At 46.2% G+C, this 111,338-nt stretch overlaps 10 protein-coding genes and 1 long non-coding RNA gene across 19 annotated transcripts; 3 read left to right on the top strand and 8 right to left on the bottom strand.

Moving 5' to 3' along the window:
- Window positions 1-6,703: 6,703 nt before the first annotated feature.
- On the bottom strand, window positions 6,704-9,918 carry Rpp25l (ribonuclease P/MRP subunit p25 like). 2 transcript variants are annotated; one of them, XM_046457419.2, is made up of 2 exons: window positions 8,899-9,918; window positions 6,704-8,078 (listed from the first exon to the last, which is right to left on the bottom strand). In XM_046457419.2, the coding sequence occupies exon 2, from the start codon at window positions 8,040-8,042 to the stop codon at window positions 7,551-7,553; it is 492 nt and encodes a 163-aa protein (XP_046313375.1). In that variant the 5' UTR covers window positions 8,043-8,078; window positions 8,899-9,918; the 3' UTR covers window positions 6,704-7,550. The 2 variants fall into 2 exon arrangements, with proteins under 2 accessions (XP_046313375.1, XP_046313376.1); XM_046457420.2 differs by lacking the exon at window positions 8,899-9,918 and adding an exon at window positions 8,471-8,864.
- A 527-nt stretch (window positions 9,919-10,445) lies between these two features.
- Window positions 10,446-18,389, bottom strand: Dctn3 (dynactin subunit 3). 2 transcript variants are annotated; one of them, XM_046457417.2, is made up of 7 exons: window positions 18,236-18,388; window positions 16,522-16,606; window positions 15,730-15,816; window positions 12,811-12,894; window positions 11,614-11,672; window positions 10,956-11,015; window positions 10,446-10,768 (listed from the first exon to the last, which is right to left on the bottom strand). In XM_046457417.2, exons 1-7 carry the CDS (start codon window positions 18,329-18,331, stop codon window positions 10,679-10,681), a joined length of 561 nt encoding a protein of 186 aa, XP_046313373.1. In that variant the 5' UTR covers window positions 18,332-18,388; the 3' UTR covers window positions 10,446-10,678. The 2 variants fall into 2 exon arrangements, with proteins under 2 accessions (XP_046313373.1, XP_046313374.1); XM_046457418.2 differs by lacking the exon at window positions 12,811-12,894 and having other exon boundaries at window positions 18,236-18,389.
- A 561-nt stretch (window positions 18,390-18,950) lies between these two features.
- Window positions 18,951-27,023, bottom strand: Arid3c (AT-rich interaction domain 3C). Of its 2 annotated transcripts, XM_058578105.1 has the most exons (7): window positions 25,546-27,023; window positions 23,752-23,824; window positions 21,681-21,864; window positions 21,258-21,553; window positions 20,203-20,385; window positions 19,891-19,980; window positions 18,951-19,433 (listed from the first exon to the last, which is right to left on the bottom strand). In XM_058578105.1, exons 1-7 carry the CDS (start codon window positions 25,930-25,932, stop codon window positions 19,333-19,335), a joined length of 1,314 nt encoding a protein of 437 aa, XP_058434088.1. In that variant the 5' UTR covers window positions 25,933-27,023; the 3' UTR covers window positions 18,951-19,332. The 2 variants fall into 2 exon arrangements, with proteins under 2 accessions (XP_058434088.1, XP_046313328.1); XM_046457372.2 differs by lacking the exon at window positions 19,891-19,980.
- A 4,944-nt stretch (window positions 27,024-31,967) lies between these two features.
- On the bottom strand, window positions 31,968-34,778 carry Sigmar1 (sigma non-opioid intracellular receptor 1). 2 transcript variants are annotated; one of them, XM_046457193.1, is made up of 4 exons: window positions 34,495-34,778; window positions 34,149-34,349; window positions 33,923-34,015; window positions 31,968-32,942 (listed from the first exon to the last, which is right to left on the bottom strand). In XM_046457193.1, exons 1-4 carry the CDS (start codon window positions 34,643-34,645, stop codon window positions 32,578-32,580), a joined length of 810 nt encoding a protein of 269 aa, XP_046313149.1. In that variant the 5' UTR covers window positions 34,646-34,778; the 3' UTR covers window positions 31,968-32,577. The 2 variants fall into 2 exon arrangements, with proteins under 2 accessions (XP_046313149.1, XP_046313148.1); XM_046457192.2 differs by having other exon boundaries at window positions 31,968-33,072; window positions 34,495-34,768.
- Window positions 34,779-40,498: 5,720 nt separating this feature from the next.
- Galt (galactose-1-phosphate uridylyltransferase) lies at window positions 40,499-43,778 on the top strand. 4 transcript variants are annotated; one of them, XM_046457189.2, is made up of 11 exons: window positions 40,500-40,750; window positions 40,948-41,117; window positions 41,345-41,420; window positions 41,506-41,554; window positions 41,678-41,807; window positions 41,949-42,005; window positions 42,156-42,278; window positions 42,556-42,688; window positions 42,791-42,874; window positions 43,171-43,325; window positions 43,601-43,778. In XM_046457189.2, exons 1-11 carry the CDS (start codon window positions 40,528-40,530, stop codon window positions 43,679-43,681), a joined length of 1,281 nt encoding a protein of 426 aa, XP_046313145.1. In that variant the 5' UTR covers window positions 40,500-40,527; the 3' UTR covers window positions 43,682-43,778. The 4 variants fall into 4 exon arrangements, with proteins under 4 accessions (XP_058434031.1, XP_046313145.1, XP_046313146.1 ...); XM_046457190.2 differs by having other exon boundaries at window positions 40,501-40,665; XM_058578048.1 differs by lacking the exon at window positions 42,791-42,874 and having other exon boundaries at window positions 40,499-40,750.
- A 2,397-nt stretch (window positions 43,779-46,175) lies between these two features.
- Il11ra (interleukin 11 receptor subunit alpha) lies at window positions 46,176-56,356 on the top strand. 2 transcript variants are annotated; one of them, XM_046457185.2, is made up of 13 exons: window positions 46,176-46,302; window positions 49,231-49,330; window positions 49,548-49,608; window positions 50,528-50,697; window positions 50,823-50,937; window positions 51,090-51,122; window positions 51,209-51,375; window positions 52,020-52,183; window positions 54,076-54,217; window positions 54,587-54,706; window positions 54,823-54,919; window positions 55,169-55,251; window positions 55,923-56,356. In XM_046457185.2, the coding sequence occupies exons 2-13, from the start codon at window positions 49,231-49,233 to the stop codon at window positions 55,937-55,939; spliced, it is 1,269 nt and encodes a 422-aa protein (XP_046313141.1). In that variant the 5' UTR covers window positions 46,176-46,302; the 3' UTR covers window positions 55,940-56,356. The 2 variants fall into 2 exon arrangements, with proteins under 2 accessions (XP_046313141.1, XP_046313142.1); XM_046457186.1 differs by lacking the exon at window positions 46,176-46,302 and adding an exon at window positions 48,178-48,199.
- A 2-nt stretch (window positions 56,357-56,358) lies between these two features.
- Window positions 56,359-57,862, bottom strand: Ccl27 (C-C motif chemokine ligand 27). Its single transcript, XM_046457177.2, has 3 exons — window positions 56,978-57,862; window positions 56,708-56,840; window positions 56,359-56,538 (listed from the first exon to the last, which is right to left on the bottom strand). The coding sequence occupies exons 1-3, from the start codon at window positions 57,045-57,047 to the stop codon at window positions 56,430-56,432; spliced, it is 312 nt and encodes a 103-aa protein (XP_046313133.2). The 5' UTR covers window positions 57,048-57,862; the 3' UTR covers window positions 56,359-56,429.
- A 2,152-nt stretch (window positions 57,863-60,014) lies between these two features.
- LOC124101302 (uncharacterized) lies at window positions 60,015-61,000 on the bottom strand. Its single transcript, XM_046457187.1, has 4 exons — window positions 60,948-61,000; window positions 60,586-60,653; window positions 60,303-60,362; window positions 60,015-60,177 (listed from the first exon to the last, which is right to left on the bottom strand). The coding sequence occupies exons 2-4, from the start codon at window positions 60,630-60,632 to the stop codon at window positions 60,021-60,023; spliced, it is 264 nt and encodes an 87-aa protein (XP_046313143.1). The 5' UTR covers window positions 60,633-60,653; window positions 60,948-61,000; the 3' UTR covers window positions 60,015-60,020.
- On the top strand, window positions 60,554-63,343 carry LOC124101303 (uncharacterized). The gene is made up of 2 exons (XR_006854579.2): window positions 60,554-60,740; window positions 61,569-63,343. It is a non-coding gene; the product is annotated as an uncharacterized LOC124101303 (long non-coding RNA).
- Window positions 63,344-77,713: 14,370 nt separating this feature from the next.
- On the bottom strand, window positions 77,714-79,787 carry Ccl19 (C-C motif chemokine ligand 19). Its single transcript, XM_046457367.2, has 4 exons — window positions 79,478-79,787; window positions 78,382-78,514; window positions 78,073-78,166; window positions 77,714-77,980 (listed from the first exon to the last, which is right to left on the bottom strand). Exons 1-4 carry the CDS (start codon window positions 79,536-79,538, stop codon window positions 77,960-77,962), a joined length of 309 nt encoding a protein of 102 aa, XP_046313323.1. The 5' UTR covers window positions 79,539-79,787; the 3' UTR covers window positions 77,714-77,959.
- Window positions 79,788-98,761: 18,974 nt separating this feature from the next.
- On the bottom strand, window positions 98,762-99,909 carry Ccl21 (C-C motif chemokine ligand 21). The gene is made up of 4 exons (XM_046457365.2): window positions 99,751-99,909; window positions 99,529-99,649; window positions 99,253-99,435; window positions 98,762-99,174 (listed from the first exon to the last, which is right to left on the bottom strand). Exons 1-4 carry the CDS (start codon window positions 99,815-99,817, stop codon window positions 99,132-99,134), a joined length of 414 nt encoding a protein of 137 aa, XP_046313321.1. The 5' UTR covers window positions 99,818-99,909; the 3' UTR covers window positions 98,762-99,131.
- Window positions 99,910-111,338: the final 11,429 nt, after the last annotated feature.

Raw genomic sequence — 111,338 nt, 5'->3', positions numbered from 1 at the left:
AGAAAGATCACAAGAAATAGAGATGGAGAGAGAACAAGGAAGAGAGAGACAAATAATGAGATGAAGAATGAGATAAAAATATTGGGAGTGGGGAAAGCGGCAATAGAGGAGAGTTTCCTGGTCTCAGTCTCTCCAGCCTGATCTCCCCAGGGTGTGGCCCTCCCCCTTGCTATTCTCTGGTTTCCATAGCAACAAAGAGGGCAGCAAATCTGCATACACATTTACATCCTTTCTGTCTGCATAATCCAACAGGTTACTGTGCATATTCATGAGACTGGGAATGAAGGTGACTCTTCAATCCCTGCTCAAAACCTGGCTATAGTGCCCCCTGTTAGCCGCACATGGTCATGGCTCCAGAATTGGCCTTACAGGTCCTGACCTGAAATTTCAAGACCCTGCTAACAACATTCCTATTCCTCTTGCTCCCAAACACTCCCTTGTATTCTGCTTCCAGGCCTTTTCTTCAGGTTATGCTCCTCTGCCTTCTGGGGTTGCTCCTCCCTCAGCATCCTTCCTGCTAACCAACAGTAAACACACACACACACACACATACACACACACACAAACTCTGGTAAGTAGGGAGTGGTGAGAGATGGCAGGGAGTGAGTAATGCTCACCCTGGCTCTATAGCAGAGGAAACCACTGGGCAACACTCCTATCTGAGGACACATGAAAGGGTCACATTGAGAGGGACTGACTTGTAGGATAGGCTGACAGATCTACCCAGAGAGAAGAACCTAGAATGCAGTGGCCTACATATGGGAGCTGACAGAGCCTCTCGCTATAGCCAGAATAATCAGAAGAGCTAGAATAGAGTCTAAAGAAGCCCCAGGAACAGAGAGTCTATGGCAGTTTATATGGTAGGGAAGAGAGTTTTAAGGCCAACAGCCTTTCAGACTGCCAGGTATTGAATGCCCTTGTGGCCCAGGAGAAGCTTCTCCAGGGGCTGTCTGGTCATAATTTTGGCTTCACCATCTTCCTGCAGGTCCCTCCGGCAGCCTCCTCATTGCTGTTTCTGCCCTATGCTTCTGCCCTATCCAGTTCACTCCGCACACTGTAGCAACCAGAGCTCTCACTCTAAAACACAATCTGATATTTACCTTACTCTCTCTTCAGAGCCTTCAGTGACTCTCCATCACCCCCATGACAAAGTCCAAGCACCCTGGTCAGACTGTAGGTTTCTAGTCCAGTCCCCACTCACCTCTCAGCCTCATTCTCATATGCCCTGTCTTGAACTTCATGCTTCAGAGATCATCTCTATACTTTTCCCCTCTCTCTATGCCTTAGTTTGTGCCTTCCCTTCACCTGAAAAAATGTCCTATCCACATCTCTCCTAACTAACTGTTCTTCAAGATTCTACACAGACATCACCTCCTCTTCTGCTTTGGCCTCAAAGACTGGACTAGGGACTCTGACTTCTGCCGTAATGAACTTTCCTAATCTCTGTACCTCTTACACCTCAGTTACACTCCTATTAAAAGGTGAAATAGTGAAATGATCTATATATGTGGCTGTACCCGACATGGGGTTGTAAGTTCTGAGTCCAAGGACTATCTTTGTCACACCATGGATAATTGTTAGCTATTTGTTGGATAACTAAGAGGTCATTGAGCCCATTGAGGGCTCAATTTCAAGCCTAGATTGTATCTTTTCTGTGTCTTGAGGCCTCTAGGAACCTATGCACAGACCCTGCAAAGGGAAGGGACTATCCCTTTGCAAATGCTACCATCTTGTGGCCATATTTAACAGTGCCACCAGAACATCTACCCAAAGCAAGGAGAAATGGGGAAGCCAAATGCCCAGCAAAAAGGTCCAATTTCTGAGATATAGGATGGGGTCCAGTCAGGTAGTAGGGAGTGGGAAGGTAGGCCCTGAAGGAGTTTTCAGAGGCTAGCCATGGTGTCCTCTGAATACTCTTGATGAGTTTCAAACATACAGAATGACAAGGGCAAACACTCAGAGGAGGAAAATCTTAATGGTGCTTGGGAAGGATGAGGCATTCATGTGATCAGAACCCAGGATCCAAGGAGACCAAGCCAAAGAGGGACTGAGTCATGGGTGGCAGCCAAACAATGAGATCCTTTAAGACCATTCAGTGAACACAGTTGAATCTTGTCCTCTAATCTAGGAATTGGAAGCTAAGGGAGCAGAGGATTGACAGGATCAGATTTGGGTATGGCTACACATGTGGAAGCTTAGTATTTATTCATTCACTCGTTAAATATTTATAGAATACCTACTATGTGCCAGTGATGTTCAAGATTCCTAGGTTTCATCAATGAGTAAAACAAAGACTCCTGACCTTTTGAACTTATATTCTCATTAGGGGAAGACAATAAACAAATATAGTATTTTTAAGAAGCAAATCATTGGGGCTGGGATTGTGGATCAGAGGTAGAGCGCTCTCATACCATGTGTGAGGCACTGGGTTCGATCCTCAGCACCACATAAAAATAAAATAAAGATATTGTGTTCACCTATAACTAAAAAATAAATATTTTTTTTAAAAAGAAGCAAATTATTGCCTCTCTCTCGGTCTATAGAGAGATGGCCATTATTTGTCAGTTCTGACAAATAAACTCTTGTGTGTATCTCTGAAAAAAAAAGAAGCAAATTATATTTAGAAGGTCAAGAATACATTTTAAAAAACAGGATAAGAGAAAACAAAAGTTCTGGCCTGTAATTTTAACTGGAGTGGACACATAGGCTTCATTTAGGCAACATTTGAGTAAAGACTTAAAGGAGGGAGATAACTATACAGGTCTCTGAGTAAGAGCATTCTAAACAAAGGAACAGCTAGTGGCTTGGTTTGGAGGGGTGATCAAGGAAAGTAGATCAGGGAGACCAGTCAGGAGACTGTTGGAAGATACTGAGGGGCACAAACCAACATAGGCTGTGAAGATAGAGACCTTAGGGGCAAAATTGGCAGGACTTGGTACCTGCCTGAATATGGGAAGCATGTAATACTATATTATGTATGCCATTTCAAGGATAACAAATATGAAGCTATATATGCTGCCTCTAGGGCAAGTATGAGAATGGTCAACACATTCCATTCTGGATGACTCCATTGATTACCTGGATGCTCCTCCCCTGACCCTGCTTCCTAATTAACTTGATCTTTAGTGACTTTTCCTCCAGACTACCCGCTGGATACCCTCATGTCCACAGATGAATACTATCAGCCTTCTTTTTTTTTTTAACCAGGGATTGAACTCAGGGGCACTTAACCACTGAGCCCCATCCCCAGCCCTATTTTGTATTTTATTTAGAAACAAGATCTGACTTGCTTAGTACCTTGCTTTTGTTGAACTCTCAATTTTCTTGCCTCAGCCTCCTGAGCTGCTAGGATTACAGATGTGCGCCAGCGTGCCCTGCCCTATCAGCTTTTAATACTCTCAAACCTGCTGACTTCTCCATCTTATCATTTCACTGTTATGGGTGGAATTGCGCCCCCCCAAAAAATAAAAAGACATAACATCCTAACTCACAGTATGTCAGAATGTTATCTTATTTGGAAATAGGGTCTTTACAGATGCAATCAAGTTATGATGAAGGGTAGACCCTCATCTAATATAACTGGGGTTACAAGGAAGGGAATTTGGATAAAAACAGACACAAAAGGAGTAGGGTATGGAGATGCACAGGGAAAATGCCTTATGAGACAGAGAATTGAAATGGTGCATCTATATGTGAAGAATGTCAAAGATTGTTGCCAAACCATCAAAAATTAGGAGGCAAGAGAGGACTCCCAATAGGTTTCAGGAGAATGGCCCTGCTAACACCTTTATTTTGGACTTCTGGTCTCTGGAACAGTAAAACAATAAATCCTGTTGTTCTAAGCTACCCTTATTTTGTTACAACAGCCTTAAGAAACAAATACAGCTACAATATTCCTCCTCTTCTATGGTACTCCATCTCATCTCTCCTCAGATATCTTCATGAGGACCTCCAGGCCACTGACCCCTGTGCCCTTCCTATTACTTCCCTCCCAACCCAGTTCGGATGCCCTGGTCCCTTACTACACCCACTTTTGTGCTAGTCTCCCCATTATTTTGTCATTTCTGGATGAACCCAACAGTGCTTTCTCTGAGTCTTCACCTATATTACAAGTGCTGCTGGAGCTTAGAAACCCCTACTGATGACACTAGAATTTCATGGTCACCAGCCTACACTGGGATTTTAGCCCTTTCTGGATATCTTTACCCCCACCTCCACCCTTGTCACCTCTCCCAATTACTGCTGTCTCATACTTCCTTCCCACTAGCTTCTCTGCCCTACCCTCAGCTGTAGAGTGAACTACTACTTCATGCAGAGCTTTCCGAACTCCCTCGTGCCCTATCTTCACTCTACGCCTTTCTGCATACTTGCCCATCCTCATCTCCTTCCCTCCGTTACGGGACTCATCTCTCCTCTAATTATTTGAAAGTTGCCTCCACTTTCTTACCTTTGTGCCAAGCCAAAATCTTTTCTAAGAAATTATAGAAGCAGAAGCTATACTGCAGTGGATTTAGAGAAAGCAGGAAATAAAGAATTATACCCAATTCTGTGCTCTCCTAAGCTTGGTCAAGCTTTCTCACCCCAAAGGTCTCACTTCTTTTTCTGGCCCTCTGTGTGATATTCTGCCTGAAGGTCCCAGCTGGGCCCTTTAGAGACCAAGGGGAAGGAAAAATGCCTCATCATCCATCCCTCCCTGTCTGTATCCTATTTCCTGATTCTCTGAACTGCGGGTTTTGGATTTTAACTCCAGCTGTGTTCCTCCAAAATTCCTCTCTTACCATTTTGGGGGCCCTCAATGAAGAGCAGACCAATTGGAGTCCTATCTGGGGCTCCAGAGCTTGCAATGCTCCCTTACTGAATCACTCCTTCAGCACAGGTCACCATACTTATACATGTGATCCCTCTACCCCACCACAGCAAAATGGATCAGGTTGGGATGCTGAGTCAAAGGCCTATAAATCTGCAAGACAATCTGGCCCCAAAATTCTTAAGACACCAGACACTGAAAACTGCTGATGGAGGAAGACATAAAAATGAAGATACTCAGAGAAAAAGCAATATAGAAGCTAAGAGAGGGTAAAAATCCTGAGTTACAGATCCTTTGGCTTTGCCATTTTCAAGTGTCTGGAATTGTCTTCTCAATTTCCAAAGTCCTGGTTCCATTGGCAGGACATGTATGTGATGACTCTTTAATGAGAATGACCTACAAAATCTAGTGTATATGTGGGTAAGAAGGGAAATTTTTAAAGTACATTGAAAATTAAGCTGTGGGGGGGCTGGGGTTGTGGCTCAGTGGTATAGTGCTTGACTAGCATGTGTGAGGCACTGGGTTCGAACCTCAGTACCACATATAAATAAATGAATAAAAACCCATCAACAACTAAAAAAAAAAAAAAAGAAAGAAAAGAAAATTAAGCTGTGGATGGCATTTGAACTGTCTTAATTTTAAAGTATGCTGATATACCTTAACTGTAGTTGCAGATCCTTGTCATTTTGCAGTCTGAAAATAATTGACGTTTTCTAAAACCGTCATGTAATCCACCATCAATGTTAATGCAGAATTATCGTATACTAACACAGCAGCACACATGTGTAATCCCAGCTACTCTGGAGGCTGAGGCAGGAGAATGTCAAACAAGTTCAAGGCTAACCTAACCTGGGCAACTTAGCAAGATCCTATCTCAAAAAAAGAAAAAAGGGCTGGGGATGCAGCTTATTTCTAAGAGTGCTTCTGAGTCCAATTTCTATTACAGCTATACATACATATTGTCATATATTTAAGCTGCATTTTACTTATCTTTATTTTAGAAGCTAAAATGAAAACTAAAAAAAAAAAAAAAAAATCCTAGGCTGGATATGGTGGTGCAAGCCTGTAATCTTGGTGACTTGGGAGGCCAAGGCAGAATCAAGGAAGTTTGAGGCTAGTCTCGGCAACTTGCTAAGCAACTCAGTAAGACCCTGTCTCAAAACCAAAAATAAAAGGGACTGGGGATGTGGCTCATTGGTTAAGAGCCCTTGGGTTTCATCCCTGGTACCAAAAAAAAGAAAAAGAAAACTCTTAATTAAGTGAAAGGAGAATAGACAGTGGCTATCAGCAAGACACTGAATCACTACAGCAGCCATAATCACCTTCGTGGGTATGTGAAATGCTTCATGACCCCATGCATTTGAAGGGACTGGTAGGGCAGCCAGAGGTTTCATCTCTCCTAATATTACCCACGAATTACCTGCCCCTCAAATAGGGTCCTCACATCACTCAGGACTCATCTATCTTGGAAAGCAAAGGATGCAGTATTTAAAGTTCTCACCACAGCCTACTGGCCTTAAGTTCTTGTCAACTCTCCTAACACCTTAATCCCACCTGCCTAGTACCAGGAAAATATTTCTACACCTCAAATATTTCTACATCCTACTATAATGTGAGCTCAGAAGAATCCCCAAATTTCTGCTTTCCTTATGCACACTCAGGCTGCTGGACACATTGGAGAAGATCTCAAGATCCATGGGAAACCCAACTGATTCAATTCTTGAGTCTACCACTACCCACAATCCTGCCCTAGTGTCCATAGCCTCCTGGCTACTAATACAATCTTTACTTCTCTCATCCCTGATCTCTCAGACCTGGAATGGAGCCCAGGCCATGGTGAGGTAGAAAAGGAATGGCAAAGGGTAAAAAGGCAAGGAAGAGACTTAGAGAAAGATGTGGGACCGAGGCATTTTTTTTTAAGACAGGAAAGAACATATTTACAAACTGAGTCAATTATAATAGCAGTTAACATTTATATAGCACTAGCTGCCCAAGTGTCATCTAAGTATCAAATATTTATATCTCTTTATTTAATCCTCAAAACAACCCCATGAGGTAAACACTATCATTCCCCATTTTGTGGATGAGAACACTAAAGCACAGAAGAGTAACTTGTCCAAGATCACAAGGCAGTAAATTTCAAATGGTAGAACCAGGATTCAAATCCAGACAGGCTGGTGCCTGGGTCCATGATCCCACTGTAACATATGCTGCAGAAGGGGAGAAACCTCTGAGCTTGCAGAATTCCTGAATGAGCCCAAAGCAGGTGGCAAACAGCCAACCATGGGCCTACACAGATTCAGGTCACTGCTTGAAGATTCTTATTCACTAGATCCAACACTATCCTGAGCCTATTCTTTCTCTGTATCCAGCCTATTAGCTCTCAGGGGGCAAAAGATAGGGACTCCTATTCCTTTACTCCCACTTCCACACAGCAGGCTAAGGTTCATCTGACAAATGGGCAGAACTTTTATTTCCTAACTCTAGACCTCCATTAGAAGGCAGGTCAAATGTACTGTAGGCTGAAGGCAAAGCCCTTTTCAAACAATCCAGAAATCAGCAGAGACCCCCATACATGGTGTTCTTCATAGCAGTCCCTTCCAATAGGCCAGAGGGAAGGGGCAGTAGGACTTCTGTGGACCCAAGCTGTGTTGGGAATGTTGAGCAGTCACAAGGGGGTCTCAGAAAAGGCACAGCCATCTCAGATGTTCAGACCTAGAGAACAGCCTGGTTCAGCAGGTCTTCAGGGCCGGTTGTCTCGAGGCCTTCTTCGGGGTCGGGGGCCACAACTGGAGCTGGGAATGGAGCCCAGGCCAGGGGGTGCTCCTGGGGGCTGGTAGCCACACTCACTAGGGTCCAGAGGGTCCCGGCTGAGCAGTACCCACACTGCAGGCACATTGCGACGTACTGTGAGGGGGTCTAAACCTGTATCAGGTGAAGTTGGGACCCAGCTGTCTTCAGTCTGCAGGAAACGCAGTTTGGTGAGCTGGTGCAGACCTGGAACTCGACGCTTGACAATCTCGGCGCAGCTGACAGCTTTCCCTGCAGCACGGCCAGAACCTGAGAACACCACATGCCGTGCACTGCCCCCCTCCAATCGACCCAGTGCAAGTCCCAGCAGGTTTCGAATTTTGCTGCCATCTCGGACCCGCATCTCCAGGGTGTCAGGAGGTAGCTGGGGCATTGGGGAAGGTGCTGGAAGCTCTACAGAGCCAGCTTTCCGGTAGTGCTCCATCCTGCTTGCTGTGTTGTCTGTGACTCTCACTGCCCACTGCAGAGAAGTATCAGATGAGTGGTAGGCAATGTGCTCCCCAGCCATTCTCCATCACTCTCTCCACCCCTCTTCAGGATAATGCCCTTTTTCTCATCCCAGACTTCCCAGGAACAGTGTCACATCCTCTCACTCCCAAGCTTTTAAGACCAGGAACCATGTCTACTTCATCTTGGGAAGAGGCTTACCCCTTACACGCCCTCCCCCTCCTCTAGACAGCATCACAATACACCCCTCTCCCTCAGCAAATCTGGAGTCCCCGGAGACAGGACCAAATTTCCAAGCATTGGGTTCTTTGGGCCAGGACTAGAGCCCATTATCCAAGCCATGAGGACTAGTAGGGAGCCCCAACCCCATTCTGGGTTTCTTAAGGCAGGGCCCAGAACTCTTACCGTGGCTCTCTAAAAACAAGACCGAGAGCTCCTATCAGGGTTCTTCAAGTACAGGGAGAGGCAGTCCCTTCATTTTGTTCTCCTTGAGAACAGGGCCAAGCCCCTTTGCCCCAGGTTTCCCGGGACACAGCAAAAGCTCTTACCCAATGCTTCCCAAAACAGAGTCAACATTTTCTCTGGGATCCCTAGGATAGGGCTAAGCAGCCTTTGCCCCCAAATTATCAGGGTCGATCTACATCAACCCAGTGTAGTCAGAAACTCTGGGGCAGAGGCTCGAGAGGAGGGCTGCGCGGGCCACTCCGGGCCAGCTTTGGCCGTCTCCGTTGCCACGGGCCGCTTCCAGGTCCCGCGGGCCACTGCAGCTAGGGAGCAGGCGTCCTCTCGGGCTACCTCCAAGCGTCGCCACCCTGCTGGTACCTGGACCTCACCTCAGCAGACTCAGGGGGATCCCGCCTGATCCTCGCAGCGCCGCCAAGATGGCGTGCGGGCCGGGTGCGCGCTGAGACCGCGGGCCGCGCACGCCGAACGCGGGCGGAGCCTGGGGGAAACCGGGGAGGAGCTTGGACCCGCTGAGGGAGCGGAGCTAGGACTTGATGACAGGGAACAGAGGCGCACGGTCTCCGCAGTTAAATCCCGGGCAGGGGCACTCCAATGGGGCCATGAGGTCCCTGAACAGGAGGGGAGGAGCCATCTGAGGAGTCCTGCGTTTGAAGACAAGGGATTCAGGAGACAAGATGGGAGGGAGGGCATTACCTGTTGGACCCCGAGGAAGCCGAGGTGACGCAGGCGAACGAGTTTCAGTTGGCCACTTATGCAGTTGCGCGGGAGACAACCTCAGTTACCGAGTGCTGAGCTTCGACTCATCCTGTGAGCACTGGCGAATTATGGGTTTTGTCAGGGGTTAGTCGAACCACAGATTGTGTAGAGCTCACTTGCGGCAGCCGAGGGTAGTGTGTGAGGTGGGAATGCAGTCGGCGTGACCCTAGGAAGGGGCTGTACCGCATACAGCCCATACCAGCCTCATAGGGCTCCTGGCCATGGGGACCCAGAGGCGTGTCCACAGAGCCTAGTCAATGCCCGGCGCCTAGTAGGCGTTCAAATATTTATTCGATGATTTTTTGAACTAATGAACCACAGAAATTGCAGTGGGGATGGAGAAAAGTTTAAGTTGGGAGATACTGGTGGGTAGTTATGGTGAAGAGTTGGTGACTGTTTGAATGGAGAAGTAGTCTAGAATGATGCCAGGTTTCAGAACAGTTTGAACACTCTGAGTATCAGGAGCAGGGAGACCACATTGGTAGGGGGTGGTCAACAGACAGTTGGTAAGCAATCTGGAGCCAAATCACTCCCTGAGACCACAAGGAGGCAGCACTTAGCGGAGTGTGGTGCCCATTTCAGTTTCTCCTAGCTCTTTCACAACATGCTCCCTTACCCCACCTTCCCAACTGCCCCTCCCCAACCTAAAACTTCCTGCATACAAATCTCCTGGGCTCTCCCAAGCGGTTAATGGCACCGCACAAACTCCCAAGAGAGAAATTTCAAGGTTTCTCTCTGCATTTGCACATATTGCTCCCTTGGCTTGGAAAGTCCCTGCATTGACACCCACCAGGGCTGCCTGTTTCATAGCTTATTCTTTGTGCAGAAAAGGACCCTATGCCCACCTGGTAGCATTGCCCATTTGCTTGACTATCTCCCTAATAGCCTGTGCTCTACCTGTATCCTCTCTACCTGATGGCATATAACTTTTAAAGGGTACTTGGTAAATAAAGGATAAATGGATGCACAAAGGAATGTCCCATTCACATCGATCAAATGAGAGCCTTCATCTTCAGAGCTCTACACCTCCCAGAAAGCCAGATTAAGATAGAACAGTTTCCAATTTTCAACCACCAGGGAGGTTGACAGCTCTACCTTCCACCACCCCCACCCTCACCACCAAGCCCATCCTAGACCAGAAGCTGGCACACTCCTCCAGTAATCTCTACAATTTATTTATTATCACTGGAATAAATACATTGATGGGGGGGGTGTGTGCAAACCATAACTGCCAGATAACCTAATCTCTGTCCTTAGAACCCCACCTGGGTGCAGACAGGTGGTCCTTAAATTTCTCAAATACAAAGCTGCCTCTGCCTTGTTATAAAGACAGTTTGGCACAGGGCCCTGAAGCCTGGCTGCCCTGGCTAGCCCTGTGATGGGGAGCAGCTGTCATTCTTCTGCTGGCTTCACTTGCTTGGCAGCTTCTAGTTGGCAAAGCAGCTCATCCCACTGCACGAACTGCTTAGAAAGAAGCATTGTCTGGTCACAGGTCAAGGAGATAACAGGAGTCTTATTGAGGGAGTGATTTTGCATCTGCCAAAAGACGTTGGGATGGGGAAGCAGGGAACAGACAGGCTAATTGGGATGGGAGGAGAGAGCTAGAGGTGGGACACAAGAATAGAGCTTGGGGAGAGTACCCCGGGGTCTAGCTGAGCAGAAAGGATACAATCTTGTTGTATTCCTCCAGGAGAGCCTTGGACTCCTCAGTGATCTCCACACATTTGTCCTATAGGGCCAAAGTGGCAGAGAAAGGATATGGGCAAAGTCCCATCTCTCACTAAACTTACTCCCCACAAAGCCTAATGAAGGTGAATGCTTACACCCAGAACCAAAGGAGCAAAAGGCTAAAGGGGCACTTTCAGGCCCCAGGATGGGTGCCTTAACAGAAGTCCAGAGATTTATGTAAGGGGAAGTGGGCCACACACTTAGGAAAACATTCTGTCTAGTATATGTCTTCTCCTTCTGAACCCTCTTTGAACTTGAAACTAAGAACTGGGGATAGAAAGAAGAGAGAGAGGAGAAGAGGAGAGAGAAAAAGAGAGGGAGAGCATCCTCCACCTATAATCAAGGACATACCATTCTCAGGAATTCTTGGGTACCTCCCAATTTCAACCTTGTTTCAAAATAGTCCTACACTGGGAGGCAGGAGGCCTGGATGTAGCCCTAGGCAAGTCCCTCCCCCACTCTAAGGCATATGGGAAATAAAGGATAAACCTCCAAAGTATCAAGAGGAGGGCCTGAGGCCTGCTTCCCCAGATGAGAGGAGTGTGGATGACAGGCCTTACCATCTCTACTTTCCCTTTCAGTCCTCTCTCCTCTCATACCTGCTGCTGGATGTGGATCTGGGCCAAGTGCTGTAGGCGGGCAGCATGCTCAGGAACGGCTGTAAAACACATTGCACACTATCCAATGATGCTTGTGCCCTCCCCCGGGACTGCTCAATAGTCTATTAGGTCTTCGGCAGGATTAGAGTATTGAGTGGAGAAGCTAAACAAACGCCAGGCTTCATCGACCACTGTAGCTGGAGGTGGGGGGGGGGGCGCTCCCTGCCTGACCCAGTCTTATTACAGGACCCATAGGGAAGGGGAAAAACAGGTGCCAAGGAGAACACAAAATTTTGGGGTCCCCAATGTTGCCCCCTACCACTTAAATGCTGTGAATATGACCTGGTAAAGATATCCTTTTTGTTTGTTTTTGGTGTTGGGGATTGAACCCAAGAGTGCTTTACTACTAATACATTCACAGTCCTTTTTATTTTGATTTAAGACAGGGTCTCACTAAGTTGCTAATAGTCTCGCTAAAGTTGTTGAGGCTCACCTCAAACCTGCAATCCTCGTGCTTCAGCCTCCTAAGTGCCACCATGCCTGGCAAAGAGAGCTTTGTCTATCATAGGACCTGTCCCTTTGCTCTCAGCCCAGAAGCCCAGGTCTGTTTTTTGGGAACAGGGATCCAGCAGGTGAGCTAAGGAGGAATGCCAATTCCCTAAACTGGCCAACTGGAATCTAACACCCAGAGCCTTGACCACTATGTTGGGACAGCAGCTTAAGGCTGTCAAGATACTTAGTAGGTAGCTGATCAGGAGCGGGAGGGGGAGCTGGAAAAAATACCTCCTGAGACAGACAAGATGGATATCTGGATTCAATTAAAGCCACTGTCTGCTTGTCAAATGCCAGGACCAGGGACTCTCTCAGCAGTGCAGCAGGAAGAATTCATATAACTAGCAGGGGCTCTGACAGTTAAATCAGGGCTCTACAGCAAACTGAAGAGAGATACCAAGGAGTGGGGTAATAAGCAAAGTTGGAGGCTGCTAAAGTATCTGCCCAAACTGCCTCAGGTCATGAAACGAGGCTGTCTACTCTGAGAATTTTAATCCTAGTAGAGGTGGCAAGTACCCCTAGGGTGGGGTACTTGGATAAGGAGTGGACCCAGACTGAGCCCAAGGAGTCTAAGGCATAGGCAAGTCTTGCTCATCCACCCACCTCCCCAAGCAAAACAGTGGAACTGAAATCCCGAAGAAGTACCTTTGATGGGAGCACTGTCCAACATGGGTACCAGGTTGTCCACCTGCTCCAGGAGTGCAACTTGGGAGAGTATAAACTGCTCCTCTAAAGTATAAAGAGAAGACAGTGGAATTGAAGCAACCCCAGCACTGCTACTTCAATGCAAGAGGCCAAGCATCTGACAGGAGTCAGAGTTGCTGCCCAATCCTACCCAATGCTCCCCTTCTCTAGGTGCATATTGCCCCCACCTTTCCTGGATGTCTTGTCTGACCTATCTTGAGCCCAAGGAGACTTTTGACCTCTCCAAATCCCTCCTTTCTTTAAGTTTTAACTCCAAAGCCTTTTTTTTTTTTTTTTTTTTTTGAGGTACTAGGAATTAAATGGGGGAATAAGCCATGGGCTACACTATAACTGAGCTATATCCTAGCCCTTTTCTATTATTTTATTATTTTATTTATTTTATTTTTGGGTACCGGGGATTGAAGTCAGGGGCACTTAATCATTGAGCCACATCCCCAGCCCTATTTTGTATTTTATTTAGAGACAAGGTATCACTGAGTTGCTTAGCACCTCGCTTTTGCTGAGGCTGGCTTTGAACTCATGATCCTCCTGCCTTGGCCTCCCAAGCCACTGGGATTATAGGCATGAACCATCATGCCTGGTAGCCCTTTTCTATTTTTTGAGACAGGTCTTACCAAGTTGTCAAGGCTGGCCTTGAACTTGAAATTCTCCTGCCTCAGCCTCCTAAATCACTGGGATTACAGGTTCCCAGGCCTCTTCTTCTAGCCTCCTAACAACTCAGTGCCTCCTAGGTCATAGAAGACAAAGTACTTCAGACTTGGGTCACCATGCCAAAGGTCCCCAGGAAAGTATAGAAGAACAGACACGTGACAGACTATACCAGGCAAGATCTGCTCAGTTTCTCAGAGACAGAGATAATACAAATGGCAAGAGAGCAGGGACAGCAATGGAAGAGGCTAGTGAGAAAATAGGACCTGAGCTGGGCTCTGTATACACAGAGGGGTTCAATGGACTGAAATCCACGGAGTAGGAAGGCATTCAAGAGTGAGGACTGTAGCTGGGCAGTGGTGTACAACTGTAATCCCAGTGCTCTGGAGGCTGAGGCAAAAGTATTGCAAGTTTGAGGTCAGCCTGGGCAATTTAGTAAGATCCTGTCTCAAAATAAAGATATAGGACAGGTGTGGTGGCTCATGCCTGTATCCCAGTGGCTCTAGAGAGGCTAAGGCAGGGGATCATGAGTTCAAGGTCAGCTTCAGCAATTTAGTGAGGACCAAAGCAACTCAAGGACACCCAGTCTCTAACTAAAATATTAACAACACCCTGTCTCTAAATAAAAGGGCTGGGACAATGTGGCTCAGTGGTTAAGCATCCCTGGGTTCAATCCCTGGTACCCCCCCAAAAAAACATAAAAGGGCTTGGGGGCTTGGGGGGTATACTCAGTGGCAAACTGCCCTGGGTTAAATCTCTAATATCACCAAAAAAAAAAAAAAAGAAAGAAAGAAAGGAAAGTGAGCACTGTTACATGCAAATGACTAGAGGCAGGAGTGCTTGACATTAAGGGAAAAAGAATTCAATTAGGGCTGGGGTTGTGGCTCAGTGGTAGAGCACTCGCTTAACACATGCAAGGTACTGGGTTCAATCCTCAGCACCACATAAAAAATAAATAAATAAAGGTATTGTGTCCAACTACAATTAAAAAGAAAAAAAAAAAAAGAATTCAGTTAGCTGAACTGAAAAAGGCAGAGCACAAAAAACAGAGCTGGATGACAGGACAGGCCCTATAGACTAGAAGACCTTGAATGGCAGGCTAAAAGATTAGGATTTTATGCTAGCAAGGAGAGGAGACACTGAATTTGAAGCAGGCAACTGACTTGCTGGAAATGTGTTATGAAGATGAGACTGGACTAAAGCAAGAAGATGATTTGGGAGATTGTGTAACTTCTCGCATGTGACTAGATTTACACCCCCTGAGGCAGTGTCATAGGAAGAGAGGGAGAGAGGCTAGGGTAAGAGTCAGTGCAAAGGAAGATCTCCTGAACCATGGAAATTGCTCAGGAGCCCTTTGGGAATTCTAACAGCCCTTTCATCACAGGTGTCCTTCCTTACCTAGACCTCAGTGTTACATTACCCACCTAGGTTACAAACTCAGGTCCCTAGAATAGGGATTGCCTCCTCTTGCTCTTATTGTGCCCTGGTTCACCATTGTTTGTCTCTCATCCAGGATAATGCCTGGATCCACAGCAGATAATCATTGAATGTCTTCTCTCTCTCTCTCTCTCTCTCTCAGTGGTGGGCAGTGGGATGGGGTAGGGGGAACAGAGTTTCACTATGTTGCCTAGGCTGACCTTGAATTCACAATCCTCCAGCCTTAGCCTCTTGAGTAGCTAGGACTACAGGTGCTTGCTACCATGCCCAGCTGAATATGTTCTAGATGAATGAACAAACACAGGTGCTCAGAAAATCCTAGCTGTGTAGTGGATGACTGATATTTCTGCCTAGAATTCTGAAATACTGGAGATTTTTCACATGAAAGAAAAATGTTGAAACTCATACCAGTATTCTCCCTTTTCCTGAATAACAATGGTCCTGCCCCCATTTTTTCCTTAGGAGATCCTCTATCCAGTGAGCAGAATGAGGATTCGGAAGGAAAATTCTAGGGATAGGCCATTGATAGAACACTGAGTAACTCCCGCTGTGGCTGGCACCATGGCCTGCAGCTGGCCCAGAGGTACACTGCATTCAGTGCCTACTACTGGATCCACAGATCACCTCAGGCTTTAGTTCAGAACCAGGCCCAAATCCCAGAGAGCAGTCTCTGAACTGTACCATGTCAAGATGGGTGAGGGAGACTCTCTCTATGCCCCATATCCCCCACAACCCACATCCTCAGATGCATGTACACACATAGTCCAGCATTACCTGCTAAGATGAATTGCAACTTAGTGGCATCAGGTATGGCAATGCGGTCAATGTACTCAGGATCCAGGTATTTGATCAGGTCTTCAACTAGAAAAGTAGGAAGATGAAAAATAGACATGGTGGGGAAATAGAACTCTGTCTTATAAAGTAATTTTGGGTGTGGTCATCCTTGGAGAGAGCTTTGAAAGATGAGCTGACACCTATAGTGTTGCATCAGGAGCATCTACCAAGTCCCCTATTCCTCTTCCCTGTTTCTCCACTCTTCCTACCTGCTGGCTGACCTCAGAGTCTAGAGCTGGAAACACAACTGCTGCCACCATTCACGGGTCCCTAGCACTGCCACTGATCCTTAGCAAGGGTGGAAGGTTCCTTTCTTCCTTAATGCCTAGACAAGCCAGGGTTTGTTTTGATTTCTAGTTACTGAGCAGGTTACTAGCTGTAACAGAACATAAAAGGCTTGGTTGAACCAAGGCTGGGATTCTCAGTGCCTCATTTCTTTCCTTCTCTTATCCTCATCTAAAGAAAATTCATATACTCTTTCCCTCCTTTACCAAGGGAAGCTTTCAGTAAGAGGTCTCATCACAAAACTTAAGACCCTGGCATGGGCTTGAGATTTATTCATAAGGAAGAAAAGCACACCGCAATTCACCAATTTGGCAGGGAAACATCTTCACATTTTTTCTGTCTTCAAAGAATTACTCTAGTGACCTGCTGGCTGAAGGACCAGGGTCAGGTTCCAGGAAGCACAGGGATGGAAAGTAGAGCAAGTAGGGACCCTGTGGAAGCACTTACTCTTTTTGTACAGAATCTTCACCCTCTCCCTTTTACTGGCAATGTTCCCCAAAGCCACCTGCACCTTGACCAGACCATCAGCCACCTGTAAGGGGAATGGAAGTTAATTGAAAAATATACCACCTGGCTCAAGGCTTGGAAGAAGTAAAGAACCCTCATTCTCCCAGACTCCAAAACCTCTGAGTCCCAGTAATCTAGTTTGGTCCCCTTCTTTTGAAGATGAAGCCCAGCTTCAGGGAATCCTTAATGGGAAAGGAAAAGAATCATAAATTTCTTGGGGAGTTTCAAGTCTGTTTCAGTAGACAATTAACTACTTTAGAGTTTATACAGAACCAGCATATATTACATATTCCCTGGTTCCTAAATCCTTGGGCATGAGAGATGCAAAATCTTCTCCAGGCTGTCATTATCTCATGCCTGGATGACTGTACGAGCTGCTGGAGTGACCGGCCTATCTCTAGCCCCATCCTCTCCACATCAACTCTAGTGTGGAGAATGGAAGATCATAGAAGACATCTAGGATCCCAAAGATGCTTCAATCCCTGTATTAGGGCATATATAAAAGAATCAGGTTGGGGAGAGGTAGAGTACAGTTAAGAGCATATGGACTGAGTTTGAGATGTCTGTTGATTATTCAAATGGAAAAGTGTGGAAGACAAATGGATGTTAAATCAGGTTCTCAGAACAGAAATTTTAACCAGAGATACACATTTGAGACATAATGGCAAGTAAGGAGTAAATGAAACTATAGGAGTGAATTGGCCCACCTAGGATTTAAGGGTAGAAGGTGAGAAGTTTCACTATTCACTGGTTAAATAGAGGAGGCAACTATGGAAGTGAATGAGCTCACCCAGGTTTTAGGGTTTGAGTACAGAATGCTAATATTCTAGGGTCAAATATGTGGGTAGGCAAATAAGACTGAAAACAACAGCCAAAGAGATAGAAGAAATATCAGGCAGGCTAGAGTCATAGACGCCAAAGACAGAGAGTTAATTTTTTAAGTTTGGGGAGTTAATTTTCAAATGGGAAAACAATCTGCTGGTGATGACCAATTCCACAAGCCGTACAAACAGCACTATTTATGATGCACTTAGTTCCAGAATATCCTGGCAGTGAACCAGAAGTTATTCAGTAATTGGGTTTCCAATTGTAGAAAAAAGGATTAGAGGGCAACTGGCTCTCACACTTGTCAAAATTTAATCACTGGTGTGGAGTGCCGACCAGCATCTGAACACCCAGTACCCAAACCCTGACACTTCTATTCTTGCCCTTCTCAGACCGCCACCTCTCACCCCTTATCCACCTCTGCTGGGCCTCCTTTGGCGTCCCATGGACCTCTACCTGCACAATTCATTTAGCATCTAACTACGGAGGGCTCCGGGATGGCACTTCTATTGTGGACTTCAACTCCTATTGAAACTCTCATTAGCTTCTCGAAGGTGTCAGGTCTCCCCAACTAGCCTGCAAGGACAGTGGCGGAGTCTTAGTTACACTTGTCACTGAGCCCATCTCAAAAAGACGTACTTATCCTCAGAGCCCACCATGGGAATGAACCCTGAGGGTACGAGAGGCTTCAGAATGTCCCGGACCTTTGTTATTTCAAAGGCTGGACTGTGGACCACAGGACTGGAGTCGTTGCATCCATCCAGAGTGCCGGACCAGTGGACTGCTCTTGCCCTGCCGCAGAAACGGACCACCGGACCGGAGCTCTCACCTTACGCGTGCCGCGCGCCCCGCTCGGCCCGTACACCCAGCGCTCCAGCTCCTCTACTCGGGCCTGTAGCCGCTGCACGTCCGTCAGAGCCTCCATCGCCACTACCGCCCCACCTCAGCAGCGGAAGACTCAGAGGGTGGGACGTCCGCCCAAGGAGGAAGGCTGGCCAATCCGAGTGCACGGATGGCCCTGTGTGCAGGAAGTGACGCCTTGATCCAGACATTCAATGCCAGAAGTGACCAGACCGGCAGGTAAAAGATGTCAAAAGCTGTCTAGTTACCTTGGTGACGCTATCTCACCGGTCCCTTCCCTGGCTTCCAGCGCCTGGTTATCAAGACTTTTCCTTTCTTCTTCTAATTTCATACCAAAGACTTTTCCCCCACCCCTTTCCCTAAGGTTGTACATATAAATATACCCACTGTTCCGCGATAGGTCCATTCCCATAGACAACTCAGTAGGAGGGCTCATGGACTTTTAAAAGTCCATGAAACTTTTAATATTCAAGAGACTAAGTGACTTGCCCAAGGCCGGACAGCACTATTGTAAAAGAATCGGGATTTGAACTCGAGCAGTCTGATTCAATGCTCTTCTGTTCTCACGGAGTTTTGCTATTCTGCCTTCTCCTCAGAGCCCCCCTCCCCCATCTAATGCTGCCTGTGTAGCACATCCTTCCTCCCCCCCACCCCCATTCAGACCAAACAAGAAGAGGAAGTACTGGAGTGGGAGGGAGCACAACTTTATTAGGAAATGTAACCTGAGGGACATCTTCAACAACACCCAATCCAACCCTTCACCTGGCTCCTGAAAGGCTATGTGCCAAAGATGATATTGACACAAAGGGCATATGACAAGATTATGGGGGTTGCTTCTGGAAGAATCCTTTGGTAGATGCTGCTGGAATTGACTAAGGAGGTGGTGCCCTCCTTTTACAATGAGGTAGATGGAACGTCAAAAGAAAACCTTTTGGCATGGAGGTGGGGTGTGGTCATCTCCCAGGGCTGGGTCCCAGAGTGAGCATCCTGAAAGAATCAAGGCAGAAGGGTGCCTCCTCCCCCCTCAGCAATGGAGCTGGGACTCTTAGTTCTGAATAGGAGCTCTCAGGGCAAGGTGCTGGAAGGGTGCCCAGTAGAAGGTGGGGGTGCAGGGTTGGTTGGGCCCTGGGAAGCTGGCACAGGCTGGCGGCGAGCAAAGAGAACACCTGGCAAAGGGGTGAGGAAATGGCAAAAAGCAAACACAAGCAGGAGAGGGTGGGACACAGAAACAGAAAGGAACAAAAGTAAGTGTCTTGATTGCTAGAGCACCACACACATACCCTTGTCACAAACCAATGAGGACAAGTCCCTCTGGTCAGTGAGAAACTCCTATGCCAATGCAGATACCCTCAAACAGGTAAAAAAGAAATATTGACACTAATACATAGGCCCATGACAAGGCAGATATCCCATGATCACCACGCCACAGAGGCCATGCCTTGGACCCCATGCCATAAACACACCCTTGAAACCATGCCAGTGTAGCAATCCCCTGAACCCCATGTTACCATGCAAGTTCAGCTATCCCTGAACCTCATGCTAGTAGAGAAAAATTTAAAACCCCCATGCTAGTCTAAATACCCCTGACTCCATGCCAGTGTAGACAACCTACAGTACCCATACCAGTGTAGACCACCCCGTTGATCTCTAGCGCCATGTTGATACTGCTGATGCCACTGCCTGCCAGATTGAGGGGCCCATCCAGCCGCTCTTCTGTCCAGGAGGGGGAGTAGTCACATTTCAGGGAATCAGATTTCAGACTTAGAAGTCCCCCATTTCTATAGATGGCCCACATTTCACTTTAGCCCCCATACCTGTAATCACACTTGTCTATAGAGGGAATTGGCTGCCCACCTTCAATACCTATCAGGTCATGGGTCTATCTTCCCTCAGTGCATAGGACTGAAGACCCCTCATCAATAAGCCCTTCCTCACCCCTCAAGGGAACTTTGCTGCGGGGCAGGAAACTGGGGGGTGCACTGGGTCGAGGTGGGTCCATAGGGCTCATTAGCACAGCCCTCTTCTCTGGAGGCTCCTCTGTTGCCAACTTCTCCCGTGCTGGTCCCAAGGCAAGGCCCACAGGTAGTTGCAGATGAGGGGTTGGAATTCCACTCTCCTCTGGAAGAACAAGTCATTACCTCCTCAGGACCAAGCAATGTGGTTCTTCCCCAAGTCTGGGACCAAGAGAGGTCATCCAAGCTCAAAGCGCCAACTTCAATCTCTCTTCCCATCCAGAACTTCAGGCTAGAGGCTGGGGTATGGTGTCAAGCCCAAAGGGCCAATATATAGTTTTGGGTTGGTTTAAGAGAATTTGGGAGACTTTCTTGTTCTTGGTTGTCAAATAATCCAAGACATAAGGAGGCAGACCACATGCAAACAGGAGTCCTGGGTGCATAGGGGTGGAATGAAGCTGCTATGGATAAAGCTGCTATGGACCTTTTCCTGAGCTTGGTACCTGGTACACCGGGTTAAGCTTGGAGTCAAGGCTTTATTGACTCCAAACCTCAGGACTTCTATACCTTAGCAATACTCAAACCTCAGAGCCCAGTCAAGTCTTGTTGCTCCCAAATTGCAATGCCTCCCAGACCTCAGGATCCCTACTATTTCTTTTTTTCTTTCTTAAAATATTTTTAGTTGTTGATGGACACAATACCTTTATTTTATTTATTTATTTTATGTGGTGCTGAGGATGGAACCCAGTGCCTCACACATGCAAGGCAAGTGCTCTACCACTGAACCACAACCCCAGCCCCCACTATTGATTTATTTATTTACCTATTCTATTTGGACTGAGGCGTGCTTTTCCACTAAGCTACATCCCCAGCCATTTTTATTTTTTATGTTGACCATTTATGTTGCTAAATGGTCTTGCTGCCTTTGAACTTGCAACCCGTGTCCCGCAAAATCCTTTCATTAATGTTTCCTACATCTCAGAGCACGCATAGACCTCAAAACCACCCCGCCCCCAAAGCCTCCTGGGTTCCTCTCACCTTTCTTAATAGGGCTGGGACTCAGCTGGGCGCAAGCAAGCGCTGGTAGGCCAGAGGCGGAACCCTGGGCGGGTCCGGAACCAGGGCCGGAGAGAGGCGCGGGCGGGGCTGGGCCAGGGCCAGAGGCGGGGCCGGGAGCGCCCCTAGCGGGTGGCCCTGCTAAGGTGAAGAGCGGAGCTGCGGTGTAAGCTTGGCGACGGCCCTCGCGCCGATTGCTGTCTATGGCGGCCTGGAGTTCCCCCGGGGAGCTGAGCGCCCGCGTCTCGCACTCGTACGGGTACAGGTACTTCATGTACCTAGAGGCGGATCGGGGCAGGGAAGGGAGGCTGGGCCCAGCCGGTCAAGTCCCACACCGCGCCGCCCTCCACATCCTCTCCCCCTACCCTGCGTGCCCTTCCCTTTCGCCAGCACCCCAGGCCTCACTGGGTGCGGAGAGTGAAGGCGGCTGAGGTGATGGTGGTGGGCAAACTGAGGCCCCGCGTGACCTCCCGCCACACTTTTCGGTTGATGACTTCCACCAGGCCGCCCTTAGCGGTCACCAGGCGAAACAGCGCATACAGATCCAGCACCTGCTTCGCCATGATGGGCACACGATTCACTGGTGTCCCTGATGGGGAGTAGGCAGAGAGTCAGAACACCAAGTAGGCCCTGTCTGAGGGCATCCCTGGGGACTGAGGGAGTTGAGTGCCTGCGCTAGGCTTAGAGAGGGAAGGCAGAGGGATAGGGAGGTAGGATTACAGGCAGAGCCCCCAGATCCTCCAGAGCCTCTATCGTAGCAGGAAGGACAGGAGTCTAGACCAGGGGTCAGCAAACTTATTCTGTAAAGGGCCAGATAGTAAATATTTCAGGCTTTGCAGGCCAATAGATCTCTGTCACAACTAGTCAACTCTACAATTGTAGTCTGAAAGCAGCCTTGGAGAATACCTACTAGAGAATGGGTGCAAATGTGTTCCAATAAAACTTTATTTGCAGGCTCTGAAATTTGAGTTCCACAAGCTACAAATGTTATTCCTTTTTTAATTCTATTTTCCAAATAGGTTTAAAAAAAGAAAGAAAGAAAACCATTATATCTCGAAGGCAACTGGATTTGGCCTGAAAGCTTTAGTTTGCCCGTCAATCCCCGGGGTAGACTGTAGGAAGGACTAGGGAAGAGCTGAATTCCCTTAAACAGCAGCCCCCAATGGCTACCCAAGGCTGAGGTGGAGGGGAGCGGGGGTGGAGAACCATGGCAGGTGGAAAAGAATCAGTTCCTGCCTGGGCCCCGCCAACTCTGCAGCCAGCGCCACCCCCGCCAGCCAGTCCTGACAAAAGGGCCTGTCTACGCTGAGCGATGGGCCCCAGTTAATTCCTTACCGATCCCGTCCCCCCTCCACCGCCGCCTTTGGACCCGAACAATTAGCTGCGGCCTGATTAATGGGGGGAAATTATCGGCCCTGCGGGACCGCCCTCCCCCACTCCCCACCCCACAACCGGGCAGCCCAGAAGAGGGAAGCAGGGACTTAAAAGGAGGCAGAGCTGGGGGTGTGGGTAGTGCTGGGATCAGCTCAGACTATCCCACCCCATTCTCAGCGTAGAGAAGGCCCCAAGGAAGAGGTAGAGAGGGGACACTGGGACCAGAATAACCAGTGTTCCCTGGGGAGCAAGAGGTCCTTGGACCCCACCAAGTGTCCCTGGGAAGGACAGAAAGGGACGCTGGGCCTGGGTGGTGGTCCAGGGAGACTTGGACCAGCAGCTGCACTAAGGGAAGGGGGGGCTGCAGTGCAGCCAGTTAATTAGCGGCTTATCAGGCTGCGCTCTGAGTGAGTTAATTAGCTTTGTAGAGAGAGATAATGAGTCAGTGTTCAGTCCCATGAATCTGGGGAGAAGCTGAAGTGATGAACTGCGGCCCACCCTGATCCCCTCCTGGACCCTTCTTGCATTATTTCTTCCAGCTCTGGAAAGGAATTCCTTCTCTGCCAACTTCCCATACTTACATGGTCCCCCAGCCCACCCCTTGGGAAGTCCTTCCTTGCCAACTTCCCATACTTACATGGTCCCCCAGCCCACCCCTTGGGAAGTCCTTCCTTCAGTCTAATCCTAGTCCTTCCTGCTACAGAGCACATGGGGAATTCCCTGACTGAAGCAGGGGAAAACTGAGAAAGACAAGGTTGGAGGAACTGGCCCCCTACTATAGAGAATTAAGGCATTACCAACCCTCTAGTACTGGGACCCCACCCCACCCCAAGCCAGTCACCCATCAGTTCCTCCTCCCACCCTCCCAATTGATTCCACACTCATTAAGCTGCCAGTGGGCTGGTGACTAATTAATCCTGGGGTGGAGAAGGGGGGCAGGGTCAGAGGTTAAAGACACTATTGAAGGCCTAAAGGACAGGTACTGCCAACCCTAGGCCCCTGCTGGGAGGACCCCACCTGGGGACTACATCCTGGTGTCTCCCTTCCTCAAACCTGGTAAATGGGGGCAATTCTAAGTCCTTCCCTGCATCACCTCACTCACCCCTCTTCTGCATGAAGCTAAACAGGTCATCCAGAAATTCCTTCCTCTTGGGGTCTGCATCAAGTTCATACAACTGGGAAAGGACCAGGGTCACTCTTTAGCTCCACAGAACCCCCTCCCCTGGGACCCCAATTCAGGTTGTACCCTGAACAAGAGTCCCTAGCTGAAGGGGTAAGTTGGGCCTGAATATGGACCCCCTGGTATTAGGCCCATCCCAGGGGTAGGTAGGGGTGCCTTTTTCTAAAATACACAGACCCATCCTGGCTAATGGTGCTCTGGGCATCTCAAAACACTCATAGGGAAATTATAGGGAAGAGGGGAAGCAGGAAGAAGCTCGGGCTGCTTATCCTGTCCTCGGAGAGGACATTCCCTAGGAAAGAAGCCAGACTAGGTTTGTGTTCCACTCTGAGGAAACTGCTGTGTGTCTGAGGATCATTCATTCTCATTCATGTGCAAGGCCCTCATGCTGTTCACATCCTTGTGTTCCTGGGTTTGTGTTGTGTAAAAGGCAGGAAGGATGCTCAGGGACTCCTGGATTGACCTTCTGGCCTGAGCTTCCAGAGGCAGTTACCCTGCCTACTGAGGAAGCTGCCACAGAGGCACTGGCCAAGTGCCACAGGACCCGAGGGGTTAAGGGATGAGGGACCTACCAGTCATCCTTCTAATTCCTAGTCACCTAGACCCCGTCCCAAACATCACCTCTCAAATCTAAGAAGAGCAATTCCCAAAGTAATAGTCATTGACCCAGAATAACAGTCCCTGAGTAACACCTATAGGTAACACTCCATCCCCCAATAAGAACTTTCAGAGAAAAGATCACCCATGAGTAACAAAACCTGGAGAGTCTCATGCCCACAACACAGAGCCCTGGTCTTAGATGAATAGCTATAAATAATATTCACACTCTCCAAGTAATAAGTCCCAGAGTAACAGTCACGAGGGCCATATCTCTGGAGTAACAGGACCCCGAATAACACATTCTTACACTAATGCCACAGAGTTCTAGCCACAGATGAAGACATCTAGAAAACATTGAAGACCAACAAACACCCTGCAAGTAATGCTGCCAGAATAGCACACCTGGAGTCACAGACCTGAGTAACACCTTCATAGTGACAGCCTGGACTAGTATCCTTAGAATAAAACCCAGAGGGTTTCTCAGGGAGAAAGAACCTTGAATTAAGGTCATGTGAGTAAGTCTTGCCATTCTCAGCTGCATAGCGGCCTTTTAGTCACACTGTAGCTGTAGTGGCCAACACAGACTGGGAACTATCATCCATGAAGTTTAGGCCAGGTAGAACATTTGGATGGGAGAGTGGTGTGATAGGAAAGAGGAGGGGTGTACCAGCCTGCCAAGGGAGTGGCAATATCTATTCTGCCTCCAAAGACAGAGGGAAATGGTATGGGACACTCCTACTGGCCCTGGTGACTTGATGTGTGAAAGAGTAGGTAGAATGGTGCGGTACAGGAATTCCCAAGCCCAGAACCCTCTCCCTTAAAGCCCTCTACACCTCCCACCTTTCTTATGGACTCACTAATGGCTTCCAATTTGTCAGTCTCCGTGTTTTGGGGTGTCTTTGCATCTCTTAGAATTGTTTTAGTGCACTTTCCACATATCTGAGTGTCTTTCCCACCCTGTCTATCCCCCAGTCTTGTCTCTCTCTCTCTCTCTCTCTCTCTCTCTGCCTTTCCTTCCTTTAGAGGGTGTTGGGGATGGAGGGACTACTGATCACCCGGCTCTGCTTTTGCCCAGAGGGAAGGAAGAGGGGAACCCTTACAGTGAGGGAATCCTACCTGCTTGAACTGTTCCTCATAGGTCCACTCGTGGGGATGGGGTCCAAGGGGCTGGCTGGAAGGTGAGCTGGGGCCCTGGGCCCTTGGACAACTCTCATCAGTTGCCTCCTGCTCTGCTCCAGCTTCCTCCCCCTCCTCATCCTCTTCAGCATCCTCCTCTTCATCAGCCCCAATTTCCCCTAAGGCCCCCTCTGGAGCCTGCAGGGTCTGGGGACTAGGAAAGGGAGGTCGGGATGGCAGCGGTGGATGTGGAGGAACCAAGGGCCCCACCCCTTGGGCCAGACGAGCAGCCTGCTGTCTCTGCAGGACCTCCATTACAGCTTCCAGGCGCAGTCCCCCTGCTGGGGTCGGCCCTGCTACCAGGCGGGGCCCAGAGGAAAGGGCCATCTGTGGGGGAGGGAATTATGGGTGCTGGGCCTTGCTGCCCTACACCCCCCCAACACAAGGGAGGTGGTCATGGATTCAGGGACATGCAGGGGGTCTTAAAAAAAAAATAAAGACAGAGCTTTCCCAGAGATGTACAGAGACAGAGATAGAAAAAACAGGAGATACAGAGACCAGACCCAGGGAGTAAGAAATAGCCATGACTGAGGACAGGGAGAGGCTAAGCAAATCATAGAGGGTGACAAGGACCAAGGGAGATAGAGGAGAGGGGAAGAGAGATATGAGAGGGGGTGGGGAGATTGATTGAATATAACAGAGATACACAGATAGAGATGGAGATGGGACAAGGAGAGACTGAAGTGGACCTGAGAGAGACCAAGATGGAGAGAGACAGAGATTAGACAGAAACATAGATGGGAAAAGATGAGATTGATAGACATTGGGTAGAATGACATTGGGTAAGAGAGAAGAACAAGAAATAAAGGATGTAAGTGACAGGCAGTCCAGATAGAGACAGAGACAGAGTGAATCCAATAGAGACAGGTTGAGAGAGATAAGGAAAGACCGACGACGCAGCAGAAGACAGACAGAAGAGAGGTAATAGAAAGAGATGGGGCGAGACACAGAGACGGAGAGACTGGGACAGGCAAAAACAGACTGAAATAGGGCAGGCAAAGGACAAGAATCAAGCAGGTGCAGGAACAGAGGGCGGTGGGGGCAGTGATTGGGAGCGGGACGAGACCGGACGGGCAGGAGGTGGCGGAGTCACTGCGCCCAGCTCTCTGGCTCCCGGCACCCGACAGCCGACAGCCGCACTCACCGGCCTGGCGCGGCCCGCTGCCCCGGGTGTCTCCACGGCGGTCCCTCTGCTCCGCCCGCCTCGGGGGCGGCCCCTGCTTTCGCTTGGTTCCTGGCTCAGGGTCCCCGCCGCCGTGCGCTCTTGCCGTCCTGCGCTTCTCTGGCAGTGGCGCGCTCACTCGCGGCAGATCTGCTGGCTGCGGTCGCGGGGGCGGGACCCGAGCCCGGAAGGCGGGCGGGGATGCAGCGGGGAGAGGCCCCTGTGGGCTCTGCTTCTCTCAACCCCCCAACAGGTGTCTCCCACCTTCCTTACAGCCAGACTCCGGGGGAGGGGCGCTGGAGAGCCATGGGAAATCGGGAGCATGAGGTGTCCACGGTCGCTGGACTCTGGACTAGGACCCCGCCCCACCTCACCAAGACACCCGACACCCATACTCAGTGCCGGGCATGCACACACAAACAGCCGCTTTCACACACCAACACACCTGTCATAAGTTCAGGCACACAGCTGCTCAATTTTACACACTGGGTTCCATGGCACTACAGCGTCGGAGACCTGGGCTGGCTGTGATCACTAGGTGAATCATTCTGCGGGATACTGGGGTGAGTGTTGAGCCTGGCCAGAACAGAAGCTTCTTCTCCTGCTCTGTCCACATGCTGTCCTCAACTGCATGCATGATGCAGTTTACACACAGGTGTGCATATGGCGATGTATCCACACCTATGTACTACCACACTCGGAAGTCTTTGAGCTGCCTATGCACCTGCAGCAAGGTATAAGCACCACATGCAACTACACAACTACATACAGTTCTGTCTTTTAAAAAATTTCTTGACATTCTATTATATATTTCCAAAGGTGCACAGGAGAAGAATTAAGAGTATAATGAGCCCCAGGCACTCATCATTTGTTTGTTTCACAAGGGATCAGCATTTTGCCCACTTTCACACACATTCTCCACTTGTGTGTTCCTGACACCCAAATCTCTATTTCCCCTCAGTCAATTGCTTTGGTCCCACCCTACCCCAACTATCCACCAGATGCGGTTCCTTTATTGGGGTTCCTAGGTGCCAGGCCATGATTTCTCTGAGCAGCTTGGACCCTATTCCTCTGGGGCACCACCCCTATACTTTTCCAGTTTTATTCGGTGCCCAAGGAGACCTCTACCTACCAAAGGCATGATGACCATCCTAAGGTGAGGGAATAGTAGGTGTCTGAAAGGGTGAAACATAGTATGGGTATGCAGTACCAAGGACCATTCTCAATGAGGTCCCTGGGTGACCTCATATCCAGTGAGGCCCATATGCCCAGGGCCATGATTCCTTTAGAGGGCAGGAATCTAGGAATGACCTTGTCTTTGCTCCTCCCTCCCGCTCTTCAAATCAGTCCACTCATCTCAGCCTCAGCTTGCCCCAGCCCAGACCATCGGTTCTTCTTACCAGGATCTATGTTGGATGCTTGCTTTCCTCCTTCTCTGCAGCCCAGATCTAAGTCCTTGCTCTCTATGGAAAATTCCACCACTTCCCCATAGGAGTTGGCTATGATTTCTCCTGAGGTAGAGCCAAATCTCCTTCTCTGCCCACTCACCCTTATGCTGGGCCCACAGAGGGGAGAACTGGTGAATGCAGAGGCCAATAATCATGCCCTCCTCATTTTGTAGATGACTAGAAGGCAGAGCTTAGAAATCCATGGAACTCCAGTGTCCAGCTTGCTTCTCTTTTCCCCAGCTTCCCAGGGCTGCTCACAATTTCTAGAGAGATAGATAAGTTTTCTCTTGAAAAGGTAGGAACTTGCTTAGGGAAATTCAGTTCTGAGGGTTTGGAGATTGCTTTTTGCAGAGTTTGGGTTGTGGGAGGAATGGAACTGAGCAGCTACCCCTTTCCCTTCAAAATAAAAAGTATCAAGCAAAATAAACACACCTTTGTGGTCTGAGCTGGGAGGGCTACAACTGGGAAGGGTTAAGGGGAAGGAATAAGCCTGAATAGAACCTGGTTTTTCTCTCTTCATCTGTGAAAAGGAAAGGCTGCCTCTCACACCCACACAATAGTCTGGCCCTATACTTTACAGAGACAAAGACAAACAAAATAATCTAGACCTGAAGAAACCAATACTTCATTAATCCAACACATATTTATTGAGTACCTACTTTATGCCAGAAACTGCTGGACACAGGTGTAAATAAAACAAAGTCCTTGATATAATACATAATTCTAGTGGAGGAAATATACATTGTGTCTGATGGTGATAGATACCATGGAGAAGGGAATAGAAACTGGAAAGTGTATTGGTTATCTATTGCTGTGTAACAAATTACCACTAAACTTAGAAGCTTAAAACAAACATTATTTTCTCACAATTCCATGAGTTGGGGATTCACAAGTGGCTTAGCTAGGTGGTTCTGACTCATTAATTGTCTTTTATGAGACTATAGTAAAAATGTTGGCTAGGGCTGCATCTGAAGCCTTGACTGGGGCTGGAAAATTCACTTTCAAGCTATTGATAGGAGGCTTGTTTGTCCCCCACATGGACCGCTGTACAGGATTGCTTGTGTATCCTCTTGAAAAGGCAGGTGATTTCTCTCAGAGTGATCCAAAAGAGATTAAAGAAGCTGCAATGCTTTTTATGGCCCAGTTCTAAAAGTCACACATTGTCACATACATTGTTAAAGTACATAAGTAAGTCTAGTCCACACTCAAAGAGAAGGAAATTAGACTTTACCTTTTGAATGGAAGAATACCAAAACTTTTTGCAGAGTGAGCTGGAGTGCAGCTCAGGGGTAGAGCACTTGCTTAACATTCACAAGGATCTGGGTAACATCCCCAGCACTCACAGAAAAAGAAATTTGTGGAGGTATTTTAAAAACCACCATAGAATGGGATACTATTATGTAAGTGTTAAGTGAAGGACTCTTTGATCAGGAATTAAAAAAGGGAAGGACAAGAGCTATAAAGATATATAGGAGGGACTGTGGCTGTGGCTCAGTGGTAAAGTGCTTGCCTTGCATGTGTGAGGCACTAGGTTCAAGCTTCAGCACCAGGCAAAAATAAATAAAGATACTGTGTTTTCATGTACAAGTAAATATATATATATATATATATTTTAAAAAGATATATAGGAAAGAGCTTTGAAGTCAGAATAGACAATGCAAATATCCTGAGGTAGAAGAGTACTTGATGTGTTGGAAGAGAAGCTAGGCCACTGGTCCTACAGTAGTTGGGAGTGAGTTGGATGCTTGGTCAGAGGTAACATGGACTTGGAGTAGGCCAATGGAGGGGGTGAAAGGACAATGAGATGCAAAACCATTGGAAATGTCTCAGGAGCTTGAAAGTCTGCCTCTAGCTGCTGTGTGAGAAACAGCAAGCGTGATCAGTTTACATGGTCATTGCAGTGGTCCAGGCAAGTGATAATGGTGTTTTTGTCTTGAGTGGTTGCAGTGAAGTTGGCAAGAAGTGGCTAGAGTTTGGATATGTTTTGAAAATAAAACAGATTCATTGATGGATCATATATGGGATAGAAAAGAATGAGAGATGTCTAAGAGAACTCCAAGAGCTGAATAAATGGGAGTGTCCTAAATTAGAGAGTAAAGACTATAGTGAGTGGAATGGGCCAGGATTGGGAGAGAAATCAGTTTACTTTAGCATCTAAAGTATGAGATAACTATTAAACAGCCAAGTCAAAATGTTCAGTAGAGATGGAACTCCAGGAAGAGATGTAGGCTGAGACAAAGATTTAGAAGTCAAGATATATAGATAGTATTTAAAGTCATGAAATAAATTGAGATCACTTGGGAGGGTACATAAAAAGTTTAAGGACCAAGTCCTCAGAAGTCAGAAGTTGAGGAGATAGGGTTGACAAAAGAGGCAATAAAGGAAAAAAGTATCCTAGAACCTGAAAGTGTTTTAGAAGTGATTGCTTTTGTCAAAAGAAAGGTGAGAACTATGAAAAGAGTACTGGACTTAGCAACAAAAATGCAGAGGATCTTGGAAGTCTAGTCATTGGTGGAGGGGGGGGGGAATGGGCACTGGGACATATCTGACAGATATATGCTCTGAGCCTAGAAGCAGAGCTGTTTTTACCAGGTGGGAGAAATCCTCCGTAGAGGTATGATATTGCAACCCAGGATCAATAGAGAAGCCCCAGCCAGGAGGGCCTGTTATAGCCAATATAGTAGTATCTGAGAAGGCCAACTTGCCTGGGCTTCATAGTAATTTAAAGCCACCCGTTTAGATTTTTAAATTTGAACTTTTGATGTCATTTTCAAATGAAGTTATACATGTAGTCTTTAGTATGTGTTCATTAGAATATCAAATTTAAAAATGTCTATATAAAATTATAACTATGTTTCTTCCATTTTATTTATTTATTGGTACCAGGAATTGAACCCAGGAGTGTTTAACCACTGAGACACATCCCCAGCCCTTTCTAATATTTTATTTAGAGTTGCTTAGGACCCCCTAAGTTGCTGAGGCTGGCTTCGAACTTGCAATCCTCCTGCCTCAGCCTCTCAAGCCGCTGGGATTAGGGGGCATGAGCCACCATGCTTGGCTCTCTTCCATTTTTAACATACCCGGAATTCTAAAAGGTGGGATTAGTCTGGGCCTTACTTAACACAAGAGGGGCAAGACAGGTGAGGAAAGCTTGGTGCCTAGAGTATAAATGTTAAGAATAGGTCTTTTGATGTGAGTGCACTTTAGTCCTAGCCCTATCTAATTCTCATACCACAGGTACAGTGTCTGCTCCCCACTCCAGCTTCCTCCACAGAAGTGCTGGGTCCTACTGAAAGGAGAACACAGAATGGAGGTACTCCTGCCCTAAGTGCAGATGGATGCCATATTCTGGGAACCCAGAAAAAAAGCAGACTTGAGAATGATGCCTTTTAGCTCAAAAGTGGGTATACACTGCCACCCCATGGCCATCCAGGGCTGGATTCGGAAGACTGTTCCTAGAATTGTACCAGCACAGTAAAGACACCTCACTCAGGTCCAAATTTGTGTTGGAAGGGATCTTATTACACATGATAATTTCAAGGCCTCACCTCAGAAAGACTGACCTCTCAGGATGGAGCTCAGTGATCTGTGGACTCAGTGAGCCTCCTAAGTAATTCCTAGCCACAATCAAGTACACAGTTCCTACTACAGTCCAAAGCCATTGTTTTATAAACTGAATTGTAAGCGAGAGGCCTCCTGAGGTCCCCCAGAAATTATGGCTTTCTCTGCTGCTCAGACACACAAAGAAATGGAACTGTTCAATAGGTCTTTATTAACACAGACAGACAGATGGACAGAGAATATAGCACAGGCAGTGTTCTGGAAATGGTGATGGTGGTGTGCGTGCGCACATACAGAGAAAACCTTCTCTAGGCCAGAGAAGGCCCCTTGGACCCAGGCCTACCTCTTCAGGCCTCTCCTCAGTGGTGAGACCCCAAGTTTCCCATCATACCCCAAGGGAAGGACAGGGGTCTTTCGGAGATGGAGGACCTTTAATTCAGCATTCTCTACATTCCTCTGGTTCCCCAACTGACTTGGTTGCTGAGAGGGTGGGGGACAAGCTGCAGGGGCACTTGCATAGCAGGGAAGTGGAATGGGGATAAGGCATATGGTGAGGACAGGGAGGTGAAGGGGAAGGACATCATAGCTGTAGGTGAAGGGGGCCTCCAATAGGCAGCTCCTCTTCCCCTTTACCCACCCCCCCTTCCCAGATTACTGCTGGGTTGAGGAGTCAGGCAGAGGCAGAGTGTAATAATACTCACCCCACCCTTAACTCCAGAGCCCGATTGCAGACAGGAATCTCTGGAAAGGCCTGAGTTAGTGAGTGAAGCTTGTGATATGTGTTGAAACATGACTGGCCCCCTAGGTATACGTGGGACTCCCTCTCTGGATGAGTGAGTGCATGATCCCGCAGTACACACAGGTCTTGGCATCTAATATATATGTCCCATTTGTTCCCATGGGTCTCTGTATAGGATGTATAAGCATGTTATGTCCCTCCTTGTCCAGCAGGACCTCAGTATCTGTATGGTTTGAGTATGTCCCTGTCTGTACATGGGTTCCAGCAAGTGGATGTCTGCAGGCCTGCCTGCTCCTGTCCATCCACAGATCTTCCTTCAGGCCTGAATGGTCAGGGGTCCTGGCCAAAGAGGTAGGTGGTGAGCTCAAGCCGGAGGCCCCGGGCATAGGAGCGAAGGGTATAGAAGAGAGTGAGGAAGTCCTGGGTGCTAAAGACAGTGTCAGCCAGTGCGAATGCCAGGGTAGATGGGATGACACCCCGTCCGTACTCCACCATCCATGTGTTTGGCCCCCACTCCACAGCTGTTGCCTCGCCAGGCCCGTGCATCACTGTTTCCCCTGGAGGAAAGGGAGCACCCATGTGAGGAGTCCAGCTCTGTTCTGCCCTTCCATTGCTGTGCTTCCCTGGCCCATGGTAAGTATCCTTATCTGGGGGTGGGAACTGAAGAGACAGTTTCAGGAAAGGAAAAGGTCTTCTTACCTCACTGGACTGATCTCCTATCTTGAAGGGAAAATGACTCAGACAACCAATCCTAAATCTTCTGTGGGGGCTCATGTTCTCTCTTGGGGGAAGCCATGAAGGGCTACCCATCTTGGCCAAGGGTTACTGAGTGGAAGTCTACATTTCCAAGTCTCATAAATATCAACTGGAAATTTAGCTAAACTTGGGCTTGGCTGGTTAGATATGGAGGGTTGGTTACAAGACTTGCAAGGCTTTCTGTTCAATCACAATTTCTATATGTTTACATTCAACCTCAAACTTACTTGGAAGCCCAAAGCTCTACTTTTTATGTAAATTGCTTCATTATTAAAAAAAAAAAAAAGGTGAGGGAGACAACTGTCTTATAATATCTGGGTGTAAGAGTGTTGCTGAGAACCAATTTTTTTCCCCAGCAATTGCTAGAATATTGGCTGGGTAAAACAGTGTCTAGGCAAATAACATCAGACATGCTTAATAGGAAGTTATTACATGTTGTGTTCCTTTAACATAGGAGAGCAATAAGGTCCCTCAGATCTAGCCCCCAACCACTTGTGGCCTAAGGGGACAGGGAGAAAACCATGGGGAGGGCCACTCCCTGCCCCCTCCCTTCCCCAACTGTATACCCTCCCCTGCTCCCCTCACACCCTCCACTCCCTGCCCCCCGCTTCATGAGGGCACCCACCTCTCTGATAGAGTCTCCTAACTCACCTGGGTAGAATACCTCACTTTTGGTGGTACCCTCTCTCCACTGGTGGAAGATGCCAGAAATGATCGTGTCTGAGATCTCAGCCCAATAGCGCCCTAAGTGATAATCGGATGGACACCAACAATTAGGGTATCCGCACTATCATATTGCCCAGCCAAATACCAGAAAGGAGGACTTGGGCCCTTGTATAGCCCCAGCCTCCCAGTCTGGCCCGCCGCTAGCACTGACCCGAGTGGCCGCGGGAGCCCAGGGCTGTGCCGAAGAGCAGCACGTACTCGGACAGCGAGGCGTGCAGAAGGCACATGGCACCCATCCAGCCGCCCGCGTTCACGAACACCCACTGCAGCTCCTCGTCAGGTAGCACGTGGCCTGGGTGCAGCCGCCGCAGCTCCACGATCAACCGAGAGAAGGCTAGCTCGTGGTCCAGCCCTGGCGGAAACGGAGGAATAGCAGAGTCAAGGCAAGCTCCAGGCCCGGCCTCCCGGACGGACGGCGCCCTCGGAAACCTCGGCTCCCCTCCAGGGCCGCCCGCCCCGCTCCCGCCCCGCTCCGCTCCCGCCCTCAGCCCGCTCACCAGCGTACTGCCGCGCTAGCTGCGCGATCTCTTCGTGCTGGAAGACGAAGCTCCGCGTACCCAGCCAGAGCCAGACAAGCTGGGCCAGCACTGCCACCGCAGCCAGAAGCAGTGCGACCCACGCCCACCGCCGACCCACGGCCCACTGCATCCTGGTGGGCAGCGCAGGAGGGAGGCTGGGGCTGGGACTGGGGCTGGGGCTGCGACTCTGCCTCCGAGCCTGCCGCCGGCTGCCCACCGCTCGCTCCCCTGCCAGCACCGTGGTATGGCACGCCTTGGCCAATCGGAACAGTTCGGGCACCCTAGCACCGCCCCTTCGGTTGAACCATTTCCTCGCCAAGCGCGTAGAGACGTGGGGCGGCACAGCTCACGTGAGGGGAGGGCGTGGGCTAACCTCCGGCTGCGGGCGTTAGGGTTTTCAGGGAGGGTCTTTCCTCCGCTGCGCGAGATGATGATGGGGGTGGGCGGCGGAGAGACCCAGATGGGCTCTCTAGCTGGCGAGCCCGGAAGTAGAGCCTCCTGCGACTCGTGATTGGGTCCGCCTTTGAAAGCACAGAAACCTGGAGGAGGTAGTGCAATCCTTGAGCGTTAGGGAAGGCTTTCCAGAGGCGGTGACATTAGTGAGACTTGGAGGGCATTCCAGTCAGCGGGACCCACTCCGGGAACAGAGGCCGAGAAGACAGCATGGAGTCTTCAGGGGCCTACAATTTATTCTTTGTTCCAAAGCACGAAATGTGAGAGGTGGCCTTGCAACCCATGGAGGGTCATCCCAGGTATCAGGAGGGCAGCGATAGAATTGGATCTTGCCACAGAGTGGCACAGGGCTATGGAAGGGAGCAAGGTGTGAGTTGAGGAAATCATGACTATGATCCAGGTAAGAAACAGGTCTCTGTTATTGGAGACGGAAAAAAAGAAAGGGCTTCAGAACTCTGGAAATATCCAGAGTTAGTAGGCTTCCTCTCTCTTCTTCCTGAAATACTCTTTTCTCTCCAGCCCATTCCCACACCTTCTCTATAGTTGGCTAATAGGCACTTGAGTGTCCGGTTCTGAAGTTCAGATCCAGTCGAGGTAGATGATAGGAGTTGTCATTCTTTCAGGGATATGGCTCTAAACAGTGCAAGCATGATCTCATTCCAGTTTAGAAATCTCACTGGGAATCCTACAGAAAAGATGGTAATTAAAACGCCCGGGTTCGATCCTCAGCACCACATACAAACAAAGATGTTGTGTTGGCCGAAAACTAAAAAATAAAATATAAAAAAAAAACCTAAAATATGGGGAAGGAGGGGGAAAGTGCTCGGGAATGATATTGGCCAAAACTTATATTGTCTATTGTGTGCATGTACAAATATGTAACAACAAATCCCACCAGTATATACAACTACAATGCACCAATTAAAAAAACCCTAAAACATGGATAAAATCTCAAAAGGAGGGAGAATTGAAAAGATAAGGTGAAGGACAGTGTTCTAGAGAACACCAACCCTAAGGGATAGGCAGAGGAAGAAAAGAACAAAAACGAAGAGAAGCAAAAGAGAAAAAAGAGGCAGCATAGTGCTGTGATTAATATATAAATTCTGAAGCTGGACAGCCAGGTTCAAAGCCTGGCTCAAAACCACCTAATAGTGTGATCTTCGACAAATTGCTTAAACTCTCTGAATCAGTTTTCTTATCTGTAAAATGGAACAAATAAAAGCACATACCTTTATGGTAATAAAGATTGAGTAAATATTTTTAAAGCAATTAGTGTATGGCACATGGTGGTCATTATATGTGTTATATGAATAAAACATAAAGGATGTAGAAGAGAATAGTCTCACACATGGGAGTGATAGAATGAAGGGCCAGCATAAATATAATTGAGAGGTTCAATAAGACAATGGGAAATAATCATTAGATTTCTCAGTAGGGGCATGTGGCAGAGAAATGAGTGTTGTCTCCAAGACTACATTCATGAACCCATTTCCTTTTGTTCTTTTTTTTTTAATATTTATTTTTTAGTTTTCGGCAGACACAACATCTTTGTATGTGGTGCTGAGGATGGAACCCGGGCCTGACGCATGCCAGGCGAGCGCGCTACCGCCTGAGCCACATCCCCAGCCCTCCTTTTGCTCTTGAGCAACCAGATTATATTCCATTCTACTCTGTATTTAGATGAAGCCAAGTGATTGTATTCTAGGCAATGAAATATAGGCAGAAATTAAATGCCACTTCCAGATCTGGCTCTTAAAATGTCTTGTGAAATTCTTTACATTCTTTCTCTCTCCCTTTTTCCCTAACAGTACTGGGGATTGAACACCCAAGGCCTTGCACATGCTAGACAAGTGCTGTACTACTGAGCTACATCCACAGTTACAGGCACATGTGTGCGCGCGTGCGCGCACACACACACACACACACACACACACATTTTTTTTTGGTGGCGTTGGGAATCAAACCCAGGACCTTATGAATGCCAGGCAAGGTACTTTACTACTCACCCACATCCCTAGCCCATGAGCCACATCCCCAACACCCAAGCCCTTTTGTATTTTTTTATTTTGAGACAGGATCTTGCTGAATTGCTTATGCAGGCCTTGAACTCATGATCCTCCTGCCTCAGCCTTCCAAGTAGCTGGAATTAAAGATGTGCACCACCATACCCACCTATGTTGTCTTTTGATCCTCATGTTACCATAATTACAGAGGACATAGTAGAGAATTCTGAAGCCTTAAGGAATGGTAGAGCCACTAGGACTGTGGAGCCTAGGTCCCTGAATGCTGCATAGAGCAAAACTTACCCCCATCCCAAATATACACCATGGATTATAATACCAAGCCACTGAGCTTGTGGGTTGTTTGCCACTGAGTTGAGGGTTATAGCAAACAAGGTTACTGACTAATACAGGGCAAAAGACATCCTATAATTTTTGTGCAGCTGAGAGTAGAGGATGAGAAAATAAGACTGTTTTTTAGAAACTGGGTAGAGAAAAGAATGATAAACCTAGGATTAGTGGCACAGGCCTATAATCCCAGTTACTTTGGAGGTCAAGGCATAATTCAGGGTCCTTCAGCAACTTAGAGACCCTGAATCAAAAAAAAAAAAAAGACTGGGGATGTGATTTAGTGGTAAAACACCCCTTGGTTCAATTCCAAGTATCAAATATTAATAATAAGAAAGAAAGAAGGGATTATCTAGAGGAGAATGCAAGGTTGAGGGAATACGTTTTTATATTTCCTTTGGCTTATATGGCACTCCTTTTTTTTAATATTTATTTTTTTAGTTTTTGGCGGACACAACATCTTTGTTTGTATGTGGTGCTGAGGATTGAACCTGGGCCACACGCATGCCAGGTGAGCGTGCTACCACTTGAGCCACATCCCCAGCCCCTATGGCACTCCTGAGTTAAGTATTGTCCAAGAACCCTGAGGCCCTTCTAGATAATTCCTCCTTGATCTTTCCTTTCTCCATCAAGTTTCTTAAAAACAAAACAAATAAACAAACAAAAAAACCCTTCATCTTTTCAGACTCTACTCTTTGCTGCACAGAATATAGTAACTATCTTTTGTCTGTATTAGGGTAACAACCCCTAAAACTCAGGGACCCCTGGGTAGGAGGGGCTAGCCCAAAAACTTGGTTTCTGCCCTCCCCCACACCCCCATTTCAGGCAGTCTTCTGAGACCATCTGGTCTTGCAACTCCCCTGTCTGGTCTTTCAGGAAGCTCCTCTAGCATACTCTGTTTTTTTTTTTTTTGTTTTTGTTTTTGTGTTTTTGTTTGTTTGTTTTGTTTTTTAAGTGTTTTGTAAACTTAAATGACCCCAGTTAGGAAGACTAAGTAAGGCACTAAGGGTCAAAGCCATCATCCCCAGATGTTATCGCAGAAAACACACCTCTGGGATCTGGGAGGAAGAGTGCTGGGTAGGTCTCATCTAAGTCATTCTCCTTTCCCTCCAGAAAGTGACCTGGAGAGATACAGAGGAGACTAAGGAGATGTTCCTAAAGAGATGTTCCTGGCCAGGCCCAGTGGTGCATGCCTGTAATCCCAGCGGCTCAGGAGACTGAGGCAGGAGGATTGTGAGTTCAAAGCCAGCCTCAGCAACAACTAGGTGTTAAGCAACTCAGTGAGACCCTGTCTAGGTGTTAAGCAACTCAGTGAGACCCTGTCTCTAAATAAAATACAAAATAGGGCTGGGGATGTGGCTCAGTGATTGAGTGCCCCTGAGTTCAATCTCTGATATCCTCCACCCCACCCCACCCTCTGCCAAAAAAAAAGAAATGTTCCTGAAGGAGGTCAGAAAATCAGTTGTCCTGAACTAGGGAGGGGCATTGAAACACTGGTGTCTCTGGTGTCCACTCAACAAAGACACCTGCAGAAGTAGAAAAGTAAGGTTCTGATCCCAGTCTCAATCCCTCCTATACCAGTGGGAACAGGTAAAACTCATCCTTCAGTTCCTGCTCTCTGTCCTGGACATAGTGGCCTCTTCAGATTCCAATCTGAGGACTCTAGGGCAGAGATCAGGTAAATGGCCAGTGACCCAATTTTTACAGCTCAGCTACAGAAATACCTGGCTCCGCCTGGCCTGGCTTGGGGGAAGGGGCCTCCCTGTCACAGTCCAGCTTTCAGCTCACTAGGTTTCTGTCCTGAATCCCATTGAAGTCTCACAGCACTGGGAATTTTCTTGGAAATCTACATTCAAATTTCAGCTTAGCCACTCATTCTCTGGGTAACCTGAGGACTCTGGTCCCCACTATGATATGGGGAGGAGATTTAGACAATATTTAAATGGCTCTTTAGGAGTGCCAGGTGAAGGAGATGGAAATTTACCCCCCACCCCATAGGTCCCAGGGATCTACAACTGTTCCCCTACCTGCCCTCCTGTCCTGCCCTAAATGAGCCTGCCAAAAATAACTGACCAACTGACCTGGCCCTGCTAAACCCTATAAAACCCAGACCCTTGTTGGAGCCCGCCACCATTTTCTCCTTTCTAAAATATGACCCTCTGTTGCTTAATAAAGCATTACTGATCTATTGAGGTCTACCTCCATTTTCTTTTCATATTCTCTTTCATATGCTTTCACCAGGGGAGGAATTAATTTGAATCTGTTCTAGTGTTAGCTAATCGGTCTGATAGAAGAAAAATTTGGAGAAGGGGATATATAAAGGAAACAAACACTTCTGATGCCTCCCAGATAGCTGGAGCTACTTAGCTACTGACAGTCCTGTCCCTTCTTCACCCACCTGCTTATCTTTCTTTCTTTCTCTCTCTCTTTTTCTCCCCCTGCCCTTCCTTGCTTCTTTCTTTCTCTCTCTCTCCCTCTCTCCTTTCCTTCTCTTTTTCTTTCTTTCTTTGTTCTTGACACTGGTCTCAAATGATCCTCCCACTTCAGCCTCTCAAGTAACTGGGACTACAAGTGTGCAATTCACCATGTCTGGCTCTTTTTATATCACTTATAGCCCTGTTACCTCTCCCACTTCTTGTGTTTTTCATCTGTGTGTGTGTGTGTGAGAGAGAGAGATAAATATTGTTACTCCCCCCCCCCCACTTGTTTCTGCTGTACTCCTCCAGGTAATGCCTGAGGGACTAGTGTTCAGCTATCAAGGCCCACCTGCACCTGCAGGATTAACCTCTTTTCCACCACAGCTACTGAGCAGGTGACTCAGGTGTTTGTTAGGTCCAGAGTCATAGCTTTACTAGAATAAAGTTCTGAGAGAGTAGAGGCCATGCCTAACTTGTGCGCACAGGGAAAACCTAGCCTAGATGCTTAGCACACGGCTGATGCTCAGTAAGAATTTGCTGAATGAATGGCCAGATGAATGAATGAGTGCAGCAAAGAAATCTTGTAAACGTCCTGGGGCAGAAGGACTCTGCAGTAAGCTCCTTTCACAGAGGACTTTCCAGTACTGGATCTAGCCCTGGGTGGAGGGCTATCATGTAGTTCAGCCTGCTTCTCTGCAGTCCTGAGCCCCGCCCTCAAGTGGCTGGCAGGCCTCTCAGGTTGTCACGTGTTGGCTGCCGGCCAATGATCGGGACGCAGGGCGGGGCGGATAGAAATGGAAGGGAGAGTTGCGGCCCCGCTGGCGTTCCTGAGGATCCCGGGGGTGGCCTCATGTCGCACGGCGGAACCGATTCTGAGCACCGCCGGCAGGCGTCAGAGGCGGACTCCGCCGCAGCAACCTTCCGGGCTAGCGGTAATTGTAGGGCTGCCCGGTCTCGCTGGGACGCAGAACCGAGTCCTCCTCTTCCTTAGGAAGCTCCCTAGCCTTGTAACTCAAGGTCCGTGGGGCCCACCCGGACTGAGAGAGAAGAGCTGTAGGGCATTTGGTGTTGGGAAGGTTCAGCCCAGGGTCTTTAGCACCTTCCTGAGCTGAACGGGGCTAGAGGACGCCCCAGAGTTTGGGCCTGCTGGTGGGTGAGGTTCAGGGGAGAGGGTTACAGAGCTTTGCTGACTGATCTTGACTGTTTGCCCCCAGAGCATCAGCATATTCGCTACAACCCGCTGCAGGATGAGTGGGTGCTGGTGTCAGCTCACCGCATGAAGCGGCCTTGGCAAGGGCAAGTGGAGCCGCAACTTCTGAAGACAGTGCCCCGCCATGACCCCCTAAACCCTCTGTGTCCCGGGGCCACACGAGCCAATGGAGAGGTAAACCTGTACAGCCCACACCCACAAAGTCACCCAGCAGGGAGTAGTCCCCCCTTAGAGCAGCCCTTCATCCACAGGTGCAATGGACCTCCTCTGAGTCATATCCTACCAAGTCTTTTGGTTCCCTGGAGGGGGTCTTTTCCATTCCTTGCACCCTGTGCTGCCCTTGAAGCCCACCAGGTGGTGTAATGGAGCAGTGAATGCTTCTAGCCCATCTTTGTCAGTAGGTGAATCCCCACTATGATGGTACTTTCCTGTTTGACAATGACTTCCCAGCTCTGCAGCCTGATGCTCCTGATCCAGGTATCCTGATTTTAATTACTGTTGGGGAGGAGGGAGGATAGACCTCTTGGAAAACTTTTGCTGCACAGATGTCCCTTTATTTTAGGACCCAGTGATCACCCTTTGTTCCAAGCAGGAGCTGCTCGAGGAGTTTGGTAACTACGGATTTCCCCTCTTACAGCCTTCAACCCAGGGTTGAAGACTAAGCCCTGTGGTTAGACCCTGCCCCTAGTACCCAAGCTCTGTCCTATGTTGTCCCTTTTCTCCTCACTGCCTAGTAAGGTCATGTGCTTCCACCCCTGGTCGGATGTGACACTGCCACTCATGTCAGTCCCTGAGATACGAGCTGTCATTGATGCATGGGCCTCAGTCACAGAAGAGCTGGGTGCCCAGTACCCTTGGGTACAGGTCTGTTTGTTTCCTGGATGGGCAGGGAGGGGGCAGTACAGGTTCAATTCAAGGGATTAGCATTTCCACAGGGTATGGTTGGGAGGGAGTTGATATGATATGATTTTTTTTTTTGCTATTAAATCTCCCCCTACGCAATAGATCTTTGAAAACAAAGGAGCCATGATGGGATGTTCTAACCCCCACCCTCACTGCCAGGTAAATGTATTATGTGCTCTAGTGGCTTTCGTGGCTGGATCCAAGCCAGCACTGTGGGAAGGGTAACTGGATAAAGGGATGGGACAAAGAAAATATGCTAGTGATATGGAGGCTTGTAGGTAAAGTATCTGCCTGCTTTTCTCTTGACAGGTGTGGGCCAGCAGTTTCCTGCCAGATATTGCCCAGCGTGAGGAACGGTGTCAGCTGGCCTATCAAAGTCAGCATGGCGAGCCCCTTCTGATGGAGTATGGTCGCCAGGAGCTACTCAGGAAGGTGGGAGATTGCCAGGCCCTGTGTTCCCAGAGTCCTCAGCCTTCTTACCCCAAAAGAGATGTATGTGAAGAATAAGATAGAAGGTAGCAAGAGACTTGATAGAAGACACTAGTTGTGATCTAAAGGAAAGATGATAGTAGCTTAAGACTAGGGTGATAGTGGTAGAAGTGGTGGGAATCCATCAGATTCTTTTCTTTTGCTTCCCATACCTATTTACAGTTCCCACCTCATTTAGCATACCCACTTTGATGAATTCATCTCCATTCTATGTGCCCAGGAGCGTCTGGTCCTAACTAGTGAACACTGGTTAGTGCTGGTCCCCTTCTGGGCAGTGTGGCCCTTCCAGACACTATTGCTTCCCCGTCGGCATGTGAGGCGGCTGCCTGAGCTGACCCCAACTGAGCGTGATGGTGAGTCTCTCAGCTAGGATCCTGGGGCTGGGCATTGGATGGGGCTGGCTCTGGTAGGGCCAGTATCTGGTTCCCAGGCTAAGAGTCAGGTACTAATTCCAGATCTAGCCTCCATCATGAAGAAGCTCTTGACCAAGTATGACAACCTGTTTGAGACATCCTTTCCCTACTCCATGGGCTGGCATGGTGAGGCTTTTTATGTGTATATCTAGCCCAACATTTCTGGACTCCCAGGTTCCAGTTCAGGGGGCTAAAATCCTTACCAGGTTTTGAAATACTTACTGGGGATTGTTCAGATCAGGGATACTTAACTGAGGGTGGAGCAGCAAGCTTGGCGAACTGTTATCAGGTACTGTGCAGATCTCTGGTGAAAGATGCCAGGAGATGTAGTTTTCAGGTATTTGACCTGTTTTGGGGTAGAGGCTAGACTGAAGAACTGAGAAAAGGCTCTTACCACCATCTCTGCCTCTTCTTCCTATCAGGGGCTCCTACAGGATCAGAGGCTGGTGCTGACTGGGACCACTGGCAGCTGCACGCTCATTACTACCCTCCACTCCTGCGCTCAGCTACTGTCCGGAAATTCATGGTTGGCTATGAAATGCTGGCCCAGGCTCAGAGGGACCTCACCCCTGAGCAGGTCAGGACTCTGGGGCATCCTGGATCCCCAGATCACATTTTCTCTTCCACTTTCCCAGGGCACTCTAACAATCATGACTCTGAAAACCCCTATTAAAACCTAGGTATTCCTAGGTACTCAGGAGCTGCTCAACTCTAACTTCTCTGGTGACTTCAGCAGTCTTGTCACCAGTCTCCCAGTCCCATAATCCCCAGTGTCTTCTGGGTGCTAAGAATTCCATCCTGCCATTCTGGCTGACCTTCACCCTCCGTGATTGTTCCTTATCTCCCTTCCAGGCTGCAGAGAGACTAAGGGCACTTCCTGAGGTACATTACTGCCTGGGGCAGAAGGACAGGGAGACAGCCACCATTGCCTGACCATGCTGACCACAGAGCCTTGAATCCTTCTCCCTGAGGGAATTGGGTCCTGGAATTTGGAGATTAGCCTCAATAAAACTGTGCTCTCAAACTTTAATCACGTATTCTGACACCAGAGGAACTGTAACCTTCAGGGATCGGATTAAAAGCCAAGGGAACAGTTCCAGCCACAACTTTTCCTTGCCTGCAGATGTGCAAAAACTTGATGCAAAAATTCTACCTCAAGTCTCTGAACAAAATTAATATTCAGTATTGCATCTGGCCTGTAGATTTCTTTGTGGTATAAATGGCATTCCATCTTAGAAAACTGTTTAAAGCTGGGTGGGGTGGCATATACCTCTACTCCTAGCTACTTGGGAACCTGAGGCAGGAGGATCCTGAGTTTGAGGCCAACCTGGGCAATTTAATGAGACCTTGCCTTAAAATAAAAATAAAAAGTGTTGGGGATATAGCTCAGTAGTAGAGCACTTAGCAGTTGTCTAGCATGTGCAAGGTCCTGGGTTCAATCTCAATCTCTAGTACTACCAAAGAAAGAAATAGTAAACTATTTCAAAAGCTTGTGTTCTTAGTTGTATGGGTTCAATCTCAATCTCTAGTACTACCAAAAAAAAAAAAAAAAAGAAGAAGAAGAAGAAGAAGAAGAAAAAGAAAAGAAAGAAAGAAAAAGAAAACTATTTCAAAAGCTTGTGTTCTTAGTTGTGGCTAAGGCTTTGGGAAGGCCAGTGCTCCCTTTACCACCAAGCCTGGTGTTAGCTCACCAAGTCTGAGCCTGAGGATTTGGTGGGGAGAGGGTAAGCAGGAGCCTACTCTCAGTGGTCAGTGGCCAGACCTTGGGCTTCTTGCCAGAACCCTGGCTTTGTGAGTGACTATAATTTGGCTCTGCTCCAGCCCACAGGGGCTAAAGAGACGGGTAGGGAGCATGTAGGTGGCTTTGTGTTTTGGCTTCTCTAGACTCTCACATACAGAATGGGCTGGCTCAGTTCAGTTGCCTCTGTGCCCTGATCATTGCACAGGGTAGAAAACAGCTCTGGCAGAGAATGGGCAGCCAGAGTTAAGAGCCCCAAGGCCTAGAAGTGTTGCCGCTGTTTCCTTGCTTCCCCAATGCTGAAGTATAACACCAGAGAAGCACACCAAGGCAAGTTTAAAATGGAAAATAGAAGCTTTATTAAAGGACAGTAGAAAAGACTTCTCCCCCGAGAAAGAAGGGGACCCAAAAGGTGGAATCCGTGGAAGGGCGAGATCTTCCCCCTTTTATAGCTAAGGTCTCCTTTCAGTTTCCCCGCATTCCTGTCCTTTGTTATCTTGCAGTGTCAGAATGTAGGTGAGAAGGCCCAAAGGGTGGGGGACAGGTGGGTTGAAGGAGTAATCTGGGCAGGAAGGGCTTTTGGATTAGCATCTCCATGTTTGCTGGGAGCTGCATCATTAACATTTCCTTGGATGGGCTCCAGGCCTTGGGGACTTTAAGATTTCAATTCCCCCAAGTGCTGCTCTGGTTTCCTGGATTCCATTCTCAATAATGTCCTCCATTTTATTCATCTTACTCGATATTAGAACCGATTTACCTAACTACACTGACTACCTATCTTTAAAATCTGGCTTCAGAAAGAGGGTACAGTTCTCAGAATGACCCTGGGTCTACCCCCACTGTTCTGGATCTTTCCCTGTGTAACAGTAGGAGAAGACTGATGCCACCTGGTAACCTCCAAATTTTAAGGTGAATGGAATAACCAGGATGGTTAGACTGCTGGGTCTTCACTCTTTTCCCAGGGGATCCTGAGTCTCTGGGCGGGGAAATCATGCTAAGGCTGAACAGTGATTGAACCTGGCCCAGAAGAACCTTGGCTGCCTGCCTTCCATTCCAGGATCTTTTTTTTTTCTGAAATCTTGGAGGGGAAGTGCTTGGGACTTGTGAGTGTTGTCCTGGTCTGGAAGGAGATCAGACAGACATAGTACTCTTTTGAGCCTCCAGGGATTGGGGAGTAGATGAGAGTCCTAGGTGGGTGGCTGGTTTCTTAAGGCATACCTAAAGACAGACACACATAGGCCTCTATTTTGGTTACATTTTGGAATCCTCTGGGGGAATTTTAACAATACTGGCATGTAGGTTCAACCTCCAGGATTCTTGTATGGGGTGGGGCGTGGCAGTGTTAAAATCACAACACCAGCAGAATTTGAAAACCACTGCTCTAAACAGCCCTCCTTCCTATCTTATCTGGAACTAGGGGCACCTTCAGCTTCTCCAGTCACCTGCCCAGTGGCTCCTGTGCCCTGAACCTGAGGCCTGCTCTGTGTACAGCCAGAAATGGGAAGGGCCTGAGCACTTTCAAACCTGCTGTCCAGGGGCAGACAGGCCTTTAACTGGAGACCCCAGCAACCCAGTTTCTAAGCCTCGGTCATCGGGATCCTCCTCCATCCCGGGACGGGACAGGAAGTGTCCGGCCGAGGTGGGGGTGGAAGTGATTGGCAGTTGGAGGCTCCAATGGGCCGGGAGTCCCCCCTTATTTCACCTCTCTTCTTCCATTGGTGCCTGGGTGGAGCCGCCCCCACTGCAGGGGCCCCAGGCGGGAGGGGGTAGAGGCCGGGGCAGAGGGCGAGGGCGCTGGCGGCGGCGGCCGCGGAAGGTGAGGCCTGGTGGGGTGGCGGGTGTAGACAATGAAGTCTTGCCAGGAGGGGCGGGGCAGGGTGGTGTGTAATCTTAAGTGCTGGGGCTTATCGACGGACTGTTAGTGTGTTTGTGTGACTCTGAGGCTATGTCTATGACAATGTCAGTGTGTGAAACTTCGCAACTAATTGACACTTGGTGCAACTGTCAGCTAATGTGACTGCGTGTGTCAGCGTGCATATAGCTGAGACTGCATGTGGTCGTGCAAGGGTGGGATTATGTGTATATCTGTCCATGTGCAGTTTGGGGTGAGATGGGCTGTGTGTTTGTGTGTAAGAGGGTCTGTGACCACATCAGGGAATGCATTTTGGGAAGGTCCCTGTGGGGTTTAAAACTGCCAGGGCTGGGGCTGTAGCTCAGTGGCAGAGCACTTGCCTAGCATGTGTGAGGCACTGGGTTCGATCCTTAGCACCACATAAAAATAAACAAATAAAGGCAAGCTGTCCATCTACAACTACAAAAAAATAAAAAATAAAAAAACTGCCAGTGTGAGAGTGGGTGGTTGTTTGTGTGTGCCAATGTGTGACTAGAGGAGCAAAAGTGAGACTTGTGACTATGTGTAGCTACATTGCATTTCCATAGAATTGACTGTTCAACTTATCCTGCAGCTTAGACAGACCCATTCCCAGCACATGTGGGTTCCTCTGCTTTCTTTGCTCAATTATCTGGGGGTCTGGGGGTGTAACTCAGTGGTAGAACATGTGGTCTAGCATATGTGAAGCCCTGGGTTCAATCCCCAACTGCTTGCCTCTCAACCAAAAGAAAAGAGTTTTCATCACTGGTCTATTGCACCTTATTTTCTGTTTCCTTGTATTTCTTTTTCTCACCCTGTGACTATCTTTCTGGAAATAATTATCTCTGCAGTTTTGTTCCTCAGGTGTCTTGAATCTGCTGTTCTATTTCTGTTGTTATGTGCTGTTTCTTAGTGTTTCTATGCCTGACTCATCTGTTCATCCTGTCCTTTCGATTACCTGGGGGCTGTAATAGTGATGAGATGCTGATAGCATTGGTAAAAGCTCCAGGGAGAGATGGCTTGAACTATGAAGAGTTGCACAGGGGCACAGTATATGTATGTGTATGTGGGTGTATAGATATGTGTAAATATGTCTGAGTCTGAGTGAGGATGTCTGAGTATATCAGTGTGACTGAATAACTATTTGTGAGTTTGAGGTTAAGTGTGGGTCTTGTATATCTGGCACCAAGGGACCAAAGGCATTTCCTGATGCTGAGGCCCAAAAGTTGAAGGGAAAGGTGAGAAATGGCTGGGACCTCCAGGGGAGGGGGAACTGAACTCTTTGGCCTTTCCCTTATATCCCTCAGTCTGGGGCCTTTCTTCTCTGGAAACACAGCCATCTATTCCCTAAGGAAACATTTGCTGTGGAATGAAAAAGAGTGAGAGCATAAGCTTGTGTCTGTTTTTTTGTTTGATTGTGTCCATGTGTGTTCAAAGGAGTGTCTTTTTGTTAACTATACCCAGTGATTCCATGCATGAATGTAGCTATGTGTGACTGGGTGAAAACACAGGGATTTTCTCACCGACAGGGACATAAGCATAAGCAATTCTCCTCTCCTTGCTGGTCCTGGCTGCATCTGTGGCTTCCTTTCCAGTCTGGGGGAGGCCTCTTCCCTTCCCAGGGCCTCGGTTGGGAGGGGAGGAGGGAAGAGGAGGGAGGAAGGAGGAGGAAGGAGGGGGCCTGGCTAGGGGCGGTTAAGCTTGGGCCCAAAGGGGGGCGGGGCAGGGAAAGAGGGAGGGGATGGTTCTGGGGTCCCAGAACTGAGTGGAGCAGAAGCTTGTGCTGTAGCTGGTAGAAGGACGCCCTGGAGGCCATGGACAGTCAGTTACTGGGATCAGCAAGGTAGGGCAGAGCTAAGCAGGGTAAATGTGGCTGGGGGTGGGGCAGGAGTGAGCCCATTCTATTCTGAAGGGTTCCTTGTTATTCCTCTCTGGCACTCTTGCCCAGGGCTTTCTCCCTATCTACCTTTTCCTCATGGTTTTCTCCTCCTGTTCATCTGCCAACCTAGAACCCTGTCTTCTAGCACTGGCTACTCTCTCTGTACACTCCTTCTTAGACTTCTTGATTTCCTAGTATTCCTTATTGAGCCCGCATCATGGCTGGTCCTCATCACTCAGTGATCTCTTGGTATTGTACCCCCCTACCCTGCTGCCGGGGCCCTGTCCCTGCAGGCTCCCAACTCCCTCCCCTCTCCGCCACCCTGTCTCCATCTCCATCTGCTGGCTCCTCGCCCGCCCCCAGCCTCTGGCAGCAGCCAGGGCATCTGGATCCGCTTAACTGCAGCCCTAGCCTGCACCCTAGGCCCATCCGGCTTCACAGGCTCAAGACCAACATGATTTCAAGCCAGGCCCAGCTGAGTGGCCCAAGTAGCCAGAGCAAGAAGCCAGGCCCAGGCTTACAAGGTGTTAAACCCACCATCTTAGCCCCCCACCCCAGGGTGATAAGTTTGCCCCAGGTTAGTTACAGGCAGTGATTAGCTATGGACAGGTGGAAGTGAATGCCAGAATTTCCAACAGCTGGATTGGAGGGGTTAATGGGAGTGGCTGAGACAGGGCCAGCCCTTGGTGCCAGGGGTGGGCGCCAAGGGCAGTGTTGGGGGGTGGATGCTGGCACTGTCTGTTGCCTCAGGCTTTTGTTCTGGGCCCTAAGCCCAGTACTGAGATGGAGGGTGTGTGTGTGTGTGTGTGCATACAGCTATATGGTGAGAAAGGGGAGCGCAGGTCAGACCTTCCAATAATTTCTGATAAGCCTACTCTACTTCGTGTTCAGTTTTCCTCCTAGGAAGCCCCAGTTTTGAAGTGCAGAGGAAGAATGAGGTTTTAGCTTCCTATCTTAGGGATGGGGTACTCCTGACCCTGCCTCTCTCTCCGCAGATGAGCAGCAGCTGCTCAGGGCTGAGCAAGGTCCTGGTGGCTGTGGCTACAGCCCTGGTGTCTGCTTCCTCCCTCTGCCCCCAGGCCTGGGGACCCCCAGGTGAGAAGAATGCTGTTCTGTGACCCCCAGCTCTGACTTGGGACTTGCTACTCTCACTGTGGCCCCTTCCCATGCCTAACTTGTAACAATCAGGGTCATGTCTCTACTTTGACCTCTGATCTCTGTCAGATCATTACAAATGCTTTGACCCAAAGCTCCTTACCCTCTCATTCTCACAAAGTGAGGAAAAGTCTCACCTCAGAAATGCCCTCCACAGGGGTCCAGTATGGGCAGCCTGGCAGATCCGTGATGCTGTGTTGCCCTGGAGTGAGTGCTGGGTAAGTGTCCTCCCCACTTCTGCCCCACCCTGCCTGTTGATCTGACACATTTTTTTTTTTTTTTTGGTGGTACTGGGGATTGAACCAAGGTCCTGTGCATAGTAGGCAAGCACTTTACCACTTAGCTACACTTTCATTCCATTTACAAATTTTATTTTGAGACAAAAATCTAAGTTGCTGAGGCTGACCTTGAACTTTCGATCCTCCTGTCTCAGTCTCCAGAGTGGCTGGGATGGTAGGCATGCAGCACCACACCTGGTTTATGACCCTTTCTTGACCCTGCTCAGTCCTCCTGTTCCCTCCCATCCTTGCCCCCTCGACTGTAATCCTTACCTCTCTGTCCTCACCTTCTGTTATTCAAAAGGAAATGCAACCATCGTATATTGAGCAAACCTACTAAGTGTCTGGTCTATTTTAGGCTCTGTGACACAGCAATGTATGAGCCAGGCAAGGAGCTTGGCCTCATAGAGTTTACATCCTAGTGGGGAAGACAGACAGTAATCAAACAGGAGTCTTCCTAGGTAGCAACACTTGCAGGACAGAAAATCCAAAGAGCATCATTTAGAAGAGGATAACTGAGTGTTTATTTTTTATTGGTAATCAGGGAAGGTCTCTCAGAGAAGGTGACATTGAAACTGATTTCTGCCTCTAGGAAGGAGGCAGCCTTGCACAATTTAGGGTAGAAGCATTCCTGGCAGAGGGAACAGCTGGTGCAAAGGATGTGAGATGGGTATGAGCTCAATACTTCTGAGGAACATAAAGAAGAGCAATGTGGCTGGAGTGCAGTGAGTGGAGGGGAGGGAGGTAAAAGCTGGCAAAGGAAAAGAAGGCAAGGGCTGTGTTACAAGGGGCTTGGTAAGTCAGTGGCATGGTCTAACTTACACTTTAAATCTTTGTCATCACCTCATTTCACCTTTAGGACCCCAGTGTCCTGGTTTCGGGACGGAGACTCCAAGCTGCTCCAAGGACCCGATTCTGGGCTGGGGCACCAACTGGTCCTGGCACGGGCAGACAGCACTGATGAGGGCACCTATATCTGCCAGACCCTGGATGGTGCACTTGCAGGCACAGTGATCCTGAAGCTGGGCTGTGAGTTAGGGAGGGTGGAAGTGCTAAGATGTGGGGTTTCTAAGGGTATCAGGACCTGAGCAAGCCCTCTAGGATAGGGAGGAGTAGGGGACTGCTTAGTCTCCAGATGTACCTTCTGTCTCTAGACCCCCCAGCCCGTCCTGTGGTCTCCTGCCAAGCAGCTGACTATGAAAATTTCTCCTGCACTTGGAGTCCCAGCCAGGTCAGCGGTTTACCCACCCGCTACCTCACCTCCTACAGGTGTGTGCATGATCAGTTGTATGTGTATATGCACTTGGGTGTGCCAGCACAGTGTGGGGATGGAAAGCAGAGAGGGAGGTTTGAGGAAAGCCTCAGAGAGGGCAGAGGACCCTCTTTTCCTTCCTGACCTCAGGTGGTCCCCTCCCTACCAGGAAGAAGACAGTGCCAGGAACTGATGGCCAGAGGTAGGACAAGAGGGAGAGGGTTGGGGCTCCAGCTTGCATCCCACAATGGGCATTTCCAAAGCTCAAGATTATATTCTCCCTACTAGGGTGAGTCCATCTACAGGGCCCTGGCCATGCCCACAGGACCCCTTAGGAGCTGCTCGATGTGTGGTCCATGGGGCAGAGTTTTGGAGCCAGTACCGGATTAATGTGACTGAGGTGAACCCACTGGGTGCCAGCACACGCTTGCTGGATGTGAGCTTGCAGAATATCTGTGAGTACCTGCCTCTACACTTCTCAGATCCCCACCAGGGAGACACCAAACAGACTTAGTTCCTCCACCCTCAGCTCCCAAACAATTCCCATATAGATTCCATTCCACATACAGATGGCCCCTTAGAGACCAAGAAGTCAAAAGGATCAGAGCCCAGAAGGCTTGATTACTTCTGCACACACTCTAAAGGCTGCTGCTATTTATTACTCATAGGTCTTTCCTGCCTAGCCTCAGAGCTGACCACCTGTATCTAGGCCTTATGCTGAAACAGCTGAATCTAATGTCTTTCTTGCCCAAGGAAAGCCCCTGCTGGCCTCTCCTTTTGATCTGTCTGTGGAAGGTGGGCACTAAAACTCTGATAAGAATTTCAGCCAATTCATCTTCCTTGGATAGAAAGAAGAATTTCTTTTTTATTCACTCAACAAACATTTCAAAACCCTACCTCCTGATCTCAGCTTATTTTTTTTTTAAATAAGGATGATAGACAGGGCCTGTCTGAGCCTCATGGATAATCAAGTTTAAGATTCCATCCTCCCCTCTTGAAAGCACCTGGCTAGGGTGCTGTTAATCACACATCTCAGGAAGTGGTATGAGAGGGATGGGTACCTATTGCCTAACCTGACTTTGTGTATTATCACCCTCAGTGCGCCCTGACCCACCCCAGGGGTTGCGGGTGGAGTCAGTACCTGGTTACCCGCGACGTCTGCGTGCCAGCTGGACATACCCCACCTCCTGGCCCCGCCAGCCCCACTTCCTGCTTAAGTTCCGGTTGCAGTACCGTCCAGCACAGCATCCAGCCTGGTCCACGGTGAGGCTTGAATCTGTCTCTGGTTTTGTGATACTGTGCGTTCTGCATACCTTCCAGGTGCTAGAAGGTGCCTGAAGACCTGATGCCTCCCTGTAGGCCAGGTGTTGTGTTGGATGCTAGGGTTGAAGTTGGGATGACAGAGCCTCTGCCCCGCAGGGCTATAATTATGATGTAAACCTATCTATGGGAAGATAGCAGTGGTTTTTTAAAAAGAACTTTTCTTGGAAGAGAAATACCTTGTACCCAGAGGCATATCCTCATTCAAACACTCATACAAATCTGAGAATAGTAGTGAATTCCCACCTCTGAAGATATCAGAGATTAATGTCAGGTCTAGGGAGCAGCAGGATTGGATCATAACCCTTTTTTTTTTTTCAATTTTCAGTTGTTTATTAGGTCATAATTTTAAATCTAAAATTACCACACAAAAGGAACAATATTATGAAGCAGTAGAATATAAGATATATATAATATTTCAACATTTCCCACAGTACATCTTTTGATATATTCAGTGACATAAAATACAGACATCTATTTAGAAATGCAACTTTAATATTTTTTCTTTTTCTTATTAAAATAATACTAAAAATCCATAATTTTTATGGCGTGAATTATTAAGGCCAGACATTTTTCATATATTTCTCTACCATTTGAATTTTACATTTTGATCTCTTATGAAACATATCAACCAGAAAATGAAGAAACTGTTGCTACATAAGGCAACATACCCTTGAAACAGTGAGCAGCATAGACTGATGCTTAATTGAATCAATAGCAAGAACTCCTCCTCCTTCTTTGAATGAATTGCAATGTGGAACACACCTGTAATTTCAGCTACTTGGGAGATTGAGGCAGGAGAATCAAAAGTTTGAGCCCATTCTCTAACAACTATCAAGAGCCTAAGCAACTTACTGAGACCCTGTTTCAATAAACAAACAAACAAACAAATAAATAAATGGTTGGGAGTATGGCTCAATGATTAATCACCACTGGGTGTAATTTGTGGGTAAAAAAGGAAGAAAGAAAGAAACGAAAAGAAAAGAAAAAGAAAAATATTTGAACCCAATCCACTAAGATGCTTTTAAATTTTCTGAAAGTATACAAATTATATGTTGACATCTTTAGAATCATGACAGATGAAATTCTATTTATTTTAGAAAACTTTTACACAACTGTTTATGAAGTTACTGAGAACTCTTTAATATATATTTTATATATTCATTTTATGGGGTACATTATGTAATTAAGTACATCTATATAAGTAGTAGTAATCAGATTATTGTAATAAGTATTTTCATCTTTTTGTTAATAATCTTTATGTATTGTAAATTTATTTATTTATTTGTTTGTTATTTATTGGTGCTAGGGTTAGAACTCAGTGGTACTTAGCCACTGAGCCAAACCTCTAGCCCTCTTTTGTTACTTTACTTAGAGACAGGGTTGCTGAGGCTGCCTTTGAATTCAAAATCTTCCTGCTTCAGTCTGTGAAGTCAGTGGAGGATCATAACCCATTTTTAATGCTGTCTGCCAACTGATCACTGTGCTACATGTTTTACATACATCATCACACTTAGGTATATTCATCCTCATTTCACAAATGAAGAAACTGAGGCAGAGAGGCCCAAAATTCATTCACCCAGTAAGAGGTTTAGCAAAGATTTGAACCCAGACAGAATGATGCCACAGCCTATCTAGGTAATCACGACACACTACTGTGTTCCAAACACCAGGGGTAGACTCTACCTCATCAGCTACCCTACATGAGGCCTGGACCCCCCCTATGAGGCTGATAGGGCAGGACTGGGAGGAAAGGGAGCTCTTTTCAGACTGTGACTAGGTAAGCTCTGTGCTTATGACCTGGATAATGCACTGAGAAATCATTTTCTCCCCAGGTGGAGCCAGCTGGCATGGAAGAGGTGATCACTGATGCTGTGGCTGGGCTGCCTCATGCGGTCCGAGTCAGTGCCCGGGATTTTTTGGATGCTGGTACCTGGAGTGCCTGGAGCCCTGAGGTCTGGGGGACTCCCAGTACTGGTGAGGGACAAAGTCAAAGAAAAGGGCAGAGGACCCACCCCAAGCATTTGTCAGCTGTATTGGTTCACTGAAGGCAGCCCAGTGACATACTCCTCACCCATGTAGGCTCTGATTGAGATTTTTATCCCATTTCTCAGGCCCTGTGGCCTGCAGCTCTGCCTTAGTTTAAACCTTGCCCCTGGTCTCCATCTCTGTAGTTGCAGGCTCTACTTTTACCAACCAAGTCCCCCAAAGCTGGCCATGCCCTTTCAGGATCTGTCTCCTAAGTGTGACCCAAGTGGTACCCCTAAGTGCAACCCAAGGCCTGGCTCCTGCCCCCACTGTCTGTGCACATTTGTGGACATTTCTCAGGTCTCGCTTTCCCTCAAGGGCCCCTGCCAAAAGAAGTACCTGATGAGAGCCAGCTACAAATGCAGGTGGAGACAGTAGCTCATGTGGACAGCCCTGCTCTTCCAAGGCCCTCTCTACAGCCAGACCCGCGGCCGCTTGGTGAGTTTGGATAGATGGACAAAGGTTGTAGAGGACAAAAAGCCCTGAGAAAAGGACATACCCCACCTGAGCTTGGTTGGGTTCACTCTCATAGTGGTATATGGTCCTCCCCTCAGATCACAGGGACCCCCTGGAGCAGGTGGCTATGCTAGTGTCTTTAGGAATCTTTTCTTTCCTGGGACTGGCAGCTGGGGCCCTGGCACTGGGGCTGTGGTAAGTGACTGTCATTGATTCCTGTCTAAATCTCCACAGATGATCTGATCCCCAGAGACCATATTCATCCCCAACCTTCATGCCTTACCACTTAATCTGTTTTTGGAGCTACCTCTCCCCACTTTGACCTCCCACACCCCACTTTATGATTCCCACTGATTCCTCTCCTGACCCTTTACTAACAAACCCTTTTGGAGGAGACTGAGATGCCCCACCATGTCAGGGAGACAGCTGCCTTTTTGTGCCCAGGTTGAGGCTGAGACGGGGAGGGAAGGATGGACCCCAAAAGCCTGAGTTCTTGGCCCCAATGATTCCAGTGGACAAGCTTCCAGGTGAGTAGGACCTCCAAATGGTTTGGACTTGATGATGTATGCTCACATTTTGAGAGTGTTTGGTTTAAGAGCCAGATGAGCTGGTAATTTTAAGGGTGCCATAAATCTGAGTTGGATCTCCTCATTCTTCTAGGCTGGGGTTGGCCTTTTCATTCAAGTCTGTTGGCTCAGAAGTGGGTCTGCTCCCTCTCAGGGTACAGAGGATTCTAGATGTTCTCCCCTTCTCATTTTCAGGGCTAATACCTGAGTCTAATGATCAAAACTGGGTAGCCATCCTTTTTCTTGGGATGTCTTAGATCAGTGCTTGGTCTCCTCACTCATTCTTTTTTTTTTTTTTTTAAAGATAGAGAGAATATTTTAATATTTATTTTTTAGTTTTCGGTGGACACAACATCTTTATTTTTATGTGGTGGTGAGGATCCAACCCAGCGCCCCGCACATGCCAGGCGAGCGCGTTACCACTTGAACCACATCCCCAGCCCAACCCTCACTCATTTTTGATGTGCCTGGGCCTAAAGCTATTTTCTCATTTTTGGGTGTTGGGGCTCTCTGAATTGGGCTCCCATATTCCTTCTGAGTGCTGAGCTCAGAACTGCGCTCCGCTCATTCTCAGATGTCTAGACTAAGACCCAGTTCTGCTAGCTCTCCTGATTTGCCTCCTGCTCTTTTAGGTGCTCCAAACCTGTAGAGGACCCAGAAGAACTTCAGCTGATTCACCTATAAGTCTGTCTTGCTGGTTTGGATGAAGGGACAGATAGAACCAAGCAGGAATGTAGATCCCTTTGGACAGTGCTATCAGCTGGAAGTTCTGTCTGGATCCCATTTCTTTGAAATAGTTTATTCCAAATGTGCCAGCTGAAAGGTGTCAGAACCTCTGACTTCATCCCAGAACTGGAGGTCCACCTGAGGAATGTGCCTGTCTGTGTCCGTGTGTGACCATGTGTATGTGAAGTAGGGAGAATGTGTTCTCTGCATGTATGTATGTATATATGTATGTATGTGCCTGAAGAACGTGTGTGGGTCCTTGACTCTTGGCCTTGCCCCTTGCAGGGGCTATGAAGATGCAAAATAAAGAGAATGAGGAGGTTGTTCTATATCACACTCAGATCATTGTCTAATCTTGCTTTATTATTTTGGCTGTTGGGGACTCCAGCCCATTTTCCCTTGTAGCATCAGATTCAGGCAGGAAGCCTTTTCCCTGGGAACCTTTTCCCTTGGCGCTCAAACCACCGAGCCAGGCTGCGGTTCTGGGGATGGATGCAGACACTGCGTCGAGCCAGGTGAAGCCTGGGAAGGAAAAGATCCAAAGCTATGTCCACAGCTTGGGGATGAGGTTAGGGTCCAGGGCTTAGGGATAAGAGTAAGATGTGAAAACCCAAGTTGGTATCAGATTTAGCAGTTGGGGCTAAAGTTGGGATTGAGGTATTGGGTATCCAAGGGTGGGGTCAGAACTCACACGAAAGCCTGGAGATGACAGTCCCCATCAGCCTCCTGCAGTTCCACCCGAATGACCTTCCTCAGTAGCTTGCTGGAGAGTGGCTGTCTGTAGAGCTGAGTACAGCAGGTAGTGCTGGGTGGCAGTAGCAAAGCTATGGGACAATTCCGTGTGTTTAGAAGGATCCAGACCCAGAACTGCTTCATTAGATAGCTGAAGGATGGACTTCCTGGGCCCCTTCCCTTCAGTCCCTTCACCTAGATTCCCAGACTTCTATCCCCAGGTACTTACCTGCTCCAGGGTCTGGGCTTAGGAGCAACAATAGCAGCAGGAGGCTGCTGGTGGGCGAGAGCCACTTCATGCTGTTTAGCCTAGCCTAGACACTTTCCTCTCTCTCCTCCTCCTGTCCTACCTTTTATCTGAGTGTATTTTACCTGGGGCACCAGGTGAGTCAGAGACAGGTGAAGAGGCAGTGCTTATCTTGTGACACTCCAGAGCCTTAAATTTTGGCCTGGAGACATAGACCCCTTCGTCTTCTAGTACTGCCATTTCCCATGGGCTCCTAAGCCCTGGTCAGAGAAGTAGGGCAGAGGGATAGTGCATGATGTGGGGACTGACATACAGTGACTAACGACAGCTAAGGGTCCACAGTAGCATGTAATGTGAGACATTCATACTCATATATCCATGGCCTCATTCACAGTCACACCTTGGTCACTCAAATAAGCTCACAAAGTCACACTCATGATTGGACAGTCATAGACAAAATCATACAGCCCCAATTAAACTCAAATTCCCACTCCCATATAGTTGTGTTTCCATAATCATCCAATCACACTCACAATCATACTAGCACACACACATTCCGATGGGGGTGTTGTGGGTGGTGGGAGCAGAAAGCAGGCTAGCACTAACTTGCCTTCATCTCTGCCTCCCCACTTCCTGTTCTGGCATGTCTGTCTTATCAGAAGTTGATGGGCATGGGTCCCTAAAGAAGGCCCTTCGGGCTGAGGGAGGGATCTTGGCTGGGACCAGACACATTCAGAGAAGCTGGGAGAAGGCCCTTTTGATAGTTTTGAGAGTACTCTGGGGATGCTGAATAGGGGATGCTTTCCCCAGGAAGATGAGACAAGGAGGAAAAGTAAGGTGATGAGGAGGGGAGATAAAAACTCTTTGGTGCCGATGTCAAAACAGTGAAAGGCCCAAGAAATCTTACCTTCCTGGTTTTGCCTAGTTCTGTTGCAGGAATGTCAGCTTGTCAGTAGGGGTCTGGACTTCCAGACTCAGCCCCTGGCTTACTGGGAGACATCAGACTCAAAAACAAAATTACATCTCTTTTGTTCTATTTGAATTCCAGCCTCTTTCCACTGTGGGCCTAGAGAAACATTACCCGCTTGCTGCCTGGCTCAGTAATACACACTTTTCCAACCCCTACACCTTCTGCCTCCCATCCTGTCACTGAAGCCCCTACTGTATTTCCTTCCTATCCTTCTTTCCCAATCCCACACCTAGGCCTTCCTCCTCTTCTCCCTCCCCCAAAGCAACCCTCCTACCCTTCCTCATCTAGTGCATTCCAGAATGCTGGCAACTACCTAGGGTAGGGCAGGGATGGGGACAGGCTGTTGGGTTAGTGGCCCAGGTCCTTGCAAAATGTCCCACTCACTCCTGATCTTGGGATTTCCACCCTCAAGTCTTGCACTGTATTTGAGACATAAACTGAGTCATAACCCATTAACCCAGTCCTTATCTGGATGTTTCAGGGTGTTTTCTAGTCTTCTGATTTGGGGACAGTCATCCTCTAAGGGGTAGGTTTTTGGGATAGAGTCACACCTTCTCTGAGCACTGTTTCTGTTATAGGACTGCTTCAACAGGAAAGATGTCAGCTCCCAGAGTAGGGACTAGTCCCCCTTCAGGCTGAAAACCTGACCCTCTCCTTCTGTCCAGGCTGAGGTGTGAAGGCCCTTCCCTGGAGTTTGTCTCAGGGCTCTTCAGGTCTTCTGACAGTATCTTGGCGAGGTGTAGGTCCAGGACTTGAGAGAGCATTCCACATTTGAAGGGGTCTGTGATGTGGACATTGTTAAGAAATAGCTTAAGAGCTTTGTTGCTTTCTTCAAAGAGATAACCTAGAGGTGACTCATCTTGAATCTTTGGTACCAGAGACCTTAGGATCCCTCTCTCACTCCCAGTCTGGACTTGTGCCCCAAAGCTTGGGTGTAGCCACTGAAGAACTTCTGAGGAACTTCCCCAAGATCCCCATCATCTTGTCATAAACCTTCTTCATCAGTTGGTTGCCTGTCATACACTTTTGTGATCTTTCCTGGACTTGTCAATTCCAGAGAACTTTGGAAGGCAGAAAACAAATTCTAGGTGTACACCCATCTCTCCCCTTTGGCTTTTCCAAAGATCAGGCCAAGTCTGCTGTCGAAGGGGCAGCCCAGGCTGAAAGTCATTGGTCCCAGCTAGAAACTGGGCTATCTCTGTAACTTAATACCCTGGTGTCCTTTCTAATGCTGAGGTTAGTCCCTAACTAAAAGCAGGCTAACATAGTAGACCTCCGCTTTGGGAGTAGTCCCACCACTTTGGGAGTTAGTGGATCCCAGGTTGATTTGAGCAACACAGTAAAATGGGATGGCAGGGAGCAGTGGCCCTTGGACTTTACTAGGGAAGTATCAATAACAGCTAGGTGGGTTAATGCTAAGAATATCTAAAATTGGGATCAGACTGGAGAAGCCAGGTTGGGGTACTAACTGTAGGAAAGGCCTCCAACCCACATCAGTCTCCTGAGGCAGGTTACATGAAGAGGCAGCTTTTGTGAAGAGACAGCTTCTTAGGAATCTACCCCTCCTCTGTCAGCCTACTCCCTACAACCCTGGCTTAAAGTGTTTTAGATTCATTCCCAGGAAGGGAAGATTCTTCAGATACCCAGCAAAATTCTGGCTAGGGGGAAGGTGGTAACCGAGAGATGGAGCTGTGGGAACATATCAGCATGGGGATGAGGTGGACAGGGAGATCCGGCCAGGATTATTTACTTCTCTCCATATAAGACTACTGACAGTGAAGGGAGGTTTTTTTTTCTTTGTTTTTGTTTTCTTTTTCTTTTTTGGTGGTGGGGGCACAGGAAAGCAGTCACTTTTGATAGTAACAGGAAGCCTGACTTGATAGGAGCCCCTTAGGCATGGGGGCGGGGGGGGGGTTGATATGAAAAAGCACCCCACCAGGGAGGAAGATCCTGTCGGTATGTAAATAGGTGTGGAGAGGGGCTCCCAGTTCGAATGATGGCATCGAATGGTGGCAGCGGCGGCAGAGTCAGGAAGGCAGTATGGTGGGCTTCGCTTTAAATTTTTAATGCACCGGCTGTCTGGGCAGCGGTGGCAGGGGTGCGGCAGAGGAGGCCACGACCTGAGCGATGGGGAGCAGGGCCCAGGCCGCTCGACAGACAGCTCATCAGGCCCCGCAGAGGCTCCAGCTTCTGCTCTCGGGGGTGCGCAGAGCTGTAGGACAACCCGATACTGGCATGAGGTGAGGCGGGGCGCCCAGATTCCCACCCCACTATCCGTCCTCCGAGACTGAGTCTCGTCCATGCCCCTGGAGGGCCCTCGGGATCGCAGCCCCTCACCTCCGCTCCCTGCGCCACATTCGCAGCCAGGGGAAAAAGTAGAAACAGCCCCAGTAGATCCTGTAGAAAGAAGGCAGAACCGGGCCGGGCCGGGCGGGGCGGGGCTGACCCCTCAGACTCCGCCCCCGGACGCCTCGATCTCGGGGGAGGCTCCGCCCCCACAAAGGCGGTTCCATTTGTGGCCTACGCCCCTTACGGTCCCGCCCCCCTCCCCCGAGAACGCGCACCCTCCCCCACCCGGAGCCGCCTGATTCCTCCTCCGCAGAACCCCGCCTCCACTCACTCCTCCTCCGCCTCCAGCGCCACCTCGTATCTCCTCAATCCCGACATGTCCTGGGTTCCGAACGTCTCCTGGGGAGAGGCATGATTGGATCAAATATTCCCTAGCCCCAGGTCCCCTTCTCCGTCATTCTTGGGATGAGTCTGATTAAATCGCAGGTAATCTGAAGTAGGTGCCCCGGAAGACAATTGCCACATCGGGACAGGGTGGGATTAAAGATTTGGGAGACACCAGAAGTTAAGGCTTTAAGAGGACGATTATCTCGGGGGTCTGGGACATGTAGAGGGTTAAGGCAAGGGGTTTGGCGATTATGGGGCTGGGAGATTTGGGGGCCTTGGGTGAGGGTTTCCAAGGGCTAGGGTCACCTGGAGGGGGGCTGAGGGGTCGGCGCAGCCTAAACTCCCGCCCTCCCTAGCTCCACCCCGGAAACGGACCGTTACCATTACGTCACAGGGACGCTTTTCCACACTAGGGGGTGGGGCTTGCCTATCACCCGGAAGGGGCGGAGCCAGAACTTTTTTCAGAGAAGGCGGAATCAATATGTTACATTCTGAGGTGGAGTTAGGGTCTATCATTAAAGGGAGGAATTGAGGTTTTTTTTTTTTTTTTTTTTTTAAATGCGGGGCATAGAATCCTCTTACAGGGATGTCGTCAGATTTTGGAGTTACAGTCCGGGAGGCTGAGGCTTTAGCATTTGGCAGTAATGAAACAGCTTTGGGAATCTGTCCAACAGTTTTCCCAGTCCCCACTACCCCTCCCTGGCTTCTGCCATGCCAGTTGCCATTCTTGCCTACCCTGTTCCCCTTCCTTGGGTGATCCTAGCCTGAGAAGGAATGGGTTCCCTATAGAACCCAGTCTAGAGCAGGCTAGGCTGTGGAAACATATCTGAGTGGTCTTGGCCAAGTCACTTAATGGCCAGATAGATGTACCCCTTCCTCTCTTGAGCTGAGACTGATCTTCCTGTACTTTTCTTTTTCTTTTTATAGACATTCAATCAACAGCTATGTACTGAGTGTCTACTTCATGCAGGCACTGTGCTGAACACGGAGATATAGTGTGAAAGAATACATGCAGTCTGCACCTTCGAAGAGCCATCATCTGGGGTAGAGCTGGGACAGTCAAAAGAAGACAATTAGATCATTACAATAAATGGAACAGGCTGGCTAGGGAAGATAGAGGATGCTGCACCAGAGTCAAGAAGGGCATTAACCCATTGTAGCAGTTTGGAAATAGCTGCCTCAGATCTCTGACGTTCCAGCCAAGGCCCACTACTCACCTACAGTTTGTCTTGGAGAAGCAAAAAAAGAGTCTTATGGCTGGACTGGTTGTATAGGAGAGAATGACCCAAAATGAGCAAGAGGAAAGTTTCCTCACCTGAAATGGAAGGAATGGATACACTACCCTTTCACCCATTTGACACCTTTATTCTCTCTCATATCCATCTTCCCGAGCCTGCACTACATACAAACAACAGATAGGTTAAACAGTGAATGCCAGGTGGCTTTATTGGAAGCACTGCAGTTTAGACATGAAGAGGCTGTGATCTTGCCACACTCACACTCTTGTTCACACATTGGTACTTCTGCTCTGGTTGAGTCAGGTCTGGTGCAGAGCAGCCTGTTCTTTTCTTCTGGTCTTTGGTTCTCCAGGCCAAGGAGATTCCCTTCACTTAGGCAAGGGCTTCCTCTGGTGTTGTCATTGTTTAACATGGGGCTTGCTCTTGGGAAGGAAGGAGAGGCAAAGTCCTGGGTTGGTTGGGTAGAATCTTCAATAGGGCCTTGGAAGTTGGAAGCAGGGTTGAGGGTTTTGTCTTGGCAAAGGACTACTTCTTCAGTTTCTGGATAATGTGGCACACCCCAGGCTTATCTGGGGTGCTCAAAGCTAATGGACCCTCATTATGGTGAACCTGGAGTCAGAAGTCAGAGAGAATGGAGCCCTGGGACCCAGCTTCCTAGAAAGCTTTTTTGTGAGGGGCAAAGACTGGCATTTATCACTGGTTTTTGAGGAGATTAAAACTCTGGAATTTCTCAAGTACAAATGGTCCCTGACTCATGATGATTTGACTTAGGAATTTTTGACTTTATAATGGTGCAAAAGCTGCATGCATTCAATATTTCAAATTTTGAAGATTGATTTTTTTCCTATCCCAGTGATATGTGTTACAATACTCCTTGAGATGCTGGGCAGTGTCAGTGAGTCCCAGCTCCCAGTCATATGATCATGAAGATACATAACTGATGCTCTGCAGTGAGTACACTATGATAAACTATGATGCTTAGACTTAGGATATTTTCAACTTATGATAGGTTTTTAGGATCATAATCCCAGTGGAAGTTTAGGAGTATATGTAATTGAGTGCCTTTGGTATTCGTGAGCCCCTTAGGTAAGTTTATGCTAAAAGATGAGATGACTCAGGATGGGAGCTTGTCACCATAAAGAACAATCATGGTTAGAGGGTTGGCACTTTTAAGTCAGCCAGACCTTGGAAAGGAGAGAGAGGCTGGAGATTGACTTTGGTATGTGGCCAAAAATTCAACCAAGGCTATGTAATGGTATCTCAATAAAAATTGGACACCAAAGCTCACAGAACTTCTTGGTTGACAAACATATTGATGTGTCAGGAGGGCAATACATATCTTATGTCCCCAGTGAAAGCACGAAAGCCCTGCATTTGGCATTCTCCCAGACTTTATTCTATGTGTCTTTTCATTTGGACATTACTGACTTACACCCTTTATAAACAATTGTAAATAGCACTTTCTTGAATTTTCTGAGTGAGTTTACTTTTTTTTTTTGGGGGGGATACTGGGGATTGAACCCAGGAGTGCTTTACCATTGAGTTACATCCTCAGCCCTTTTTAAGTTTTATTTTGAGGCAAGTTCTCACTAAGTTGCTTAGGGTCTCCCTAATTTGCTGAGGCTGGCCTCAAACTTGTGATCCACCTGCCTCAGCCTCCCAAGATCCTCCTACCTCAGCCTCCTGAGTTGCTGGGATTACAGGTATGCACCACCATGCGCACAGTCTTGTTAGAGACCTTCCCCCTAAATCTGTGGGGTCTCATGCTGCCGGTGGATGGTTAATGTCAGAATCAAACGCAACATGAGTTAATAGCGAAACACCTTGCTGGATATGCTCCCCTATGGTTTCTTTGCAGAAGATTTTATTTTTCTTTTTTTTTTTCCAGATATTAAGAATTGAATCCAAGGCCTTGCTTGCTGAGCTACATACCATCCCTTTCTTATTTTTAATTTTGAGACTAAGTTGCAGGGGCTGGCCTTGAATTTGTGATCCTCCTATCTCAGCCTTCTGAGTAGCTGGGATTACAGGCATTTGCACTGTGCTCAGCCTTTTTTCCTTTTTATAACTCTTCTCAGTAGCCTCCCTGCACCCATTTCTCACTCTACTTTCAGCTCTAACAATCTCAGCAATCAGCAGTTTGGACACTGTGTGTGTGAGGTTTCATTGTTGTCCTTAGAAGTTTTGTGAAGTTGCCCTCTTGGAGGTATTGAACTATGTTTCAAGGCTGGAAGTCAGGAGTAGAGATTTAGTCCCAAGATATAGGAGGTGGTAGAAGTGGGAAAGATAGGACATAGCCCATCTCCCATAATCATAGGAGCAGGGTAAGGCTGGAGAAGACCCCCACTCAGATTCTCCAGCTCTGCGTAAGCCTATCACAGTGGCTTCACATTCATCATCTGAGATCCACTCCACCCTTGGAGAAACAAAGCTAAAGGAAGGCTCTTTGGAAGCAAATCTAGCTCTCTTCTCCACGTTGTTGACCTCTAGAATTCCTCCTTCCTGGGTTAGCCAGCAGTGTCCCTCTTTCCTATTGACCCATTTTTCTGTGCTCCATGAGAGGAATATCTAGAGGGAAATCTGGCTCCAAACAACTCTATCACCTCTCCCTACCTTAGGGATTGATAAGATATTTTTTTTTTTTTCCTTTAGTGGGGAGAACTGAACCCAGGGTCTCACACATACTAAGCAAGTGCTGTGCCACTGAGCTAAGCCCCCACCCTGCTGAAAGGGATTTTTGAGGAGAGGAAAGTAGAGATCAGGGAGACCTGTGAAGCAGGTGGATCAGTTGTTAACCAATGTATCTCAGTCCTGTGAGACAACACACTCATACGTGACAAGTTACATGAAACCTAGGTTTGTTGTGAGCCAGGCCTCTAAGGCTCAGGAGAGCTGCATATTCTCCACTTTTCCTTGTTTTTTTCTCTTTTGTGGTGCTGGGGATTGAACCCAGGGCCTTGTGCATGCAAGGCAAGCTCTCTACCAACTGAACTATATCCCCAGCCCATGTTCTCCACTTTTGCTGCAGCTGAGAGACCTGAAAATCAGCCGACCCTGGAGTTTATACCCACCTTGGAGTTTATAGCTAGCCTATAGTGCTGAAGGACATCCTGTTTCTGAAGTACACCAGAACACAGCCCAGACTGTTTCAACTCCCTCTAATCTCAAGACATTGCATTCCCAGCACATTCTACAGTTATCCTTGAGAATTACAATTGAGAAAACAGGGAGAACTAGATCGGTCCAAGTCCACTTACAGAATCTACTACGGAGCTAAACCCCCAATCCCAGACCACTTTTCTACTCCTTGTATTCCTTAAAGAACTCCTCTCCCATTTCATGTGGACTTGATAGGGCTACCAACCACAGTGCTCTGGTCTGAGTACCCCGTTCCCTGGACACTGTGATAGACTGAAGAACTAATTATGTATTTTAAGTATACAGTTAACCAGAGCTTTTCATAAGATTTTAAATTTGGAAAGTAGAAGACAGAGGGCCTTTGCTTTATCTAAATCATTATAAAAATTTAGACAAGAGCTACATTTCTTGCTATTAGAAAAGGATCCATCTATGACAGAGAATCGGTAAGATAATATATGGAGATAACATTTGAACCCCTGGATCCAACCAGAGCTGGAGATTTAATATCTTTAACAGTTCTGGTTATGTGACATGATAAGCTTAACTTTTTGCCTAAACTTTTGCAATTGAAAGAGCCCTCAATACTATTTATTAAATTATTATTATTATTATTTTTTACAAATGAGGAACCAGAGGCCCAGAAAGATTTAATTTCCCAAGGTTTACAAGTGGCAGAGTATTGCATTAGTATTTTGGAGTAGTTCTGTGCTATATTACCTATATCCATCTATCCATATATCCCTCGTTTCATCCATCCATCCCATGTATTTATGGACCTGACCATCTTTCAGTGCTAAGACACTGAAGTCAAGAATTCTTTTCTCACTCTCCAGCTCCTAATCTGAAACTGGGTCTTGATCAGGGATTGACAAACTTTTTCTGTAAAGATCCAGAAATTAATGTTTAAGGTTTTATGGACAATATGGTCTCTGTGGTAATTGCATAGGTTTACTATTGTAGCTCAAAAGCAGCCATAAGTAATGTGTGAATGAATAGGCATGAATGTGTTCCAGGGAAACTATTTACAAAAAGAGGTAGAAGGCTGGATTTGGCCCATGGCTATAGTTTGCCAGTTCCTGGTCTGGATCAATGGGAGGGACATATGTTTGTTTGTTTTTTCAATTGGGAATATGAGTAGGGAATGAAAACACATAAAAACCTTGCATTTGTCATTACTAATGTAATAGAAAAGACAGGATTTTTATACTCAACTCTTGTGATTGAATCTGGCTCTGTGGCTTTGGACACATAAGAAAAACAAGTGTCCGTTTCCTCATCTGTAAAATGTACCTTGTGAGGTAGTACATATACCTGATGCACAATAGGCCTCAGGAAAGGGTAGGGGCATTTCTTTTCTTTACTCACCACCTTCCATGTATTACCAGTAGGAGGAGACCTCTTTTTTTTTTTTTTTTGTACCAGGGATTAAACTCAGGGCCATTCAACCACTGAGCCACATCCCCAGCCCTGTTTTGTATTTTATTTAGAGACAGGGTTTCACTGAGTTGCTTAGCACCTCGCCATTGCTGAGGCTGACTTTGAACCCACAGTCCTCTTGTCTCAGCCTCTTGAGCCACTGGGATCATAGATGTGTGCCACTGTGCCCAGCAGGAGACCTCTTTTTAAGGTTTTTGGAAGCAGTGAGGACAGAGCTCAGTCAGACTTGTTAAATTCAAGAATCCAATTTCTAAGAATAAGATTTCATATAAGTTATATAGATTACTTTAAAAATAGCCCTACCCCAACTCTTACCTTCACTGTTCTAAACTTAAAACCACTCCACTGCCTAACAAAATAAAGGGTTCTCCAGTCAGTGGGCCTCATTAGACCTAGAAGCAATTTAGCCACCCCATTTTATCAAGTTTACCACTCAGTGTATACCTTGATTCCCAAGTGGCTTCTCAACCTATTTCTTCCAAAGACACCTCTTGAGGAGAAGAGGTTTGTCCTTGTGCTCATGACTGTGTGTGTAATCATATATGTGTCTGTGCCTCAGATCTGTATTGTGATTATCTGCTTAAATGTTTGTGGTGTGTTCTTGATGTAGGGGAGTGAATTGACTGTAATTGATTGTGTGCCTGTGTATGTGTGTGGGACATGTGGCTGAGGGCGTTGGCACTTGTATAATTTGGGTAACTGTTTGTTTTCCGGCTGTTTTCAGTTCATTCCTTTGTGGAGCTCAACTACACCAGGACCTGCAGGGGGCATCCTCTGCCTGGGGAAAATAGGATATGGTACTCCAGGCATGGGACCTCAGACTTGTGGGGCCTGCAGAGGGAGTCTAGGTATGGCCCACATGGGTATGTAGCTACTAGTCTGTGGAAGGGGGGCCCTGGGCTCTGGAACAGGCTGAGATATCTTGTTCCAGAAAGGAGCTGGAAGTGAGCAAGAAACAAAATGACTCAGCTTTTGAAAGTCCCTGATCTTAGGAAGGGGTCTGTTTCGCTTTCCATCCTTCTCCAAATCTTCTGTCCATGTTCAGGGGGTCTCAGCCTAGCCAGAGGGGCAGAGCTTGCCCTGCAATCTAAGTGTGGGTGGAACATTGCACAGAACTTCCGGAGGTGAGATGATGGGACATTAGGATGGGGGGAGGGAGTCTTGAACAATAGCACACCCTCCCTTCCCTACCTCCTATCCTCTGGAGCTTGAGCCAATGCCACTGCCAGGATTTCTTGAATACTTCTCTCCCTCGCCTCCGCACCCCCACACTGAGGATTTAACCCAGTAGTACCTTACCATTGAGCTATCTCCCCAGCACCCCCCCCCTTTTTTTTTTATTTGAAACAAGGCCTCACTAAGTTGCTGAGGTTGGCCTTGAACTTGCAATCCTCCTGACTCAACCTCCCAAATCACTGGCATTACAGATGTGCCTCAGCCCTCCCAGATGACTACTTTTCTCCTTAATCCCCTGTAATTTGGGCTATTAGGAGCTCCAGGTTGCCTAGGCCTGGGCTGAGCTTGCTTGGAGAAGTTCAGGAATCTAGGGCCCCTGAACAAAAAGCAGAAGGTAATCTATGTGGCTGGAGATAGAGAGTTCTGGTGGTGGGTCTGGAGCAGAGGGAGGCAGGGAGTTCCATGATGGAGGGAGCTCTGCAGAACCTTGAGGATGGGTAGACATTCTAGGGGGAACGAACAGCAGGCACAAAGGCTCAGAAGAGGGATGTAGGGGTTTGTGGTTAATCCCAATATGGGTGAGTGGGAGAAGGGCAAGTAGTGAGAGAGGCTATATGTGTGTGTGTGTGGAATAAATGGGAGGTGGTTATTTGAGATCAGCTCTACTTTTAAAAAGATTCCTGAGAACAGGGCCTTGGGGATGGTCAGTCCAATTCCAGTTCTCAGTCCTGAGAAGGCATATACACATTAACTGAACCCCTAGATACGGGGAGGCTAAGAAGGTAAGTCCCTAGCCTATTGGTTTTTTATGTAAGAAGGGGGTTCAGTGCTGCAATTGCTCTGAGGAGAGAGGTTGAAGTCAGGGCTGGGCTGTAACAGTGGCACTGAGGAAGCCACATTGACACCAGAGACATTAAATAGGAGGAAGCCCATGAGTTGGTAGCCAACTGGAGTGAGGGGAGCAGTTGGAGAAGCAGATGGAGGAGCCAGAGATGATGTACAGACCTACTTCTGGGTTCCATGCTGCAGAGCCAAATGCCTATTTGGGATTTCCTCTTGGATCTCTCAGACACCTAATTCCAAATTCAAACTCTTGATTTCCAACACCTCCCTCCCAGCTTGTCTCCTTCCCTGGCTGCCTATCTTTAAGAATGTCACCACCATTTCTCCAGTTGCTCAGGTCTGAAGCCTGGTGCCATCCTTGGTTTTTCCCTTATGACTCAAATATAATCTATCAGCTTAGTTAGTTGTTCTATTTTATAAGTATGTCTAGAATCCTTACTCCTTTCTCTTCCAACTGCCACCACCTGGGCTTGGCTGGTGTCAACTCTCTCCCTCTAGACATTGGAAGAGTGACCCTGACTTCCCTTCCCTTTTCTCTACAATCCATTTTCCAGACTGCCCAGGGGGTCTTTTTAACTGTAAATGCTCCTTGACTGAAAGTTTTCATAGCACTTAGAATAAAATCTTCACTCCTTCCTGTGGCTGCAAAAACTTGAATCATGTGACTCAGGCCTGCCTGTCCTATCTCACCTTTACCTCCCCCTCCTTGTCCACTACTGTGCTCTAATCACACTGGCCTTTTCTTCTTGAATGCCTGATGTCATCTCCTTTAGGCATTAGCTTATGTACCATCTCCTCAAAGAGACATTTCCTAAGCATTCTGTTGTATGGGTGTCAGTGCCATTTCCTCTGCTTATATCTTTCTTAACCCTTTCTATTTTTTTTATATTTATTTTTTAGCTGTAGTTGGACATAATACCTTTATTTATTTTTATGTGGTGCTGAGGATCGAACCCAGGGCCCCGCACATGCTAGGCAAGCATTCCACCGCTGAGCCCCAGCCCCAGCCCAACCCTTTTTATTGTATTTTGCATACACACAATTTGAAATTGTCTTAGTTATTTTTAATTTATTTTTTAGTTGTAGATGGGCACAATACCTTTTATTTTTATTTATTTATGTGATACTGAGGATCGAACCCAGTACCAAATATGTGCTAGGCAAGGGCTCTACCACTGAGCCCCAGGCCCGCCCTGAAACTATCTTATTTCTATGTTGTAGCCCAATATTATTATTTCTGACTGACCAGCATTTGTACCCCTTTCCCACACAGAAGCCAAATAGAACAGTTACTCATTTTCTCAGACTTCATTTTATTTAGGGAGGTCCAGCCAATCTGGATGTTATCTTCTCAGGACTGTGAATTGGAGCTGGCGATGCAAAGGAGCAGGGACCATGGAAAATCTGTTTTGATGGTGACAGCAGCCCCACCATCTTGGCTCTTTGACTCAGCAGTGTTTGAAAAGTCTGGGGCCAATTGCTATGCTATTGGAGCCTGTGAGCAGGTTGCTCCTATTTCCAGCATAACTGTTCCTGGGTCATAGTCATGTTTCCCTCAGACCATAGGTGGTCTCAGGGAGAGTTCCCTATGACTACCAATTCAAGTCAATTTGTAAAAAAATATTTATTTATTAGTTTTAGGAAGATACAATATTTTATTTTTATGTGGTACTGAGGATCGAACCCAGTGCCTCAAGCATGCTAGGCTAGCACTCTACCACTGAGCCACAAGTCAAATTTTGAACCAAGTTTATATGTATATTTTCAGGGTTTTTTTTTTTTTTTTTTGAGGGGGTACTGTGGATTGAACTCAGGGGCACTCAACCACTGAGCCACATTCCCAGCCCTATTTTGTGTTTTATTTAGAGACAGGGCCTCACAAAGTTGCTGAGGCTGGCTTTGAACTTGCGATCCTCCTATTTCGGCCTTCCTAGCCAGCCACCTTGCCTGGCATATTTTCAGGTTTTTAAAATAACTTTTATTTCTTAAAAGTTAACATTCATTACAGGATATAGAAAAACACAAGGACAGAACAAAGTCATCAAGTAACAAGCAGCTAATTGGGTGTGTCCTTCTAGTATATATATGGTTTTGCACAATTATCTGGAACTAGTTTAGAGTGGGTCACCATAGCATTAATACTCCATTCAGGGTGATTTTTTTTTTAATCGTATGGGGGATTGAACCCAGGGTGCTTCACCACTGAGCTACATCCCCATCCCTTTTTAAAAAAGAAGCAAGAGGAAGCAGTAGCAGATGCTCTTGCATTGGCCTTGAAGAAGCAAACTGCCATGTGTGGAGAGGGCTGCGTGAACGGGACCAGAAGGCAGTTCTAGGAATCAAGGACCTCAAGTCCTACAACCACAGATGTCAACAACCAATGGGTTTGAAAGAAAGCTGAGCCTCAAATGAGATTGCAGCCCTGCTGACATCTTGAATTGAGCCTGGCGAGACCCTGATCAGAGGAACCAGGAAGCCTACACCCAGACTCCTGACCCACAGAGAAGGAGAGAGAACAAATTTGAATTATTTTAAGCCACTAAATTTGTGGTTTATTAGGCAGCAATAGAAAATCAACCCATTTGTTTAGTTAGCAAATGCCAGTTAAGTCTCAGGACACATTTCAGTGCTAAGCACTGTAAAATTTTATCCATATTTTCTTCCTTGTTGTGAAATGTGGTTTTTTTTTTATGTGTGTGTGCTTTAACTGACTTCTCTTTTCTTTCACTCACGTTTGATCCATTCTCAAACATAGGTTGTGTGGAGGTATTACTACCCCCATTGGGATACTAATTTACTTCTCCTGGGAGTTTACCCCCATGAAGTTGGGCATGGCTGATTAACTTCAGCTAAAGAAATGTGAGCAGAAATGGCATTTGTCACTTATGGACAAAAACATTTAAGCAAGTGTTCCCCTTGCTATCCTCCCTGACTGGGATAATCATGGAAGTATGTGTTGAAGAAAAGGAACGTGCCAAAAGATCAAAGCAGCTTGGAATTATGAGCCACCACATGGAATACAGCTGTGTTAGAGACTGCCTGGATCCACAGAAGGCTTAGGGAATATAATTTTGTTGTGTTAAGCTACTCACATTTGGGTGTCACTTGTTATCACAGCATAACCTAGCCTATCTTGACCAATCAGGTATGTGGTTGGTGGTCATCATGTGTTGCAGAATAGAGATACAAAATTACAACGAAACTAAAAGAGGTGTGAATGTCACTCTGTGATCTTGGAATTAGAGTTGGACTAAATTGTGTCTACCCCAAATTTATACATTAAAGCCTCAATGTGACTACATCTAGAGATAGAGGTAATTGTGATTAAAGGAGGTCATAAGGCTGGGGCTGTTATCCAATAGGAGTGTGATCCTATAAGAAAAGGAAGATCTCTTTCAGTTGCATAGTGAGAAGGTGGCTGGCTGGCTGCAAGCCAGGAAGAGAACTCTGACCAGAAACTGACCATGCTGGCACCTTGATCTTGGACTTCCTGTCTCTAGAACTATGATAAAATAAATTTCTATTGTTTGATCCACCCAGTCTTTCCACCCAGTATTTTGTTATGGTGGCCTGAGCTGATTAAGAGATGTGGGTGGTAATTACTAAGGCTCTTTGGGGAGAAGTGAGGTTTTTTGGTTTTATAAGCAAAGATAAGTATGTTAGGTGATACTCTTAATTTTTTAAGTCTAGGGTTTGAGAAGAAGGGTGTATATTGATGTTGGACAGTTATAGGGTAAACTGTAGAAATATTTATCTTTCTTTTTTTCCTTCACTTCCCTCTAACTTAACCCCTTTCTGTGTTTGAGAAATTTCCTGTTATATTAGTCTTGATTACTGTTTGAGTTTGTTTGCATCATAGAATCCCCAAAGGTCACATACTAGTCTCCCTAGCCCTCTTTGCAGCTAGGACTCAGACACATGACCTAGGCTTTGCTAATCATAAGTTCCTTTTAAAAGCTGTGAATCAGAAGCTAGCAGTGATGTAAAGGGGCTGGGATGTCAGAGGACCCATTTTGGTGGTAGTATAATAGTGGCAGAAATGATGTCCATTTTACAAGGGCAGCTACAGCTGTGATTCCAGAGGTGGCATCTGCCAGGCTTACCACCTAACATTTGTGGAGCTTGGAGCAACAGTACAAATGGAAGCCTGCCATCGAAATATTATTTATTTATTTATTTAGTGCTTCTTTGGTGCAAACTAAGCACACATTCTACTACTGAGCTACACCCCCAGCCCCTCATCTAAATATTTTTATTTTAAATATTTATTTCTTAGTTGTAAATGGAGACAATATCTTTATTTTATCTATCTATTTTTATGTGGTGCTGAGGATCAAACCCAGGGCCTCGCACATGCTAGGCAAGCGCTCTACTGCTGAGCCACAACGCCAACCCGCAGACTTCCTCTTTGAGGCTCTGAAGAAGTTCACTTGCCTTCTACTGGAGAGGGCCAGAAGGCTGGATGCCCTCCAGGAGACATCTCTGGGTCTCAGTTCAAGTGCTGTAGTCCCATTTGGGGCTACCAGCTTCCCCCTCTTGTTTTTTTAATTTCTCCAGCCCTTTCTAGCAAGCCAAGTCTTCCTAGCAAAACAGCTAGACACTCCAGCCCCCCAGTTCTCACTTTAGGTACTACTAGTCAGGTAGGCTTAGGCTGCAACTCCAGCTTTGCCACTTACTAGTTGTGTGAATCTTGAGCTCATTCTACCTCTCTGCTTTAATTGCTTTGTACATAAAATGATACTAATGGTCCCCAACTCATAAGGTCATTTGAGAATGAAATGATACAGTACAAATGAAGAACTCAGACTGGCACATAGTTAACCCAAAGTAGTGGTTTTCTCTATTCCCCAAGGGTCTTTTTCAGCCCTGGCTGTGCTGTACTGTCTCCATTTTTATTTAGGAGATGGGTCAGCCCAGAGGGGTGGCCTGAGTAGTAATAGTATTCTGAAAGAATAGTATTCTGAAAGAACCTCAGTTCTGACATTTTCCTAGCCCTCTAGTCTGGCAATTCCTTCACTTCTCTACTTCCATTTTCTCATCTGCAACATAAGAATGGCAGTAGTACTTACAGCAGTGCCTAGAACTTAGGAAGTGCTAGTGAATTGGCTAGTACTACAGAGATATGTCCTTCCATGTGGACAAAGTCTCAGGGGCCATCTAGGAAGTTCTCTGACCAGAGAGATGCCTGCTTATTCCTTTGGAGGGGCTCTTGGAGGAAACTCCCCACTTTGAAGATCTGGTCCTTTCTGAGACTGTTATTTCCAAGATTTTCTGGCTGTTCCTGAATTTCCCGGAGGCTAGAAGAAGCGAGTGACGCAGGGTGGGAGCTTGCCGAGAAGTTAAACATGAGATGATCAAAAACATGATCAAAACCGTATGGAGTTGGCTCTGACCAAATACTCAGCCATGCAACAGACAGCCCCAAGAGTCTTGAGAACTGGATGTGCTCCAGGCCTGTGTGGGCATAGTAGGAAGGGGCCATGTTCAATTCTTTTTCTTACTAATCAAATGTGTATTGGGGCTTATTTTGTGATAACCACTGTGCAGAGTAATATTAGCACTGAAGATGAACAAGATTCAATCTCTTCTCTGGTAGCTATCTCAACATTTAGGACAGTGGGTTTTTGTCCAAAAGGAAGCTCCCCAAGTAGGGATGTCAGGTACTCTCAGGCAGATATTAGCTGCAGGGACCACAGGCCTTTGGGGTAGGAGATATCATTCAGCTACAGGCCTTGAACTATAGTGAGTGCCATGTGCCCTAGAGTGGAAGGGATATATTTAGAGGCAGGCAACAAGGCCTCTATAGTCTGCTTGGAGAGCTAGGAGACCACATTGCCTGCCAGAGAGCTAGCATCCTAATCACTATCAGAGATAAGCATGTAAAACTTGTGATAATGAAGACAACTTCTATCAGTAAATGGTAGTGAAACAGGAAGCAGATGATGATTAGATGGCATCACAGTACTGAGAGTGTTTAAGGAGGATGGGTCAAGATTGCTGGATTAGTGCACCTGACAGGGAGAAAAGTGGATAAGACCCAAGAGGGGTTGGTATGTTTGGAAGGTAGGAAATAGAGCCGGGGAGAAGGCTAGGATGGACTGAAATGATTGGAGAAGGGGTGGGAAGAGTTATGTGCCTCTTCATTGTGAGGTGCCCACCCTCCCAGATTTCCTCCAAATTCCTTATTTTCAAAGGTTCCAGGATCAAGCAGAGACTGTTCAATTTAAGGCATTTCACTGGCTTTAGATTATTTTCTCTCTTCCTGAGCTCAGGGTTATGGTTTGGACCTTTAATGTTCTCTGAAAAGCTCATGTTTTGAAAGCATGATCCTTAACATAGCAAGTCCAGAGGAGACTTTTAGGCAATGATTAGGTCATGGAGTCTGTAACATCATCAGAGAATTAATCCATTTGATGAAATAATAATTTGAATGGACCACTGGGTAGTAACTGTAGGGGCATGATTGGAGTAAGCAGATCACTGGGGGTGTGCCCTTGGACTATATCTAGTCCCTGAGTCCTCCGTTGCTCTCTCTGCTTCCCAACAGCTTTACTCCATCACATCCTTCTGCCACGATGTTCTGCCTCATCTTAGGCCCAGAGCAATGGACTGAGATCTCTGAAACCATGAGCCCAAAATAAACTTTTGCTCCTCTAAGTTGTTCTTGTCAGGTATTTTGTTCATAGCAATGAAAACCTGAGTAGCACACTCAGCTTCCCTTTTGTTCCCAGAAGGTGGCCCCTGGTAACCCAAGAAGTGGGGAAGTTTCTGGATATGCCTGACTTTGTGGGAGACTATGTAAATGCTCGGGGCTTAGTATGAGATCCAAAGATTCAGGAGACAAGTGTTTGTTTGGAACAACTTTCAAAAATCAAGCTCCTTCCTGGCCATGGTGGTACATGCCTGTAATCCTAGTGACTTGGGAACCCAAGATAGGAGGTTTACAAGTTTGAGGTCAGCCTGGGCAACTTAGTGAGACCCTCAGCAACTTAGTGAGACCCTGTCTCAAAATAAACTAAAAAAGGGTAGAATATAACTCAGTGGTAGAATAGTAGAATATAACTCAGTTCAATTCTCAGTACTGGAAAAAAAAAAGAAAAGAAAAATCAACTCCCTCTTTGTCATCTGACAGATGGGAGAACTGAAGCCCATGGAGGGTTGAGGAAACTTGCCTAGTGTCACATAGTGACAGGGGCAGAGATATGAGACATGGGCCTAGACATTGAACCTCCTAGTAGCAGTGCCATGGAGGTAGTGTCTAGGGACTCGGTCCTGGTAGCAACTTCCTCAGAACTCCTACCTTACCTTCCCTCTCTGTATTCGTGTGAGGATCCAGAAGGAGGGTTTGTGTCTGCTTTTGAGGTAGGATGACTTCCTCTTTGTTTCAGTGGTACCTGAGAAGGATTTGAGGCAATGTGCCCCCCTTATATATGTGTTTATTCTCTGCCTGTGGGATGCAGGGTGCTCCATGGCTGGCTGGCTTGATGGAAGAGGATAGTTGAGTAGGTGTGTAGATGGAGATCTAATGGACGCAGAGACAACTGGATGCATGGATGCATGAATGGATGAATAATTTTTCCTCAGCATCAGAGCCAAACTTTCCAGTCATAACAACTATTTTTGAAAGCTATTCCCATCCCTCCCACCCCTTGTGACTCTGGGATTTCGGTACCTGAAGTTTATAACACCTGCCATGGGAGCAGAGAAGATGAAGATGCTGTCATACTTTCATCCCAGTGAATAGGGGCTGGCACAATCCCTTTGTTCTCCTTCCAAAGCCTGCCTAGACATGGCTTTGTTTCTGGCTGAGTTGAATCTTGTATAATGATGACTTGTCTTTCCAGGTAAGAGTATTCAATTTGGCCTCCTAGCTGCCATTGGAACCCAGCATACAGACTTGTCATTTTTTTTTTTTTTTGGTACTGGGGATTGAACTCCACCACTGAGCCACATCCCCAGCCCTATTTTGTATTTTATGTAGAGACAAGATCTTGCTGAATTGCTTAGCACCTCACTTTTGCTGAGGCTGGCTTTGAACTTGCGGTTTGCCTGCCTCAGCCTCCTGAGTCACTGGGATTATAGTGCACCACCCATGCCAGGCAGACTTGTCATTCTTGACTGTTACAGGCCTTTAAAGGCTAAACTCTGGAAATCAACAAGCTTCTCTGAGGGACTAGGGAAGCACAGGGAGTTTACTCCTCACAGATATCTCTATGGGATGCTCTAAGAGCCTCAGGGCTTTTGTTCTTCAGACCTAAGACTCTTTCCCTGAGACTCCCCTGGTCTCAGTGTTGCCTCTGAACCCTAGAACCCATGTGCACTGCAGGGTGAGGGTGGAGCCGCCTGCTGGTTATCCTGAGCTTCTTTGGCTGCTCCTTCTTTTATCATGAGGGTTTTTCTCCCATCTCTGACCTATGGCTCCCAGGTCTGTTTGTCAGTGCCCCTGAGAGGTATGGCCCCCCGGACTGCTCAGAATGGACAAGATCTTGCTTAGACTGACTGAGTTAGAGAGGAGGGCTGGTCTAGAGGTCAGATTCTGTATGTACAGATGGAGCCTTCACACACAGCTTCTGAGTCTTTCATCATGTATTTATTATTCTCTAAACAAATATTTATTGAGTAACTACCTTGTGCCAGGTGGCACTTTGGAAACCAAACTAGACTTGATCCTTGCTCAGGAAGATGGACAAATATAGAAAATATTGGTCAGTGTGATGAATGCTATGGGAGAGAGGTTGTGAGGGAGTGAAGTTATAAAACCCTGCTTGGGGACAGGAAAGGCTTCTTGGAGAAAGAAACATAAGGATCCAGATGGGAAGCCAGAGGACAGAGGAGAGAGAAGAACGTGCAAGAGGGAATGGTATGGGCAGACAGACACTTCCTCAGGCATTAGAGCTAAGCCCTCTGCCCTACTCCTTTCCTTCACTAATGCCTGATCCCTGAGACACCTGGGTTTGGATCCATACCTTGGAGAGAAAACATGGGCAGGCCCAAGACACTTGGCTTGTCCAGGGACTGGCACAAGTTGAGAGTGGCTAAACATGAGTGTGACAGACAGGAGACATGAGATGGGGCCCTAATTGTGGGGGCTGATCCTGAGATCATCAGGGTGTTAGGTAAAGGTTTATGAAGAGATTGCTCGGAACTTAAGGTAGAAAATAGATCCTGACATTCCATCTCTTTCTTTCTTATTCCTGTCCTTTTAGATGAAGAGCAAACAGAAAGCAAACAAACAGATCAATGGGTGCTAAGTGGCTTTATTGAAAGCGTTGCAGTCTGGGCATGAAGAGGCTGTGATCTTGCTACATTTACCCTTTCACTCACCCACTCACACAAAGACACTGAAGGCCCTGCCTTGGTTGGGACAGGTGGGGTGCAGAGCAGCTGGAAGCCTGGTCTTCCCTTCTGGTCTTTGGTTCTCCAGGCCAGGGAGAGTCCCATCCCTTCAGTCAGACACAGGGCTCCCTCTGGTACTGTTATGGTCTAATTGCTGTGGCGCTTGCTCTGTGGGAGGAAGGATAGGCAGAGTCATGGGATGGACAGAATCTTGAACAGGGGCTTGGAGGTTGGAGGTAGGGCTGGGAGGACAGACTTGCCTTGGCAGAGGACTTTTTCAATCTGCGGATGATACGGTCTACCCAGGGCTGGTCTGGGGGTGCACAGAGCTCGTGGCCTCTCAGTGTGGTGAACCTGGAGTCAGAGGTCAGAGAGAAAGGGGGGATCCCTGGAACCCAGATTCCTGGAAGGCTGTAGTGTGAGGGGCAGAGGCTGGGGACCATGTCTGGGAAACTTTCAAGGGCTACCTTGAAGGAGTTTAGCTTGATCAGAAAAAGAGGGATAAAAAGGTAGGGGTATCACTAGAAGCCAATGGGAGGATAGGACTAGACACCTTCCCATCAACTTACACAACAGCAGGCACCCTGCAGCCATCCTTGAGGAGGAGGTAGCGAAAGGCTTTCACGATGTTCCCAGGGATGGGGCGCTGGGTCACAGACAGGCAGCAGTCTTCTGCATCATTGGCACCACCCAGAGCTGGGGCTGGGATAGGGGAAGAAGGTGTTAGGACATAGGGATGGTGAGGAAGGGAGGCCACAGTCTGAAGTGGGATTAAGGTCAGCTGTGTGCTGATATTCAGCCAGTGTGCACCAATATGGTTGCAAACTCTATTGTAATACTTCTGAACTGTTTGGTAAAGAATCACTACCCTGAGCCCCACAAATGCCTTCCTGCTACTCTGATCACCGTAATATCTCTTTCTCTCAGGTCTTCTCAACTTCTCCATGTTCCACAAATAAAAAATTAATGCTAGCTGTCTCTTTGACTGGAGATGGCCCATACTCTCCCTTGAACATGTCTCTGTTTTCCTAAGTAAACCCTTGTCTGTGTTTCTGGAAACAAAACAGTTAATGCTAGTCACAGTGCTGGGGCAGAGAAGCTGGTGTTAAGGCTTATGAATTGGTAAATAGTTAAGCTATGTTGACACAGACCTATTGTCCCACATTTTTAGGCCAGCCTGTGCAACATAGTGAGATCCTGTCTCAGAACAAAACAAAACAAAAGCAAAAACAAAAACAATAAAAAAGAAGAAGGAGGAGGAAGAGGAGAAGGAGGAGGAGGAGAAAAAGAGAATGTATCACTGAATATTTTGACTGTCAGCCTTGCCTCAGTGTCTCCATTTCTCCCTACCTTTAACAAATATATATGTTCCTTTTTTCTACCTGGGAAACAGAGGCACAGAAATAGACACTGCAAAGGAAGGAAGCCATAGGCCCCAGAATATGCCAAAAGCTGATCCATATTGGAATTTAAGGGTACGGAGGCGCCCACACTCACAGGCATACACACAGGGCACAGGGAACCCCTAGGTTCATTGAAACATGCAGACCCAAGAATTCCCCTGAATTTGGAGTATCCCTCATGACCATCAACAAGCAATTTGAGACCCAGATTTTGACCCCCAACTCACTGCCACCACCACCCTAGTCATCCCCTCAGCCTTACCTGGGGAGTTCCAGAGAACTAGTAGACTGAGAGCCAGTAGTGGGGCCACACGGGGTGCCATGGAGAGTGAACTGAGTCAGGCAGCAGCAACTGTGGAAGTCTGAGTGAGTCTCTGGGTGTGTGTATTAGTCTGTGAAGCTGAGGCTCCGGTAGGCTTGCAGGAGAGTGGTGGCAGTGCACAGGCGTCCTTGGGGTGTGAGGGGATCTAGAAGTGTGTGTGTGAGAGCCTGTGTGAGGCTGTGGCTGCTTCTTATTTATGGCCCAGAGCTTTCGCTTTCTCTGTCCAAAATTCCCCTCTATGTCCCGTTCCGGGGATTCTCCTTTACCCCCCTCTTTCTGGCAAAACAGGGCCCTGCCCTCCCTCCTTCCCCCTTAGTGGTTTCCTCTCTCTTCTGCTTAGTTTGGCTTCAGCTCTGAGAACCTAAGCAGCCTACAGTCTGGCCAAGAAAAGGGGGAGCTATTTATTTTCAGCTCCAGGGACAATGTTTGCATTCTGATCTCTTTGTTGTAGGGGCAGACAGATCAAGATTAAGGGGATTATTCTATAAAATGGGCCCACTGTGCTGACTCCCCACATTCTTTCTTTTTCAACAAGCAATTCACCTGCAGCTCTGCCTCACTGAAGTGGCCAGGATATGTTACATGTCTTGGCAAACTACCTGTTATCTGCAGGAGACATGCAAGTCCAAAATCATGTTGATAAGAAGAACACAATTTACCCTGAAAGTGGAGATTTTTGTGGCCCTTTTCACAGATCAGATCCCAGAACTCAGGGAGATAAGGATAATTGCTTCTAATCATAAAATCTGTAAGAATTTATGATTAGGAATCCAATCAGAACCAATCAGTGTGGGCCAAAGTGATGTAGAGTTATCGCAGTGGCGACTTCAAAATCTGATGTCATCCTGCTGCCAGTCGAAAGTCAAGAGGTGGATTTGGGTGGGATTCTCTGGACACTTCTCTGGGACCTCCAATAAAAACTGGAGTGCAGGAGAGGCAAGCAGTCCCTCTCTTCTCTGAAAGGACCTACTCTCTCTCTTAAGAGTGTCCTCTTTCCTCTTTCCTATCCCCGTCACTCTGAGTGACATGTCTGAAATCTTTCTGACTTGCAAGAATTGGAGTTTGAAGGAGAGGGATTTTCATGCTGCCTCAGTTTCCCAGAAGGCCCACTTAGGTGGTATTGTCACTGGGTGAACTATAGTCTGAGTTTTAAACCAGGACCCAGTGGCAAATCAGGAATTGCTTTTCAAAAAGAAAACAATTGTTAGCAGGAGAACTTTGGCCTTAACTTCCACTGTCTATGTTTTTGCTATAATTCTCCTATTTAGGGTTCCTACAGGATCTTTCTGTGCCACAAACAACTTAAAGTTCATTGGACTTACATGTTATTAGACCCAAGCAGCAAAGCAACTTTCCCTGAAGCCTGTAGAGGCCTTTCTTGCTCTGAACTTCATTCAGAACTCTTGGCTTTATGCAAAATATCAAGTAAATATTTTGAAGTAGTACATCTAATTATGGTATATGTTGCTTCTAAAATCCAAACTGCCTTTTAACATTGTGCCTCTTTCTTCATGTGTAAAAATGTTCCAGGTCACTATTTTTCAGCTTACCTCTATCCCTAGAAGCTTAGAAATTTCACCACACTTTGAGAAACACTGACTAGGAGGAAGAATAGAATACAATTCACCTGTGAGAGAGATCCAGGACCTCCCACCTTCCACACAATCAAGGGGGTTCAGGTCTGGGGAGCTGACTTAATTTGAGGAACAGATAAATTATAAGTGAAGTTAGTCAATCCCCCAAAACCAAAGGCTGAATGTTTTCTCTGATATAAGGAGGCTGATTTAGGCTGGGGATGAGGCTCAAGCGGTAGCGCGCTCGTCTGGCATGTGCGGGGCGCTGGGTTCAATCCTCAGCACCACATAAAAATAAAATAAAGATGTTGTGTCCACCAAAAACTAAAAAATAAATATTTAAAAAACTCTCTCTCAAAAAAAAAAATAAGGAGGCTGATTCATAGTGGGTTAGGGAGGGGGAACATGGGAGGAATAGACGAACTCTAGATAGGGCAGAAGGGTAGGAGGGGAAGGGAGGGGGTATGGGGTTAGAAATGATGGTGGAATGTGATGGACATTATTATCCAAAGTATATGTATGAATACACGAATTGGTGTGAATATACTTTGTATACAACCAGAGATATGAAAAATTGTGCTCTATATGTGTAATAAGAATCGTAATGCTTTCTGCTGTCATATATAAACAAAGAAAAAAGAAAAAAAATTAGAAAAGACATAAAAAAATGTCAATTCCAATATTACCTGAATAAATTTTCTACCCATAAGGTCTAGAAATTTTGTGTCAATTAGCATATCAGTAAGCTGTTCATCTATTTCATTACTCAGGAGACCATGACCAATTTGCTATCACCACATATCCCATGGGCAAACATTGATTACCAGTCATTCCTATAGTTTATATAGTAATTTCATTCACCTGTGTTAATCAACTTTTCATCCCTGTGACCAAAATACCTGACACAAAAGAAGAAAAGATTTGTTTGGGTTCATGGTTTCAGAACTTTCAGTCCATGGTTGGCTGGTTCCTTTGGGCCTGAAGTGAGGCAGAACATCATGGCGGAAAGTTGTGGCACAGGAAATGTCAGCTCATGGTAGCCAGGAAGCAGAGAGAAAGGAAGTATCCAGGGACAAAATACACTCCTTCAGGGCATGCCTCCAGTGACCTACTTCTTTCAACTAGAACCTACCTCCTACACTTTCCTAACAATCCATTTGAGTTATTAATCCATCAAATGGATTAATCCACTGATGAGGTTAGAACCCTCATGATCCAATTGTAAGGGGACAAATATATGAGGATAATGGGAACATGAAGATAAGAGAATAAGTCTATAAAATGAGTCTATTGCACTGACTTTCTGTGGGTGCTTTATTTGCCAAAAAGCAATCTGCCTGCATCCCTACCTGGCCTGAGGGAACAGGAATGTCACATTCCTCAGCAAACTGAAGCAGAGGGGAAGGGTCTGGCTGTCAGTGAAGGCAATGAATGATGGGAGTTGAGAACATAAGGGCTGGGTATCAAAGAAAAGACAAAGGTTTGCTAACAGCCAACCTCTCTGATCACAATTCCTTGCACAAGGAGTTACTAACAATTACCCTCTGTGCTGTTCCTCCTTGCCCTTAGGCATGTACACAGAGAAGAAAGAGAAGGTGAGGGGTGCTGGGGTCTATAAAAGAGCAAGACACATCTACTTCCATGGACACCCATAGACACCCATCTCTGGGCCCCCTTCTCTTCGGAGAAGTCTGCTACTTCTGTCCCTTTCTTAAATAAAACTTGTTTTCCATGCTTGCCCCAGTGTTTCCTGGGTGTTTAATCTTTGACACCAGGAAAATAAGGATCCAGTCCTGATCTCCAAGACTGGTATCACAAATCATTTCCCATCTCTGAATATTGCTGCATTGGGGACCAAGCTTTCAACACATGGGGGCCCATTCAAGATTTGAATATTATTATATTAGTGGACCACCTGGGAATGTGCTCAATATTTTGTTAGATTGGTTACTGGAAGCCTAACAGTGGTCTATGATCAACATCAGATTGAAAAGCTAGAACCTTACTTACCAATGTATTACAGAAATCCTGGATGAACACACATCGATAAATTTGTCCTCACTTGTCCCCAGGATTCTTCCAACACAAGTTGGCAGGTTCCTACAACTCCTTCAGTATATATGCTCTTGTACTTGGAGCACATCTATAGTACCGTTAGGATCAAACCTTCATATGGGCCTGGAAACTATGAGGGGTGGTCTGGTGGGTCCTGAAGAAAAAAGGCACACCCACTTCCAAGGAGTTTTCAAAACATTTTCTAGTAGGAATACTGGATTCTTCATAGTTTTCAGAGGAACTGGGAATGATATTCTGCCATCAAGGAAGTTTTAGAGATGGGGAGGTTGGAGGTCCAAAATTCTCAGCTTCGTTCATCTCTGCCCTTATATCTCCAATCCTAAGTCTCAGAGTCCTTCTCCTTCACCACAGTGCCTCTATTTCAGCATAAGGGATGTGGTAGGCTTGTATGTTTGTCTGATGTTGCAACTCTACAATTCATACAATCGAATCTTGGATTTGATTTTCGGTCATGTCTGCCACATGATCACATAAAATAAATATTTATTTTTCTTCTTCTTCTTCTTATTTTTTGAGTACCAGGGACTGAACTCAGGGGCACTCAATCACTGAGCCACATCCCCAGCCCTATTTTGTATTTTATTTAGTGACAGGGTCTCACCGAGTTGCTTAGCACCTCGATTGCTGAGGCTGGCTTTGAACTTGTGATCCTTCTACTTGTTATCACAGGCTTGTGCCACCACCCTGGCTTAAAATAAAATCATAAATTTATTTTATAAAATAAATTTCTTAAGACTTTAATAGACTTTTATAGAAGTTATCTGGCTCTTTATTCCTGCCTTGAGTTAGAAGTTCATGATCTTGAACTTATCTTTTTTTTTTTAAATGTAATTTTGCTAGCACAATTAGAAACAGCAAACCCTCCAAAATATATGTAATCACCATTTGCAGTCATCATTTGTGGCCATAGCAATTAAGTGACTCAGATACTTCTAACTCTTGCCTTTTAGTATTCCATCCTATGCCTCACTGGTGATATTCTAAGTGATTTTGAGGCTTCTGCATCGCCCAGATTGCTTTGTCCTCTTTTCCCATGCAAGGAGATTATCCTTGTACTCATCAAATACTTGAGCAACCCAATTCTAGGATTCCATTTTGGCAATGTTTCCTGGGATCACTTCTGCAACCATTTTCTCTATCAGTCAGGATCCTGGCAGGAAATAAATGGCATATGTAAGGGTATGGGAAAAATCAAACACTTGTCTTACTGATTACTCAATACTTGGGATTGTCCCCTACCCAGCAATTCTTTGGCAGATGATTCTCCAGCAGACATCAGCTGGGTGTCCTCTAATTCAATTCAGTTCTGACACTATCTATCTGGAGAGTGCATCAGATCTTACAGGTTGAGGGTTCAGTCCCACAAGACTGGCACCTACTTCAGTTGCCAGTCACAAGAACAGGTTGCAGCTTGTGCTTCTGACCAACCAGTTATGTATACAGGTTCCCAGGACTCCCTCTTTGGGTTTAACGTGCTAAAGTAGCTCACAGAACTCAGGGAAACACACTTACTTTTTTTTTTTTAATTTTTTGCGGGGGGCAGGAGGAGGGTATCTGGGATAGAACTCAGGGGCACTCAACCACTGATCCACACCCCCAGCTCTTTTTGTATTTTATTTAGAGACAGGGTCTCACTGAGTTGCTTAGTGCCTCATTTTTGCTGAGGCTGGCTTTGAATTCATGATCTTCCTGCCTCGGTCTCTGAATGGCTGGGATTACAGGCGTGTGTCACTGCGCCTGGCACATTTACGGTTTGTTATAAAAGATATTATAAAGGATACTGATGAACAGGTAGATGAAAGAGAAGCATAGCATCAGATATGGGAGAAAGAAAATAGCTTCCACTCCTTTTTTGGCCCCCTCGAGGAATCTTCACTTGTTCAGCTTTTCAGAAGACTCCAGAACTCAATCCTCTCTGGGGTTTTATGAAAACTTTAGTATATAAGCATAATTGGTTTCATCATTAGCTATTGATTTATTAATTCAACCTTGGAGGGGAGCCTCACCCCTCCCAGGCAGTGTGGGGAGTAGGGCTGAAAGTTCCAATATTTTTACCACAAGATTAACCAACACCCAGATAACCAAATCCACCCTAAGGCTATCTAGGCATGCTAGACTACCAGACATCTCATTAGCATACAAAAGACACTCTTATCACTCTGGGAATTTCAAGAATTTTAGAAGTTATTTGACAGGAAAGGAGCAGGAAGATCAAATATATACTGCACAATATCACACATTTTCAAAAAAGTTTTAACCAGAAAGATTTTATAAAAGGGCAGTTTAATAGGGCTGAGGTTGTGGCTCAGCAGTAGAGCGCTTGCCTCACACGAGCGAGGCCCTGGGTTCCATCCTCAGCACCACATAAAAATAAATAAATAAAATGAAGTATTGTGTCCAACTACAACTAAAAAATAAATTTTAAAAAAAGCATCTGAATCAAACTGGGGATTTTGAAAAAAAGTGGCAGTTTAAGAAGCAAGGTCATGATTAAGGAAACATTGTGGGATGTGGAGGAACTGTGATCTAGCAAGGCAGGAAGTCATTACCATATCAAAACCTAAAGGGGCAAAGGGAAGGAATACTATTCCAAAAGTTTTTGTTTGAGATAGATCCATGAATGGGAGACAGTATGAAAGGATCTGTAACACTAGATCAGTAAGTCTCAAACTTTAGCATGCATTAAAGTCACCTGGAAGGTGTGTCTGTGTCCATCATAGTTTGTTGGACCCTCCTCTGGAGTCTCTGATTTAGTTAAGTCTCTCGGTAGGATCTGAGAGTTTCCATTTCAAACAAGATTCTAGGTGATATTGATGCTGCTGTCCTAAAACTACTGAGACCAGGACAAAGGACAGGTAGTTGATTACCAAAGAAAAGGAAATGGACAGATAGCACTTCTCATGAATGTGTTGCTAACAGCCTCAGGGGGAGGGGAAGTGCTAACAGCACTTTCCAACACAAGCAATCATCCTCTGGAAGGCTCTTTTCTTGTCCTTTGGTCTCGTAGACATAAGAAAAAGGAAACCTGAAATCTATAAGACACCCCCAGCCTCCCCAGGCTGGCTCTAGACCCCCTTCTCTCCGGAGGAGTCTGTCTGTCTGTCTGTCTCTATATCTCTATTTCTCTCTGTGTGTTCTACCCCTTGAATAAAACTTGTTTTCTTGCCTCGGCTTTTCTTGGGTGTTTGATCTTCAACACTGGGGAACAAGGACCCAATGTTTCTTTGAGAACAATTGCCATGAACGAAATTATTCACTGCCAAGACACATACAAGATGAAGGATGTGGGGAATTAATATCCCAAGTTCTTTCTCCTTCCATCCACTGATCTGCTACTCCTTCCCATTGGCCAAACCCAAACAGAAACCAGAGGGTGAGGGATCCTGGATAATGCAATCTGTCAAGGTCAGCCTTCCAGGGAACACAGCAGGTCAGAGAAAAATAGAGAATGATTAGGGTTGGAGTAACCAGAATAAACAGAAACACTGTAGGCAGAAGAATGGATATATCAATGGAAAGATGAATGGATAGATGAGTTAATGGACAGATATCTGAGTGAAAGGATGAAATAATAATTATGGTTGTACGAATAGAAAGTCCGGTGGTCCAGCTGGGCGTGGCGGCGAATGCCTGTAATCCCAGTGGCTCGAAAGACTGAGACGGGAGGATTGCAAGTTCAAAGCCAGCTTCAGCAATGGTGAGGTGCTAAGAAACTCAGTGAGACCTTGTCTCTAAATAAAATCCAAAATAGGGATGGGGATGTGGCTCAGTGGTTAAGTGCCCCCTGAATTCAACACCCAGTACAAAAAAAAAAAAGAAAAAAAAAGGTAAAAGAAGTCCAGTGGTCCATTTTCAGAATACAGTATTTAGCCTTAAATATAAAATAGGATATAAGAAAAGCACAGGAGGAGAAAACAGAATGAAAAGTTACAAGCAGTTAACACAAGAGTGCACAGCCCCTTGACAAATAGGAGGTAAGAGGGAAGGCCCCTGCCTCAGCCTGTCTAACCCAGATAAGCTGTGTAGGCACCAAGAGGCACTCATTCCCCCTCAAAAGGCCTTCCTGCCACAAGAGAGCAAAGGGAGGTGGGGGAAATTTAAGGTACATGTCTTTAAATAACTCAATAGGGGACAGGAAAACTTAGACGATGTTGGGGAAGACTGTACACCCCACAGTATTCAGCCAATGAGAAACTGGCTGAGGGACCTTTGTACACTAGGGAATAAAATGAGGACTGTAACTACTCTAGGTGTACCTGCTCACCCAGACACCTAATCTTGAAAGAGTGTCATTAAAAACCTTGCTTTCTCTATACTTTTTTTTTTCTTTCAGTACAATCTTTGGGTTTGGGCAGGTGAGCATGTTTCTCACAGTGGTTAATATTTAGTGAGTGCTTATATTACTGGGCAGCACAGGATCCCACTCAGGGAGGAAGAGGCTAGACTCCATCACTCACTACTCCAGAAATATTCAGACTCAAATTAGAGGAAAATAGGCTTTATTCAAAGCCAGCTTTGAAGGAAGATGGAAAAAACTTATTGTTTCAATTTTCCATTTCTGAAATTCCTGAAAATTAGCAGAACTTTAAAGGAGAAGAAGCAAAAGGCAGGAAACAGACATATGCAGATTTAATTAGCCAGTGCTCTGTCATGGGACATATGGGAGGGGTGGGGCCTGGGACAAGGGTTGCTAATTTATCCTGCCTCAAGCTAGACAGGCCTGGGGAGGGGGCAATTTCCACTCTCAGTTTTCTTGATGTTAGACCAAGGGAGTGTTGGGGAGACAGACCTTCAGCTTCTATTCTCACCATGAGGCAGTGGTTCTTAATTTCAGAGGGAGACTCCAAATTCAATCTGTTTCAGCTCCACCACTTACTAGCTGTGTGAGCCTTATATGTAAAACAGGAACAATAATATAAAGATAATAAATACTAATTCATAGTGTTGTTGGGAAAGTTAAATAAACAGTGGTAAAATACTTGCTTGATACAGAGCTTAGCACATAGTAAGTGATCAGAAATACTGTTATTATAATTAATGGATGGAGAGTTGAGGATGCAGATCAGTGTAGAGCATGCATGAGGCCCTGGGTTCAATCCCATGTGCTGCAATATGCTACTGCTGCTGCTGCTGCTGCTGCTACTACTAATGATAATAATGGATGAAAAGTAAGATATGTCAATAACTTGTGAAGGAAACATTCCTCTCTCTTCATACAAGAGTCTAGATCTTGAGTGGGGATGGTTTAGCAAGTATCTCACATATTAATTCCTCTTTCGAAGTCTTTTCTTCTGGTCTTTCTCATAAGGATGAGAAATCTTATTCTCTCCCCCCGTTGATTCCTTGAAATTTGGGGATTTGTCTGATAATGAGCTGGCCAGTCCCTCTCCTTAGAAATCCCCTCTTGGTTCCCAGGATTGAGAGAGGGGAAAATGAAGGGGCTGTTCCAAGCCAGGCTCCCTCTAGCGGTTCTTTTGACCTAGGTGTTAGATTTAGGGAAATGGTGAAAAGAGGAAGGGGCAGTGCTTATGGGGCCAGAAGGTGGAATCCCAGAGGCCTGAGATGTGGGATGGGGTTCCTGGGCCTCCTCCTAAGGAAATGTCCCTTTCAACGCCTCTTGTCTCAAGGGAGGGACTGGTTCCCAGATGGTGGCTAAACAGGCACTGTGCCATCCCAGGCTCTCACTGTTGTTCTGAGGGCACCAAGGAGCTTTCACCACTGGCCTCACCAGAAAAGAGAGGCACCAGTGAGGACTGGGGATAAACTTAGGCCCCCTGTAACTCTGATCTTCACTCTGAACCTCAGACCTATGGTTGATGATCAATGCCACCAATTGTTACAATGTTGGGTTCTTCTGGGAAATTGAGGCGGTGTGAAGACCTTTCCACCTTCAAACCCTGATTCTTGCAAATTGCAAGTGTTTACTAGAGGAGATGGAAAAGGGGAAAAGGGGACATTTTCAAGGGAGAAAATGGGTCTTCTCAGAGAGGAGAGGACTGCCATGCAGTGCCTCTCTTGCACTTCAGTTTTATTGGGAATCTCAGAGAAGTGTCCAGAGAGTTCCATCCAGGTCCACCTTTTGATTTTTTAAAAAATATTTATTTATTTTTTAGGTGTAGATGGACACAACACAATGCCTTTTATTTTTATGTGGTGCTGAGGATCGAACCCAGGTCCCGCCCGTGCTAGGGGAGCGTTCTACCGCTGAGCCACAATCCCAGCCCCACACCACATTTTGATTTTTAACTGACATCAGGATTACATCAGACTTTCAGGTCACCACTGCCATGACCTTCCTCTTTCTTTCTTTCTTTTGAAAAAAGGAAAGAAAAAAGTTTTATTGCTTTGCTAGCAAAGGGGACACAGGGGACTCTTGTCCCAAAGACTGTGATTCTCCCCATCAGGGTTGCCATGACCTTTTTAGATTATTTTGATCTATGTTGACCGGTTCTATAAAATTCTTGTAGATTTTATGATTAGGAGCAATTAGCCTTATCTCCCTGAGTTCTGGGATCTGGTCTGTGAAAAGGGCCACCAAATCTTTCAGGGTAACTTGTGTTCCTCTCTTATCAATATGATTTTGGACCTGCATGTCTCCTGCAGATAATGGTAGTTTGCTGAGACATGTGACATGTCCTGGCCACTTCAGTGAGGCAGAGCTGCAGGTGAATTTCTTGTTGAAAAAGAAAGAATGTGGGGAGTCAGCACAGTGGGCCCATCTTAAAGAATTATTCCCTTAATCTTGTGTTCCCACTACTTTATCTATCTGTCCCCTATCAATGTGCACAGTAGTATTCACTATTAAATGGACATTTTATATAAGAAACCAGACCTTGGAAGTTTCAGAATACATGATAAAAGCATAGGAAGATGGTGCTGATGCCTACACATGTTATTTTCTGCCTCTTCCTCTTATCACACTTACTGTTTCATGGAGATTTCTCTACAAACAGTTAACAGAGGGAGAAAAATTCATGGTCTTGATTTCCAGGTGGGTCAAGGTATGCTGGCATCATGACAAATAGGCAGCTGCTTAGAGCTCTATCCAGGGTGAATAAGCAAAGTTCTCTCAGTGGGCAGAATTTCAGGCAGTATATTTAGTATACACTTTGTCTAGAAGAAGAGATGGCTTGAGGTCTGGAGCTATACTAACTCGTTTGTGGTATTTGTCTATAACAACTACCCTGCCTTTCCCTCTGCAAATGATTCCTTCACTAAATTCTTTTACAATAAACCTTTTTGAGTATGCATGTTTCCTATCAAGTCCCTAAATGGCACAGTGGTATCATGTAAATCTGGCAGAGAAGTTTCAATTCAATTTCAACACCATCTATTTGGAGTGCCTGTTGAGAAAGATTCTGATAATCAGCAGAAAAGGGTGAAATAATGAAATAATAATAAATAACACATTTGAATCACATTCACCCCAAAAATATGCATTGAGGGTCAGACAGTGGGATATAGCAGTCAACAAAACAGATACACATATCTGCTCTTGCAGGATTTTTATTGTAATGGAGACAGACAATTAATAAGCAAACAAGAAAACTCCATGGTATGTCAGATTGTAATAAGTGCTGTGGGGGAAAATGAAGAAGGCAAGAAGGGTAGGGAGTAAGGGGAGGGTGTTTTCTGAAATAAGGCAATCAGGGAAGCCTTGACTGATAACATGTGAGCAGAAAGCCCATCTGGAGAAGGCGGGCAGAAAGCCATACAGAGACCTGGGGAAGATGTAGAGAAAGCCACAGGTACAAAGGTCTTGAGGCAAGAGTGTGTTTGAGGAATAACCAGGAGGCCAAAAGGGGAGAATGGTAAGACAAACCGTCAGATAATAACAGGGCCACACAGTTCAGGGCTTTGTCAGCCTTTGTAGGGTTTATATTTTACAGAGATGGGAGCCACTGGAGAGTTTGAATAGAGGTGTGACATGCTCTGATTTATGTTTTAAAAGGCTCCCTCTAGCTGTTGAGTATAGGATAGACCAAAGTGGTACACAAATGGAAACAGGGAGGTGGGGCTGGGCGTTATTGCAATAATCCAAGGGGCAGATGATGGATGGTGCTTGGAGTTACTGAGAGGTGTTTGGTTCTGGAAACAAGGTAGAGTAAATGGACTTTGCTGAGGGGAATGGAGTTTTGCATAGGTGTATAAGAGAAAGAAGAGGCAAGAATATTGTAAGGTTTTTGGCTTGAACAACTCAATAGATGGAATTATAATTACCAATGTGGATGATTGCGGAGGAATGGGTTTGTGGAGAGATCAGGAGCGTGGTTTTGACTTGTTAAGTTGTAGCTGTATATTGGACAGCTTGTGTCAGGAGTTTGGGGTTTCTGGCAGAAGATACAAATTTGGGAGCATATGAATGGTATTTAAAGCTGCAAGACAATGAGGTCTCCAAGAGAATGAGTGTAGATAGAAAAGGCTCAAGTTCCAAGTTCCAAGCCTTGCCCAACATTTACATATCAGGGAGGTGAAGAGAAATCAGGTAAAGAGAGGGCAATCAGGGCGTTCTGAAGGTACTTACTATAAAAAGGGAGAGGCTCCATTAAGAGGTTCCATTTAAGATACCAGCCATCTGTTTAGACAGTCCACTGGGGTTAGGGCTAAGTGGTCAGGAAAGTAGGTTTGATACAGTTTCTTCACAGAGCCTACAAGCTTCACCTAGTTCGCCCTCTCCCCAGCCACGTTGCCTTTGTGGGGCCCTGGTTCAGAGTGAACCCTGGGAAAGTCTTGCCCTTCCTCAGGGCAATTCACCCCTGCACAATTTAGCTAGCCTCATGCTTCTCAAAGTCTTTAGGTACCCTATTCTGAACAAATCCCTGCCCCAGGCGTCAGAGAACAGGAATGGAGAAAGCCTTAGCCTTTGGGGTAGGGAAGAGGGCCCAGGGTCTGGGAAGTCAATCAAGTTCTGTGGATGCAGGGGTGCAGGGGAGTGAATGGTTGTAGATAGAGGATCCAGACTAGATGCTTAGTGTTTGTTGAATGGATTGAATGTGAGCATCCTGAGCTATGTCCGTGGGATTGTGGGCGACTGGTGTGTGTGTGTGCGTGTGTGTGTGTGTGTGTGTATGTGTGTGTGTGTGACATTTGTCTGTATGCCTAATGTGTCTCTGCTCACAGGCCTGCAGAGGGCGCCCCAAGCTTGGGAAGGGAGCTCTGGAGCGGGGCGCGGCTCTGGCAAAGAGACGCAAGGGTGCGGCTCTGGCCCCGCGGATTCCTCAGCTAGTCTGGGAGGAAACTTGGCGTTCAAAGCCCCTGAGCCTCAAAAAGCCTCTCGCTCTCCCAGCGCCCTGTCGGCTTTAGCCTCCCGGCGAAGGGTCGCCCCCGTGTCCTGGCGCACGCGCCGGGCATGTGGAGCGGGGACATGTGGCCGTAGATGGTCCCCGCACCTCCAGGGACATGTGCCACCTTGTGCTGCCTTCCCTGGCGGCCACCCGGGTCTAGGACACGCCCCTTTGCCACATCCCCCATCTTTCAGGTCCCTGAGCTAGGTGGGTACTCTAAGAACCGGCCGAGACCTGTGGGCGGGGGAAGCCCCACGTCTGTCCGTGAATAGGAGGGGTTCATCTCCTCCGTCGCCACCCGAATGTCCCCAATTTACCCTGAGTCCGAGGAGTCAAATGTCCAAGACATGAAATAATTAATGTTTGGCTTAAAGGCTGAAGGAAGCTCACATCACCTCCGGCACTTCCTTCGCAGCATAAATAAACCGCACCCGGCTGATTCCTGAACCAGTTAATTACGGTTCAACTCCAAGCAAAGATTTCTTTATTCCCCAGAGATTTACTGAGCGCTTAACTGCCCGCTCGGTGCCGCGCGAAGGGCTTAAACCCGACGAGCAGAAAAGGATTTTGTCTTGCTCATAAATGGACGAAGAAAAACACAAGACCTCTGGCCTAGCGTGAGACACATTGGAGGCTTACAAAAATAATAATTAAAAAAACACAAATTTTGAAAAAGTCCCAGGAAGATGAAGGAAAAGGCAAATCCAGGGGGCAGCATCAATTGCTGCCCTCTGGTGGCCACGAGGGGCAAAGTCAGTTTGTTTCCAGCGGTGATGCATCTGGTGCAGCGGGTATTGAGAACACAAAACAGGTGCCAGACGCTCAGGTATTCAAAAGCAGTGTCCTGTTGTTACTCTCTTAATACTGGATTGGACTGCATTGTTATCACAATTCATTGCTCTAAAGCAAAAGTCTACAACAACATGTCATTAGAGTTTTAGTTTGCCACCAAAGAGAAACATATCTTAAGGACAACTAAAAGTTTTTAGCTAGCAATCTGTATAATATGGGAATGGTAGAGCAGACATCACACAATTAGAATTATTGCAAATATTGCTGTTAGAAAAAAAAGACTTGGCAAGTTCAGCATTCATAAAAATAGCAATTAATCAGTCAAGACTGATGGCAAAGGATAGAAGCATTGATGATTTTTTAACAAAGCAGCATCATTTTATCCCCCAATACAAGAAGAAACAACAACAGGATGTGGGAAAGAAAGAGGCCATCTGACGCTGGAGAGGTGTTTCCAGATATATGATTAAAGCTGGGAAACAAGTTATTTTAGGCTTTCATATATAGTTTCATGGAGATTTCATTTATTGTGAAAATTTTCAAGTTATTTTGAGCTTTTCAAGTGACAAGCCCCATCCTTCTGAAATTCACTAGGCCATACAGCAAGGTGGAAAATTCCAGGTATATTACATGTGTTGTTCTGATGGCCTCATGCTGCCTCATTAAAAAAATTTAAGGTGTTAATAAAAAAAAAAAAACAGACTGGGAATGTATCTTAGTAGTGGAGTGCTGGCATTTATGAGGCTCTGAGTTCAATCTCCAGTAACACACACACACACACTTATAGAAAAAACACCCCCCCCACACACACACCTAACTGCTGGTGATCGTATTCCTCTAAAGGATTGGATTAATGACCAAAGAATGAAATTGTGGCTAGTCATGGTGTGGTCCAGGTATCATGGGCAGAGGGGGTTGTTAGGAAACCTGACTTGCAAAACTATGGAAACTACCTAGGTGTCCATCAACAGATGAATGGATAGAGGTAATGTGGTAGTATACACAATGGAGTTGTGTGTGAGTGTGTGCATGTGTGCGTGTGTGTGCATATATATATTAGAGAGAGAGAAAGAAAGAGAGAGAACATAAAAATAGAAGAATAAAAATGGAACTTGAGAGCATTGTGTTAAGCAAAATAAGCCAAACTAAAAAAATCAAGGGTCATATGTTTTCTCTCATATATGCAAGTTAGAGAGGAAAAAGGATTTTAAAAAGGGGGTGATATGGGCTGGGGTTGTGGCTCAGTGGTAGAGCACTTGCCTAGCATGTATGAGGCCCTGGGTTTGAGTCTCAGCACCACATATAAATAAAATAAAGGTCCATTTACAACTAATATATATATAAAAGAGGATGATAATGGTGGAAATCTTGTGAAACTAGAAGGGAGTCATAGAGTAGAGGAAGGGGTCCAGGGGGAGAAAGGAGGGAAGGCAAAGGGGAGATGCGGAAGAATAAAATTGACCAAATTACGTTGTGTTCTTATATGAATATGCAACAATGATTTCCACTATTATGTATAATTATAATGAACCAACTACTGTCATGTATAACTAATTAAAACAAATTTTAAGAAATAAAAAAAAATGGAGGCTGGGCATGGTGGTACATGCCTATAATCCCAGCAGCTCAGGAGGCTGAGGTAGGAGGACCATAAGTTCAGAGTCAGCCTCAGCAATTTAGCGAGGCCCTCAGCAATTTCGCAAGTCCCTGTCTCAAAATTTAAAAAGAAAGAAAGAAAGAAAAAAGGAAGCCTGGCTTCTTACCTGAAATTTGGTTTCAGATTTATATGACTGAGGTTGTGAAGATCTTTCTATAAGCTCAAATCAAAGAGGCCGTTAAAGAATTGACAAAGTGTTTTCATGTGTAGGGGATGATGATTTTGTAAATTTTGGATATAATTTGTGTTTTCATTTTATACTTCTAGTAGAAATCATTGTTTTCCTGTTCACCATGGTCATACTAATATTTAGTAAAATATATATTTTTAGTGTATACAAGAACAAGACATTGGAAATCCTTCAAATTATAATTTTGTTTTGTACTTTGTCCCATCTTTACTGAAATATTTACTTGTGTAACCGGTAGTCTCTTGGAGAGTTGCCTTCCACTCGAGTCCTTGTGTGTTTATGCCTTTACATACAAACACACATCAAAAATATTTGCTGTGTTGTAGTTTTAGTAGGGGCTCAGGAAGAAATAAATATAAAGGCATGTATTTAATTTGTCATCTTTTCCCTAAACTCCCAATGTCTTTGAATTAAGTTGTATCGACTTTTTCCCTTGCAATTTTTTTTTCTTTTTTTGGTATTAGGGATTGAACTCAGGGATGCTTTACCACTGAGCTACATTCCCAGCCCTGTTACACATATTTAAACATTAGGTCTTTTTTTTTTTTAAAGATTTTTTTTTTTTTAGAGAGAGAGAGAGAGAGAATTTTTTAATATTTATTTTTTAGTTTTCGGTGGACACTTCATCTTTATTTTATTTTTATGTGGTGCTGAGGATCGAACCCAACACCCCGTGCATGACAGGCAAGAGCGCTACTGCTTGAGCCACACCCCCAGCCCAACATTAGGTCTTTAATCCACTTCGTGTGATGAACCATTTGAAAAGCTCTGATAATGTCAACAAGGGAAATATTTTTAAAAAGGGAAGAGCAATTAAAACATTTAAGAAAAGCAAAAAAGCTGAGTGGAAAAGAAGTAAGCATAGTGTACTGCTCTGAACAATATTTACAATAGTCACAATAATGTAAACTATCATGATCTAAATGTACTAATCATGATAGTTGTATTTAGAGGATGGAGTGACAGGACAGAAGAGTTGGTAAAAGAGCCAAATATTCACTTTTTACAGTAGGAATTCAAGTGGTAATATTTAAAACAGATAAATTAAGAAACAGGGATCATTATTGGACACAGTGGTGCACTCCTGTAATCCAAGCAGCTCAGGAGGCTGAGGCAGGAGGATGGCAAGTTCAAAGCCAGCCTCAGAAATTTAGCAAGGCCCTGAGTGACTTAGAAGAACCCTATCTCTAAATAAAATATAAAAAGGGCTGGGGATGTGGCTCATGGGTAAGTGCCCCTGAGTTCAATCCCTGGTGTGCGCACACACACACACACACACACACACAAAATAGGGATAAGCACTAGATATGGTAGCACATGCCTATAATTCCAGCTACTGGGGAGGCTGAGGCAGTAAGATGGCAAGTTCTAGGACAGCTTCAGCAACATAGTGAGACTCTGTCTCAAAATAAAATTAAAAAGTCTGGTAATGTAGCTCAGTGGTAGAGTGCTCATGTGTGAGGTCCTGGGTTCAATACCCACTAACACCCCACCCCACCTCCCAAAAAGTATAAGCAAAGTATTTGTTGATAACGGCAGTAAGTCCTAGAAGAATAGCTCAAGAGTTAAAAGTTGTAGGAAGTGGTGGTGTTCAGAATAAGATTCTGGTACTTTTTGATTTGTTTTTAAAACCATAAGTATGTTTTTTTGAGTTATGTGTTTTACAGAAAGGAGAAAGGACAAAGATGAAGGCAGACAAGGAGAGTGACAATTTATTCTCTGATGAAATCAATAACATATTGCACGCAGGGCTCGAGGACGAGTCCAGACAGGTCATCGAGGTGGGATAATTCAGTGAATTATAAGGTTTTGTTTGTTCTGCTTAAGTTTTTCCCCTCACTCCAGAGCAGATGAGGATTTTGGCTGGGCTGAGGGTAGAGGCATCCTATGTCAAAGGCCCTTCTGCCTTTTGTAAAAGTCTAAAGTAAACCAAAGAAGAGGTTGTGCCCTAGAAGGAATGGGGAGAGGGAGAGAGAATTCTTTACAGCTGGGGAGAGGATTGGTTTGTGGTTCCAGCCAGTGTAAACACTGGGCTCTAGTCCCTGGCTGTGATAGAGCAAGTGATGGGACTCTGAATAGAAGACTTTGGAGGGTTTGGAGGGCAGGCCGGGTTCAAGCCCAGAGGCTCTCAAATCTGAATCTCCACATTCAAATTTGGCACAGAGCTGAAGAAACATAATTGCTGAGACCACAGGGGTCAGAGCATTCACTGCTGATGTCCAGTGATGGGATGGGGCTGGAGGCGAAGTCGGTGGGTGGTCTCCCCTGGAACTTGGTGTTTTTATGAACTTGCTATAGCCTTTTGCAGATGGGATTCCCTAAGTGTGCCTAATGTCAAAATTTTTTTTCACCAGCACTTCAGTGCAAGAGCTTGGAGTAGCAATTAAGTTCACTTAAAGAATATTTAAAAAATACAGGGCTGGGATTATAGCTCAGTTGGTCAAGAAGTGCCTGCCTTGCATGTGCAAGGCCCTAGGTTCAATTCCCAGCACTACAAAAATAAAAATAAATAAAACAAAAATAAAAATACAATATTATTTCTTCCATATCTGAGTTTGAAGGCTAAGATCACACCTGATACACAAGGATGGGTAAAGAGGAGCCCCATCTTTACCAGCCCCAAGAAGAGTGAGAGCAGATACTGTAATGGCTTTGGGGTAAATGGTGAATGCTGTGGCATACTCAGGCTCCATGGAAAGAAAGGGGGCTGGGCAGCCACCCCTAGCTTCTTAGGTCCCGGCCTTTCTTGTCTTTTCCCCAGGATCTGTCCCCTTTCATTCTTACATTTCTAGGCCCCAATCAACCATCCTTCCTCTCCCTGACTAGAAATGAGTGGGGAATAGGAGGGTGTCTGCTCTGAGGACCAAGAGGTAGGGGGCCCAGGTGGAGTCTTCCTAAAGACTCTGACAGATTTACTCTGATCCTGAGCTTCCAAAATGCCCAGCCTTAGTTTCAAGAAGTTAAAGGAGCTTTGGTATCCTGAGTCCTAACCAAAAGAGGAAGAGGAAAAACAGAGGGAAGGAGGCTCTCCCAACTGGGAAAAAGCTGAGGAAGACAAAGAGCTCAGATAGACGTAGAAAGAGATCACAGAAGTTCCATTCCACAGAGACAGGCCAGAGAGGGTGGGGAAACTTCACTGAACAGGGCAGAAAGGAGTCCTCTTGTGTCCTTGGGGTTCCTTCTATGGCTGGAATTATAAATAGGGTAGGTTTCAGTAGAACTTGTATTTACCTTTGTTATCAATGGGCCCAGGCCACAGTGTTGCTCTTGAGGACCTCTTGGGTACTTGGAGGTTCTCATTCAGTAGGCCCTAAGGAAAGGGGAAGCAGTCCTTGGTAGATCTGGGAAAAGATCCGTAAGTCACTGCTGGAGTAACAGAGTGCTGAACAGACTCAGGAAAGGAAATCCCTGCAGAGTCCCAGAGACCTGCAGAGCCTTGATTGTGTGTGTGTGTGTGTGTGTGTGTGTGTGTACATGTGCACATATGTTCCAGGAACACTGGCAGAATATTCATTGGCAGAAACTCACCAGAAACAGGGCCCATTAGCCTCCCTTCAACTGCCCAGAGGTGTGGGCACCTGGGGTGAGTGGGAACATAGAATTGAGTAGATGACCCCACCCTGTAGTGACGCATACACACAGGAACAGGGATTTGGGTGGGCGGCTGCAACAGCTTTTTATTTGGTTAAGCATAAATCACATTTAAAAGGAAGAGGTGGGATGTAATGGGGAGCAGGGTCAGGTCTTGGATCCTGGGTGACCTCCCAGAGGGGACAGTCCTGCTGTCTCCTTCCTCTGTCACTCTGGGCCTGGCCCAGCATGGGCAACTCAGCCATGCAAGGTAGGGATGGGAATACAGATGGGTTGGCTGAAGCAGCAGAAGGGGGTGTGACAAGGGCTGCATGGGGTGGCTGCTCTGGGGCTCCTGAGTCCTTCCTCTCTTATAGTCCCCTTCTTGCCCCTTGGGTTGGGGCTTCAAGCCCTGATGAGGCTGGTGGGGGCCTCCTGGGCTCCAGGCTGGTCACTGAGCTAAGGCCCTTTGGGGGGTCTGTGGCTCTTCAGTCCTGGGGGGCAGAAGAAGCTTGTGAGGGGCTGACCGAGGCTCCCCTTCACCTCCCCCCTCGTCCCTTCTGCTTTCTCACCTCTTGCAGCCTTTGGAACCCTTTCTCTTCTTTCCAGGCTTCTGGGTCTCCCTGTCCTTCCTACAGCCCTGGCCTTCTTTCCGGGGGGCTGGTGGCTTGTCTAGACGCTTCATCAGCTGCTGCACCCAGGCCTCCTTGGGGTCTCCACAGAGCTCTGGCTGGGAGCGCTTCTGGGGCAAGAACCTTGGGGTTGGAGGTTAGTAAGCCTTCTTAGCTTTGCCCACCATACCGCCCGGCTCAACCATCAGCCTGTAGCCACCCCCTTGTGCCACTCACAGGATAGCTGGGATGGGGCAGCCTAAGCTTGCTTCCTGCTTCCGGTAGCCGCGAACAACCTTGTAGGGAATCTTCCTTTGGCTGTACTTTAGGCAGCAGTCCTGAGCCCCTCCATCACTGCCTGCAGAATGGGGTTCACAGGGACACAGGGGCTGCTTAAAAGCTATTACCTACATGTCTCCAGCCCCTTTCCCCCAGCTAAGACTCCTCCCTCCTTGGTACCTTGGGTCCAGGGGACGCAGAGGGCCAGGACCAGGATAAGGAGGCTCAGAGCCAGTGTCTGAGCCATGGCTATGGCTGAGTATGAATATGAGGCGAGAGCTGTAGGCAAGATGGGCAGCTGAAAGTTGGGGGGTCTCTGTGAGGGCTGGGACTGGCCTTCTGCCTATTTATGCAGTCTGACACTTTCACTTCCCTCATCACCCCTCCTTTTCCTTCCTGAAAGCTGGCTGAGCCCTCTCCTGGCGCTCAGCCTCACTAGTATGCCTGGATTAAAACCACACAGCCAAACAGTTCCCAAGCTGCCTGACTCGACCTTCATAATATCGGTCGAATCCATGAGGGCCTCCTCTTATTTTCAGACACTGCTTGGTGCAAGCCTTGCCACCGCTCCCCTGGGCACTTTGGTGGCTTCCTCACAGCTCTCTCCCGTGCTCTAGACTCCACACTCTCTCTCCTTCAAGCAAATCTGATAATAGGCCTTTATCAGACACATGACTTGCAAACATAATCTCCCATTCTATGGGTTGTCCTTTCATTTTGTTGTTAATGTCCTTTGAATCAGGAAAATTAAAAATTTCAATGAAGTTTAATGTACCCCCACCCACCCCCAATCCACCCCAGCCATTACCTGTGCTTTTGGTGTTGTGTTTAAAAAAATCATCACCAGATCAAGGCTCACGGTGATTTTCCCTGTTTTATTCTAAAGATTTTAGAGTTTCAGTTCTTACATTTAGATCTTTTATCCATACTGAATGAATTTTTTTTGTGTATAGTATAAGGTAAGAATCAAATTTCATTGTGCATGGGTATATGCATGTGTTTGTGTGTACTAGGGATTGAATCCAGGGCTAGGCAAACATTACCACTGAGCTACATCCCCAGCATCTCCTCCCCTTTTGAAAATTGTTTTAAAATATTTTTAAATATTTCTTTCTTTCTTTCTTTTTCTTTCTTTCTTGTGCTGAGGATCAAACCCACGGCCTCACACCTGTGAGGCAAGCACTCTACCACGGAGCTACAGCCCCAGTCCCCCTTTTAAAATTTTATTTTGAGACAGGGTCTCTCCTAGTTCCTAAGTTGCTGATGCTGGCCTCAAACTTGCAATCCTCCTATTTTAACCTCCCTATTATATGGGATTAGAGGTGTGTACCCTCACTCCTGGCTTAGGATTCAACTTCTTTAACATGTGGATATCCAGTTTTCCAGCACCTTTTGTTGAAAAAGACTGTCCTTTCCCAATTAAGTGGTTTTGGTACCCTTGTTGAAAATAACTGACCATATGTGTGAGGGTTTATTCATTGCATCTGTCTATATATCTATCCTTATGTTACTGCCATTACTATTTTAATTATTGTAGCTTTGTAGGAAGTTTTGAAACCAGGAAATGTTAATTCAAAAACATTGTTCTTTTTAAAGATTTGGCTTTCTAAATAAATGAAAAGATACCCCTATTCATGGCTTAGAAGATTTAATATTACTAAAATGATAATACTCTCCAGAGTGATTCACATATTCAATGCATTCTCTATCAAAAAGTAAAATCCATCCTAAAATTTATATGGAATTTCAAGGAAATGTGTATACACACACACACATACACATTTGTATATATGTAAGTACGTATATATAAGTACATATACATTTATATATATATGTATGTGTGTGTATATATCTATATCTATACCTATATCTATATATATATCTATATATCTATATATCTATATATATATATATATATTCTTTTTCTTTTTCTCTTTAGTACTGGGGATTGAACCTAGAGGTGCTTTACCACACATCCCCAGCCCTTTTATTTTTTATTTTGAGACAGGGTCTCACTAAGTTGCTTAGGGCTTCACTAACTTGCTGAGGCTGGCTTTGAACTTGTGATCCTCCTGCCTCAGCCTCCTGAGTTGCTGGGATTACTGTGCTTCACTGTACCTGGATTTCCCCACTGAGTATGACATTAGCTATGGGTTTTTCAATTATTGCCTTCATCATGTTGAAAACGTTCCCCTCTATTTCTAGTATATTGAATATATATTTTTTAAATCATGAAAGGGTATTGGATTTTGTCAAATGTATTTTCTGCATTAACTGAGAGGATCAAATATCACATTAATAGATCCTTTGATCTATTAATGTGATATATTAAATTGGCTGATTCTTGTATGTTAAACTACACTTGTATTTTGGGAATAGATGTCCCCTGCTCATGGTATATAATTGTTTTAATATGTTACTGAATTTGCTTTTCTAATATTCTATTGGGGTTTTTGTGTTTATATTTGCAAGGGATATTGGTCTGTAGTTTTACTTGTGGTGTCTTTGTATATCTTTGTCTAGATAATGTTGACCTCATAGAATGGGTTAGGAAATGTTAGCTCTTTTTCAACTTTTTTAGAAGAGTTTGAGAAAGACTAGTTAATTATTTAATTAATTAAATTGATTGATTGATTGATTAATTAATTCTTGACATTTTTGGTAGATTTCATGAGTGAAAGCATTGTTCCTGAGTTTTTTCTTTATCAGGATTCTTTTTATTACCGATTTAATCTTCTTACTGGTTATAGATCTGTTCAGATGTTTTCTTGAGTTTTGTGTGTTTTGGGTATTTATTCATTTCATCTAGGGTCTCCAAATTGTTGGAATACAGTTGTTCATACTATTCTCTTATAATCCTTTTTGTTATGACAAATTGATAGTAATGTCTTACTTTTATTTTTGATTTTAGTAATTTGAATCTTTTTTATACTGGGTATTGAGCCTAGGGCCTGCTGAGCTACATCCTCTAGAAATCCTTCTGCTTTAATGCAGGCACTTACAACCATAAATTTCTCTCTTAGTATTGCTTTCCCTGCATCATATATGGCTTGGTATATTATGTTTTTATTTGCCTCAAGTTACTTTCTAATTTCCCTTGTGCTTTCTTCATTGATTCTTTGGTTGTCTAAAAGCATGTTGTTTAATTTCAGAATATCTGAGCTTTCTAGTTTTACATCTGTAAGGACTTCCAGTTTCTTTCCATTGTGATTGGAAAAGATAACTTTGTATGATTTCAGTCTTAAACTTCATTAAGACTTGGTTTTTGGCGTAACGTGTTCTGTTCTGTAGAATGTTTCATGTTCACTTGAGAAGAAAGTGTACTCCTCTGTTGTTGGGCAGAATCTTCTCATTTTGCCTGTTAGGTCTAATTAGTTTATAGTGTTGTTCAAATTTTCTGTTTGCTTATTGATTTTTTTTTTTTTTTGGTATTGGGGATTGAACCCAGGGTGCTTAATCACTGAGCCACATCCCTAGCCCCCCCCCCCACTTTTAAAAATTTGTTTTTGATACAGGGTTTCAATAAGTTGCTTAGGCCATCACTAAATTGCTAAGGCTGGCCTTGAATTTTCGACGCCCCCTGCCCCAGTCTCCCAAGCTGCTAGGATTACAGGTGTGTGCCACCGTGCATGGCCTCTTATTAATCTTTTATCAGGTTGTTTTATCCACTATTAAAAATGGGTTCTACAGCTATTATTGAAGAACTGCCAATTTCTCCTTTCAGTTCTGTCAACGTTTGCTTGCAGTGTTGTGGAGCTCTGTGATTAGGCATTTATAACTGTTGTATCTTCTTGCTGTATCAGACTTTTTAAAAAATATATGATGTCTATCTTTGTCTCTTGTAAAATTTTTGAACTAAAAATCTATTTTGTCTGTCAATTATATAGCCACCTCAGCTCTCTTTTGGACACTATTTGCATCCTTTTATTTTCACGTTGTGTCTCTTTCTCTCTCTCTTTGTTCTGGGGATTGAACCCAGACACATTTTACCACTGAGCTAATCCCTAGCCTCTTTTATTTTTGAGATAGGACTTCACTAAATTGCTGAGGCTGGATTTGAACTCATGGTCCTCCTTCCTCAACCTCCTGAGTCGCCGGGATTACAGGTGTGTGTCATTGCTCAAGGTGTCTTTGTGTCTTTATATCTAAAGTGAGTCTCTCGTAAGTAGCATACAGCTGAATCACATTTTGCCAATATATGCCTTTTAATTGGAGGATTTAATTACTTATAAGGAAGACTTTATTTCTGTAATTTAGATATTGTTTTCTGCACATCTGATATGCTTTTTGTTCCTTAATTCCTCTATTACTGCCTTTTTTGGTATTTAGTTCATCTTTTTGTAGCATACCATTGTGATTATCTTCTGCATTCCTTTTCTGTATGTTTTGTAGTTATTTTCTTAGTGGTTGCCTTGGTTATTACAATTAACATCTTAAACCTAAAAAAATCTAGATTAGTTTGAATAATACCAACTTAGTTTCAATTGTATATAAGCACTCTACTCTTATTCATCTTCGTCCATTCTCCTTTATATTGTTATTGTGATAGATTACATTTTTATATATTGTTTGCTTACTAACATAGATTTATAATTATTGTTTTATGCATTTTACTTTTAAAATTATGTAGGAAAAAAAGAATCACAAACCAAAATTGCAATAACACTAACTTTATATTTCCTTATGTAGTTGCTTTTACCAGGGATCTTTTTTTTTTTTTTTGTAAGCCTGTGAATTACTATTTTAGTATCCCTTTTGTTTCACCATGAAGGATTCCCTTTAGCATTTCTTTTGCTATTTTTTTTGGCGGGGGGGGGGGAACACCAGGCATTGAACTCAGGGGCACTCAACCACTGTGTCACATCCCAGCCATATTTTATATTTTATTTAGAGACAGGGTCTCACTGAGTTGCTTAGCGCCTTGCTTTTGCTGAGGCTGGCTTTGAACTCTAGATCCTCCTGCCTCAGGCTCCCGAGCTGCTGGGATTACAGGTGTGCACCACCGTGCCTGGCTCCCTTTAGCATTTCTTATAGTCAAGTCTACCTGCAACAAACTCACTCATTTTGCTTATTTTTTCTTAATTCTTTATTTTAATTTTTTTAGTTGTGGATGGACACAATACCTTTGTTTTATTTATTTTTATGTGGTGCTGAGGATCAAACCCAGTACTTCACACATGCTAGGCAAATGCTCTACCACTGAGCTATAACCCAAGCCCCTTTCCTTAATTTTTGAAAGATAGTTTTGATGGAAATAGAATGCTTATTTAACAATTATTTTTTTTCTTTTAGGACTTTGTATACCATTCCATTGTCTTCTGGCCTCCATGATTTCTGAAAATCTGCTGTTAATCCTACTGAAAAATGAGCTGGGGACTTAACTCAGTGGAAGAGCACTTGCTTAGCCAGTGGGAAATCCCTGGGTTCAATCCCCAGCACTGAAAACAAAATTATTGACAATCCCTTGTACATAATGAGTCACTTCTCTCTTGCTTTTGAAATTCTTTTTTTGGCTTTGAGTTTTGACTCTAGTATGTCTTTGTGTGGATCTCATTGAGATCCTGCTTATCCTGTTTAGAGTTTGTGAGCTTCATGGAAATGTATATTTGTTGTTGTTTTTTTTCATTAGATTTGGGATGTTTTCAGACATTATTTCTTCAAAAACTTTTCCCATCCTGTTTTTCCTTTTTTCATCTAGGCCTCCTATGATGATGATGATGAGATATATATATATATATATTTTTTTCATCTTTTTTAATTCCATTTCTCAGGCTTGATCATTTCGGTTGTCTTATCTTCAGGTATGCTGATCCTTTCTTTTGCCTGCTCAAACCTGTTGTTGAATGCTCCTAGTGATCTTTTTCACTTCAGTGAAATTTATTTTCAACTCCAAAATTTCTATTTGGGTTCTTTTTCATAATTTGGAGCTGTATTTTCAACTCTAAAATTTCTATTTGGGTTCTTTTTCATAATTTTAATCTATTTATTGATTAGTCTAAGTTTTTTTTTCACATCCTGTTTTCCATATTTCCTTTAGTTATTTGCTTAAGGTTTCCTTCAGCTATTTGAGTTTATTTAAGATAGTTAAAGTTTTCATTTACTATTCCCAGTGTTTGAGCTTCCTTGGGGATGGTTTCTGGCAAATTATTTTTACCTTTGAATGGGCCATACTTCCTTGTTTCTTTGTAATGTTTTGGTGAGAACTGGACAATATGAATATTATAATGTAGGACAATCTTTGGAAATATAATTTTACCATTCCTTAGATGTTGCTGATATTTGCCAGTTGAGAACTATGCCATCCATTTGTGACTTTTCATGACTTATTTTGCAAAATGTGCATTCTTTTTTGGGGGGGCATGGAATTCTGGGGACTGAACTCAGGGGCACTCCACCACTGAGCCACATCCCCAGTCCTATTTTGTATTTTATTTAGTGACTGGGTCTCACTGAGTTGCTTAGCACCTTGCTTTTGCTGAGGCTGGCTTTGAACTCGCGATCTTCCAGTCTCAGCTTCCCAAGCCACTGGGATTACAGGCATGTGCCACTGTGCCTGGCCAAAATGTGCATAATTTGATGTGAGGGGTCACTGAAGTTTCTGTTTTGAATTTCTGATCAGTTAGTGACCTAAGAAGGGTTTCTCACCATCCCCTTGCAACACATATAAAAACATTTCTGTAGTTTTAAATCTTCTGATATATGTTGTTGGGGAAATTACTACACCTCAAAAGGCTGAAAACAAGGCAGAACTGTCTCTTTGGGAACTACCATATTGACTAAAATATATTGCCTCAAATTGGGGTAGGGATGAGGTTCCCATTGCCCTCTCTGCCTCTAGCCAGCCATTCTAGGAGTGTGGGATGCTATCCCCACAGTGTCGTCTGGGAGGAAGTTCATGCATTATTCTCTCTTATTAAAGACCACCAGCTTCTTCCTTTATCAAGTACCCCTGCTGCTGTTACAAATGCCCAATCAGGTTCCAGAATTCTGAGATGGTTGATGTCAATCACTCTTTCCACTTCCGAAGTTGCTTTCCTGGAGGGACAAATTCTTGGAGCTTCTTACTCTGCTGTTTTATATCATGTCACTCCTGTAGTTTAGTGTTATTTTTTGGCACTCTGCCACTGAGCCACATCCCCAGACCTAATTTTTTTTGTATTTTATTTAGAGACAGGGTCTCACTGAGTTACTTAGTGCCTTGCTTTTGCTGAGGCTGGCTATGAACTCTTGATCCTCCTGCCTTAGCCTCACAAGCCTCGGCCACCATGCCGAGCTCCTGTAGTTTAGTTTTCAACATTTAAAATCTTTTATCCACTTGGAATTTATCTGGGTGTACACTATGTGAGAAATATTGGGTCATAATTTAGAATCTATGTTTAAAAATGAATCAAGACCTCAGAGTTGTGATCCCCAAGTCAGAACTGGAAAGCCCATCTGGTGTCCAGAGCACTAAACCTATCAGCAGGTTCCTCATCACCAGTCTTTTTTTTCCTCTTCATTCCCAGTCTTATCAAAAACAGTTTTATGAAAGGATGGCTTATGAAGGGGCAGGGAAACCATATGGTGTTGGAGAGGGGATGAGGACTAGGACAGATGCAGTTAGGACAGAGGTTGGTCAGGGACACAGTAGTGACAAAAATATTGGACCCACAGTAGGGGTATTGCTTTGGGGGAGGATGGGATGTGGAGAGGTTGGAGATGGGGATACTTTTGGAATGGATGTGAAGGGGGCATGGTTTACCTTAGGTTCACAGGCGAGAGGGGATGAGATTTGAATGACTTAAATGATAAATAATTGAGCCCATGAATCTTAGGTTTTGTAACAGAAGTGCCCTTGCTGGAAAGAGGCTGGCATTCCTGGAACATGACTGGGCGTTAACAAGGAGATAAGGTTTCCTGGATCTTTTACCTGGTCTGAAGGCAGATCCTGACACCTTCAAGTTTTAAATTCCCATTTCCTCATTCCCACCCACCCCCAACTGCCTTTGTGGAAATAATTTAGGTAGTAGTGAGTGGCCTATGTGTGAAGTTTTCTAAAAAGTCAGGATAGCATGGGCCTAGATGAGGGTGGGAGACAAATAGATGATAACAGAATCATATTGGTGCTTCCTAATTTGGCTGCAGTTCACAATCACCTGGGGAGATAGTTAAAAATACAGAATCAGAGTCAGTACCCTAGACCATCTTAAATAGAATCTAAAAACGGAGCCAAAGAATCTGTAAGTTGTCCAAGCATTTGGTGAGGGTGGGGCTGAGAAAGCTACCTGGGCCAATTCTGCTCCCAGCCCACACTCCAGATGGGCACGGAGCTGGTAGGAGGGAACAGAGTTGGTTTGGGGAAAAGGAAGCTAGAGAGATGTCTCCCCTACCTCTCTTGAGGAAGGAGACTTTCTAACCTGGCTGAGTATGTAGAAAAAGTGGAGTGAAGGAAAGAAAGAAGGGGATTGTGCTGTATCCTTTCCTGAAACCCCAGGATCTCTTTCTGTCTCTCTTACCCAAGAAACTCGTTGTCCTCTTGTCTTTATTTATGCCATTATGGGGGGCTTCATATTTGTGTCAGATGTATCCACAGCTCCATCAGGTCCCATTACTCACCCATCTTTCCTAAATTCAGAGGAAGATCTTCCTAGGATAGACCCAAAGCCTCCACCTCTGAACCTGAGCCTGCAGAGGTAGAGCAGCCTCAGAGAGACATTGATTCTGGAGATATTGGGTCCTCCCTTCTTGCTCCTGAGGCTTAGAACCTAAATTAAGATCCCTAAGAGAAAGGAGGCAAACAGCAGGGACTTTGCTGGAGGTGGAAACCTGGCTGGACAGAAAGCCAGGGCAGAAAATAGCTGCCTTGAGAGCAAGGAGATGGCAAGTCTCTGTCCCTCCCTGGTCTGTGGAAGACCTGGGGGCATGAGAGGCGGGGAGTGAGTCCAGGTATAGATACAGTGCCCAGGAGGAGGACTGAGGTGATAAGAGGAGTTGTGAGCCTTCTCTGGGACCCCAAGGCTTTGGGGGACCCAAAGTGCTCTCTAGGATCCTTGGCTACTCACCCAGTCATTCCTCTGCCCGCAGCTGCTGGCCTGGCTTGTCCCACCCTACACCCTACAGTACCACATGAACCTTATCCTGGGTGTGGCAGTTTGGAGTCTATAGCCCAGAACCCAGGCCTCTTTTTCTCTTCAGGCCGGGCTGTATGTAGGTATAGGGGAAGGTACACAAACACTTGGATGGCTGCACATGGGAAATGTGAATGTCCACCAAGAGTTCCAGTCCTGAGGGTGAAGGTTTTGGCTTGATGAGCTCCTAAGCAAACCCAGATACTATTTGATGACTGGTCCCTGGTGGTGTTAGTCACCTTTTCACTGCTGGGGCAAAATAACCTGAGCAAAACGACTTAAGGGGAGGAAAGATGTATTTTGGCTCATGGTTTCAGAGGTTTCAGTCTATGATCGGCAGGCTTCATTGCTTTAGCATGAGGTGAGAAAAAATATCAAGGTGGAAGGCTGTGATAGAGGAAAACTGCTCTCCTAATGGCAGCTAGGAAGCAAGAGAGAAAGAGGGAGAGCAAAGCAGGGATGGAGAGAGAGATATTGAGGGTTGACAGGGACAAAGTGTAGTTCCCAAGGGCACACCCACAGGACCCACGCCTTCAACTAGATCCTATCTCCTACAGTTTCTACCACCTCTCAATCATGCTGTCAAATTATTAATCCACTGGTGAGGCTAGAGCTCATGATCCAATCGCTTCCCAAAGTGTCATCTCTGAACATTGCTGCATTGGGGACTAAGACTTCAATACATGAGTCTTGCGGAGATATTCCAGATCCAACCCCAAATCCTGGGGGTGAAGGAAAGGGGAGGCACGTGGGGATGATGTCAGCTCTACCCTGATAGTGAGTGTGGACTGATATGCCTTATTACCAGATTGAGACCCTGGAAGTAGGGAGAGGAACTGTGTTTATATGAGCCTCCCTCAGCCTCAGTATCAGCAGGCCCTCTACCTGTTTAGGACAGGCACCTGGGCCACTTCTGTGGTAGACAGCTTAGGTGTGAATGTTGAAAGAGTCTGGAAATTCCCACATTGGGGAGGGCCACATTCCCCTCAGCCCCAGGCCAGCCTGCTCCCGCCTGCTGGGGGCTTCCAGGGCAGCAGATGCTCCCAGCTTGGCAAGCAAGGAGGCCTATGGCCGGAATTTCAGCTAAGAGACTTGGCGAATCTTGGAACATGATTTGGGGTGGGCAGGGCCCCATGAGCCTGTGTATCCAACAAGGGTCAAAGGGCCTGGGTGCTTTGGTGCTCTTGGGTTCCCAGCAGAGCACTGAGCCCTCCAGGAACAAGATGCCCCATGGACTGGGTTGTTGGTCCTGAAAGAACCACCAAGACCCTGAGGTTACAAATGACACAACCCTTACTATGGGTGTGACATTGATGTGCCCAGAGTGTAGACATACATTACCCAATGTGTCACCACCCAGGGTTAGGGCTAGAGTTAGGCTTGTGAGCACTGATGTTGTGGTTGCAGACTGGAGTTGGACAGTGGTGAGCACAGAGCTGGGAGCCTGGTGATGTGGAAGTGGGATTCAGGATTGGGTTTGTGATTCTGGTTGGTAAGGGCTAGTGTGCCTTGGATTAAGATTGTGTTAGGGTTGGAGTAGGGCACTGCTTGCATTTAGGATTGGGATTAAGATTGGCCAGGAGTTCAGTTTTGTGATGGAGAGCAGTCTTAAGCTTCTAAGAGAGTCTGGAAAGGGACTTAGGCGAACCAGTGTCCCCACAGTTATCCAGCTAGGGCAGATAAGTGCCCTGATCCTGGGGAAAGGGAACACTACAGTTTTCTACATCAAACTCATTTGGCCATGTAAACATGTTCACTTAACACCCAGTAGTATTACCTTTCTAATGTGGGTTGTATTAATGGTCTCTCTTGAAGTTGTCTCTGGGAATGGGGTTGGAGTTGATTTAGAGGTAGGGGCATAGGGTGGGATTGTGATTCACATTAATTAAAGTGTGGGGGAGAGATATACAGTTGGTCATGCCCTGTGTCAGGAGTGTCTTCCTGGGTACCCAGGACCTGGTTCTTGAGGGTTCCCTGAGGGTAACTAGACTGAATGTGTCTGGTTTGTTGTTCCCTCGTGCCTGCCATGTCAAATCTGGGCAGGACCCTGCATGCATGGATCCAGCATTACATTGGGAACCCTCTGTAGGTGAAGGATGGGCTGCTGAAGAGGGCAAGGGGCACACTTCCTGAGGGAGACAGTTCTTTAAGAGCACACAGCCCAGCTATTGAGCACAGTGGTATGCATGTGAATCAAAGGACAAGAAATAGGACAGAAATAGAAACCAGAGGTCAGAGGGAGAGACAGGCCTGCTCAGCAGTGGCCTTGAAGCTTAGGGAGGAGTCTGAAGAATGGGTTTGGATTGCACTTGTCTGTGGGTTTGTGCGAGGGACTGTGTCAGTTATGTGTACAAATGTGTTTTTGAGTCTGTGTGAGTTTTGGGGCATATGTCTACTGGGGCATGTCTGACTCAGGGTGTTCATGGGTTAATGTAGGTATGTTTCCTACACATGTTTGTGTGTGCTCTGAAAATTTTTCTGAGTGGCCAGGGTGACCTTGCGTCTTTTCTCGTATGTACCTGTGTGGCTGAGTGTCTGTCTTTGTCTCTCCGTCTCTGTGTGTGTATGATCTCCTCTGTCTTCTCACTTCTCTGTCTGCCCCTCTCCAGCCCCCCCTTTGCCTGACACACCCCAGCTGCCAGCACTATTTACCGCAAGCAA

This window comes from Marmota monax, unplaced genomic scaffold (genome assembly GCF_021218885.2).
Source record: "Marmota monax isolate L192 unplaced genomic scaffold, Marmota_monax_Labrador192_F-V1.1 WCK01_AAM20220418_F8-fsc00069, whole genome shotgun sequence".
Classification (NCBI taxonomy): Eukaryota; Metazoa; Chordata; class Mammalia; order Rodentia; family Sciuridae; genus Marmota; species Marmota monax.
The sequence above is the reverse complement of the archived record's forward strand: the minus strand, read 5'-3'. Positions and strand labels throughout refer to the sequence as shown.

Excerpts from the sequence above, each read along its gene's own strand:
- Rpp25l (XM_046457419.2), bottom strand. The coding sequence starts at position 8,042 with ATGGAGCACTACCGGAAAGCTGGCTCTGTAGAGCTTCCAGCACCTTCC.
- Dctn3 (XM_046457417.2), bottom strand. The coding sequence starts at position 18,331 with ATGGAGGCTCTGACGGACGTGCAGCGGCTACAGGCCCGAGTAGAGGAG. Across the intron at positions 15,817-16,521 it reads GAAGATTCTGTACAAAAAGA|TTGAAGACCTGATCAAATAC; the intron begins GTAAGTGCTTCC and ends CTACTTTTCTAG. Across the intron at positions 11,016-11,613 it reads AGATCCACATCCAGCAGCAG|GACAAATGTGTGGAGATCAC; the intron begins GTATGAGAGGAG and ends TTGGCCCTATAG.
- Arid3c (XM_058578105.1), bottom strand. The coding sequence starts at position 25,932 with ATGGCCCTTTCCTCTGGGCCCCGCCTGGTAGCAGGGCCGACCCCAGCA. Across the intron at positions 21,554-21,680 it reads GCCTTCACTCTCCGCACCCA|GTACATGAAGTACCTGTACC; the intron begins GTGAGGCCTGGG and ends ATCCGCCTCTAG. Across the intron at positions 20,386-21,257 it reads TCCCAGCCCTATTAAGAAAG|AGGAGAGTGGAATTCCAACC; the intron begins GTGAGAGGAACC and ends TTGTTCTTCCAG.
- Sigmar1 (XM_046457193.1), bottom strand. The coding sequence starts at position 34,645 with ATGCAGTGGGCCGTGGGTCGGCGGTGGGCGTGGGTCGCACTGCTTCTG. Across the intron at positions 34,350-34,494 it reads GCTAGCGCGGCAGTACGCTG|GGCTGGACCACGAGCTAGCC; the intron begins GTGAGCGGGCTG and ends CGTTTCCGCCAG. Across the intron at positions 34,016-34,148 it reads GGGCTCCCGCGGCCACTCGG|GGCGCTATTGGGCTGAGATC; the intron begins GTCAGTGCTAGC and ends ATTATCACTTAG.
- Galt (XM_046457189.2), top strand. The coding sequence starts at position 40,528 with ATGGAAGGGAGAGTTGCGGCCCCGCTGGCGTTCCTGAGGATCCCGGGG. Across the intron at positions 41,808-41,948 it reads CCCAGTACCCTTGGGTACAG|ATCTTTGAAAACAAAGGAGC; the intron begins GTCTGTTTGTTT and ends CCTACGCAATAG. Across the intron at positions 43,326-43,600 it reads GGGACCTCACCCCTGAGCAG|GCTGCAGAGAGACTAAGGGC; the intron begins GTCAGGACTCTG and ends TCTCCCTTCCAG.
- Il11ra (XM_046457185.2), top strand. The coding sequence starts at position 49,231 with ATGAGCAGCAGCTGCTCAGGGCTGAGCAAGGTCCTGGTGGCTGTGGCT. Across the intron at positions 51,123-51,208 it reads CCAGGAACTGATGGCCAGAG|GGTGAGTCCATCTACAGGGC; the intron begins GTAGGACAAGAG and ends TCTCCCTACTAG. Across the intron at positions 54,218-54,586 it reads CTGGGGGACTCCCAGTACTG|GGCCCCTGCCAAAAGAAGTA; the intron begins GTGAGGGACAAA and ends CTTTCCCTCAAG.
- Ccl27 (XM_046457177.2), bottom strand. The coding sequence starts at position 57,047 with ATGAAGTGGCTCTCGCCCACCAGCAGCCTCCTGCTGCTATTGTTGCTC. Across the intron at positions 56,841-56,977 it reads AAGCCCAGACCCTGGAGCAG|CTTTGCTACTGCCACCCAGC; the intron begins GTAAGTACCTGG and ends ATTGTCCCATAG. Across the intron at positions 56,539-56,707 it reads TGTCATCTCCAGGCTTTCGT|GCTTCACCTGGCTCGACGCA; the intron begins GTGAGTTCTGAC and ends TTTCCTTCCCAG.
- LOC124101302 (XM_046457187.1), bottom strand. The coding sequence starts at position 60,632 with ATGTCGGGATTGAGGAGATACGAGGTGGCGCTGGAGGCGGAGGAGGA. Across the intron at positions 60,363-60,585 it reads GCGCTGGAGGCGGAGGAGGA|GATCTACTGGGGCTGTTTCT; the intron begins GTGAGTGGAGGC and ends TTCTTTCTACAG. Across the intron at positions 60,178-60,302 it reads ATGTGGCGCAGGGAGCGGAG|CTCTGCGCACCCCCGAGAGC; the intron begins GTGAGGGGCTGC and ends GTTGTCCTACAG.
- Ccl19 (XM_046457367.2), bottom strand. The coding sequence starts at position 79,538 with ATGGCACCCCGTGTGGCCCCACTACTGGCTCTCAGTCTACTAGTTCTC. Across the intron at positions 78,167-78,381 it reads TGCAGGGTGCCTGCTGTTGT|GTTCACCACACTGAGAGGCC; the intron begins GTAAGTTGATGG and ends CTCTGACTCCAG. Across the intron at positions 77,981-78,072 it reads TGAAAAAGTCCTCTGCCAAG|AGCAAGCGCCACAGCAATTA; the intron begins GCAAGTCTGTCC and ends TTCCTCCCACAG.
- Ccl21 (XM_046457365.2), bottom strand. The coding sequence starts at position 99,817 with ATGGCTCAGACACTGGCTCTGAGCCTCCTTATCCTGGTCCTGGCCCTC. Across the intron at positions 99,436-99,528 it reads TGCCCCATCCCAGCTATCCT|GTTCTTGCCCCAGAAGCGCT; the intron begins GTGAGTGGCACA and ends TCCAACCCCAAG. Across the intron at positions 99,175-99,252 it reads GGTTCCAAAGGCTGCAAGAG|GACTGAAGAGCCACAGACCC; the intron begins GTGAGAAAGCAG and ends TCTGCCCCCCAG.